The sequence below is a fragment of the Astatotilapia calliptera genome, chromosome 6 (genome assembly GCF_964374335.1).
Source record: "Astatotilapia calliptera chromosome 6, fAstCal68.1, whole genome shotgun sequence".
NCBI lineage: Eukaryota > Metazoa > Chordata > Actinopteri > Cichliformes > Cichlidae > Astatotilapia > Astatotilapia calliptera.
The window spans coordinates 40103809-40246830 of NC_137427.1; the positions used below are offsets into that span (position 1 = coordinate 40103809).

The 143022-nt window shown below is 40.0% G+C and overlaps 8 protein-coding genes and 1 long non-coding RNA gene across 14 annotated transcripts; 4 read left to right on the forward strand and 5 right to left on the reverse strand.

Moving 5' to 3' along the window:
- Positions 1-252: 252 nt before the first annotated feature.
- Positions 253-9830, reverse strand: pgap4 (post-GPI attachment to proteins GalNAc transferase 4). 2 transcript variants are annotated; one of them, XM_026172019.2, is made up of 2 exons: positions 9693-9830; positions 253-4437 (listed from the first exon to the last, which is right to left on the reverse strand). In XM_026172019.2, exon 2 carries the CDS (start codon positions 4189-4191, stop codon positions 2986-2988), a length of 1206 nt encoding a protein of 401 aa, XP_026027804.1. In that variant the 5' UTR covers positions 4192-4437; positions 9693-9830; the 3' UTR covers positions 253-2985. The 2 variants fall into 2 exon arrangements, with proteins under 2 accessions (XP_026027804.1, XP_026027803.1); XM_026172018.2 differs by having other exon boundaries at positions 9687-9830.
- A 9104-nt stretch (positions 9831-18934) lies between these two features.
- LOC113024727 (myelin and lymphocyte protein-like) lies at positions 18935-23757 on the forward strand. The gene is made up of 4 exons (XM_026172021.2): positions 18935-19228; positions 20246-20413; positions 21337-21480; positions 22576-23757. The coding sequence occupies exons 1-4, from the start codon at positions 19139-19141 to the stop codon at positions 22648-22650; spliced, it is 477 nt and encodes a 158-aa protein (XP_026027806.1). The 5' UTR covers positions 18935-19138; the 3' UTR covers positions 22651-23757.
- Positions 23758-27636: 3879 nt separating this feature from the next.
- Positions 27637-33993, reverse strand: LOC113023369 (galectin-related protein-like). Of its 2 annotated transcripts, none has more exons than XM_026169376.2 (6): positions 33894-33993; positions 32782-32829; positions 31708-31791; positions 29677-29765; positions 28694-28877; positions 27637-28441 (listed from the first exon to the last, which is right to left on the reverse strand). In XM_026169376.2, exons 2-6 carry the CDS (start codon positions 32821-32823, stop codon positions 28298-28300), a joined length of 543 nt encoding a protein of 180 aa, XP_026025161.1. In that variant the 5' UTR covers positions 32824-32829; positions 33894-33993; the 3' UTR covers positions 27637-28297. The 2 variants fall into 2 exon arrangements, with proteins under 2 accessions (XP_026025161.1, XP_026025160.1); XM_026169375.2 differs by lacking the exon at positions 33894-33993 and adding an exon at positions 33181-33248.
- Positions 33994-35405: 1412 nt separating this feature from the next.
- On the reverse strand, positions 35406-45079 carry LOC113024728 (equilibrative nucleoside transporter 2-like). Of its 2 annotated transcripts, none has more exons than XM_026172022.2 (13): positions 44951-45079; positions 43560-43611; positions 43368-43449; positions 42814-42950; positions 41744-41883; positions 41317-41451; positions 41079-41176; positions 40843-40912; positions 40617-40708; positions 40150-40255; positions 39847-39932; positions 39034-39230; positions 35406-36125 (listed from the first exon to the last, which is right to left on the reverse strand). In XM_026172022.2, the coding sequence occupies exons 2-13, from the start codon at positions 43589-43591 to the stop codon at positions 36014-36016; spliced, it is 1287 nt and encodes a 428-aa protein (XP_026027807.2). In that variant the 5' UTR covers positions 43592-43611; positions 44951-45079; the 3' UTR covers positions 35406-36013. The 2 variants fall into 2 exon arrangements, with proteins under 2 accessions (XP_026027807.2, XP_026027808.2); XM_026172023.2 differs by having other exon boundaries at positions 43560-43633; positions 44951-44993.
- Positions 45080-46661: 1582 nt separating this feature from the next.
- On the forward strand, positions 46662-64595 carry LOC113024729 (E3 ubiquitin-protein ligase pellino homolog 1-like). The gene is made up of 7 exons (XM_026172024.2): positions 46662-46878; positions 55623-55783; positions 60260-60389; positions 60721-60822; positions 61898-62095; positions 62178-62366; positions 62697-64595. Exons 2-7 carry the CDS (start codon positions 55698-55700, stop codon positions 63273-63275), a joined length of 1284 nt encoding a protein of 427 aa, XP_026027809.1. The 5' UTR covers positions 46662-46878; positions 55623-55697; the 3' UTR covers positions 63276-64595.
- Positions 64596-66372: 1777 nt separating this feature from the next.
- On the forward strand, positions 66373-84105 carry vps54 (VPS54 subunit of GARP complex). Its single transcript, XM_026172025.2, has 23 exons — positions 66373-66519; positions 70331-70505; positions 71055-71296; positions 73428-73512; positions 74009-74043; positions 74309-74440; positions 75571-75956; positions 76075-76201; positions 76728-76835; positions 76947-77002; positions 77157-77253; positions 77432-77784; positions 78575-78704; positions 78796-78977; positions 79149-79261; positions 80019-80082; positions 80229-80334; positions 80544-80631; positions 80746-80867; positions 81018-81098; positions 81539-81646; positions 81730-81824; positions 82391-84105. Exons 2-23 carry the CDS (start codon positions 70361-70363, stop codon positions 82494-82496), a joined length of 2961 nt encoding a protein of 986 aa, XP_026027810.1. The 5' UTR covers positions 66373-66519; positions 70331-70360; the 3' UTR covers positions 82497-84105.
- Positions 84106-86125: 2020 nt separating this feature from the next.
- LOC113024731 (UTP--glucose-1-phosphate uridylyltransferase-like) lies at positions 86126-100250 on the reverse strand. 2 transcript variants are annotated; one of them, XM_026172028.2, is made up of 10 exons: positions 100038-100250; positions 97260-97375; positions 95493-95600; positions 90750-90935; positions 90480-90613; positions 89243-89540; positions 88958-89155; positions 87799-88041; positions 87334-87438; positions 86126-86515 (listed from the first exon to the last, which is right to left on the reverse strand). In XM_026172028.2, the coding sequence occupies exons 2-10, from the start codon at positions 97356-97358 to the stop codon at positions 86408-86410; spliced, it is 1479 nt and encodes a 492-aa protein (XP_026027813.1). In that variant the 5' UTR covers positions 97359-97375; positions 100038-100250; the 3' UTR covers positions 86126-86407. The 2 variants fall into 2 exon arrangements, with proteins under 2 accessions (XP_026027813.1, XP_026027812.1); XM_026172027.2 differs by lacking the exon at positions 100038-100250 and adding an exon at positions 98060-98245.
- Positions 100251-101381: 1131 nt separating this feature from the next.
- On the reverse strand, positions 101382-115026 carry LOC113024733 (malate dehydrogenase, cytoplasmic). 2 transcript variants are annotated; one of them, XM_026172029.2, is made up of 9 exons: positions 114542-115026; positions 108267-108365; positions 106837-106933; positions 105335-105510; positions 104393-104515; positions 103571-103747; positions 103374-103487; positions 103041-103130; positions 101382-101814 (listed from the first exon to the last, which is right to left on the reverse strand). In XM_026172029.2, the coding sequence occupies exons 1-9, from the start codon at positions 114593-114595 to the stop codon at positions 101692-101694; spliced, it is 1053 nt and encodes a 350-aa protein (XP_026027814.1). In that variant the 5' UTR covers positions 114596-115026; the 3' UTR covers positions 101382-101691. The 2 variants fall into 2 exon arrangements, with proteins under 2 accessions (XP_026027814.1, XP_026027815.1); XM_026172030.2 differs by lacking the exon at positions 114542-115026 and adding an exon at positions 109383-109617.
- Positions 106818-136280, forward strand: LOC113024734 (uncharacterized). The gene is made up of 2 exons (XR_003272701.2): positions 106818-106960; positions 135979-136280. It is a non-coding gene; the product is annotated as an uncharacterized LOC113024734 (long non-coding RNA).
- Positions 136281-143022: the final 6742 nt, after the last annotated feature.

Consider the following 143022-nt stretch of genomic DNA (forward strand, 5'->3'; position numbering starts at 1 on the left):
AGGGATCCGATGTTTTGGGAAGAATTATGAGAGCTCTCTGAAGGACACTGCTAATCTCGGGGACACCAAAGCTCAGCTAAGCACCTGGCTCATGGCAACAGCTTGGATGGTTCAGCTTCAATGTTTGTCTCACCGTGTGCAATGAAGTCCAGAACTCCCCATCTTTAAAACCCCATCCAGCACCTTATTGGGTTTATCCTGAACAGTAACAAAGATGGTGCTTGAATACAAACACCCAGAGAGACAAGTAACTCAAAACTCAAAAGATTTATTGTATTAATTGTAAAATCAGTAAAAGAATCACAGTGAAAACAAGACATGTGAAAATCCAAATCAGAAGTGAAAATTGAAATACAATTTTTCAGCTTACTAGAGTAAAAATATCAGTGCTTGAAAACAAAAAACAAACAGCAGAAGTAGTTAAATGTATCACTCAGTTCAGGTCATTCAATAATTCTGACCAACATCCATACAGAAGAGAAGCATTAAAGAGAAAATCCTTTAAATCTCACACAATTTTAACTCAAATTAAATATTTATGACAGTGAACAGTCACATCAATATTGATGATTTAGAAATGAAATACATCCAGTGTATATATGAGAAAGCCAAATAACCCAAGTAAAAACCGAAGCAGTCAGCTCTGATAACTTCTCTTGTACAGCCACAGCTAAAGTGAACATCTATCTTCTTTTAAACAAAATATTAATAATTTTTCCAAATCAATGATTTGATTTTAATGATTTTCTTTTATTTAAAACTGATATTCTGTCATATTTTAATTTATGTTCTAAATGTGTGTGGTGTGTATTAATTAATAAGTGTTCTTTATAGGTAAAGAAAAAAATCAGACCAGTAATCATAGATAATGGCATTTACTCAAACCAGCCACAAATAAAATATAACGCTTGTAGATAAATCCGGTTTGTCACTTAGCCCTTTACCAAATAAATTATCTCCTGTCAACACAAAATAATATAATTAAGACATTTTGTGCTTTCTAATATTTCAGTCCTTAATGAATTGCTAACATTCACTCAAATTTAGAAAAAAAAAATCTAACAAAAAACGAAGATTAAAATAAGGCAAATTTGTGATGTATGTGATGTGATGTGTACATTTGGCAAATTTCTCATTTTCCCGTTTCTGGCCAAGATTCACTTTGATACTCTCTAACGAGCTTGCAGCCAGTCAGTAAAACAGAATTTCGGTGTTTTTAGGAAGAGCAGGCGGTTTTTGTTTCAGAATCAGCAGGAAGGAGTGTTTGCTCAACCAGCTCAGCATTGGATTACAAAACAGAAAGCGTTTCTGTCTACTGAATGAACTCATGGGCAGTGTGTCAACAAGTACTGTGAACTTCAGTGATAAATGTGCTCTTATCAGTGTAAGCTTTATAGGAGCCACATGCAAAAGGTTAATAGCAGTAACTAAGAAATCCGATGCTGACGGGGATCAAGGAGACCAGCAAACGTCTAATTCGGCTGTCTCTCACCCTTTACCCTCCCCTGTTGCTTGTCATGTGTTTCTTTGGTGTATTAAGAGTTTTTTCATGTGCAGAGGTGGGGTTTTTTTTCTGTTCTCAAACTGATCTCCCTGTTGGAGGTCAGTCTGGGGGGGGGGAGTTATCTTTTTCTCCTTATCTTTCCTCATGTGGTGCATTTTCCATTGTTATACCTCTCTGACCCGTCTTCCCCATGTGATGTTTTTTGTAATGTATGTATGGTCGGAGGGTAAGATGGCACCACCATTGCATGCAATAGGTCGGAGGCCTTATGAAATTTCCCCTTGTGGGACTAATAAAGGTATATCAAATCAAAGAGCAGGCCTGAGCTGAAACCAAAATTTTAGACTGTTCATTGTGAGTGAACCGCCACTAGTGTACATTCTGTTACATCACTAAACCTGTTAAATTAAAACTAAGAAATCCACACGCAAACCAGGAATGTCGTCCTCAGACATTAGTCTTTCATGAGCCAGGGCTCATATTTCATCACCACATGCTAATACACACACAGGCATAACTAGAGAAAGAAAGCGAGTGTGAGACAACTGAAAAGAAAATCTGCAGCAAACAGCAATTAGAGCTGACTTCTGAATGCTCGTACCATTTTGGAGGAAAATCCCAGGTGGCAAAATACGGATATGTTTAGCTTTTATACAATATTAAAACCTATTTCAATCTAAGAGTACAACAGCCAATGGCTCTACCCACTTTCATATTTGCAAAAGGTTAATGTAAATATGTAAACACGACAGGCGACTAAATCAGCTATCGCTCTCACACACCAGTTCCACTGTAACTTAACTTTAGAAACTTTAGGCATAGTCTGGTGAATTGGTCTCTCCTTACTCTAAGGAGTTACATTTTATTTTACTGTGATTATTGTATATAAAAAACGAATAAATCCTTTAACAGTCAAAGGACAGACAAAGGAAAAACAGGCATTCTGGCAGCATCTGGCTTCTTTTTTAAAAAGGTAAACAAAGAAGAGAACCGTTTACATTTTTTTTTTCAGAAGGGTCCCACACAGCTCAGTGAGAGTGGGTTAGATGATTTGGCAATAAAGAAGTGGCAGAGGCTTTCAAGGTATGGGTCAAAGTAACATTTTCTGCCATCTAACATTTCTATATAAAATAATTTAGGACATGCTATTTTCCTGCATTAATTTGTGTGGTTTTCAACCTCTTCTGAAGAAAAACCATCACCACCTTTTACACAATTTGTGCAGGGTGGATTAAAATAAATGTATATCAGAGAGATGGAGAACTAAAAACACATGTGCGTCTACAAGCTGGAACGTAGACATCTACTAATATATCGATCGAATCCCTTGATAGTTTTCAATGCAAATCACCAAACCAACATTCACTGAGTAATTTGTTAAGATTTCTAAAGAGTCTAGAAGATGGTAAAAAAGCAAAACCCAGGAAGGAGAAACCAGATTAAAGTGAACCTTGCAGTCAGAAGTTCTTCTTCTTCTTCTGTTAGAGGAGCTTGGGCCTGGATGGGTTAGCTCTGACTGAGGAATAAGCCCCAATGTGACTGATGAGGTTGGGTTCTACACTATGGGACCTCTGCCCAGGGACTGTCCTGGCCATTTGATACAGAACAATGTCTTTAGCATGCCCTTTGTAGCAGAATGAACTGTCTAGATACTCAGCCACCCTTAATGAGGCATTGCCAGGGAACAACATGGCTGGGGTGCAGCACTCGGTAGCTGGCGAGACGGCATACAGCTGTGGGGAAATTCTCCGGACTTCTAGAAGGTAATGCCGCCCCAACAACTCTGCAGCGGTCATAAAGTATAGAGTGAAAAAGAGGAGATGGGTAGCGGACAGGGTGAACGAGAAAGAACAAGGGTTCCAGTAAGGAAAGCTGAGGAGGAGAGCCGTTGCGCCAACCAATCCCAGCCCCACCCACTCCAGAATGCGGTATGGCTCAGGGTTCCAGTAGCGTTGTAGCCTTTCAGGATGATATAGCTTGATGTAAAGAGTGTGAAGAGCAAACCTACGTGACAACAAATCCTTTATAACAATGAAAAAGTCATTTCTTGGCAAAGCATCATCTTCTAGAACGACAATATTTTTAGGCTTCACCAGATCCCAGCCTCTGCGGAGACAAAAGACATAATCCCTCTTCTCCTTTTCAAAGGTATTAATTCGCTCCTGTATGCTCTGCTGCTCCTGAGGTGAACGCCGGACCACCCTGAAGTGGCTCTCCAGCACCTTGGCATCTTGGTTTTCCTGCGGGCCACTCTCCACATCACAGACCAGCACCTCCGCGCACTTCTGCTCCCCACAGCTTCCCACAATGTTACTCAGCTGCAGCATTACCTGGAGCAGGTAGTGGTAGTCCCGTGCCTCCTTCCGCCTGGCTGTTACCACAGTGACCAGCAGTTCAGGATGTTGAGTGAAGTTGTTGAATCTGGACGTTGCTGCAGTTGAAGAGCTCTGCCAGAAGTGCAGAGCCTCCTGACCTCGATCTAGGCTTTCCCGCAGCACCACTTCACTCATAGAATCGAGGTACATGGACTTAATGAAGTAGTAAGAGTACAGCAGACGATGGCAGCACAGAGGAAATATGACACAAAATGTGATGATGGACAGGGCGAAGGCTTGAGTGACTGTGCTGGACCATCGCAGGTACTGGCTCAAGAACACTTTCCATCGAGGCATTGGGGAATTTGTCATGTGATGACAAAAAAAAAGTCAAAAAGAATCTGCTCTGGAGGATTTAGGTCAACATTTACAGTGTCCCAATATGATATAGCAGTCCACTAGCACTTACCACAGCAGTGAAACGTAATGACTGTGGCTGAATAAATGGCTGTGATCTGATAGCCTTGTGGAAAATGAGTCAGCTATTGGTTCTTCTTCTTGTCCACAGAGTGGTAAGAGTTTCAGCTCAGTCCTTGTGGTCTGTTTCTCCACTGATGTCTGTAGAGAGAGACAAGGTATTTCTCAGTTATAGTTTTCAGCTATCCTTTAGATCCTACATTAGAAAACTACTTGCTAGTGGTAGTTCATGTGGAAAGTTTGACACAAACTGGAAATGGAGCACAATAACATTCAAAGTAAAAAATTTGAAACCTTTTCAAATGTATTGCAGTGGTAAGCACAACGTTTTATTTTGAAGGCAAACATTCTCTTTTTCTAGTTTGTACCAGATTTTTGTTAAATATATTCTTTGCATATTTAATGATATAATACAAATAATGAACATGAATTTTCAAGGATAAATGTTTTCTTCTTTTTAAAAGGCATTACGTTATCAGATTATTCCATGATAAATCAGTGAGTGCATGCCATGTGAACCGCTTGGAATCAGCAATTTGTTTTTTTATGTTCGCTTATACAGTGAAGGCAAATGGTAAATGGCCTGTATTTGTATACCGCTTTACTAGTCCCTAAGGACCCCAAAGCCATCCACTCATTCACACACTGGTGATGGCAAGCTACAATGTAGCCACAGCCACCCTGGGGCGCACTGACAGAGGCGAGGCTGCCGGACACTGGCGCCACCGGGCCCTCTGACCGCCACCAGTAGGCAACGGGTGAAGTGTCTTGCCCAAGGACACAACGACCAAGACTGTCGGAGCCGGGGCTCGAACCGGCAACCTTCTGATTACAAGGCAAACTCCCAACTCTTGAGCCACGATCACCCACAAGGCATGCAACATTTTACCATCATATCATTACTGTATGATGTATAACTATAGACAGTACATGGGGCTGGTTGAAATATAGCTTGTTTTCCTCAGATCAAAAATGAGCCCAGGTTTATGGTAAAGAAGTGACTGAAGTGATTGTTTGTGAAATTGTTTGGGCGACCGTGGCTCAGGGGGTTGGGAAGCGTATCTGTAACCGGAAGGTTGCCGGTTCGATCCCCGGGCTCTCTGTCCTGGTCGTTGTGTCCTTGGGCAAGACACTTTACCCTACTGGTGTTGGCCAGAGGGGCCGATGGCGCAATATGGCAGCCTCGCCTCTGTCAATCTGACCCAGGGCAGCTGTGGCTACAACCATAGCTTGCCTCCACCAGTGTGTGAATGCGAGAGTGAATGAATAGTGCTTTGGGTGCCTTGAAAAGCGCCATATATAAATCCAATCCATTATTATTAAACCTTCAAATTCTTGTTTTGTCAGTTTGTAACGCTGGCCCATTTTTACTCCCTCCTTGCACTTTCTTAATCAAGCATTAGCAAACATGAATTTGAAAAAGATTTTATCCTTAAGGAATCACACCTAGACGTTGAGCCTGGTATAAAATATAGATGGAAAGGACATCTTTTAGACTGTTCTGACCACTTGGTGATATGACCCATTAAATCTACCCCAAAAGCGCTTTTGAAGATTTCTGAGCTGTCAGAAAACAAAGAAAACATCCATGAAATCAATGCTTGTTTCTGTTACTTCACACATACCTGGTATAAAGTTCTTATACAAATAAATAAATAACAGTCTTCTTAGATTTAGCTTATGTTATATGGAATGACCCTTAAAAATAACCCTAAATGCCAGAATGTTGACATTGCTCACACACACCTAAGTAAAGTGAGAGAGGTATTGATTATACTGAACTCCTCCTTCACTGTGGTGGTGGATACAAAACCATTAGTTAATTTAAACATGTTAAAAATGTGAGTACCAAAATCACAGGTGGGAAGTAACAAAGTAAAAATACTTATATAGAATTTTCAGGTATCTGTACATTACTTAAGTATTTATTTTTCTGACAACTTTTTACTTTTACTCCCTATATTTTTAAACAAATTTCTGTTGTTTTGTTTTTTTCAGCACAACTCCGGAAAGACTGCCGGTACTAGGGTTGCCAACTCCCTGAAAAATAAATAAGGGACACCTCGTGGCCAGGGCCGGGCGACCCAATTGTCTTCACCCTTCCCAGTGTGGTGAATTTTCTAGCTCTTTTTTTGTGTGTGAAATTATTTTTTTAACCATTTGACTTGAATTTGATTTAAGTAGATGCATATTCTTTGTGATATGAACACATGTGAAACAAATGATCATTTAGCCATTTATTTTTAGCTCAAAATGACAACATTAACACGATAAAACAGGTCTCCTTCTTAAACAGAAGCCTGTCATGCTTAACTTTTGAGAATATAAGTAAATCTTTCTTTAAAAGAACTCTGTCCTGCTTAACTTAAAATAATAGAAAACAATAGAATGAAAAACATTCTTGTAACAGTGCACATTTAGTGCATTTAGTACAATTGGCTTCAGTTGAGGTATTATTTCAGCTTTTCTAATGCTAATCAGCTGCTCCTGTTTGTAAACCCGCTTGTTCCCATGATTACGCATCATAACTCATCATCATTATTCATCTATGTATTACTTTTATGTATTAGTCATCTATTTGTTGTAATCATCTATCCTTGCAGTTGTTTATTACACAAAATAAATTATATTATCACACTTCTGGCCACATAGCGCTGATATTCATTGCACATGCCCATATTAACTTTTTCCAGCCAGGTGTTTTCCTTTTCCCATTCTTCCCTTTCTCTGAGGGGAACAAACATTGCTGCTCTAATGCTGGGCTCACACTGTGCGGTTTTAGGCCCATTTTGAGCCGATTTTTGAGTGATCGGGCCGATTTTGGCCTTCATCGTGCATCGTGTAGTATACGTGGGGTAACGAGAAGTGATTAACACCTCACGACCAGCTCCCGATCATCAATCGCTCGTGAGGGTGTCACCACAGCCGCTCACACTGCTCACGCGCAAACACGTAAACGTCGGTGAAAAAGACGGAGCAGCACGGCTGTGCAGCCTGTGATCTGGACACAAGCGATGGAGGCACAACTTGTAGAACTTTGGAAAGCTCATCCGAGCCTTTTCGATGTGGCATCACAAAATTATCACGACCACAACAACCGTGAAAATAGTTGGATTCACACTGTTGCTCAATCACAGCTGCCTGATGAGTGTTTTTCATTAGCAATTTAGCAAAGTTGATGGTGGTGGTGTGTCTGTGTGAGTGTAAGACGGAGAGAGAGAGCGCGACAGATTTTCTGTTATAACCTTCATGTTATGGACGCACAGTGTGAGCACTCAGGTCGCATCAGAGCATCGGGCCGTATAGTGTGAGACCTGCATCGTGACCTACCAACTGCGAGTCAATCGTGCAGTTTGAGCAGGAGCTGAATAACGTGACTGAAAAAAATTGCACAGTGTCTGCCCAGCTTTAGGTTTACTGTCGTCCGAGACTTGCACCGCAGTGTCGGCGTTTGTTTCCCTGTTGGCCATGCTTCTTGTTGTGGTCATTTGTTGTCTTCCGGTATTTTCTCCGTAAGCGACCTTTCCTCGACCAATGAGATGAGCAGTAATCTGAATTGTCATACTCGTAAGTGTGCTGTCAGCTCATTGGTCACAAAGCAGGAGAGGGGCTGGGAATTATGTTTTCAGACAAAGCGTTAATTCCATTAAAAGTTATAGACTACTTTTGATTCTCACTGTATTACGGGACAAAGTGCGTCCCTTATTAGCTCAATACGGGACGTGTACTTTTGTTTCTAAATACGGGACGATTCCGTATTTTAAGGGACGGTTGGCAACCCTAGCCGGTACCCACAAGTTGCTGTTGTGCTACTTCAGCATCTAGCTAGCCATACAGAAGAGGAGCAACAATAAAGGTGTAACATGTTGTGGCAGGTTATTTCAAATGCAACTATAAGCTCAGCAAACATTAGCAAACGCTCAAACTGCTTGTAGCACAGTGTGTTGCTAGCTAAAGGTCCAACTGTTGTATTTCACAGAGAAAGAAAATAGCTAACTTCACTCAGAGATGGGGAAAGATAAGAAAGGCAGGAGAAGAAGAGAGGTTAGATTTAAAGATAAGGACTGCTCAGTTCAGCTGGATAAACTGGAAATTTGAAACTAACATGCAAGTCCTCATGTTTTTAAGTCAGATAGGGTCCTGACATGTGACATTGCTTTTTTTTTTTTTTAAATTGTGAAACATGCTGCACAACAAACTGAGGCAGACTAACTTGCATTTACATGATTTTTAATAAGTTGCGTTTCTCTGAGTGTCATGGGTCCCTGTGTAGCTTCAGCATTGTCTTTGAAGTGTCTTTGGGTGTTTCCCTACCCCAAAGCCCGCTTTTTCTACAGTCTTGTGTTCGGGTGATTGTCACCGGCAATAGTGATAAAGGGTTTGGGGCGGATTTCACCCAGTGATAGTGTTAGTGTACAAAATCAGGCGATCTTGATTTTTAGCGATAATATTCTTGTTTGCTCTAATAAGGTTGCTCTGCAGGTTAGTGCTGGATAAACAGGTTAGCTTGCTGTACTGTGATGGATTTAAAGTAAAGAGCAGTGTGTGACTGGTGCACAGTGGCTGCCTAGTAAAAAGTTAGTACAAGCAGTGTCCTCTCAGTGTTGAGGATGGAAATCAGCCAAGACAACTTATGAAACGTCTGCTGACATCTGGCTGAATTCAAGTGTGTACATCCACAAAGAGCAGCTGGTAGCTGATAACAGCCTGTACATTAAGAACATCTGCTGGAGCTCTCAACAGAAATTATTGTGAGTTGTGATTCTTTCCCCCACACTGAGCGATTACATCTGACTTTAGGAAATTATGATTCTAGAAATACTCCACGCATAACCCCCGTGACAAGACGGTAGCCCGAGTAAACGTTTGCTAACAGTAAGGAGCCAGCAATCAGGGAAACACTGAAATCTTCCGTAAAGGAAGTGTGGCTCACATAATATGCGCGTTCACGTCGCTATTTTTAGATAATAAACTATATCGCGCTTTAGTATTTACAAACTCCGCGCGTGTGCCAACAAAGCCGTGGACGCCAGTAAAGTAAAAATAAAGTCAAGAAATGTTACTGTGCTTTTTTCGCTGTGGTCGCTTTATTTTTTAAAAGTGAATAACAGATGACACCATACGGCAAGAAACACGGTCTGTGTTTAAACAGCGCTCTCTCTAAGCTCTGGGTAACACCACGGATCAGTCAAAGTTAGTAAAAACACCCAACACAGGATTGTTTGCGCTTAACGTGCCAGATTAAATTCTGTTGCTCGCGCCGTCCCAGCGCTGTGAAATACGGATCAAAGATCACCGTTACGCCGCGTGAACCATCCGAGAATGAGGAGGGCCTCAATTCAGACATTCTGAGAGAAAACACGGCAGACAAATAAATAAACAACACTTACACTTACTTGCGGTCGGTTTCCGTTCCTCGCTAACATGACCGAACATCACAGCAACCTCCCCTAAGATACGGCAAGTGACCCGCAGTAAAATACCGTATTACTGAGAACACAGTCGCAGAGGTGCATACTGCTCCTGATCAGCAGGTGGCGCCACCTGACACAAGAAATGCATACAGGAGGGGTCTTTTTTTCTGTTCTCACTAATGAAAGCTACCTTCCGCTTCTCCCTTTTTCACGACAGCAGAAAACTCTCAAAAACATTTTAAACACTTATCAGGGACACAGAGTTGAGTGTGATAATCATAATACTGCACACAATAAACACTGCAAAAGGAACAGCTCAGCCATAAGTGACACACATACACACAAACATACAAACAAACATATTTCATCCACTATTCAATGATTTAACAACACAAACTGAATCAGATTAAAACATACATGAACATCTTCACTTTTCTGCACTCCTTCCTGTTAAAGAGTAAACAAATTTCTTCTATACCACCAAAAGTTATTTATCATCTATTATCAAAGATTCCTTTATTGTCACCGTACAGGGAAACTGGCACAAGGTTTACATTTCAGAAGACTATTAGCTGAGTCTGCTGAAATGACACGTGGTGGAAGAACTTTTAAAAACCCTTACTTTAAGAAAAGTCGCAATGAAACAGTAATAAAACACGCTGCTATGCAAAAAGTGTAAAAAGTAAGAATATTTTTTCTGCAGAGAAATGTTTGCCATCAGTGTTAAATTGATTAATAGTACTGATGCATGTGTTTAAGGTTGAGCTCATTTAAAAACTTTATATTCTGTTTAATAAATATATATATATATTTATATATATATATAAAGTATCATATTCTATAAATGGTGCATTTTTAGTGGTTGCCCTGTGAGGACCACAAGTCTAAAGAAAAATAATTTTTTTAAAACCCCTAAAAACAGTTATTCATGAGCTCAGAAACACAAGCCTTGAGTGTGTGACATGGTTAACTGTCAATCTGCAGGGGATTAAAAATATTAATGAATAATAAAGATCGACTGTTGGCAAACAACTGTTACACCTGCACTTGGTCAACTTAGTAAATGGACTGGTTCTTATATGGCAGTTTTTTACTCCACCTGAGTACTCTAAGCATTGCCTCAATCATGCCTCAACCACATGCCTCACTCATCCATTCATGCAAGCACATTTTTCTATGCTTAAGTGTTTTCTATCTAACATTCACACATTTATACTCTGATGGATGCGTTAGAGACAACTTTGGTCCAGCATCTTGCCGATGGATATTTGGCATCTACACTGGAGCAGCGTGGGACTGAACCACCAAGTTTCCCATTAGTTCTTACCTACCTAATGAGCTACAGGTAGCCACTTACAAGTTTTGTTAGCCTGGGCATGAGAAGAGCTGCCATCTCATCAAGACTTGCTAGTGTAGTGTTATTAGCAATTTACTTCACACTTCCATCCTCTTTACACTACACATGTTGCCCAAGGTGGTTAGTAAGAAATTATTTGAACTTATGTCTACCTACAGATTTGGCAAGTGCTGCTAGGTTATTTGTCAAGAAGCAGTTGAGGTAAACAGTAGGTAAATGATTTGTTAACAGTTTGTTAACCTTTAATGTTTATTCCTATGTGTTCAGTGACAGATTCTGTATGTAAGTCTCAGCTGACAGAGATCCACCAGCTTACAGGAAAAAGAGTGAGGTAACACCAGCATAGTGACGCTTTGCTCATTATGCCATGGCATGCTAGACACTGCCAAGCCTAGCCTAGGAAAGATTCCCTTAATGACTCCACACCTGTAAGACACATGCTGGGCTGCTTTACTGGTTTTTAACAGCCTGGAAATGAAAACCTACTGTTTAAACGCAATATTGCAAAAGAGCTTTCAAGGAAGGAGGAGGTCCAAGTCACTGACTCACAAAACTATCAGGTTTACAGACTAAAAACTGTGATCTCATTTCTTTTGGGAAGGGCCAATCCCTGATTGTGATCAAATGTGCCACTCCTTAAATCCAGTTAAACTACATAAAGATGAAGGGATCAAGGAACGCAAAAAACAAATTTTTCAAACGGTGTTGCAGTTAATCTCAGCAGGGAATGAAATCCTGCTAGCTACTATGACCAGAGAGGCCAAGTACAGGTTCACTAAAGAAGTGGACATTGCTAAACATCAGCACTCTGAGAAGATGCAGCAGCAGATCTCAGAGAATGACTCGGCCTCTGTGTGAAAAGGTTTTAGGAATATCACAAACTACAAGCCTAAAACCCCCCACTCCACTGACGACTTGCTCTTGGCCAACACCCTCAACGACTTCTACTGCCGTTTTGACGAGCCATCAGGCAGCCTTCACACCTCCAACGGCCCCAACAATAGAGGCACTTTGGACACTAATTCCCCCACCTCTCCCCCCTCCATAGAGCCATCACCACCTTCAAACTGTTCACCTGCAACACCCCCCTCCTCACCCCACACAATAGAGGATTTCACACCACCTCCTCCCACCACAACTCTTCATATTCATGAAGCAGATGTGAGGAAGCAGTTTAAGAGTCTGAATGCTCGGAAAGCTCCCGGCCCAGACGGTGTGTCTCCTGCCACCCTCAGACACTGTGCAAACGAGCTGGCCCCAGTGTTTTCTGGCATTTTCAACTCCTCACTGCAGGCATGTCATGTGCCTGCCTGCTTCAAGTCCTCTACCATAATCCCTGTCCCCAAGAAACCTAGGATCACTGGACTAAATGACTACAGACCCGTGGCTCTGACATCTGTGGTCATGAAGTCATTTGAGCGCCTAGTTCTCTCCCATCTCAGGACCCTCACGGCCCCCCTCCTGGACCCCCTGCAGTTTGCATATAGAGCCAACAGGTCTGTAGACGACGCCATCAACATGGCCCTACACTTCATCCTGCAGCATCTGGACTCCCCAGGAACCTACGCCAGGATCCTGTTTGTGGACTTCAGCTCTGCCTTCAACACCATCCTTCCAGACCATCTCCGAGGCAAGCTTTCCCAGATGAATGTGCCTGATCCCATCTGCCGGTGGATCACTGACTTCCTGACGGACAGGAAGCAGCATGTGAGGCTGGGAAAGAATGTCTCGGACTCCCGGACCCTCAGGGCTGTGTTCTTTCTCCTCTGCTCTTCTCCCTGTACACCAACTGCTGCACCTCCACCCACCAGTCTGTCAAGCTAATAAAGTTTGCAGATGACACCACCGTTATTGGGCTCATCTCGGACGGGGACGAGTCTGCCTACAGGAGGGAGGTTGAACGTCTGGTGTCCTGGTGCAGCCACAACAACCTGGTGCCGAATGCCCAGAAGACAGTGGAGATTATTGTGGACTTCAGGAAGCACACAGCCCCACTCCCCCCCATCATCCTGTCTGACACCCCCATCACCTCTGTGGACTCATTCCGCTTCCTGGGTACCACCATCACCCAGGACCTGAAGTGGGAGCCCACCATCACCTCCGTCATCAAGAAAGCCCAGCAGAGGATGTACTTCCTGAGTCAGCTGAAGAAATTCAACCTGCCAACACGGACGATGATGCAGTTCTACACTGCAATCATCGAGTCCATCCTCACCTCCTCCATCACCGTGTGGTACGCTGGAGCCACTATCAGGGACAAACAGAGACTGCAGCGTGTTGTGCGCTCTGCTGAGAAGGTGATTGGCTGCAGACTCCCATCTCTGCAGGACCTGTACACCTCCAGGACACTGCGGCGTGCAGCTCGGATCTCAGCTGACCCTTCTCACCCTGGATACAGTCTGTTTGACCTGCTCCCCTCAGGCAGGAGGCTCCGGTCCATTCGCACCAGAACCTCTCGCCATAAGAACAGTTTCTTCCCCTCTGCTGTTGGTCACATGAACAATAACCACATGACTGTCCCCTCCACTAACACATGACCCTACGCTGTGTCACTGCATCATTTCATGTTTGGCACTGATCACCACCTGCACTCATGTATATATCTTTCTACGTAGCACTCATAATTCTTATTCTCATGTATATATCTCATGTATATCTCATGCACATATCTTTCTACATAGCACTTTTAATTCTTATTCTTACTTTTATTTTTTTTTCATGTCTATTTAAGTGCTATTTATGACACTATGTTTGCACTGAAGCACCGCAGCAATTTCCTAATGTTGTAAACCTCAACATCTGGCAATAAACCCCATTCTGATTCTGATTCTGATTCTGACCTCCACAAATAGTGACTGAATTTTCATTTAAAATCAGCAAGAAAAAGAATCATTGAGAGATGCAAGAATCTTAGAAAGAGAACGGTCTTTCACTGCAGAAGGATGGACTCCAGTTTAAAGGCAGTTTCATGTTCATTCTGTTCAAACACTGCTTTGTACAGGAAGCCAATTCTACCAAACTTAATGTAGACATAGGGATTGCCTATTGTTTAAGTATTTACTGGATTTTATTATTTATCTCCTGCATCGTGACAGACAAACAAACTATCCACAGTGGATTCTGCATCTCGATGACTGGACTATGCAAGAATTTTAGTTTAATTACAAATTTTCTAACTACGTGTTGAATATGAATAGAGAAAGACAGTCAGCTGTCGGGCCACAGGTCTACCTGGTGTTTTGGTTGCTGGCCTGCTTCTGTGGGGGTTGTGGTCTGGGGTGGCTCGGGCCTCTCAGTTGCATGGTGGGCACTCCGCTGGCTGTGAGGCAGTTCTTGGGGCTGGGGGTCTGGGGCCCCATCCTTGGCTTGTGCTGGGGTTGCCGGCCTGTCTGCTGCCTCTGGTTCCCTGGCACTCCTGCCCTTGGCTGTGGGAGCTCTGTCCAGCTTCCCTCTCCCCCTGCTGGGGTGGACGCACATGTGTCATTGGGATGTGTGGCCTCAGGTTTTCAATGCTTTTATGGGGTCGTGGATGCTGGGGCCTCCAAGAGATGCTGCTATGACTTAGAAAGTAGCTGCTTATTTTTATTATTTCTTTCTAACTAGCATAAAAAACATTCGCTAATGTAGATTAGATCACAAAAATCTCAGAGATTTTCAGAACTTTCAGAGATACAAGTCTGGTGTTATATTGGTAATTGCCAGCCAAGAAGCTGATGCACTTTATTATATTTATTGGGTAAATATTTTTATTGATATTCTGGTCTTCAGTGTTAGTTTACAGTCCAGCTTCAGTAAAAGCAAGTCAAATTCACATTTACTGTCAATTGCCAACATTGACAGGTAAGAGTAGACCACATTCACCTTTAATATTGCTTTGGATCAGTTTATGCTTTTTATTAGGTTGCAAATTCTATTTCTTTGTTACATTTAGTTAAAAGAAACAGGTAAGATAGGACATGTAGCCAAAGTCAACAAAACGTTATAAAGCTTCTGTCTTCCCTGCATTCATTGATGATGATTTCACAAAATGAATGTAGATCCCCAACCTGCTGTTAAAGTAATTACCGTAAGATTATATTTTTCTTCATTTCTAGCTGAGTATGTTTATGTGTGATTGTCAGTACAAAGGTTTGTGTCACGGCTGGCGGGGTGAGCCGTGCGGTGTTGGAGGAAAAGGAGGACCCAAAATGCGGCAGTGACTGATGATTCGAGTGACGTTTATTTACAAGTGGTGGAGTGGCAAAAACAGGCAGTGAGGCATGACAAAACAACTGAAGAAACCTAAACTGGGAGAACTAAATGACAAACCCGAGAGCATACAAAAGGGGTGCAGGGCAGCGAGCCGCAGAGACAGGACCGAAAACAGACGAGCCAACGACGAACACAGACCGACACCCACTATATATACACACACAAGGTAATCGGGTAATCGAACACAGGAGGGAAGAACAGCTGATCTGAATACACATGATGACTGGAGGACACAAGCTGAACACAATGACAACAGACACAGACCTTCAGAATAGAACAGGAAATCCAAAACACAAACCTTCAAAGTACAGCAGGAAACAGGTAGGGCTGATAAAACACTAAACTTCAGGTTCAACCCTAAACTAATACAAAATCAGAATAAACACAAGGCACAAAAATGACCCAGGACCATGACAGTTTGAGGAGAATGAAGGAAGAGAGGACAAAGAAATTGTATGATAGCAGGAAGAGCCAGGTGAGCAAATTTGCACATAGTTAAATGGAAAAACAATTATTTTTGACATAATTCACATAGATTTTATGGATGCTTTGTGTGATTTCCAATAGCATATGATACAAATGGTAGCACTTAACATTTAAAAGTTTGGACTTAGAATCTCCCCTGGTTTCTGTGTTCACCAGCTTTGACTATCCAAAATGGTACTCTGGTAATTTGGGGGATTTTATATTTTTGGAAGCAGAATTCAATCTTGTACACGAGCTTCAACTGACAGAGGTCCATTAATTTACAGGAGGAAGAGTCAGGTAACACCACTGTGGTGACACTTATTATGTTATGACATGCCATGACAAACCCAGCCAACCCAGCCTCCACAACTGTAAGACACCTGCTGGGCTGGTTTACTGGTTATTACAAAAACTCAGTTCTCATATTGTGGCTCAGACTACTGTACAGTGTATCAACTGTGCTGACAAAGAAAACTTTGAAAAATCTCTTTGGATTGGTCGCCCTTGATTATTGTAAAATCAGCTACATTCATCACCGCCCCGTTGTCCTCCACCCCAGATCATTTTGGAGGCTAAAACAGTTATCCTGGCTCTTTCTTTAGTACCTGGTGGAAATGCAACTAGGTTTTCAAAAGGTTGTTGGTCCCCAGGGAAGTTTCTTTGCTGAACTCTGAATACTAGAAATAATAGCTAATTATTGGTCATTTGTACTTCTGGAGAGAAAACTGATAATTTTTTGTGGAAATGGAATCCTACTTAGCACTCAGTATTTAAAAAAAACAAAACGGAAGGTTGTTGCGTATTAATTTGAGTATAAATCAGAAGAAATATTGGATATTAATTAAGATCACTTCTGTGGGGTGATGAATTTGTTTTGGGTTGTTAGACATAACTACTGATGTTATTCATTTCACTGCTTGCCACGTTACATTCTTTTAAACTGGGATGTTAAATGGAAAATTCATTGTGTTTTGATGGCTGTTATGCTAACCCAACACTAAAGCTAAAAAAAACCCCAGATTTTAACATTTATAATGATTGCTATGAAATTTTACCTTCAAATATCAAATATCTATGTGGGGGGCATTTGTGGAATGGTACATCTGGCAACTTTCAAACAGGCAAGGAAACCACACCAAAACATGTCCAGAAGTAGCAGTATTATCCACATGCAATGTCCAATGGGAAGTGGTAGGAAGGGGCAATCCACCCTCCATGAACATGTCCCACTGAGCCAAGGGTCAGCAAACCCCAGACCCAAGCCCAGGCATACACCAACACAGACTGACCATGGAAAACTTTGTGTTATAGAATATTAAATACCACCTAACTCCTTATTACAATCCCGGGCATTAGGTGCAGCTTTTTTGTGTGACTAATATACTTTATTTAAATTTTTTTGTATTAGTATATATTCTTTACCTTCTTAAATATCCTTTTATAGATTCTCTCTTCCTTTCCTTTTCATATTTGTTTTTGTTCTTCTCAGTACCACAGGGACAGCACCTAATTTCATTGTACTCGTTACAGGGACAATAAAGCTATTCTGATTCTGACATACCTTCAGAAACTAGTCACTAGCCACTTTTCAAATTTGAAGTGTTTTATTAGTGCTCAAATATGGGACTTTTTTCCATATATTATTATTCATATATTTCAAATATATATATATATATATATATATATATATATATATATATATATATATATATATATATATATATATATATATATATATATATATATATATATATATATATATATATATATATATATATATATATATTGAAAAATTTAAAAACTTGATATATAAATGGGCGACTGTGGCTCAGGGGGTTGGGAAGCGTATCTGTGACCGGAAGCTCGCCGGTTCGATCCCCGGGCTCTCTGTCCTGGTCGTTGTGTCCTTGGACAAGACACTTCACCTACCGCCTACTGGTGTTGGCCAGAGGGGCCGATGGTGCAATATGGCAGCCTCGCCTCTGTCAGTCTGCCCCAGGGCAGCTGTGGCTACAACCATAGCTTGCCTCCACCAGTGTGTGAATGTGAGAGTGACTGAATAGTGGTATTGTAAAGCGCTTTGGGTTCCTTGAAAAGCGCTATATAAATCCAATCCATTATTCATGTTTTTAACATTTTTTATGCATATCAGTGTTAAGTGTTAAGTTGATTTAAGATGGAATGATATATATGGGTTAGTGAAAGCCTTTCACTGCAACAGAATGCTTGGTATTACACTATGAACTATATAGAAGGTTGTGTTTCCTGGCTTAATTTTAATTGTTCTCTTTCTGCCAACAAATTATTTCAAAATGCTTTGACCTGTATTGCAATTTTATAGAATCAGGAACAGCTGCAAGGTTCTGTCACGGTGACTACAAGTACAAGGAACTTCATTTGGAGAATCATTAAAGAATTTCGGTTTCTGCTTGACCAATTATTGTTTGTTTTGTTGTTGTTGTTGTTTCTTTTCTTGGGTTTCTTGGCTTTACTTACGAAGAGTGTTGTCTCCACCAGGAGTAGGTTAGATAGTGTGACAGGTGCAGGAAACCGGATCCACCACGTCAATTATCAGAGGTGTTTGCGCAACAGCTCACTTACCCAAATGACCAAGCTTGCCACCTTTACGTTTCCATGGAACTGTTGTTTACAGTGGGTAGTGTGAAAAGCTGCAAGCTCACAAACGGAACTGAGTTCAGCTGGCAGCACATAAAAAATGTCTTCATATGTCTTTATTTCCATTCATGCAAACTGCTGCTGGAGACCTCTGCATTACTCTGCCAAATCGAGCCCTGCACTCACAAATTTAAATGTGGCCCAAATATTTTGTCCCACCTAGTTGTTGCCTAGGTCTGCACGCGTGGTGCACGTGCTAAAATCAACAATCTGAAGCAAACGTATTCTGAGAATGACGGGGAAGTGAAGTACTCCTTTATTAACTGTTAAGAGACGCTCATGCATCCTTCTGCCAAGTTTATGACGTTCTGGAACTGAATTTGCGTCAAAAAAAAAAATTGAAGAGGAAAATGTAAATAAATAAAAAGTCCAGCAGAGCTATTGCTATTGTCGCTCTTGAGTTTTTTGTTATTTGATGTTCTTGAAAGCGGAGCTGCTGCCCGTTGTCATGGTGATAAATGAGCCAGTGTCCAAACACTGCCGTCTGTCCCGCACTGATGATCCATCAAAGGCATCTCCATATTCGTTAAATTCGCTCTGACTACGCCCCAATTACCGGGCGTGTCTGCACTGTGCTGATGGAGATTCCGGTTTTTTTGCAGCCTGCTCCACCTGCTTTTCAACCGTAGCGGGTTTGAATCCGATTTAGTCTAACAGCAGCAGCAGCAGCAGCAGGATGGCCTCCAACACTAGGACTATGGCAAACCTTCCCAGCGGGGTCGGAATATGTGCCACCCTCCCCGACATCCTGTACCTCCCAGAACTGGTAAGAAACGGCGATTGTAGGAACTTTTCTCTGTCACACAGTTTTTACTCACAAAACATGCAGAAACTTTCTTATCCAGAGATGTTCAGATGGAAAGCCCTTAAAAAATAATTTAAAAAAAAGAAAAGAAAGAAAATAACTTTTAACCATTTTCTACTTTTTATTTCAGTGACGGTTTTTGTTTTCTGAAACAGAAGGACAAAATTGTTTCATTTCTGGTTAACCTGTGGTTCAAAATATATTTATATAGTAGGTATAGTGTAAAAGTAAGTTACAAATAAGGTTAAACTTCTCACTTTCTCTTCACAGCAGTAGTAAGAGGAGCTGATTTACAGCCACTTTGCAGAGAACGTGGTTCCAAACGTTTTTGTGCTCTCCTGTGCCTAATTTTAAGTTGGCTTCACCCTACTGATAACTGAAGTTTATAGGATGCTGACTGAGGGTTAATGATGTGGGTGTGTTAGGAGTAGGATAATCTTCCTACATGAGCAATATTACAATTAATTATATTCCAGTGAATATGTCATGAGCCAAACATCACAATAGGCGGAGGACAGACCGAGCAGGTTGGATTCCTATGATGACTCTGTGCAGTGGAGGAAAACAGATATGAAAAGAAAAAATGTTTTCATAAGCCACGTTTAGCTTAAGAAAATGTCAGCAGTGGAGGAATGTCGCAGGTGTTTTCACATGAATGTGTGTGAACAGGTGGAGTTCAGACAGTGATGACATACGGTGGAGGAGGGTCAGGCTCCCTGAATAATGCAGTCTGTCAATCATTAAAGGTGTAGAGTAAACGAAGGCAGTCACGCCTGTGCTGCATGCTCAAGTAGAAGTACAGGTTCTACAAATAACTGCAACACACGTTGTGGAAACATATAATTTCCTTAAACTAAAGCTTTATGATCGTCCCAGATCTAACTGAGGCTGCCATTTAGGGGCTTCTAAGCCCGTGTGGAGATTTTTCACATGTTCCAGCTCTTCTCATGTGTACATGATGTATACATGTTGTTGCAGGTTTTTGGTGGTCTGGTGTGGATCTTGGTGGCATGCACACTGGTAGTGCCAGAAAATCCTCAGGGCTGGGTCATGTTTGTCTCTGTCTTCTGCTTTGTGATGACTTTTATCTGGATGGTGGTGTTCGCCTGTGGGAGACATCATAATAAAGCCAGCTGGGCAGCAGCAGTAAGTCCTCCACAAATCATATCGCACACACTTACTTGTCCTTGCTGCTTGGCAGCTGTCTGATTGTTGAACTTTTATCTCTATTTTTGTTATAAAAGTAGTTATAAAGCATCTTGAGGCTATTGTTCTTGATTTGGTGCTATATAAATAAAACTGACTTAAAGTGTGTTTCATTCCTGTTTATGTAGCTCTATCATACCTGTCTTGACTCCAGTAGCAGGAAGTACCCCTGGCAGATAGAGGATCCAACTTATACGCAATAGAAATTGACCAGCTTGAAGTCCTACCTCGTTGTTTTGTCTGTTATAAACTGTAGTATAATACAGCGAACAATATTAATATGGTTGCTTCAGAGAAACACGGATCGTTCTAATTGCAAATAGATGCAGTTAAATGATGGTAGATATACAGCATCTACCTTCATCATCAACCCTGACACATGCCTCACTTTAGAGGTAAAAAAGAGACAGGAAACAGAGATTTTGGCAGAGTTTTAAGGAAAACGCACCCTTCCTTATAATTCTATATAATATACATATAGTACATATAATTTTATATAAACCACAATTAAATGTTACAATTTAAGCCACTTTACTTTTCCTTCTTGAGCTTGTGTCCATTATATATCATTGTTCTGAACTTTTCTTCTGCCGTGGTTAAATGACAAGCATCAGTGCAAGATTGCTTTGACAATCTTCTTCGGTTGCTTTCCGTGGTGCTCTGACACCTGATATTTAAGAATTTGCAGCTACAAAACAAGTTTTTTGATGCAAACACACACAACACAATAGCTTTACATGCCAGTGTTTGACAGGATTTTGCAACTATATGTGTGTTTTGACTCTATGCCAATGCAGGCAGTCACCACTTTGAAGACATCACCACATAACAATGTCTCGCTCTTTTTCTTCCTACTCTGTCAGGACTTTTTGTATCATGGCATTGCTGCATTCTTCTACCTCAGTGCTTCAGTGGCGTTGGCCAAAGTGACGCTGGATCTGAGCGGAAAACAGAGCAACAACACAACTACAGGACCACGCAACTACAAGTTGGACGTCTCTGCAGTGGTGAGTCAGGCTGTTGTTACTTGGGTGACACAAAGAAATGAATGATTATAAAGCTAATGAAATAAAGCCCACAGAGAATTACACACTGGTTGCAGTTTTCTTTCAGAGTTGGCTCTCAGTGAGTTGAAATAGTGATACAAGAGGTAGTCGTATTTCAGTGAGGCAAACATAAAAATACCAAATAGTTTTTATTGCATTAATTCTTTCAGGCATCATTTTTAATTTTACTTTAAATGTACTGATTTTTTTACTTTACTTTGTAGATGTTCTGTTTTTGTTTTGAGGTATTTAACCTATTTTAGATCATGTTCTGATTAGTTGTTTTCTTTGGATCTTTTAATAAGAAAAAATAGGAAGAATCAGAAGAAATCAAGTCAGTAGAATATTTGCACAGATCTTCATGAATTTCTGTCTGTCGTGGATGTAATATTTGATCAACTCCATAGCCCTAACTTAAAAAAAAAACATAGGAGGCTATCATTACCTAGTAAAATGATTCCAAAATACTAAAATAACTTTGAAATCTCACCTGCTTTACTTCTGCAGTCTTCTGCTGTGTAAGTATCGACTCGCTTAGTAGACATTTTTGTCACTAGTGGTTTTCTATCCATTTGTAATTGTTTTGTGTCTATTTGCATTAGTGTTCTATGTCTTTGTAGTCATTATATTCTATTATTTCTTGTTAATTAACTTGTTTTTTGTCTTTATACTAAGCTAGGCTAAAGTGGTTTTAATCTAGATGTTAAGTCTCAATAAAAAAGAGAGTGTTTGGCACATTGTCAAACAACGGCTTTTCTAAAACCTCTTTCTCCAGGGCAAATATTTCATTGCAGCAGCAGCAGCAGCAGCAGCAGATCTGCTTTAACATTTAGCTCTATCATACAAGATTTACTCTCAACAAATGACTTCTAATCAAAGATGGATATTATGAACAATTTAGCTTCAGTAATGCCTGGAGGAAATGTTATATGTTGCTGTTAACATTGCTTAAAATCTGATACTGTGTTGGTTTGGATTTTTTTAAGGCTTTAAGTTTCAGTGGTTCAAAGATCATTTAAGGTGTTGATGACCTCCTGATGTTCTCTGTCTTTGCAGGTTTTCTCATATGTAGCCACTCTTCTCTACTTCGTCCACACAATCCTGTCTGCCATCCGATGGAAATCTTTCTAGAAGCTTTCTCCCTATAAACCTCATGAGCAGAACTGAATTTCATTTTGTACATACGGAAATGCTGATATGACGGGGGTTTGGTGATGGAGACTGTCAAGTTACTGATCTGGCGTTTCCCTCTGCTAAATGAAAGACGATCTGGGTCTCACTGTGCCTCACACTGCCTCATGTCTACTGTTAACTTCCAGAATACCATTCCACAGTATCACTACTTACAGCCACAAGATTAAAACCAGGGGCCACACAGTGTGTAGGAACTGGATATTTGTGAATGTGCTGGGATGCCAAGCACTGGAATGTGAAAGGTGGATCCTTTGCACTCCTTATCCCAGGAATAATGGGGTCTGAGATTAACACCTTAGATTAGTTTCAGATTTCATTTGCCATTTTAAATAGTTCTCATTTTGCAAACATTTTTAAGTTGACAAAGTGTTCCAATAAAACCCTGCTTTGTAGTAAAATAATCAATGCTACGTATATGTCAGTAGTTTTAATGTTGTGGCTGTTTTGGTAAATGGTAAATGGCCTGTATTTGTATAGCGCTTTACTTAGTCCCTAAGGACCCCAAAGCGTTCACAATCACTACTCAAGCTCTCATTATATAGAAATGTCAGAGCGCCAAAATAAAGAATAACCAGGATAGGAACAGAATGATTGTATAGCCAGACATAAAAAGATTTATCATTGCCCTGCAAAACTGAGCAAGCCAGCTTACTTAGAAAGACTGAGGGACTAGAGAGACAAGCTTAGCGTCACTTTTATTTGCTGATATCAGAACACTTGATATCATTTGGCGAGGAGTGAACTCATCACTTGAATGATCATTCTGCTACACTCCATGAAAATAATATTTGACATATTTAGTTTAAATTAATGTGATAATTAATTTATCAGTGATTAATTTCAGGTTCCCATGGGTCCTTTACTCCTTTTCTTCTCATCATTATTATTTGGATAACTTTGTCCTTTAATGAAAACCTTTCGATTAATATTATTGTTCTGCTCTCAGCTGACTAAAGAAAGGAGCGGGTGGGGAAACATTTATATTTTTGTAGGTTTATTCACACTTTCTTTGAAATTAAATAAATTTGGGGTTTTTTCATGAAATACATGAAATATGTGAAGTGTGTCTGTATGCTATATTACCAGATTTTGTAAGGTGAATACAATACATTCAGACAGAGATTGTGGTTTGTTGAATAGTTATGCTACGTGTTGAGTGCTTACAAATTTTATGCCAAGGAGTCCAGACCAAGTCTGCTGTGACACACACAAAAGGTGATTTTGAGCACTTGTTTTTGTATCAGTTTGTGAACAGATTTTTTCAACATAATGCAGTTCATGCAGTGTGAATATGTGGTATATAGAAACAGTATCCATTACATCACCAACTTTGAGCTTTGAAACTTTGAACTAGGACTGTAGTCGCGATTTTAATGTAAACATGGGGAACCAACCTTAAGAAGGGTCAAAAACTAGTTCCAGAGAAGAAGTTTAGCTAAATACAAAATAATTTGTCAATAATTTATTAATGAATAAAGAAAATCTGTTCTGTTCAATCAAATTTCATTTATATAGTGCAACATGATAACAACAGTTGTCTCAAGGTGATTTATATTTTAGGGTAAAAACTCTACAATAATATAGAGAAAACAGAAACCCCCAAAATCAGATGACCCCCTACGACAGGGGTGGGGAAGCTTTTTTTATATGAAGGGCCATTTAAATGTTTATATATTTCTCAGAGGGACATACTATTATGAACACATACCTAGGGATCCAAAAAGAAAGACCAAAAAAGCTACATGAGGTTTCAGCTCGCCAACACACCTCACAGCAGCCGGAGGTGAGTGCAACAACACAAGCTTGACACAGGGGTCGAGGGGACACGGGAGAGAGGGAGACAGAGACAAGACTAAGACACACAAAGGACAAGGGAGACTTAAACACAAGTTAGAACATAATACAAAAAAGGCACAAAACTCAAAATGCTGGTTCAAGATGAACCAGAACTATGATGTAACCAACTGCAAAAAAATAATGATGAGATTCATTTAAGATAAGATAAGATAAGATAACCTTTATTAGTCCCACGTGTGGGAAATTGTGTTACAGCAGTGGACAATCCAAAGTTACATGGAAAATTAGAAAAAAGAAAAACACTGGAATAAGATTTCAATAGATACTGTACACAACTGTACACAATAGAATAGAATAGAATACAATAGAATACAAATGCTATATACAATTGAGTATAATACAACGATGCCAGAAAAGAGTATTGCACTTCATTTGCACTTAATTTGAGATTACAGAGCACAAAAACTGCTACTGTTCTGAAGTGCATTACTATTTAACTATTGATTACTGAATTGGCCAAATGGTTACATTCTTGGGATTTACATGTAAACAGAACAGCTAGAAAGAGACACAACACGAGATGGATAGCAGCCATGAATATTTCACGTAGCAGAAGCTTGTTGCTTTTCTTTTCTGTTTTTAACCACAGTAGCATTTTACTGCTAGAGCAGCAGAACAGCATGAAGCAGAAGCATTAATGATTTATATCAGTTAAATAACAACAATAGCATTTGTCCTGAAAAGCAACTGATAACTATATTTTAATCACTCGAGCAATTTCTTCTGACATAAACACATAAACAACAAGATCCTTATAGCGTTATTTCCCGCTGTTATAAAGCGTTGAATTCATTTGACAGCTGTACAAACTTAATCAAATTTTTAAAAAGTAGTGTGGATGAGTCATGTCCAGATATTTTAGCTCTGGACATGACTGAGCTAAAATAACCACTACTCTTTTTATTCTGACCAGCAGTGAAGAGTTTAAATCAGAGAAAACATGAAAGCAGGTTTTATAGAAGTACAGCAGAGTGCAAATACAGAACACGGCGCCTCATACACAAGATGTGTTTCCATCACTTCAGAGATGCATGTTTACATTGGCATATTAATTTCATGGAAAACTCCCATGATCATAACCAGTATTTATTTAAAACTTAATCCTAAACCTCACAAGTTCATCCTCATGGGGACTTGCTTCATGTCAAGAAAATATAAGTACACATGGAGCCATACTGGCAGTGTGGCAGGTCAGTGAACTGTAGCTGTGATGGATAATTGATGAGAAGGCAGGAGGTGATAATAGCAGAGTATTTCCATGAAACTGAAGACGAGAGAAGCCCTGGGATGATGCAGTCTGTCTAAATGACTATGACATCCTAATCTCAGACAACAAACAGTTGATAAGCATTATGGACAAAGATACTTCATGTCTGTGCCTCTTTTATGGATAGTCTTGATGTTGTAGACAACAGTGATCCTCCAACTTTGTGTCACCATTTTGGATATATAACAACCCCCAAAATGGGCCCTACAGTGGTTAAAATGCACATTAGTTTAGGCACAAAGAAAACTTCTTGTCCTTCTGTGCTTGATACTGTCGACCATAATATCCTATTAGAGCGATTAGAACATGCTGTAGGTATTACAGGTACTGTGCTGCAGTGGTTTGTGTCATATCTACCTAATAGACTCCAGTTTGTTCATGTAAATGGAGAGTCCTCTTCACACACTGAGGTTAATTATGGAGTTCCTCAGGGTTCAGTGCTAGGACCAATTCTGTTTACATTATACATGCTTCCCTCAGGCAGTATCATCAGAAGGCATAGCATACATTTTCTTTGCACTTCAGATGATATCTAACTTAATCTATCCATGAAGCCAGATAATACACACCAACTAGTTATGAAGCAGGAATGTCTTAAAGACATAAAGACCTCTATCTTTCTGTTTCTAAATTCAGATAAAACAGAGGTTATTTTCCTCGGCCCTAAAAACCTTAGAAATATGGTCGTAACCAGATACGCGCTCTGGATGGCATTTCTTTGGCCTCCAGTAACACTGTGAGGACTCTTGGAGTCATTTTTGACCAGGACTGCTTTCTTCCATTTGACAATATCTCTAAAATTAGAAATATCCTGTCTTAGAGTGATGCTGAAAAATTTGTTCATGCTTTCGTTACTTCCAGTCTGGACTACTGTAATTCATTTTTTTAGGATGTCCTAAAAACTCCCTGAAAAGCCTTTCAGTTGATCCAAAATGCTGCAGCAAAAAATACCAACAGGTATGTTTTTTCTTTCTGTTTATCCAACTTTTTATTGCTTTGTTTTGTTATATCCTCCTGAGAACCAAGGAAAAAGATTCTTCCGATTTAACTTTTTTTTTTTGTAATTTCCCGTGTCTTTGGGGTCACCCAAACACATGAGATATCATTGGAAAGCCCAGGATGTCCTTTATTTACTACATTGGGCTGGTTCTCAGGAAGATTTATCATTTCATGTTAACCTGTACCGTTGCCTCATGTATACCAATATCCTCTGCAGCCACCTTATGGTGAAACTGCTGTACTACAGCTAAGGCCTACACTTATTCACATTGGCGTCAATAAAAGCAAAACTGATAACAGCCCTAAAACGCGAATACACACAATGCACCTGATTCTATTATTAGCTTAAAAAAATAAAAGATAAAGATAAAAAATAAAAGAACAATAAAAGTCAGTCATTAATTGTTACTATCTTACAGTTAACTTTAAGATTTAATAAAAGGCAATAACGTATACATTTTAAATATTTATTAACCAGTTTAAGAAATATATGTTGTAATCTAATAATCTACAAACAGAAGATTTTCAAAAGTGCTCAAGTTATAAGTATTGATAAATGCATTAATTACCAAAAAATACAAAAATTTAACAAAACCAAAAGTATTTTTGTAGCAAGTAAAATTCCAGTTAGGACAAACAGGTATTTATATAATAAAGCCTCCACTTACAGACTGTTAATACATACACTGATACACTGAACTAGAAACTGATGTTGTGATATATGTTGATGAAAAGAGACTGTCACGGCTGGCGGGGTGAGCCGTGTGGTGTAGGAGGAAAATGACCCAAAATGCAGGCAGTTGACTGGTGATGAGAGTGATGTTTTATTTACAGAAGTGGAGCGACTGAACAGGTAGTGAGAAAAGACGAATGACTGAAAAAAACCTAGACTGGGAAAACTAAATGACAAACCTAAGCATGAAACGGGGAGCGGAGAATGCAGAGAGACGTAGATACACCGAGAAACACAGCTGACACTAATGGACATGATGAGAAGCAGACCTACAAAGTAAAACCGGAAACACACAGACTGTTTTGCAACAAAAACGCAGGGACCTGAACGGAGCACAGAGGGGAGACACAGGTAGGGATAATAACACGACAACCAACCCAAAGAATTAATACAGAATCAGAATAAACACCAAACACAAGATGAACCCAAAAAGAAACACAAAACGCTGGGTCAACGACCCAGGATCATGACAGAGACCCATAACTCTACAGTCCATTCATGTGGAATCTGAATTTATTAAAGTTTTAACTTTCATTTAAACTAACATTTGTTTGTAGAACGCACAATGCATTTCTGAACATCAGAAACTATTAATCACACACTAATATGGACATTTGTAAATCTTGTTTTGTTGTACCAGCATCATCTGGTACCAGAACGCCTGGAGTGAATACACACAGTGCAAATAACACTGAAATCCGAGACCTCCTGCTGAGCAGGGACACTGCTTAACCCAGTTTGGAGATAATGATGCTACCTTTGATCCATAAGGTATCAATGTCTTTGAGTGATGTCACTCTGTGGTGAAAATAAAACAGCTGCTGGCCATCCACAAACACACGAAATCTGCTTTGTTCACACCGAATCTCAATCTGTGAGGACAGAGCGAATGTTTAGTTAATTTTACAGTCTTTTTCTTTCAGGAGCGGTGTGCACTGAGTAGTTGCCATTCATTCGTGTACTCCTTGTTATTGCCGATCATTTCATGACACCCAAAATCACTCGGTAACAATAACATATCCATGGAATGTACTCTATTTTGCACTAACATATTCTACACATGTAATTTATATGTATAGCATAAACTCATAAATGCCATTACAGTATCAACAAGTTTATGGTACCTTGAAGGGCTGGTCTCTGATGAAGGGGAAAAAAGGAACAGCTTTGTCAACATCTCCCCAGGATCCAGACATGCAGGCTCTTCGTAGCACTTGTCTGTCCTTGAATCGAACACACATCTCCAGAGCCACATCAGGTGGAGGCTCCCTGGATGTGCCACAACCACATGTCAGGGCAATGTAGAACCTAACAGGGGGATGGATATACAGTATGAATCTGGCCACACCTTTCCTTAGATTATCACATAATAAATGAATTTTATATGCGGTGGTTTCTCAAAAGGGAATCCTACAATCAGGCATCGTTTTGGACTTGAATAATGGAGAAATCTCTGTAGGAGAGGCGATTACCATACTGATGTCACTGACTTTAAGCCCATCTTCACCCCTCAAAGTCACAGAGACCTGTTTTAAATTCTGTCTAGATAACATTTCTTCAGCATTCACTTCAAAAGTCTTTAAGGCAGCTGTCTCAAACTCAGAGCTGCTAGGGGCCACTGCTGGAATGCTTAAGTATTCAATCAGAACAAAAAAGAAAACATCCACAAATATTTCCAAAAATGTAGTTTTTTTATTTTAAATATTGTATAACGAGACAAAACTGCAGATGTAAGCACAATTGTTTTTCTCATGCTTAACTAACTCATCGGGCACTCTGCACTGGCTGCAGTGGTTATTATTATATTTACATGCTTTCATTTTCCGTTTCTCATCAGTAGCAACTCGTACTTTTTGACCCTCCTTTTTCTCCCTCCCTCGCCCTCACATGCACACAACAGGAGGGGCTGTCCCACACATTCCCCCTGCAGCACAGACTACACTGTCCATGATGCAACATTCTTAAAGGGGCTGTAACACTCTGCTCATGCTGCCTTCATATTAAATAATTTTAGAGGAATAGGTATGGAGGGAAGAAGGATCTCGTATATAATGTGGTAATACTGTGGGAAGGATGGAAAGTCAGTAATTACACAAAACATTTCTACCTATCAGGATGGGGATTCACAGTACCAATCACTATGATCCTTTTCCCCAGCTGCATTCCTCCTGGGATACGACCTCTGAAAGGAACTGCCTGCACACACAAGCATTTGCATAGAGCAACAAAATGCTGAAAAACCACAGTTAATTAAATTTGATTTAAATAATAAAGTTAAAAACTAAAAAATCAAAAGGCAAGCAAGTGGTGAGCCTAAATAATTTTGGATGAATCTAATGGAAATATATGGTACAATAAAATTACAAAAATTACTGAGAATTCAAGAATAAAGCTGAAAACGTTTAAGACAAAACGGAAAGAATACAAATGTGCTTTTTGTTGAAAAAATTAAATTCACTTCTGTAGCACCAAATCACAACAACAGTCACCTCCAGGCACTATATATTGTAGGGCAGTCACTGTGTAAATGGTAGCATAATCTGACCAGAAAAGGCTAAAGTGTTACTTTATTTCCAAAATGTTTTCTAAGTAAAGTGTAAATTGGATAAAAATAAAAATTTTACAAGATCCACTGCAAAATAAATAGAAAAATACACATTTTATATTATATTATACATCATGCATGCTTCCCTTAGGCAGTATCATCAGAAGGCATAGCATACATTTTCAGTGCTGTGCGGATGACACCCAGCTCTATCTGTCCATGAAGCCAGAAAACACACACCATTTACTTAAACTGCAGGAATGTCTTAAAGACATAAAGACCTCTAACTTTCGCTTCTAAATTCAGATTAAATTGGGGTTATTTGTACTCGGCCCTGACAATCTTAGAAATATGGTATCTAACCAGATTCAGTGCACATATTGAACATTTTCCATTTGCGCAACATCTCTAAAATTAGAAATATCCTGTCTCAGAGTGACGCTGAAAAACTAGTTCATGCATTTATTACTTCCAGGCTGGACTACTGTAATTCATTATTATCAGGATGCCCAAAAAACTCACTGAAAAGCCTTCAGCTAATCCAAAATGCTGCAGCAAGAGTCCTGACAGGGACTAGAAAGAGAGAGCAGATTTCTCCTGTTTTGGCTTCCCTTCATTGGCTTCCTGTTAAATCCAGAATTGAATTCAAAATCCTGCTCCTCACATACAAGGTCTTAAATAATCAGGCCACATCTTATCTTAATGACCTTGTAGTACCATATCACCCTATTAGAGCACTTCGCTCTCGCTCTGCAGGCCTACTTGTTGTTCCTAGAGTATTTAAAAGTAGAATGGGAGGCAGAGCCTTCAGTTTTCAGGCCCCTCTTCTGTGGAACCAGCTTCCAGTTTGGATTCTGGAGACAGACACTATCTCTACTTTCAAGATTAGGCTTCAAACTTTCCTTTTTGCTAAAGCATATAGTTAGGGCTGGACCAGGTGACCCTGAATCCTCCCTTAGTTATGCTGCAATAGACGTAGGCTGCCGGGGATTCCCATGATGCATTGAGTTTTTCCTTTCCAGTTACCTTTCTCACTCACTATGTGTTAATAGACCTCTCTGCATTGAATCATATCTGTTATTAATCTCTGTCTCTCTTCCACAGCATGTCTTTTATCCTGTCTTCCTTCTCTCACCCCAACCGGTCGCAGCAGATGGCCCCGCCCCTCCCTGAGCCTGGTTCTGTCAGAGGTTTCTTCCTGTTAAAAGGGAGTTTTTCCTTCCCACTGTCGCCAAAGTGCTTGCTCATAGGGGGTCATATGATTGTTGGGTTTTTCACCGTATGTATTATTGTAGGGTCGACCTTACAATATGAAGCACTGTTGTTGTGATGTGGCGCTGTATAAATAGAATTGATTTGAACTGACATGAAATGACATGAAATTCAAATATATTGTGTTTATTTATTACACTGAAACTGATTAATACGCTATTAATAATGTAACTGTTATTGACATGATGCACAGCTTATTTGTGATTAAAATAACAAACTTTACATTTTAAATTTCCATCAAAGATGAAATAGTTTTGTTTTATTTTGTTACTTGCAGCCTTCACATCAAAGTGTGTTTGCTTGATATTCATGTGACATTACCAGTTTTCTCTCAGTGTCTCTGTCAGGAGGGTCAGTATTTGCTTTTCTAGGCTCAGTCCCACCTCTCTGTGGTAAATTCCATTTCTGAAAGGAAGCAAAAAAAATTATTGCAACTTCACCGGAAGTGTAGATAGATAGATAGATAGATAGATAGATAGATAGATAGATAGATAGATAGATAGATAGATAGATAGATAGATAGATAGATAGATAGATAGATAGATAGATAGATAGATAGATAGATAGATAGATAGATAGATAGATAGATAGATAGATAGATAGATAGATAGATAGATAGATAGATAGATAGATAGATAGATAGATAGATAGCGTGACAATAAATACATCACAATTACATAGACAATTATTTCGGTTTACAATAGAAAGCTTGGTATTTACTTCACTCCTGCTGGCCGAATGAAGTCAAAGCATAGGTCACAGTTTGATCACGTGCCCTCAAAGCGTGAACAAGGCAGGAAGCTATTTGAGTTGAAGTTGACCTTCAAAATATAAGCTTCAGATTTGAACTCGTGCTACAAACTTCGTAATAACAAATCAGAAGCTCACTTACGAGCAATTTACATGTTCAGTTGATTTATAATTTACCAGAAAAGAATGAAGTGAGTATTTTTACAGACCGGAGCTGAATCTTCTATCACGACCATCAACCCTTCTACGCGTACTGTTAAACCAATTATTAACTTGCTCAAGAACTGATATTGGAAAAGTAAAGTTGGAATATGGGATAACCATAATATAATTTCGATATAAGACTTAAGTTGATTGTATTAGTTTTATTTTTCTTTCTTTGTGCGCGTGTGTTTATTTTTATTTAAAAAACAAGCAAACACTGGGCCTTTATTTTGGTGGCTCTAAGCGGAAGAGTCGCTTTACTTACTTCTGCCATTTTAAAACTACCTGTACTAGAACAGGTTGATAGTTTTCAAAGCCAAGAAAGCTTAGGTTGTGTCTAAACAGCCACCTGAGAAATAGATCGAAATCAGAAACGGAAAGTAATGAAGTAGTTTGTCAGCCTGCTTCGTCTCTGTGTCCCCTCTCTGCTTGGTCACTTACCTTCCTGCCCTGCGCTGCTGTCAAACTGTGTGTTTCAGCCATGTTAACCTGAAGGGAACAAAAAGCAAAGAAATAAGCTGCAGATCCAGTTTGTCTGCTGGTCGCTGAATGAACAGTGACGCAAAGCTTAATCTCAGCACACACACACACACACACACACACACACACACACACATTTTTGATAATCAGCTGCCCTGCATGCCTTCCTGTTTCTAACAAGTGCGCTCATTGTGAGGCTACAACTTAAGGCAAAATAAAATAAATCCGCTTCAAGCACAGCAAATTAAATACAATATGTCTTATTTACTTCAAAAGCTTCAAGTTTACAAGTCTCATATTTTTCATACTGCCAAGAATTCTCGAAAAAAGTGCCTGAAAGAATGCAGTCAATTTATTTACCTTCATGTCTGAGGATAAAGTGCAGAGTTCACGCAAAAGCTCAGCGGGAGAAGATACATTTGTTCGGTGGTGTGCCGTGTCAGCTGTCCACTGAATATTTATATTATTAAATATAATATTTAGATTTAATATTTAACATTTGATGAAAAGTTACAAATATTTTACTAAATGTTGTAAAAAATTACTCGAAAAAATATGTTTTTTTAAGGTTTTTAGCTAAATGTGGAAAAATGTTGCCGTTAATTTCAGCATGTTTCACTTTACAAACGGCGCCCCATACAGAAATGTTTCTTAAACCAGGTAATCAAACTTGGTCTGCATTTCTATATTTGTTAATACAATGCAGAATATAGATATGCAGAGTAAAACAACTCAAGTGCACAGAAGAAATCACGATTTAAAAAACCAACAATAAAACTGATTTGACTTTGAGCTGTAAATCTATTCGTCCATCACTCAGTAATTCTCAAATTGAGAGCATCATTAAAAATAAAGACAAACAACAAATATTTTTACTGTTTTTCAAGGGGAATATATTTTTGAAGCTCTACAGTAGGACAGTGCATGAGGCCAAATGCAAACAGAAACACTAGACTTATCTTAATTGTTACTACCTTTAGATACACAATAGTTTTTAATCGGATACAATCAGTGTTCCTATCCCATTTGAGATATCAAGATATAAAGAATAGACTCAATCCATAAATACTCACAGTGTCTGCAGCCGAGCTGTGGAGCTTATTTTTACCTGTCTGTGGGCCTGAAATTGCATTTCTAATGTGGTTTAGAGAATACTGAAACACTTCTTGTTGTGACTTTTCTGAAGTCACAAATGAAGAATCAAAGAATGGGAGGAAGCAGAGGACATGGAGTCACAGGAATGGGCTGAGCTGCAGGAAACGGGAAATGCAAGCAGCCTTAGAACAAGAGGCTACAGTGCACTCGCTGCATACCGTGTTCTACATGCTGGGCACCACATGAAAGCATCTGTTGGTAGCTACAGTTTCTTCTGATTACACTAAACAGATACTTATCAGTGATTTGCTGTAATAACAAAAACAAAGCTAGCAGGGATATTCACATGTGAAGAAGCTCCACCCCTTCTAACCAGAATGAAAATGTGATACTGTGCATATGTTAGTGTATGAATTGAAGGAATGACATACAACCAGAACAGTACAAAGCAACAGCAGGAAAAGCTACAACCTAAATAAAATGTGGGTTTATGAGATTTTCAAATCAGTACATGCTGTTTTGACTGACACATTTTATGCAGCATCCAAACTGTTTTGGAAAATGACAAAATGGCTACAGTGACGTTTAAAACTACAGATAATGAATGCAACAACATTTCAGACATCTTCACAGAAACAAAATGACTATAAAGAGATGAAAAATGCGCACAAGTTATTAAAACGCAGAGAGAAAATCGGTCCAAAGAGAAACAAAATAATACACAGTCTATAAGGTAATTTGGTAAAGTGAATGCTATCAAGTGGGTTTTCCTTCAGCACATATCAGTGTTTGTTGTTGCAGTATTCTAGAACCTTAGCATCCACCAGGTCTCTAGAAATCCATCTAGTGTTAGGGTTCAGTTAACACAGTAAATGGGCCTTTCTACTACAAGGCTCATTCCTCAGTCACACACTTTCATACAGTGCTTTCATCTATGCATAAACACTTTTTCCCCACACACACAGTCAAACCCTGATGGATGCATGAGGGGCAGAGAAGGTTATGTATCTTGCATACACATGGACTGTAGGAGCTGGGGATTGATTGGTTGTGGCTGTAGAGTTTGAGAGTTAACATACATCCCATCATCCATCTTGTTCCACTTAATGAATTCAGGGTAGTCAGGGTATTCACAGGGAGAACATCCAAACTTCAGAGGGTGGAGTTTTCTGTGAAGCAACAGTGCTAACCACCTCACCACCGTGGTTCCCTAAGCCAGTACGTTTTTTTATAGAATTTCCCTATTTAAAAAATTCCACCCATCCATCCATTTAGACAGGTTGGATCACATAAGTTGGATGAGGCCTGTAATCAGAGTAATTGACAGAGTAATGCCCCAACTATGACTAATACCACTAAGGCAGGATGGGATGTACTGAACTGCCAGGTCATGCAAATATACAAAAACTGGACTCACTGATACTTTGACATTTTGATACAAAGGCAAATATATCAATTTGTAAACTGTGACATAAAACAAGAATGGGAAACCATTTTGAACAAGCCTTTATTAAAAGTTTGAACATACATAAAAAAAAAACATTTATTGCAACGTATAAAAATTACAAAAACAGAAATAAGCAGTGAAAAAGTTTATAGTTCATTTAATTTAAGTATTTTTTTTAAACTGTCTTCAGGTAAAAAACATTAATATTTTTAAAAAAACACTGAAAAACTGAGAGATAAATACAGTCGTGTAAAGCAAAGATATAAAAGGTCCCATTAATTAATATTTTAAAAAAACAACAAGAGAGAAATGATTTATTTTAGCTGCATTGATCAATGTCTCTCAAATGAATTGCCCTTTCCAATGAAGTATTCAATGTGACACAAATCACGTAAAATAATGCCAGCACCTACCTGAGACTGAAATACTTACTCTGTATTACAAAGAGTAAAACATTCATTTAGAAATCCTGCATGGCTTACTTTAAAATGCCAGTGCAACAAATGGACAGCTCAGTACTTTATATAGAGTTGTCGTTGTGTCTCATATAAGATATAACATATAACTAAGAACAGGATAAGCATCAAGTGCTTTTACACTTTTCATAACAATATGTCATCAAATGTCAGATATACAGTTTTCCTACTACCTTTAAACCAGTTTTCCTAGTAGGAATGAGAACGATGCTCCCACAGCCAAACCCAGGACCAAGAAGAAGGTCATCAAAGAGCCAGCTGTCTCGCAATCCTTACACCGCACCAACCTGAAGGAGACGAAAACACACAGTTACAACACTATCCAGTACAGTGAACACAACACACAGAGAAGTCGATTCATCTTTTTCATTTATTCTTCAACAAAAACACATGAAAGTTTTTCACAAACCATCAGTACAAGTGAAGTGCTTGTGTCTTCATGTTGCCTGTATTACTTTGGTTTACTTCCTGTTTTATTTTGAAGGTTTAAAACCTCATGTGGCTTTCTGTTTCCTCCCTGTTGCCTTTCTCTTCCCTCTCTTGTTAATGCCTGATAAAGTTCAGTGTTGGTCTCCTTTTTCCCCCTGTGTTTAGTCTGTTTTTGTTGTATTCATTGTTGAAAGTTTTTTGTCATTTGGGATGTGTTTTCTCTCAATTATTGTGCAGCAGTTTGTTATTTTTTAGTTATAGTACCTTATTTACTTCCTATAAATGTATCCTAGTTTGCTTTTTGTTCTGCAGTAGGGCTGGTGGAGGGTTTCAGGGATCCCTGAACACACAAACTCCCTGAGCGGACACTTGGACCACTGTGAGCAACAGCAGACGTATGCACTGTGGTCACGCAGGCATCGAATCCATCCAAGTTACATGGTTTAATAAAGTAATCAAATTACAGCATTTACATTTATGTTAGACTACTTTTAATTAAGTGCTTTAGCCCCACTTACAATGAAAATTAAAAAAAAAATCTTGTTCATGACCTGTGTAGTATGCTAACACAATTGGAAGTAAAAATAACTTGAACTCCAACTTTGAAAACACAACTTTCTTTCTTTTTTATAAAGCTGTGACTTGTATTATGAGTCTGTGGTCTGGGAGAGAGTCCTGTAACTCTGTCTGCAAAATACAGCATACAATGACCAATGTTGGGCAATTAATTATATAGTTACTTCTTCAAAAAAGTAACTGAGTTTTGCAAACAGCAATTTTTTTTGCAGCTGTTTATCTAAAAATGCAGCCAAGGCGTTTTTTAAAATAAACATTTCAAACTTTCTACAGAACAATCAGCTGTTCTGCATCAAATCTGAATCCACACAAATTATTTGTGCCGCTCCAAAAAATAATTTCTGTCCACTATGAGATGAAGGAGAACAACAGCCTGATACCTGCAGGCCTGACAGCAGCAGATGTGTCACTGCTGTAACACCTGTAACATTCAGCAGTCGCCTCGTTGTTCTGACACACAACAAAACTATTGACTACACTACACACTAACTACACAAGATTTGCGCTAAACGTCGCAATACACCGCCGTCACCCCTAAAACTTTCCCCCTTCCTAAACAACTGTTGCCATATCATTTTTTCATTGGTTGACACGGTACATTTTTCGACCAATAGGAAAGGGTTTGTTTTTTTTGTCTTTGCTCACAGGCTTTCGAGTGTTTTCCTTATAAAACGCCGTTTTTACCATTTCTTCCCGCAGTAAATATAAACAACGACAGTATTCAGGAAGAAAACCAAACATTGCAGATATTTTATCATAACTGGTTTTATGTGGCTGATCAACACAATTTAAAAACTGGTATAAAGTCCACACTTTTTCCACCAATTGTTCCGTCTGTCCTGCTCACATCTCCAAAGATTGTACATGTTGTCATGACCGTGGCTTCACTCCACATCAGCCACGCCGCTTTGCTAGCTAAAACACCGGTGTCAGCACATAAGGACGCTGTCATAGCCTGTCAACGACGTTGATTAGCTGCGTATATACGAATGTGAATCACATTATCGGCTGGACTATGGGATAAGGTGGCATCGTTCTAATCCCATACTCTGTCAGTGCGCCGCAGGGCAGCTGTGGCTACAATGTAGCTTGACATCACCAGTATGTGAATGTGTGTCTGAATAGGTGGATGACTGAATGTAGTGTAAAGCGCTTTGGTGGTACTTAGGGACTAAGTAAAGCGTTATACAAATACAGGCCATTTACCATTTACCATATGGGAGCAGCCAGTCACTTACTAACACTGCAAAACAGAATTGTTAAAGTTTTAATTTTAATTTCAATTCCGGTTAAATTTTTTTCTTTTTTGTGCACAACACAGATTTTCTGTGCGCAGAGACCGTGTCAGCAGTGCGCACGTGCGCAGCTTAGAGGGAACTTTCCCTGACCCTGTTCAAAATTCACACCAAAAGATTTTGCAGTTGCACCATCCAGCCACTAGGTGCCACAAGACATTCTTCTTCTTCTTGGGTTTTGTTCAGCCAGAAAATTGTGCTGAATGTCTTTGTTTTGTTCCACTGAAGTCTGTGACTTGAATGACATGTTTCACAAGAAACACAGGAATGGTGTGCATGTGTCAGTGGGTGTAGTGTTCTCAGTCAGTGGTAACATACATATAAGGTGCCATATAAAGTAGGCGGTCTGCACCTTTGGCAGATTTATTTCTTTATTTCGGCTGAAATAAATCCCATGTTACATTTTATGTGTAGCTCATGTGCCCAACATGTGGGGACTCGGAGCTGTGACTGGCTTCTTCTGTCTGTAATTCTTGAGTTTGTTAAAGTGAAGCAAGGATTCAGTTTTCACCTACTTTCAGGTACAAACGCTTAATTTAATTTAAATATTCAAACAAATCAAATAAAACTCCAATGGAAATTTTCTCATTCTTATTTTTTATTTTAGATTACTGTTTTATAGAGAGATTTTCTTCTCACTCTCACACAGTAAAAGTCCCTCACTATGCACCTGTGGCACTTTGACCTTATGCTGCTGCTGTAACACAATCACGTTCCTCGTGGGATCAGTAAAGTATTGATTTATCTTGTGCTTCAAGCTCCATCACATCTGCCTCATTGTAATCAAGTTGTGGAAGTTTTCACGTGTTAGCACACAAACTAAGTCACATCATTAAAGAGCAGTTTATATCCTATAGAGGGATTTTTTTTAAATTGGGGTCTGTTGAGGACTCACTGTGGAGCGTAGGCCATGCAGAGGCTTGCCAGGTATCCATTCGAGAAGGCAAACAGAGCCATGATGACGACAAAGGCACAGTCGTGGCGGAAGACGGCGGTTAGTTTAGAGTCCTGGACATTACATAACATGACCAGAGGGATGAAGACCAGGCGAGAAAACACGACGGCAGGAAACCAACGACTCTCCTTCGACGGCTGCACAAAAACATACAGAAATCAGTCGCTGAAGTTATCTGTAACATCGCAACTTCAAAGTCAGATTACGTGTAACATAATGACTCAATGAGTGCTGTGTGGATTTCAGCTATCAGTCCTCTGGAGTCAGTAGACACGCCTGCATTTCCAAATCACATGATTTAAGATGATCTAGCAGCAAGACGCAGCCTCACTGAGTCTCAGTTTCAACTTGTGTCAAAAGTCTGGACTTTAAACTATAAAGTTTGTGGATTTCATCTGTTATTGTTTCACATCACAATAACCATGCAACAAAATAACCGTGCTTATATTGTCTATAATGTGGACACATGTAACTGTAAATAACTAATAACTAATAACGATGCTATCAAACTATTTAAGTAATATATTTAGACTATGGACACTGTAAAAATTCCAATACTAAAACAACATTTCTTTTTATTGTTTTCATAATCAAAATGGTATTTATTGAAATCCTTCAGTAAAGGCCGTTTTCCACAGGAATCCTTTGAAGTGGAAAAAAACACCTCCAGTCCTCACGAAACAATATTCGATTGGTTTGTTGATTTCTATCTTAGAAACAAAAATGTTTGAAGAAGGCAGGCTGCAGACTCACCCACTGGACGATGTATGGGGTTGTGCGACCGGCCAAGTCCATGACATTGAAAACAATGAAACAGCAGACACAGGTGAACACATTGTCTGTTAGGAAGAGGAAGCAGAGGGTGGACTATAAGGAAGAATTCATCGGTGAGCGAGGAATTTTTGCAGAAAGTTTTCAATGGCCTGAGGGTTTCTCTTTCTCTTTAACTTGGTTAGACCATTACACAAACTTGTGCTGAACACATAACCTGCTCTGGAGTCATATGGTCAACCAGATGCTTCTGTAGTCTGCAGTAATGCTGTAATGATGTCTTACCCCATTCAGCATTGTCGTAGACAGTCCTTACTCGCACTGTGATGACAGGAAACACCGACAGGGTAACAGCAAAGACACACGTCACGCACAGAGCCATCAGCCAGATCTGAGAAACACAGGAAGGTGTTAGTCAGTGATTCCAGTAAGGAGGCATTTGGGAACGCGTGTGAAGATAAGCTCCAGACTACACGAGGAACATTTTTCATCTGAGGTTAGCAAAAGTGTATCAGCTCTTTGATAGAAGACTTTGTACAACCTCTCAGAGCCAGCTTCCACTATTACATTAGACTGCGCCATCATAACAATTTTGGGTTGTTAGATTTGGAGCCGCGGACCAGTATGTCTCTATGTAGGCAAAAGTCTAAACAGTTTAAAACATGTTACTGTGATCAACAGAGGAGGTTTGAGGGGTTTAGTCAATGCTAGCAGAAGAAGTTTAAAAAATGGACACCAAAGCTAACGTTCACCTTCTTAAAGACAGCCAGGACTGAGGAATGTTCCTGATTCTCCTCTTGCTTACTGAGCTTCCCGTTTGCCTCCAGGTCCTTTTTATTTTTTTCTTTGAAAGGAAAAATCAAAAGAATCAGTTGTAAGCCTCATTAACACTGAACGTAGCTCGGCTAACATGTCAGCTATCTAACATAACGCTGAAAGAAATCATATTTTTATTCATTATACTTAATGAGAACCAACCTGTGCTCTCAAGGAAGACCTCCTCCACTTTATCAGGCTGATGTCTGTTCAGATAGAAATCAGCAAACTTCTGCAGAGGAGTCAACATTTTCAGAAGACTGTAATGTGGCTTTTCTTCCACTGACATGATTCAATTCATTTTTTTAGTTAATATATGACACAGATTTTTCAGTTCAGTTCAAAACAGTCATTTTCATGTCCTTTTGTGATAGTGATTTTATGTGGCGTCTCCATACCAGGCGTGGCAGCAGCAGGTAGCATACCAGAGTCCCCAGAGTAGCCACACAGGGTGTTATGAAGTATCCCAGTGCAGCCGAGCTTTGATCTGATTTACCTGCAGGCAAACAGCTTCATTTACACCTCCAAACTCCAGTAATTTTACATTTTTTACAGTGTGATACTGGTATATTTAAATTACTAACGATGAAATAAAAAAATAAATACATTTTGCCTGTGAGGAGGATCAATGCTTACCTAAAATAGAGAAGAGCATGGCTAAGGCGGCAAAGATCCCAGCGAGGCCCTGACCACTCATGAACAGAGTGCTGTAACGAGGGGGAAAGAGGCCCACCATACCGAAGAGACTGCCCTGCAGCACTGCTCCGCACACTGCACTCACACAAGGTACATGATTAGTTAGACTATAATTATAGTCTACATATATATACATACACATATATATATACACATATATATACTTAGACTATAATTCTTGGCATATTTTTGATAAAGACAATAAGCCTGAAAAGTATTTACAATTTAATGTTTGAACTACGTTGTGATTTGCCAGTGCCAAATGTAACATTTAGGGATCTGATACAAACATTTTACAGCTGCTACATAGTTCATCTGTAGCTGTAAAAATGTTACTGCAGTCATGGGATCGTTTGAGTGAACCTACTGTTGATGAACCAGATGGTTGCCATAGTAATGGAAAAGAAGTTGTCCGGCTCCATGGGGACCTTGACCAAAGCAGCAGTGAGAGAGAAAAGGAGGAAGATGCCGACCAGGCTGAAGGGCACACGAACACGCTCCCTCACGCTGCACAGAGACATGTCTTCATTACCATCAGATAACAGAGGAGATAATCAGACTCTTTAGTTTTCAGGTAAACCTGGTCCTGTCCTGTCCACTAAGGACAGCTTGGTTCAACTTTTATTAACATTGACATCATATTTCTGTCAGTACCAGCCAGCTATGCTTACAGACTATTGCAGTAATTCCTAACAACATTACAGAGATTTGGAGCAGATGTGCTCGTTCATTCAGTCAGTTTAAAGAAAAAAACATTAACATTACTACTACTGCTACTGCTTAAAGCAAAACAAATAAATACATTAATCATATAATTAACTCTAATTCAAAAACTCAATGAATGTAAATTCTTTGTTGTTACTGTCCCACCCATCTGCAACAGCGCACCTGGAACGCTAACATCATGGAGGGAGGGTCAAGGGTCAAGTCTGGAAGAATTTGCGGCAGCATCTATTCTGTGTTTGTAATAGTCCACTATGAAAAAGTGCAATGAAAAATCTGAAAAGCTGATGACCAAAATGCTTTCCCTCACTGTGTCTTGGATTTCACTGTAGTTATAGTCAGTGTAATACTTGCTGGAAAGCATTTATTAAAATGAACATGTTATGTTGCCATTGCATGAGAAACTAGGGTCACTCATAACATTTCAGTAAATTTATGTTTCTGGATCTATTTATTTCTTATCTTTATCCTTTTACAAAGTTAGGAAAGTAGATTGCATCTTTGTATTATGGTTATGATGTTGCCTTACACATAAAGAGTGATACATGGCCTCTTCTTCAAAGTAATAACTACAGCTTATTTATTTCACTTTGGTATCAGAGGATACCTGAAGCCAAAGTGTCAGAGATTTAAAAACTTTAAAGGTCTTGTTCTTGTGACTCAAACTTAATCTAGAAGAGCCATTCAAGCAGTTTTAGTGCTCTTAACACTCACCGCTGATACAGGAAAGAGTTGAGAAGGGTAAACAGCAGCTGTGGCAGTTGGGAAAGCAAAGCCATCCAGCTGTCATAGCTATAGTCTTTGGGAGAAGTTCCTGATGTGCCAGTTGAGTTGAGACGTTCATTGAAATACTTAAAGAGGAAGATAAAAAAAAGCAATTTGCTATAAAAGGACATACTGTACATGCTATAAGATTCAAGTAACAGAATAAACACAGAAAGAACAAGAATGATTTGAATCCCTGTGCAAAATTGCAGACATGTTTTTTTTAACTTATTTTCTTCTCAGTAGTGTATCATGAAAATCCTAAATAAGAATAAAATACAAGCAGTTTTTAAGTAAAATCATCATTATTTCATTATTTTAATAATAAAATCATTTAATTAAAATGTATACATTGAAACAAACTGACCTGCCTACCTACACAATTCATTTTCAAAGTTAACAGTGCTAACATGTGATACAGGGATAGACGATAGTCAAGATGGTCTCAATTTAGAGTAAAGAATCTGCTGCTAAAAATGTGGAAAATGACGTGAACATGAAACCTTAGATGCTGTGATGAAAAAATTCCAGGGCAGCAGAGTTCCTAGACCGAGCACAAAGATAATCAGGGCCACAGCCTGTCCGCTGTGAAAACAAAATACAAGTGAGAAGAAGCGCCAACCAGTGTAAAAGAATCCTCCAATGTAAAGGAGGATTCTTTTAGATGTGTGTATATCTCTAGGAATCAGACTCACCGGTCAACAGGTGCACTCTTTTCATTCGACATCCTGATAGTTTGTCACGTCTCTGCGGATGTCAATAGAAGACCCTTAATAATGATTAAAATGATGTGTTTCCATCACATGTACTGACTGAGTAAATGCTCTGTTGACTGCAGGAACAGAAACTTTTTTTTGTTCTTGTTTCTTTTGTACAACCATTTAAAAATACTAGTATAACTCAAATGAGAGAACAGTCAGGTGTCACAATAAGTTGCCCCACAAATTATTTGTGACTGTAAAAATTTGTTTGTCTGCCACAAGACAGAGGAGAACACCACAGGGATAAAAGTGATCTCCTGCCAAAAACTGATTTCCCGTATTTGACAAAAACGGATTGCTCATATTTAAAATGCTATAAATAAGTTGTTGGTCTATAATATGTAAAACATGTGTCAAAATTGACCCTCATGAATGACATCAAGTAATCATGGGCCACAAACAACATCCCTGTAACAATCAAGTGGACAAAAAGGACCGGATTGGTTATAATGTAAGTACAATAACACAGAGTTATAAGGATACTTGACAAACAGGTAATTTATACATTTTATATATAACCCTGTTGTAAACCTTGTTCACCGAAGTCTATTTACCAACATACGTAAAGATATTACACATAAAAAACACACGGAAACATTGGAAATCAGTTTTTGGCAGGCAACACTTTTTGGCACAACATCTGTCCGCACTATTGGGGCTGAACCACGTGTTAATGATGGAGGGGTGGGGGGTAACGCTATGCAATATGTTCAGTTTGAGAATTTATATTTCGTGTTAACTGTAGTTAAAGGTGTTAATGCTATCTTATTTTAATAAACAACACTGTCATATGCAAAACTAGGGTGGCAAGACATCATTGTAGTGTGGCACATGCCACCCCATGCCGCAGGGTTTGTCCATCCGAGACTGGCTGCGTCATTAATATGGTTTAACGTCACATCTCCACATGTTGTCTTATCACATTATTCTACTTTATTTCTTAATCTACTGAAAGGAACATAATACATGTTCAACGGATTAAAGCATATTGCTGTTTTTTTTTAAATATCTGTAACAACTGCCTGACTAAAGAAACTTTAGAGGATGGATCATTAAAGTGATATTAACTTTGAATAAATATATGTGTCTCGTTATTCTAGCGACGGAAGCTGCGTTTGAGTTTAATTAACCCCAACTTTAATTGTTTTGATGAATTTAAATTTACCCAGCAAGTTAAAAGACGAGTAACCGATACATTAAGTAGTAACAAGTACACGTGTTCCGATTCTTTATGCGATATAAACCAAACCGACAATTAACATCCAAAAGCCAAACGCTGTGTTGAAGCAAGCTAATAAAAACAAAGCACTCGAGTCGGAGCTGACCTGCGAGTCGAACAACGTCTTCTTCTGGGTATCCCTGGATGGATGAATGAAAACGCGGTGAAGAAGATGGTTGTGGGAAAACGTGCCGCCAAAAGCGTTAGAACAAGGAAATGATGAAATGAAACATGATGCGTCGGAACTTCGAATTAGTTCGAGTGCTTCCCCCGCTTCCAACCCACTCAAGGATTGTGCTAATTACTCTAAGGATTGTAACATACAGTCCTATTAAGCATTCAAATTAAGTTGTTCTTCTTTTAACTAGAACTTGGCAGAGATGATGAGCCCCTTAGATGGGTGAGAAACCAGAAGAGACAAATATGGAATGACATTTATGTTACAACAAATGCACGAGCAAATAATAATAATAATAATAATACTAATCTGAGCAAATAATTGCATTTCACTGGCGGAATTAAATTCCTCGCGCGTAAATTCAATAACCCGCGCGCGTATGAAGTTATGTGGAGGCGGAGCCCAAAGTAGGACGGGGTCCTTATATGATAGCTGGACACTTTAGGTTACTTCATCCAATACTCTCAGTAAAGGAACATGGCTCATTTTCCAGGAACTAAGATCACTTCAAAGTTGGACAGTGCTCTTCTTCCATTACAAGCACAGCACAGCGTTTTACCTTAACCAGCCTTGTTACAGCTGTTCTGTTTATCCAGCACTTGTTTTTTTTTTATCTGTTGTCTGTCTCTGTGTGTTAACCTGCCTCAAACTGGTATAAGAAAATAGACGGGCCGATGTTTTAGGTATAATATCTGATTTAAATTGTGTTGTGACATGACTGGAAAAAATACTAATAAAAAAAATCAACACTATTTACATTTAAAAAAAAACAAACCCCCAAACAACAACTACCAAGATAACTTTTTAAAGTATATTTAGGAACAGGATGAAGCTTGTAGGAACTCTACATCGTTGGGGACGGTTAATCAAAATAAACCAGTTGGTAACTCACTCCTGTCTTCCAAAAGTTTACGCAGCAGCCTAAGGTACCAAAACGTATAACTGACACGTCGGCGTTTAAACAGACATTATTAACATTTTAAATACATATTATCCCAGTTTACGATTAAGGTCCCTGGAATGTACTTGACACGTATTTTGCTCACTACCGACTTCTTGGCTTTAAATATATTATTTCATGCGCAGGAGGTTTTATGCTTGTGTGCTGTCATCTGTGCTGTGTGGTTTACATTCTTCTTACAGTTACAGTTACAGTTACATTTCCTGTCTTTATATATATTTTAATTGATTGTTACCAAACCATTGCCCTCAGGATTAATAAGTATTCAGATTCTGATTCAGAGTTTGATTTTAATTTAGCTGAATGACCTAATGTGAGGAAACATTTGACTAATTTGAGAGGATGTCTTATTGGGGTAACAGCTGCAGTAAGTCATAAACCTAAAATCATAGTTGTTTGTGCACAGCTACACACGCAGACCGCAGAGAAAACCGGAAGTACAGGTTTTGTATTTTCATAATAAAACAAGTGTTAATGGTGCAACCATCTCAAATAACCAGGTTCTCTTAATTAACTATGAGTAAACTAAAAACTAAAAGTAGACGTTCAAGTTTATAAGACATACTACTGGCATTTACTTCAGCTTGAAAACAATTTGGCATTTGAGTAAGTATTGAGTATTTTGGTATTCAAGTAAGTTAAGTTGTTTTACTCTGAAATGTTAACCGGAAATCAGTAGCCTTGATAGCTAAGAGGCGCAGTTGAGTTAGAAAACGGTTAAGCCAGCATTCGCTCAGTGTGGTTTTGTTAGGAACAAAATCGATAAAAAGTCGCCGAACTCCTGGTAAACATTTAAGTAACTGTGACATTTATGGTCTAAAACGGCTAACAGCGTTTGTTCCTGGAACAAAGACATCCGGGACATGAGACTGCTTTAAGACGAACTGTAACTTCGGTGAGTTAATTGTCTAAGGAGTTGATTCTTTTCGTCATTGTTAGCGCCACTAACGCCGCCTTAGTCCTCTGTAGTTAGTGGTAACCTTATGCTAAATAAGTACCTAATGAACTAACACATTCTCTGCTTTTTCTCAAGTTTTACGATCGAAAAATGCTAACTAGCTACGAGTTACCGTAATGACGTTATATAGGGCAACAACAGTATACCAATCTCTTAAACAATTCAAGATTTAGGTTGAAAGCGCCATAGGTTTAGGTTGATAAGCGTCTTTTTTTTTTCACTGACAAAATCCCAAACACAAGTTGTTTTTTTTGGGGGGGGGGGAGATTGTGTGAGTTTTGGAAAACGTAAATCAAATTTTATCGACGCTTTTATGGTCGTATATGGTATTAAATTTCGTAATAAATTACGGTGACACGTCCTTTCCGTAGTAACTTGTGAAGTGTCCTGTGTGTATGTGTGTCATAAACGGCTCTGAAGTGTCTGCTGACTCCACTAACATAGCTTCTTTTCTGTAATAGTGTGTCGTACTGTTTTGTCCACAATAGAGTGGCCACAAATAGAACTCCAGATATTTAATTAAAATGTACACACAGCATTGCTATATTCTGCAGCTCATTGAATTCAGGATTTGAAGTTATTATTCATATTAGGTAAAACATATAGTGTGTGTATATTTAGTGTCTTAAACAGGGCTCTGTCCGTGGTGGTACTCCGTCCTGTCCTGTAGCCCAGCTGGCCTTCTTTGTCCTGGCCACACAGACTCATTAGCATTCACCATCCTACCAGAGCATCCATCTGTCCCCACAGACGATGCTTTTGTTCCCCATTTTAATGTTAAAACTTTGCCCTTTTTGTCCAACTGTCCCCTCATATTAAAAGCCTACAGATGTGTCAGCCCATCTCCAAAGACGAATGTTGATCTAAAGCCTGGAAAGTTTTAGGAGTTCTAGGTGAGAGTTGCACCAGAGGATAAACAGAAGTGATGCTTACAGTTTACGTAAATTGAGATATTTCATTGTCAGAATATCACAATTTATAGCTGATTTACATACGTTAACGTTTCTGTGGCTGTTGTTCAAACTGGTATTCACAAACAAAAGGGCAGAAAAATTATGATATTAATCCTGAGGGCGAATCTGTGGGAGAACTCTGAAATGCTAAAGATGGTAGTTGTCCCAACTTTGTCACCAGAGAGCCAATTAACACCCAGATAATGAAACAGAAAGTCTTTGACTTTTTACCACTGGAGTGAGGAGATCTCTGAAAATGTTGACTTTTTTTTGGCCGGTCCCCACTTTTTCACACCCCTCTTAGGTATCTGCAGAACATGCCTGCTCGTGTTCTGCAGGCTCATCTGCGGTATGTGTGTGGAGTGGGAGGTATTTCTTCTTCAGAGGTTATGTGGAATCATCACAGAATGGTATAGGTCTTGTACCTTGTAGCTGGTCTGGTTTGGTAAACATCCAACACCTCCGCCCCCACCCCCCTGTTATTTCTTTAATATTACTGTACATGAGTTTATCCTGTTGTGTCATTCTTTTGCTAACTAACTTGTATAGTACCCACAACTCTTGGCTGACATTTCCTTTGAGCTTTAGATTAGAATAACTTAATCTTTTATTTCAACTCAATAATAGTTACAGATCACAGCGTTTTAGAAATACTGGTTGGATGTTCCAAGTAAACTCATAATTTTCTAGCATAGTTCATAAATTTAAAATAGATTTCTTTTAAGAGTTTCATCATGTACATGTAAGCCATAGAAGGGCTCCAACTCTCATAGCCATGATAGTTCTTTGCACTTTAGGATTGTCTTAATCCTAATAATGGTTTTATCCCATGCTGGCGTTCTGGCTTGGCTAAATAAGTGTGAGCCATCCTGAATGGTATTCCAGTGAATATTCTGCAGTTTTGTGTACTGTAAACACCTTACTTTCACAGTAATGAAACAATATAGTGGTCAGATAGAGGTACCCGTTTGTGTCAGGTGTTATTCTGCTGTCTTTATAGTCTGTTTTTTTTTTTTTTTCCATAGTGGATAAAGAAAAAAGTGACTAACAGCTCAATGTACAGTGCTGTGGAAAAGTATTTTCCCTGTTTCTGATGTCTTTCTTTTTTATTTTTGGAACATCATTTATTATATGATGTAAAGTAATATTAAACATAGATGGCATGAGAATTACAAATTGCAATTTTTAAATCATGATTTTATTTATTAATGGGGAAAAAGGCTATTTAGACATTAGGGCTGAACGATATATCGCATTTGCGATAATATCGCGACATGATCAAGTGCAATTTTCTAACCGCAAAGGCTGCGATTATACTCTGGACATGTCCAAATTCATGGGCTGCATCCTCCTGAGGCCGCATTTGTAGACCGATTACGTCACAGCGACGCGCCGAAGGCTGTCCAAATTACTACCATATCCCAGAATTCATAGCGCGGCCCAGCCAAACTCCAGTTTCCAGCAATGGCGGCCGCTACTGAGTTTTAAAATTACTCATACTAATCTTTCAGGGCCACAAAATAAACTTTTAACATATTTTCAGGCGAGAAAGTAGTTGTGTAAACATCAAATAGCTGCTCGGTTTATCAAGATATCCCATATTTGCAAAAGTGCTTCGACGTTTTCAGAGGTGTCTGCTACCCACCAGCTCGACAGCTAGCCGGGAGCTCGAGGGTTACTGATGCGGCCGAGAACGGCACAACTCCCGGCACATCATTTTCAGATCACCGCGGAGTTTCGCTGCTCGGGTTAAACGTAATATATAAGTCACTTAGACAACCTAAAAATGTTATTGTTGGGCTTTTTTCAGTGTTTTGTTTGTTTGTGAGTAAATCGGTTTGGCTGAGATTAAAGTTATTAGATTAGATAAAATAAAACTTTATTAATCCCCCGGGTGGGTTCCTCCTTGGTTTTCGCACAGCTGACTAAACGTCAAACAGAAAACTTATTAAACAGAAGTATGAGACAGTCGAGAATTTACACCAGTGTCTGGTTATATTTTAGATAGCAAGAAGCAGACGGCCGAGTTTATTAAACTCCACCGAGACAGCGGTGACGCTAATCAGAACTAGACCGTCCAATTTCACGCCTTTAAATTTTAAAGGCGTGTTTGTGTGTGTGTTTATACAATTGCTATTATGTTTGCACTTTATGTGTAATGTTACTGACTGCAGAGATCAGTAAGATGTGTGTATTTTTTATTTATTAGTTTTATTTATTTAATATTATTTTTTAATTGAATGACTGTCTAGTAGTTCACAGATGTCGAAAAACTGAGTGTGGTAAAGCCACTGATTTTGTTTATGTATATTTCTGCAATCTGCACATTGTACTGACTTTCATTTTAATGTTTACACCAGGGTTCCTTGTCAGCACTTTATGCTCAGATGTTTGTAAGCTAAAAATAAACTATTGTGTATGTTCAAATATACTGTTGTGATTGAAGAAGTTAAATAAAAATGTCAGTCATCAATTCATGCATCACCTCATGTCATCATAACAGAGGTCTGTCTTCCAGGAAAGAACAGTTTAAAATTAATGTAATATAGTATTGGCCATACTATATGATGTATTGCTTGTCTTTGTTTAATAATACAGAAGACAAAGACCTTAAAAAATAATCGCATATCGCATCGCAATCGCAATATTGGGGCAAAAAATCGCAATTAGATTATTTTCCATAATCGTTCAGCCCTATTAGACATACCTGGCCCGATCTGAAAGTGAATTTCCCCTGAACCTGCTGGTGTGGCACTTTTGACACCAAGAACTGCAAATGTTTGCAAGGGTGTTTCACATCACTGTAGAGGAAGTGTTGTTAGTTCATACCGAGATGAAATGGAATGTTAACTTTCCAAAAAGTTCCTTTTGCCTCCTCAGTCTACGGGCTATTTTCTGAAAAGCTTTGGTTATCATTAAGATGGTTTTTTTGGCAAATGTGACATTACCCTTTTGTACTTGTACTCTCCTATGGATTTTATTTTTTTGTGGCCAGCAGTTCTTTAGATGATGTTTCTTCTTTGACCTCCTGGGATGAGTTGTCAATGAATTTTTTTAGTGTTTTTGGTAGGCCTGGTACTCCTGGGAAGGTTCCCCACTGTTGGAAGTTTTTGTTTGTTTGTGGGAAATGGCTTACACCATGGATCAATGGAGTCTCAAAGCCTTAGAAATGGTTGGTAAACCTTTTCTGGCTGGTGGATGTCAGTGACTGTGTTTGTTTCTTTAGACTGTGAGATGTGTTGCGTTTTGAAGTCTTTTCAGTCTACTCCACTTTGTAGGACAGATTCTATTTAAGTGATATCTTGATTTAACAGATCTGGCAGTAATCTGGCCCACGTGTGACTAGTGAAATTGAGCTTGACTTTCCAAAAAAAGTGTGTTTAAAAATTAAGAAGGCAGCAGACAATGTAGTTTGCAGTCAGGTATTCAGCTGATACCCATCTGCTTAAGTTAATTAATTATGGTACACTAAAAATTTGTACTCTTTTATAAGAGGCTGATGTTGATAACCTAAAGTAACAGCGCTTCCATCAAATGACATCAAGGCTGAATCGTCACCATGCCAGTGGTGAGAAACGGCAGCCCAAACTAGGTCGCGTGAGGAGCCGTGACTCCATTTGAGCTTTGTGTTGTTGAGGCTGATTACAAATTGAGAGATGGGTCACAAAGGCGGGATACAGTGAGTTGCAGTATGAACATAGCATCTATGTCAGAATCTACATTGCTTTCACAAGAGGGAAAAGACGCACATGAGAAAGAGGAGTGAAGTCACTTTAGAACTCAACCTTGTTATCTGGTGTCAATTTACAGATAGTGACTGTGTCTCTTCAACCCTGCATTTCACTGAAATAAACTTTGGACATTTTTGAGGGCATTGGATAGTCACGGGGACATCGCTTTGTTGTAAATGCACTGAAATCACATTACCTCTTAAGCTTTCCAGTCAGCTGCAAGGAGATCCTACAAGGTTTATCTTTAATTTTAGCCATAGGATGTTTTTCAAATGAAGTCAGAAATTGAAAGCTTTGTGTCTATATAATTCTTATAGCAATGAACTTGGAATCAGTGTGTAATGTAAAATAATTATTACAATGTTACAGATTTGTTCAGAATAATTTTTAATGTTGATAATTTTTCTGCTTCACAACATAATTCCTTTTGCAAGTGCGGCATTTTGAAGAAGTGACATATTTTGATGTACTTATTAGTAGGAAGCAACAGATTAATTCAGTTCATTTAATGCATTTTCCTTTTAATGTAAACCTGAGATAGATCCATACAGTAGGACATTTGGTGATAGTATGCAGAAGATCAGTTATTCTAAGTGATTAACCTTATGTGTCCAGACAGGAATGGCCTGTGATGAAGATGATGTGAATCACACGCTATGAACTGAGGCTACGTCCACACGTACACGGGTATTTTTGAAAACTGAGATTTTCCTTTTTCGTTTTAAAAAATAATCCCGTCCACACGTAAACGCAGAAATGAAGGAAAATGCTGCTAGGAACATGCCAAAGCAACAGGTGGCGCTAGATTCCTAACCGTGCAGAAATGTTGGCCAATCAGAAGTCTAGAAGCCTCGGTGGGGGAAAAGTAAACAAAGCTGGGGCATAGAAGCAGAACCGAGTCGTATGTGTGGAGGGACAGTAACTGTGTGTATATGTAAGCATTTAAACACTGCAGAGAGTACAATTAACAGTATTGTAGAAATTCATTTAACCAAAACAATAACGTGGTGCACAGTGTGACGTCAAAAAAGGCGCACACCTTTGACGCTGCGTTTTCTCAGTTTTTCTCGTCCACACGTAAATGCAAAAACTGAGTTTTCGAAAATATCCACCCTGGCAGGAGATTTTAAAAATCTCAGTTTTCAGTGACTGAAAACGCCGTTTACGTGTGGATGGAAGGTGCAAACGCATAGAGAAATCTGCGTTTTCAAAATTCCCGGGTACGTGTGGACGTAGCCTGAGTCAGCAGATGCAGCAGGTGTTACAGATCTAAAGTTTAAGGGTCAGAATTTTTTATTCAATATAAAACACAAGTTACGGCTGCATCATTAAATATGCTGGTCTGTGGTATCTTCAGTTGACCCTGTCCTTGTCCACAACTGAGATTCAGCCATAGCTAGTGTCAGCCTTCAGCGGTGTATTTAAAGATAGGCAGGTGGCGTACTACACATTCATCATTATCACTATCATTAAAGCTCTAGTTGATAATTAATTGTAGATGTAGAAACGTACAGGTGCATGTGTTTATCCTGGATTAGCAGGTCCTGGCCCTGTTGAATGATATTTGCAACTAAGAATCGGTAAATAACACCATTTACGGATGTATATATATTTTTAATATTTTTGTTTAAGTATTATTATTAATAATAATACTTTATTATTTATTTATGTAAAATTGTTTTAGATTATCTTATCTAACAGTATTTAAAGTAGGTTGATTATTAAAAATTGCTTTAGTGAAAATACACAAGGTAACTGTTTTGTCTTAAAGTTCATGCATTCTTAAATTGTAAAGTTGAAGAGCATGAGGACACCTGAGTGGGGGAAACAACTCAAAAAGCTCTGATACTGCAGAAAACACATGAAAGGCTTCTGAGTGGGAAGTATGTGCTAAAATGAAAGGCTGACGGGAAGCAAGAAATGGCACAGCTTTTCAGTGCATGCTAACACAGAATAGCGCTTATCGCCATCAGCATATCTTCATCTAGAAGTGAAATGCCACATCCTAACAGCTTTTAATACATTTTCTGCTAAGTTGCTTTGATACCAGCTTATCTTGATAGTGTCTTGATATACTCCTTGTTTCCCGTCACTTAGCTGTATCATGCGTTTATCTGTGGTATTAAGAGGAAACATGCTGTAAAGGCTTCAGTTTGTCCTGCCTGGAATAACGATTATGTTGGATGATGTTTGCCAAACTTAACTGTTACTCCTTCTACCTTCTTTCTTCTTGTGCTCTGAGGCCTGATCTGAACTTATTGGCTGTAGACAATTCTGCTTTGTAATGGACTTCTAAATATAAATATTGGTGAACGTTACAGAAATTTTAGTGTTTTGTTCATAAGCTTAAAAGGTCAAGAACAGTCTTCTCCACTAAACATTCAGTTAATCATTTTAGTCTATACCACAAATATGTAACCAGTTTCCCCCACAACCAAAAGATCAGGGTTTAACAGCCATTTGTATGCTTTACTGGGTGCAGAGAGAACAATCATGGAAGAGGAGCAGCTTCAGCTTCACTATAAGCTATGGCGTCACCTACACTACTACTGTATTGTGGGAAAAATGGAAGCTGAATCTTCTAAAACCTTTAATCTGCACACTCAGGTGTATTTTTTACATTCTCCACTCATTCAATATTTGTATTGTTACTTTTATGGAGAAAACTGTTCAATGCAGTGAGACAGATGTCAGTTCTGGATGGGGTGTAACAAAGATGCATCATAAATTAATGTCTTAATAACTGAGCTGGTCAGGTAAAATGTCAAAGATGAGTTTAATGTAGCAGGATTGTACTTATTTTCTCAACACGGAGTTGTTTTTTCCCTGTTCTGAAAAATGTGATTATAGGAAAACACTGTCATGGCCAGTCGGCTTGCATAGCACAACGTTTACTGGTCCATCAGCTGTGCTGAACGTGTCCTTCTTAGCCTGTTACTATAGCCAACACTCATTGATAGTTTTTCTTCCTTAAATCCTTAAAAGTTGAGTGAAGAAATATATTTTTTTTAAAAACAGCCCTTTAAAAAAAAAAAAAAATGCATTTTTTTTTTCAAGCGTTGCTTAAAATGGGGGGCAGGGATAGCTCAGTAGGTAAAGTGGTCACCCCATGATCGGAAGGTCGGCGGTTCGAATCCACTTAACGGCTACCCTGAGGTACCCCTGAGCAAGGTACCGTCCCTACACACTGCTCCCCGGGCGCCTGCTTAGTGGGCTGCCCACTGCTTCACTGAGTGAATGGGTCAAATGCAGAGAAAAACAAGTAATTTCCCCATGGGGATCAATAAAGTATCCATTATTATTATTATTATTATTATTATTATTATTATTATTATTAAAATGGTATTTTCAGAATATTAGCAATGCTGAACAAAGAGCGGAATTATACCTGAATCTGTGACGGTGATCTGCCACACTTTTTCCATAAGCTGGAATATTAACTCTAGGGATTGCACTCAAAGAAAAAAATTGGGGGTCCTTCAACATACCCACATCTGTGTGACAACCAGTCGAGATCAGTGCAGTATTTGTCATAATTGTGTAACACGCAGATTTAGATGATCATGATGTGTCCTCTTTGGCCTTTTGACATCAGAGCTGGCATTCTGAATACAGGCTCAGCTTGTTAAGTGTTTTCTGTTCTTCTGTTTTTTGTTTATTTCATAGTACAAAAGAACATAACATCAGTCCTGGCGTGTTTCTAAGTGAGTCAGCCTTCACAGATAAAATGGACCCTGCATTACCCCAACAACACTCAGTAGATTTGAATGGATACATTGTGCGCCACTGTTGCTCCCAGTACAAAGACACTGGGTGTATTGTAGCAATGAATAGGATCGTGTTGAAGCCTTTGTGTGTTTATATGAATGCCTAAATGTTTTTAAAGTGAATATTCAGTGATGTATGTTTTTCATTATTTTTCTTTAAAACCGAATCATGAAAACTTTTGATGATTTTATATCCAAGAATATAAACCTTGGTCTGATTGTGTCTGCAGGTGGCGGGCTGTGTGCCTCTTTCAGTAGAGAATCTCTGATGGTACTCAGCCTGCCTTTTTCAGAAACCTGCACAGATGTTTTCGCTGGGTCAGGAAAACATCTCCACCCACCTTATGTCTACCAAAGGACCTGTCAAATATGGGGAGCTCATCGTTCTGGGGTAAGCGGTTAATTACTGAGTTCACATACATTCATAAGTCATCAAAGCAGAACTTCTTCAGACCATTTTTTTTCTTTAAAATCCTTTTTAAAACTGTTGAATGTGTAGGAAATAAGCAGCTTTTGATCAATGTTGTACCTTCCAGGAAGGAGGGAACAAAATCCTATTATTTTACCCACAGGCACACATGCAGGCAAGAAATCAACGATGGTGAAAACACAGTGTTTGGCTTAACAAGAGGAAACCCTTTCTTACATTTTTTTTAACAGGGGGATTTAGCTGTAAGGAGGGATTCCATTTGAGTTCTGTTGTCTCAATATCAAACTTAAAAGGCATACAGTAACCAAACATGCATAATAAATATGAATTTTTTCCGCCAGTGGAGATGGTTAATACAGCAGTCCCAGTCATGGTAAGATGAAGAACAACTGACATGGCAGGAATCAACATCTGCGTATTTGCTTTTTGTCAAAGGGAAAAGTGGTTAATGCAGACACTGTGTACGCACACTCATTCTAAACCCACAGACCACAGAGGCAAACTCTCTCTAAACCCACAGAGTAAAAGCCCTTCAGGTGGAAAGATGGGGTACTGTCATCACCCTGCCAGGCGGGTGGTGTGGGCACCTAAGTTTGTGAATGCGATAACTCGAGATCAAAGCAGCATAGGAGCTTCAAATTGATACCAGAGGCACATCTACAAAAAATCTGGGACAAGTTTGAATCTCAGTGACCTCAATCTCAAGGTCAGAGTAAGCTTTCTGAAAATGTTGTGAATATGATAACTTGAGAACAAGGCGACGTAGGTTTTTGAAATTGATACTAGAAAGTTGTTCTATACAGTGGATGTAGAAAAAGGAGTTAAATTCATAACTGATAGGGGACTTTAATGCGGTCTAAAACTAAATGTTTTAATAAATGTCACAACCACTCATTTACATGTAAAGGACTCTGGCCTCCTCCCGCAAGCCAAAGACGTCTAATGTTAGCTTACTGTTTTATTTTTAATTGGGTTTAGGCATGAATGTGATTGTCATTAATGACAGTAAAATCCTGGAAAAGGAAGACGGGATACATCCTTAGTTTTGTTTGCACTTATAAAAAAAGTTTAGTGCCTGCAAGCTGCAATCACTTATACAACTTTCTTCAATATTTTATCTATATTTTTTATAAATATCATAATCACAAACTTCCATGATATATCATGATAAACTTTTGAGGCCATCTGAAGCATTTCTAGACCGTATCTTATAGATATGTTCCTGGAAACTTGTGTGCTCGGGGTGGCTAGTGTTTGGTAAAAGTCTCTTTAAAATCCCTTTTAATTTCTAAAATGTACGTAGTAATTCTAAACCAAACGATAAAACAGCTGGATATTGCAGACATATTTTTGATGTCATCAAAACCATTTTTGGAGTTTGATAACCGATCCTTAAACCTGGTTGTAACATTCAACTTCTTTAGCTGTAGTATAAAGGACAAATTGTGCTGTTGTTGATCTAAAAGGGCCTGGCAGTCTTTGTTTGTGTGCCTTGAAGTTTATAAGCGTCACTGTTTTAGGTAAGAAATTGACTAAACTTGGGTAGGTTTAAGCAAGTCTCTTTATTTTAATGTGCCTTGTAGTGTGAGAAATTCAGTTGGGTGCTGCATAACTAAAGTGTGTTGGGAAACTCAACCGCAGCCATTAAATGCTGCCGACTTCCTGACTAAAGGCCATTCACTGTGCACACAAGAGTGAGCCTGCGGTTCAGGGAGGTCGGGTCAGGGACGTGGTGGCTGCTGTGGTTTTAGCCCTTTTGTTTGCTTTTGTATTATTGTGACCACACGTGGAATTAAACAGTCTGGATTGCCCTGAGGCTGGCAATTACACTAGTCATAAGATTTAATTAGAAAGATCCACATAGTTTGTGAAAACATACCTTGTAGTGTGGTTCATAGAGTGGAGCCACAGCGGAACTGGGGTGGCTAGTGTTTGTCTAAGAAAAAGGTGGCTGGTACTTCATCTCAAACGCAGGAAGTTTGCATTAAGCAGTGAAAGAATGGCTTGTCTCAACTGTTTACTTGACCTGCAGCTAACAGCAGCCTGACTCTGAAGATAACTTCAGTTAAACTGACTCTTATTGGAGCCCCCATAACATTCAGGATTGTGTTTTCAAATGTTAAACACATCAGGACGACAGCGGTGCTGTCATTGTTTTGTGTTTTTTGTTAATTTTCAAAACATGATAGTTTGCTTTTAAAAAACAGACACATTTAATGGTATCCTAATGGCTCAGTTGGATAACCTATAAATCTCTCAACCGCAGCATCCTGCTTTTAATTCTGGACTGAAACCGTAGTTACTTTTTGCTCCCTCCCTCAAAGCTTCCTGTCTGCAGTGAAAGCTGTGGAAGGAATGTTTGGGCAATATCTCTGTTCGTCTTTTTACCTACACTACAGAGAAACGGCCTCGGTGTGTTTAGCCAACACAAACTAGCAGAGAAAACTGAAAGTGAAGCTGCTAGGGTTGTCAGGCATAAATTTCTCTTAGGTGGTTCCTTGTTGTTGGTGAGGCTGCAACAGTTTCTCTGGGAAATTCAGAGAAGTTTCGTTTTATTTGTTTTTCTATTGGATGCAGACCTGGGACCTGCAGGTTTAGCTAACAGCTCTGAGTTTGTTAACCATGAGTTGAGGGACGCTTTGGGTCTTCTTTTCCAAAAAGTGAGTTAACTTCAACTCCAACTCACTTTACTGAGAACTTTCACACTCATAAGGTTGAAACAGCAGTTGCGTTACAGATGTATATCAGCTCAGAATAAAAACTATAGTCTTCATCTTTCTAACTCTGTGACTCTGGCTGACCGTCTAAGAGGAGCATTTTTGTCCAGTTTCCTCGTACTGCAAACCTAACTGTGTGTCACTTTATCAAACGCTGTTTAAATAAAGCTTTAGCCATAGAACACACCAATCAATGAATCAATTGTCATGTTGCAATCGGTCACACGGAAAGATAGCTGTCATCTTGGAGATGATGTGAAGAGTCTGAAGACTTAAACTGTATAAAATGTATTTCAAAGAGAGCTTTAATTGCAGCTGCACAGTCCGTCTTCTGAATATGAGTTCACTTGCAAAGCAGGATGGATCCAAAACTGATCACTGATTTAGACCACGTCAGCCCCAGTTCCAGGCAGGCTAAGATTGGATCAGATTAGACATGGTTACGTTGGCGAACATTAAAGCAGAGATTTTAAGAAATTGGAGTAAAAAATTTTTTTTGGATTACATTTTTTACTGAATACGTCTGTGTAGGTCTTCAATCATCCTGGGGTTGAGGCGCCTGACAAGGGATTTTTAAAAAAACGCGTTATAGGTGGCAGACAGTTGGTGTTGTAAGCCACCTGGTCTGTTCATCTGTCTTCTCAGTCTAAAATGTGAACATCGGTGTCCTCGAAGGAGTGACCTTTTATCTAGTAGATGCGAATGTACAGCTGAGTCTCGTCCTGTCGAGGTGGCGCATCTATGTTGTGCTGTGCGTTTATGGAGGAGCTGTTTGGTTTCTCCAGTGTAGAGGTCTGAGCACTCCTCACTGCACTACACAGCACACATTACATTGTTTAGTTTGTGTGTGGGAGTCTCATCCTTGGGATGAACCAGTTTTTGTCTGAGGGTGTGGTGGCGTTTGAAGCCATGCTTGGAGAAAATTCTCTAATAAACCTGCTACATAAGGGACGGCAATGTTGTTCTGTTTGTCATTCGGTTTCTCCCTAGTTGGTGTCTGACCTTCTTTCCTGTGTATCTTTGACTGATTTAATGAAGGCTCAGTTGGGATAACCATGTTTAAATCTTTAAAGCGTTTTTTAAATCTGTGTTTTCCTAAAAATAAATAATAATAAAAAATTATATGGAACTTTTATTGAGACAGTGGCCTAAGTTAATTACAACTGCTCGTTTCTTCCTTCCTATGATTAGCACTGACACGTTACTGAAGCTCAGCAGGTCGAGCAGGTCCTCTAATAGTCTGAAGGTGTGTGGTTTGATCCCTGGTTGCGCCAGTCTGCATACCAGATATCCTTACTAACCCCAAGCTGCTCTTTGATACATCCATCAGAGTGTAAATGTTAGAAAGCACTGAAGCATACAAAAAAGTGCTTGTGCAAATGAGTGAACAAGGCATGTTGAATAAAGCACTTCGAGTGCTCAGGTAGACTTGAAATATCCTCAGTCTAGTGGATTAAAATGGAGGCACTGCTCTCTCCATTCCCAGGTTGATTCCTAATATTTGGAGCACCACTGACCCTTTGTTTCCTTACTCACTGCTTAACTCTAGATGAACATACTCTAAGTTGATTTAAATGCTGAGCTGCCAGGAGATGATTTTCTGATTTGCCATTGTCTTTGGTTCATTCATTCATAATAATGTATTATTAAAATTAAAATGCCTTTTTGAAATGCAGCTGAACATAAAGCAGTTTTGCTCATCGTTATCCTCTGTGTTCAGGTGTAATGGGTCTCTACCCTATGGAGACAAGGGGAGGCGGAAAAGCCGCTTCGCTTTGTGTCGCAGAAATAAGGCCAACGGTGTGAAACCGAGCACTGTCCACATGTCATGCACACCTCAAGCTGCCAAGGTGAGAGTTCAACACAAATGAAAGTGGCACATTTCTGGTGTATTTTAATCTAAATATGACGAGTGTGAGGAAACTACAATGAATATGGAACGCATATTTAACTCTTTTAATCAGTTCTATCTTAAAGGTCTGCAGGTTAAATATGATGCTCTAAATGGAACATGCCCTTAATAGGATTTAACTAAAACATCTTGAATTTGTTACCAGTTTCAAAATACTCTTCCTGACATGCTTCCATCAGTATTAACATCCCCGCGATTGCTGTAGAAGAAATTCTTTCATGTCTTAAACACACTAACAGAGCTTCTTCTTTCATGTTTGTTTTGTTAAGGCCGTCAGCAACAAGGAGCAGCACAGTATTTCATACACGCTGTCTCGCGCACAGACAGTGGTGGTGGAGTACACTCATGACAGCAACACAGACATGTTCCAGGTGTGTACTTTGAAAAGCATACACCCTACATGGATATTCAACCTTGTGATTTTCAGTATTATCCTTTTTCAAATCAAATCACTTTTATTGTCACATCACATGTGCAGGTACATTGGTACAGCACATGTGAGTGAAATTCTTGTGTGCGAGCTTCACAAGCAACAGAGTTGTGCAAAATACAATAATGTAAACAAGCAAAATACAAGAATGGCTACATCTGAAACTAATAATATATGTACAATATATAATAGTATATGCATTTCTGGATGTGTATACTAAATATTTTTCTACGTGTGTGTGTGTGTGTGTGTGTGTGTGTGTGTGTGTGTGTATACACATATTTTACAAATTAAATAGAGTAAACAATAAAATAAAATATATAAAATATACAGAGTTGAGACGTGCAAAACAGTGGCATTACTGTACAGTATGGAGTGCATAATGTTGAAGTTCCAGTAGTGAAGCTGAGGTGTCTATGACGTGTTCAGCAGTCTGATGGCCTGGTGGAAGAAGCTGTCTCTCAGTCTGCTGGTACGGGACCGGATGCTGCAGAACCTCCTTCCTGATGGAAGCAGTCTGAACAGTTTATGGCTGGGGTGACTGGAGTCCTTGATGATCCTCCCCGCTTTCCTCAGGCAGCGCTTCCTGTAGATGTCTTGGAGGGAGGGAAGCTCACCTCCAATTATCCGTTCAGAGCACCGCACTACTCGCTGGAGAGCTTTGCAGTTGTAGGCGGTGCTGTTGCCATACCAGGTGGTGATGCATCCAGTGAGGATGCTCTCAATGGCACAGTGATAGAAGGTCCTGAGGATGCGGGGGCTCATGCCGAATCTTTTCAGTCTCCTGAGAAAGAAGAGGCGCTGCTGCGCCTTCTTCACTGTTTTGTTTGTGTGTACTGACCACGTAAGATCCACGTAAGATTTTTAGGTCAAAGTGAACACTGGATGAATGACATTGTTACATGTCAGTTTTCTTTATTAAAGTGGTGTCTACCACAAAATATGTTCTGTAGGTAGCATAATGAACACCACTGAAAACAAGCAAGACATGAGCACTTGTCTCTGTGTAATTACAGATTGGCCGTTCTACAGAGAGTCCCATTGACTTTGTGGTTACGGATACTGTGCCTGGAGGTCAGAACCAAGCTGACAGTCAGACACTTCAGAGCACCATCTCCCGCTTTGCCTGCCGCATCATCTGCCAAAGAAACCCACCTTACTCTGCACGAATTTACGCCGCAGGCTTTGACACGTCTAAAAACATCTTCCTTGGGGTAGAATGCACAAACTGCTCATTTCCTGTGATAACATTTCTTCAGTTTGAATGTGCTAAACATACATTTGACCTCTTCATAGGAGAAGGCAGCCAAGTGGAGAATGCAGGATGGGCAGATGGATGCACTGACGACAAATGGAGTTCTCGTGATGCATCCTCGCCACGGCTTCTGCCAGGACTCCAAACCTGGTCAATGGAGGGAAATCTCAGTTTGTGGGAATGTTTTTACACTGCGGGAGACCAGATCAGCTCAGCAGAGGGGGAATATGGTGAGCGACTCCTGTTTTCTCTCACACACCACACAAACACACACAGTTGTGTTTTCATATTCTCGTGGGGACATCTAATTGATATGCTTTCCCTAGCTGCTTACTCTAATCCTAACCTAATTGTAACCCTGACACTAAAACCACATTTTGAGACTCAAAAATGTCTTCAAACACGTGGGGGAGGGGAATTTGTCCCCATAAGGGCCGTTGGTCCCCACAAGCATAGTAAACTTACAATCTTTGGTCCCCACAAAGACATGCAAACCTGTTACACACAGACATGCGCAAGGCCCAGGTCATTAATCCCAGGTCATTAATGCCCCCTCCAAGGTGGAATCTGAGTCCAACGAGCTGGTGGATGGGTCTCTTATCGACCTGTGTGGTGCCACCCTGCTGTGGCGCACGGCCGAAGGACTGTCCCTCACTCCCACTGTCAAACACCTGGAGGCCCTACGGCAGGAGCTGAATGCCGGGCGGCCACAGTGTCCCGTGGGCTTCAACACACTGGCCTTCCCCAGCCTGCGTCGCAAGGACGTCCTGGATGAGAAGCAACCATGGGCATACCTGCGCTGCGGCCATGTGCATGGCTACCATGGCTGGGGAGGGCGCTGTGATCCTGAGGTCGAAGCAGAGTGTCAGGAGCGGGAGTGCCCCATGTGCCGTGCGAGGGGCCCTTATGTGCCACTGTGGCTTGGCTGCGAGCCGGGGTTCTACGTCGATGCGGAGTCCCCTACCCACGCCTTTGTCCCCTGTGGCCACGTTTGTTCAGAAAAAACAACTGTGTACTGGAGCCAGATCCCGCTGCCACATGGCACACATGCCTTCCATGCCGCCTGCCCATTCTGCATCCAGCCGCTGAGCAGGGAGACCGGCTGTGTCAAACTGATCTTCCAAAGCCCGCTGGATTAGGAACGACTCTTGACTCTTTATCTGAAGCCTTAATCAACAAAAGAGGGATGCAACTATTTACAGTTTGGGAATTTTCATAACTTAATTTAACTTAATTTAGTGTTTTTGTGCATTTATTGGGTTGATTCTTACCTTTTATACGGTTATATGGTTCAGGCACCAAAAAGGTGATTGTTCTTCCCCAGATACAGCTGTCTGGAAAAGCTGTGATGATCTTTAACTTACTTACACTTAATTTATTCTTTTACCTTTTTAATGTAATTTTGTCTATGAGTCAGTGCAACATTTCCCTGCATCTCTCTGTAGCTGATTACCGTCTCATACTGCATTAATGAGCTGATAACAAGATCGAGTTAAGAGTTGTGTTCAGATGTTGGTCTGGAAGCTTATTCAGGGGAAACACTGGATTTTAGATTTTTTTTTTTTTTTTTTTTTAAACATTTTTTTCTTACGTGGAGTGTAAGACTACATTTTGATTTTTTTGGGGGGGATTGTTTTTTAAACTCCAAAATCAAGTGACCTCTTTTTTTTTTTTTTTTTTTTGAATGCAAACTCTGAACCCAAGCTAGCAAAACTGTATCTGGGAAACTTTTTAAGCTGCTCTCCTGTGACTTGAAACATCTATAAGTTTATACATTTTTCAACTAAAGAGATGAATGACTTCAAATCAGCGATCATTGTTTTAACAATTTTTTTTTTTTTACAAGCAATAAATATAGACTTCCTTACAGACCTGGGTCTGTAAGGAAATAGTTATATTTATACTATTTATTAGGGAATAGTTACATTTATACTATTTATAAGGAAATAGTTACATTTCCTTACAGACCCAGGTAGCTCAGCAGCTCTGTATTCAGCATTTATCCAGTATCTTGAGGCCAAACCTGTCACTTTAAATTCATCATGTACTTCATATTTTCTTAATTATGTTTTATTCTGATTGTAAAGATTCTTGGACCTCTTTCTTGTACCTTTCTCTAAACTTTATTTTTGTCCCTGATGAGTTTTAAGAAATATTATCCAAGTATCTTTATTGTTATTTTTTTGTTTTGACTCATCGTGCAAGAAATTAACAGCATCATCAACCAAAACCGTGATGAGAGGGAAGGTTAGTCTGAAAGCATCAAAGCAGATGCTGATACGTTCGCTCTGACTCATTTCCTGTGAACCAGGTATTCATTATATTTTGTCACTAGCCTGTTTTTAAAGTGTGTCTCCTTCTTGGTTATGCAGTCATGCTGTACACTTTTCTTTTCCTTTTTTTTTTTCTTTTCTTTTTTTTGTACCGATAGCGAACAATAAAAACAAGGCTGAAATTTATGTGACTGTTTGTTTACTGTACATATACAACCAGAGTATTCATATAAGAGTAGTGGAAGTTAGATTTTAAATGAGTCTATCTATATATCAAGATATAGATGTGTATACACAAAAAATTGAGAACATTGAAAATGAATCAGGCTGAGTACTGTACTGATGTGGACTGGATAATGTGTTTGGAGCAAAAGGGACGTCATTTAGCCCAAACTGGAAAAGTACAGCTGATGGAAAGCCAGCTGGATCAAGATTGGTAAATGTGCATAAACTCATTTTCAAGTACAAGTCACATCTTTGGATTCATACTGAACATTTACACTTTGTATTTTGAATGTGATCTGACTCCAGTTCACTGGTCTTTACTGATTTAGTGAATTCAAGAAGATATAACCAGTTGTTCAATAAGCTATATGGCTCATTTCCAACCTCTACACACTATAAAGCTGCTATAAAAGGTAAAATTCATTCATCTAATCAGCATCAGTACCTTGAATTAATGTCCGCTACCCTTGTAACCTCGCATTGAGCATGATTATCACACCTTGTCCTGCACCAGTCCAGTGCATTACTGTGAACTTTACCACAGTTTAGCCTGCACTAAGGTGTACTGAAGTATCTAGTATTTTCATTCAACCTCTGAATAACATAAAATTATTATAATTACAGTTTTTTTCTAAAACATTTCACAATATGAAAAAATAAATTTAGCAACATATCTGGTCCTATTTCCCTCACGGCAGATGACCGCCCCTCCCTGAGCCTAGTTCTGCTGGAGGTTTCTTCTTGTTAAAAGGGAGTTTTTTCCTCCCCACTGCTGCCAAAGCTTTGTTCATATGGGGTCACATGATTCTCTGTTGTATTATTGTAAAGTATGCCTTACAATATAAAGCGCCGTGAGGCGACAGCTGTTGTGATTGGCGCTGTATAAATAAAATTGAATTGAATCTTGGGTAAATCCAGCATCCTAAAATGAATGAGGGCATTACCAGCGAGAAATAAATTAGTTAGCATTGTTGTATCACAGCAGGAAGGTTCTGGGTTCAATTCCACAATCATGCTATGCATGTTCCCCCCGTGTTTGCGTGGGTCCTGTCCGCGTACTCCGGCTTCCTCCCACAGTCCAAAGACATGCAGTTAATGGGGTTAGGCTAAATTGCCCATAGGTGACATTGTGAGGTTGTCTATCTCTCTTCGTTAACCCTGTTAGACTGGTGACCCTGTCTCTCGACAGCTGGGATAGGCACTGCCGTAACACCGTTTAATATATCGTGTTCAGTAAACCTATTTGAAATTATTTTAGCTTTGCGGCATGGCGAGTTATCCTGCTGGAAGTAGCCATCGAAAGACCGGGGACACAGTGGCCATAAGAAGACGGAAAGTTCAATAGCACTACTCTCGTAGGTTATTCCATTAAAATTATGCGGTTGTTACTGTAAGTATGCCCGGTCAGCGTTTTTCTGATCTTCTGTTGTGCAGTTAAGTTAAACCCTGCTTCACAATCACTTATCACCTTTCGTTGCCCGTTCTGATACTCAATTTGAACAGCAGTTCGTCTTAACAATGTCTACATGACAAAATGCTGAGTTGCTGCTATATTAGATATGCCATAAACTGTTTATATAACAGTTTAACAGCTGTATCTAGTGGCCGGTGAGTGCGCACTTTGTTGTCTACTGTATACGGACCAATGACATTGATATGGACCGATTCAGCTTTAGTTAGCAGGGGGCAGCAGCGAGCTTTGAAGACTGAAACTTGCAAACAGGCAAATAAAGAACCTGACGTTGATGTTCCTCTTTCCAGCAGTGCATGATGGTCCGTATACCGGTATTAACTGCTGTGAGTCCTGTTGTTTTCCCCTCGTTTCCTTTAGTGCTACTGTGATTATGAAGAAAAGACACACCGTCCGCTTTATTTTACATGACAGGTAGGTGTCCAAATGAAGCCTCTCGGTCCCCTGTCATTCCGGGCTTTCTTTGGTGTTTTTATGTTGCCTGTTGGGGTAGCTTATCCGGCTAACTTGCTACCATTGGCTAGTCTACGTGTAACTGCCGTTGACAACATTAGCTGTAGCGTTAGCTCTAGCATGTAGCTAATAAGGCCGCGAATATTCTGCAGCACATCAGCCCCTGACAACAAAACTGCAATTAGTTTTGTGTGTTTCATGTTGCTGTTAGGCATTGACTTCACTGTCAGCGTGAACGGTTGTAATGCAAACACCTGCCAGCAATGCGTGCACTGTAGCTAGGCTAAGGCTAGCTGCCTAGCTTCTGTTACATCTACTTGTCCCGATGGGAGGCACAGCAACGATGACAGCCGAAAGCATAAACATTTTAATATCAAAGATTAAATGACTACAAGGGACACCTGTTTTTTCTCCGCTCAGAAATAATCACGATGTTTTATTGGGCGAGGAAATTTATAGTATAATTTATTAACTGTGCTAATTACTAAAAAAACCCATTAAGGCCATGTTTATTTCTTGGCACAATTTCCGGAATATATTAGGGTTTCAGATTTACATTATAAGGAAACGTTTATGCCTGAAAATAATCAGTTCTCGCTGAGTAGATCATAATGTGATTGAAACAAGTAGAATCGAGTTCAATACAGCGGCTCCCCTTGGTATTGTGCTTTCACTTTTGTTGATACCGAGAAAAGGATTAAAAGCCTGATTAATTAATAAGATCCTAATATAGGATGGTGCACACTGTTTTTTTTTTTTTTTTTTTTTAAAAACAAGTATTCTTTGTCCATACATGCCGTCCAAAACTATTCCTGAATAATTTGGATTTCTAAGAATCGGTAAATAATTTTTCTTTGGACTTTACATGTCAACATAGAAATATAACTGAGCTTTTATGATCTCAGCAAGAATATCTCTGTGCAGTTATGCTCTTGTTTTACTGTAATTTGCTGATGATTTATTGTTTTTGAGTATTTTACAACGGTTTTCTAAGGGCAGATGAAAATAAATGAGGAAGGTGTTATAAGCTGCTCCTGCTTGTTTTTTTTTCTTTTTCTTTTATGGATGGGATTCAGTGTTACTGCTTGACATATCTTATATGTCATATAGTGAAGAACTAGCCAGTTATATACCTGATGTACCTGCATAAATAAATTCAAATAATACTTATTTTAATCTTTGGCTATCACCATATTACTGCCATTCCTTCCTATTCCTTCAAAGCAGTCTGTCTTCAAAAAGATGAATCGGACAATCATTCCTATTTTTAGCTCCATGCAGTTGCAGTGGGTGGTAGAAAATTGACGGGCCAAGGATCCAAGATGGTTGTGAGTGCTTGAATCTGTGACAAGTCTGAAGTTTTATGTGTTAAGATGGTTCTTAATATTTTGACAGCATTTTTTTAAAATGTAAAAGCAATATGAAGGAGCTAAAAACGGTTCTGATAATAATGGGGAGCGCATAGATCTATAATCCTCTCATTTGTGTGATGGGATTAACAGCAGAGGGTCATACACCTCCACAGTTTGAGCAGTCAGATTACAACTGACTGTTAGCACAGCAACATATCATTGGTTTACAGCTGTCATTTAACCAGCAGTTTTCTTTCAGTTGTTAACCACCAGGGCTGTGAAATGGAGCCAATGTAAAACTCTAAAAAATGCAGTTCTTCCATGGCCAAGTCAGCTTTGGTCCAAATTTTACAGGGTGGTACACAAAACTGACCCTATAGGTAGTTTCTCCTTGTATAACAATTGTAAGACGGCCGAAAAGCAGCACAGGTCTGTTGACCCAGGCAGGTGGAGCTGGGTACCTTTTCCAGTTGAATCAGCAGAGCATCAAATATGAAACATGTGGTCAAAGTTTAGATGCATTTTGTGTTTGATCGGGTGTTGCCGCCTTGGTCAGCTTTTTGTCAGCTTGCATTTTTCGCTACAGATGCTGCAGAAAATGTCTGCATTAAGTTTTAAAGAATTTAAGCACATCTGAGAGCACTTTCACCACGTTGCAGATGTATGTAGGCTTACTGACTGGAGGTTGATAGGCCTTAAATTTGTCACTTAACCAAAGGACTTTTCTATATTTGTGTTGTTTGTGTATTTGGAGCATTTTTAATGAAATGATAAATGATACTGTTCGATATGTTATACAGTACATCAGAGAGCTACAAAAAGTCTTTTACTTTTTATTTAATAGCACATATGTATGTATGTGTGTGTTGTATCAGTCAGTTTTTGGATGTAGTTTGCCAACATTAGCTGATAACCTCGCTCTTCACCTACTCATCCAGTTATGGTATCTTATACTTCAGGGTTGTGTGTGTGTGTGTGTGGGGGGGGGGCTGCAGTCTATCCCAGCTATCTTAGGGCATAAGCAAGGTACTCCCTGGACAGGTCACCAGCCTCATGCAAGTGTTAACTGAACCTTCAAATGTAGTTAACAAAATGAATGCATGTTATTATCTCAGTTGTTAGATTTAATGCAGCACTGTTGAAAGCTGTACCAGTCACCCCACCCCCCCATAAAACCACTGTGTACATTACCACACAGAAAGAGCTGGAGACTTGCTTGCACCAGTGGATGAACCAGGGCACGTTTCTGTGTCAGTTTGATGTAGAACTTGTATTGAAATTGAGGCCCTTCACAAATTTTGATGTAACTTTAGTCTGCCTTGTACATGGCAAGCTGAACACATAGTCGTTCTCTACTGCAGCTAACAAGTTACACTAAAAGCTACCTTTGATTTGTCTGTTATATACAAGGGTTTGCTATAGCAGGTAGCTCAACACATTTTATTGAATTTTTTTGTACTGGATGTTCTTTCTGATGCAACCATGAAGAGGTTTGTGTCTTGTCCCATGATCAAACTTTGGATCTTTTGCTGGTTAGATGAATGTGTAAGACTTTATGGCAAAACTAAAGGAACACCAACACATTACAAGTACAAGAGCTGCTCAGCCATTGAAACCCATGCTACAGCATTTACTGAGTCAGCAGAAGATTGGCAACTTTTACACATTATGCACTTCAACACTTAGCAATCACAGTATAACTTTGTACAGTCTGCCACTTTGAGGCTGAGTTGCTGCGATTCCTAAATGCTTTCACTTTGCAATAACATCCCCTACAGTACCCCCACAGTTGATCATATCTAGGAGGGAAGACTTGGACTAGGATGCCTTCTCTTGCAGTACCACACTCGAATTTTCTGAGCTTGTTAGAATGATTCATTCTTTCACAAAACTTTGTAAAGACAGACTGCATGGTCATGTGCTTGATTTCAGACTGTGGCAATGGGTCTAAAAACACTCAAATTTAAAGGTTAATTAGATTCAGCCACCAATCGTTTTTTTTAATATAGTGTTGCTATCCCTAATGGTGTACAACAGAAGGGGAAGACGTGATACTAAAAGCTGCCAATTTCAAGAAATCATCATTTTGAAACCACAAACCTGCAGAGATGTGGAATGAGACTTCAGAAAGTCCCCTAGTCATCCACTACAAAAAATGGTTCCCAAAGACTCACTATTACTATTTATTTAAAAAAACAAAAAACCCCCAAAACAATGCCCAGTGACTTTATGAAATTATTGATGCTTTAACATCTTACAAGATCAATCTTCTGAAAACATCTGTGACTCTTTACAGATTGGGCAAAGTTTTAAGAGAGATGGACCACATAACTCGTTTGGAACTTTGCTGATTTGGAGTTGATAGTGCTGATTATGATTTCTCTATCTAATGCTAGCCCTGTTTTCATCTTTTTTTCCAGCTAGCCTGCTGGGAGGCACGTCCCAATGACATGGCCTCCAGTCACAGCTCCTCCCCAGTGCCTCGTCCCAGCAGCGGAGGCCGAGATGGGATCTATCACAAGGAGCGAGATCCTTCCCCACCTCGCTACCGGCATATCCGCTCTTTGCCTGACGTCTGCCCGAAGGAGCCGACTGGTAGGAAGAATGACTGACTTCAGTGCAATGGCATGCATAGGCATCATTTTTAGCAGTAGAACATAACCAGAAAGTATACATATTTTGCAGTTAGACAGTGAAAATAGTCTATAAAAGGTGGTGAAAATCTAGATGTTCATCTATACATCTGCGCTAAGGGTCATCAGTCATTTAAAGTTTACATAGAAACATAAACAGTGATGCTAATATTTTTTTTAAGTATACATTTTTTTTTACATACTGGCTATCTAAAGCCCACTCTTTCTTTCACGTTGTCATATTGAACACAAATGAACTTTAAATAGACAAATTTGTGACACTGCAGGAAAACACAGCGTCTTGCAGTTTTTATCTGTATGTTGTGCATTGATTTACTGCTGTGCTTGTGATGTTGCTGTTTGTTGCATTCACCTGGGCCACAGCTGTGATTTAAGTTCAGGAACATGGAAACAAAACCAAGAAACCATGGCAGGCCAGATGCTTAAATTATGAGTTGTTGTTCTCCGCAGAAAATGAAAGCACTGACTTTATTTCTATGTGGTCCTCCAGGTGAGGGGCAGGGCCTGTGTAATGGCCCATCTGTGGTGGCAGAGCACGACCGATGGACAGTTTATAGCTCGAAGGTCAACCTCCCAGCTGCACTGAATGACCCTCGGCTCGCCAAAAGGGAATCTGACTTTTTCACTAAAACATGGGGGCTGGACTTCACCGAGACGGAGGTGATGCCCTCATTTTGCCTCCCCAACATCACCAAGGAGCACTTTGGGCCCTACCTGCAAGAGATGACTCAGGTAATACCTAGAGCGAATTATTAAGAGCATTTATGATTTGTTGACAAGTCAGTATCACTGCAGCTCAGATCTGTGTGGAGTCAATGTTAAAGATGCTATTAGGATATTTTTGTTCTTGAGAGAGTCTTGATTGGGGAAACCTGCAGTCGGCTGAGACTGAAGAAGTCACTTAGATGAGTGACGAAACGTTTCTCCCAGTGAAAACCCTACAATCAACCTTTTGGGGTTCCTGAGAAAGATTCTACGTTTCTCTTGTTTTGGGTTTGTCAAGAATCTGAGGCAGTTTCACTTTGTAGCCTTTTTTGCTCAGGACATGTAAAGTAGAAGTCTTGAAATGCATCTGTTAACTAAGAACTTTAGTTTAAGAAATCTTGTGCATGGATCTTGTGCAAACAATGCAACTGTCTCCCGCTGATGAGCAGCTGCTGTATTTTCCCACCATTTAGAACAAAGGTGGCATTATAGAAGAAGAAAAGATGAAAATGTCTGAATAAAGCTGGACCTTTTTTTAAATCTCAGGAATTCAAACAGCCTGAATACTGGAGGCATTTGCATTTCCTAGAGGAGTTTACTAAATAAAAAAGCAATAGAAGTACTGATGCCAAAGCTGTTGTGATGGAAAGATGTGTCTCAGTCTGTATGTTAAATATGTGATTTTCACTTTAACCAGTCAGGGTTTTCATGTTGATTTTTCTTTCTTTTTTTTTCTTGTACATGCACTCATTTGTTGACAGAGTTACTTATCACAATGGTTGTGTTACTCTGGCATTTGGCTGAGATTTGCTCTTCTTGTTTTGCCTCACAGTTAAGCTACATTAGTTCTAACTGATAGCTTCTACTGGAGGAAACATGACAACTGCAGTTATGTGTATAGATACGAACAGTAACATACATGGTTACTGATAGTAATTTATTGTTTAATAGTTAAAGTAGGGTTTGATTTACAGAAGTTAACTGGTAACCAAGCCAAAGCCAGAGCGCTGTGGGTAGGATGAGTAGCGTGCTTAAACGATTATGGAAGTGACGTGAGTAAAAATGGCGTTTTGAGATAGTCTTACGTTCATCATTAACCCAGCCCCAGTGAGGAATGTCTTTGTGTTTAAGAGACAGCAGCTGTACGTTTGTATTCAAGATTCAAAGTTTTAAAGGGAATCCAGTCTCGATACAGTACAAACACACCTTAATGTGTTGGATAAATGTGTTGGACGGTACAGGGCAATCAGAGCAAGGACTAATAGACTCAAACACAGCTGTTATCCAACTGCAATAACACATCTGAATACTACAAAAAAATGTCCATCACGCCACTCTTGTGTTAATCTATGCACGGTCTGAAGCATGTGTGTGGGAATGTATGTGAATGTTTTACTGTTATATCTTATTAGTATTTTAAGTATTCTATCTATTTTATTTATTGAATTTTATTGTTTTATTTATATTTTGATATTGCTAGGGATGATGCAATGATCGGGGACCATTCTTAATTTCGTTGTTCTCATGACAATGACAATAAAGTTTCTGATTCTGATTCTAAAACCTTCCTTTACTGGCTGTCATGTTTCAAGTAGAATAGATGTCTTGAAATGCAGCTGATGCTTTAATGTTGTCAACAAACATTCTACAAACAATTAAAATAATGAAAATACAAACAGGCTTTAAAGTTCTTATGTGTTTTTAAATTCTTAAATTGTCTTGGCCTGTGCTGCTTCATTTTTATAATGCCTCAAGTGGCAAAAATAGCTCTTACAGAAGGTTTCTGTTCCTCATTTAGTCTTTTATTACTTTTGTTACCAGCTGAGTGTGGTGAGATTGAGCTGTAACATCTCTTGCACTTCTGACAGTGCATTTCTGTTCTTGTAAGAGTCATCTAGTTTTTAGAAATGTTATTGTAGCTTTGTTTTCACTTCCTCCTACGGGTTTCATGCATCTGATTTCTTGTTCAGTGTGTTGCTTTGTTCTTCTCTAATGACCCACAGCTGTAACCTTTGTTAGTTTGTATCATCAAACTTGGCTTCTGTGATTCACTCAAGCCTTTTTTTCCTGGTGCGTAACGATCATGTTAGCTTTACAGAGAGCGGGCTGGGCCAAAAATCCTGAACTTCCTTTTTGGATTTCATGATTTCATTTTTAGAGGGAACGAATCCATGAACGTTGCAAGACGATCTGCCCCAACAAAGATGATGTCGACGCTGTCTCTAGTATCACCACCAACCAAGGTATGAATTATTAACCAGCTGCTGCAGGACTCTCTGACTGCCTAAGATTGGCAGCACGCAATGACTTCAGATGCAAATATGCAGGCTACAGTGTATACATATACACTGTCACATCTGACTGTACCACACATTAAGTGTATGTGAGCGTAGTTTGGTCCTGAACCTTGGCTCTTTAATAGATTTAAGGGTTTTTACAGTTTAACACACGGGTTTTATTATCTTTCTTTTGATTTGCTTCCAAAACAATATTTTATGCCTTTAATGCACATTTCAGAATTTGATCTGATAAACACATTTCTCTGCTTGCTGCACTTTTCACAAGTTTCCTGTCTTTTTTATTTTTATTGTTTAGTTTGTACAGAGCACACTCTAGTGTCAGTCTTAGAAACTAAACTTTATCAAACTTTGTTAGCTGAGCAACACAAAAGGATATTCTGACTCTTAAACATAACTACTGTAACCGATAGTGATTTAGAGCTTTTGTTGCTTATTCCAGACAAATCCAGAACTGAGCTGGAGCAAGTCCCGAAGGTAATTATGCAAACATGCATAATATTCTGTCTGATTCTCTTTGGATTTCTCTTTCCCTTTAACTTTGACAGTGTGGCCAATGCTCTAATGCAGTTCCGTTGTATCATTTTAGCTGTGGACTCAAACACATTGTGACTCTTTTGACACTTGCAACTAAGCATGTCTCATTTATTAGCTTAGACATGATAGTGACACTATTGTGACAACAGGCTGTCTCCAGAGTGACCTTGCTGCTTCACTGTCTCACTGTGCTTTATATTGTCAGATTTTCATGAAGCCCGACTTTGCTCTTGAGGACCCGGCTACCTTCAACATGGTCCTTCCCTGGTCACACTTTAACAATGCTGGGGGGAAGAGCAGCAGAGACGTGGCTTCTTCCAAACTGCTCCAGGAAAAGGTGAATTCTCATCAACACATACAGATCACCCAGGGAGGGCGATCTGTAGATCGAGAGTAAACCTGCACTGATGTGTTTTCAAAGTGTTCCTTTCAAACCATCTTGGTAACACTCCAAGGCAGTTATATAGTGTTCCTTTGAAAACGCATCAGATCACAATGGAGAAAAGCATCATGCTGAGTATCTGTACTGATATGGACTGTGAAATGTAAGGAATAAAGGATGCGATTGTTTAATGGGAATGAAAATGATCAACCTGCAGAGGGCTGAATTCAGGGTGCTCCTGCCCCCCCCTGCTGTTTGTGTTGAATTTTACACATCCACAAACAGTGGTTTTGGCTCTGACACCGGCATGTTTATCTGTCTAAACAGCTAATCACAACCTAAACAAGAAGCAACCACTGACCAGTAAGAGGTAGTTTGGTGTTGGGGCCTTGTAGCATAACAAAAGAACAAAAGGAACTTAAAAATAATAATACTAATAAGTTTTAGTAGCAATTTTGTTAAATACTTGTTTAAATCCCTTTAGCTTCTACATCTGTGAGTATTTTCTGCTTTTCTCAGTTTTACAAGAAAGACACGTGGCACTCCAGGAAATTTTGTAATATATCGTTCAATCTTTATTTTAGGGAAAGCTAGCAGGAGTTGTAGACTCACCGGTCCAGTCACTTTTGATGAGGAGTGAAATTAAAGTTCCTGTAGATACATTCTATAAGTTAATTACCTTGAGGTGTTACCAAGATGATTTCTAAAAGGACACTGGTTGGTGTTGACTGGAGAGGTTAAGAAAAATGATGGATAATTGTAATTTATTTATAATTGTATTTGATGGACTTGATCTAAACACAGAAATTAGACGTCTGTTGTTATATATTTAAGGATGAAATGCATATTGTTATTGTTCAGTTAATTTACCTGAAGATATTTAAAACTTATGACAAGTAGAATATAACCGCAGTGGAGGTTTAGTATCGGTCATGTGTCATGTGATTAACTGCTTACAGTTAACAGGATCCTAATCAAACAGGATAGTTGTTGATTTGCACTTTTGTGCTCATCAGTCATTAGATCAGTTAAACCAGCGACCTTCATATGTAGAAGTTAATCAAATGATGTTCTTTTTCCTCCAGCTCAGCCACTACCTAGATGTGGTGGAGGTGAGCATTGCTCGACAGATCTCGCTGCGTTCCGAAGCGTTTTTCCATGCTATGTCGTCGCAGCACGAGCTGCAGGACCAGCTGCAGGAGACGCAGCATGCCGTGGCCGTCCTTCGGGGCCGTACAGCTGCCATGGACCAGGTCATGTGCCAAGGACCTCTCCAGGCTCTCTGCACCGCCCTGACTCGCAACAACTGCGTGAAGCTGCACAACAAGCTGAAGCTGATGGCCGCAGTGCATCAGACACAGCCCACTGTACAGCTGCTGCTCTCCACCTCTGAGTTTGTTGGAGCACTGGAACTTATCGCCACCACTAAGGAGGTGCTCCAGCAAGAGCTGCAGGGCATCCACAGCTTCAGGTGAGAGTGTGTTTACTGGATCAGTTTTACTAGGATAGTTTTTGTTGTGATGTCTGAAATTGATGTTCTACAAGCAGCCAACAGAGCAGCTGTACAATGCTGTGTTTGCATCTCTCAGACATCTGGGCTCCCAGCTGTGCGAGCTAGAGAAGCTGATTGATAAGATGATGGTGGAGGACTTCAGTATGTACGCTCACAGTGACCTGAACCGCAGCCTGAGAGATGAGCCACAGGTTCTGGAGAAGGTCTGAACAATCACCTTCAACACAAAGGGTCTAATAGATTTCAGGATGGTCATGTTTAGAAGATAACTGACAACAACAACTGTTGGGGAATGTGCGGTTGCCATTTACATTTGCATGCATCTCTGTATACATGATAAATATAAGTATTCCTGCTACATCTACACACACAAAACATCAACGTTTCTGTTCCTGTCATCAGTGTGATGCTTAATATCGAAAGACTAAATTATATTTCTTTGTCATTTCGAATGTGCTTCTGCTTTTAGTTTCAGTTACATCAAACAAAATGTAGAATCTGATTCTGGCAGCAAGTCATTATTATAGTCTGACAGAAACCATTATATACAGCTGTGCAGCTCTGCTCATGCTGAGTATCAGTATTCGTTTTTAGTCTTTGAATGTGATTACATAATTGAATTCTTTGGTCTCATATTAAATTCATCTCAGCTTTCTGAAACCCTGCTGCCCGGTCATGTCAGTGTTTTAGGACCCTGTATTTTCTGGTGCGTTTGTCTGTGGATTTTAGGAGCGTCTGGAGTCGCTGGTGTTCGGCCTGCTGCGGCAGCGGAAGCTGGATTTTCTGGATATTTACAGTGATGAGATGATCGTAGCGGCCAAGGCAATCGTCTCTCAGGTGTGACTCCTCCTGACACAGTCCAGTCTTTATCTGTTTCTAAGCGCTGCATTAAATAACAGCGATCCAGCTGCGATTTATCATGTAATAGAAACCTTTTTGTGTTTGCAGTGTGTGGCAGATAGTGTTGTGCAGATAGAAGAAATTGATGCTGAAGTCGTTGTTAAGTAAGTTGGAACAATGTGATTAATACCACTGGTTGTATTAAAGCATTTTATGGAATGTTTAATGAGCACATTGACTTTGTAAACAAAGAAAATACCAGTCCAAGTTGAACCTCATGGAGACTCGCTGTACATGTGTGCATTTGTGTTTCTCAAGGCTTGCTGACCAAATGCGTCTGATGACATTCCCTCAGTGGTTTGACCTGCTGAAAAATGTCTTTGAGAGCTTCCTTTTCTTCCTGCAGAGAATCAAGGTTAGTCAAAACAGCTCCTGGTACAGAGCTCCTATTTTTAGTCTGCTAGACTTCAGAAGATGGTTCACACATCACAAACATTATCCAACATTTGATGCAGGTAAAAATATTCTTTCTGTGTGAATTCAACAAACTGAATCTAATTGTGCACCTTATTACCCAACTGCCTGTTTGCTAGGCCACTATGAATGTGATCAGGAATGTGGTTCTAGAGGTTCTGGACTCAAACCAGAAAACCCGTCTCCTGGAGGACTCCTGTTCAGAACCATCCGGCCAAGAGGCTTCTCAGGTCCCGTCACTCCTGCAGGGAGAGGCTGAGCTGGCCTACCTCACCCATGAAGGCCTGTTCATCAGTGATGCTTTGAATGATGCCCAGCAGAAACAGCAGGAGCAGAAACAACAGCGAGTAGTGCCGGCAGCCCAGGATCAGAGCTCTGCAGCAGGATTCAGGAGCCAGCAGGGCCGGGTGGAGACTGCCAGTAGTGACTCTGGGGCCACAGAAATGTCTGCCAGCAGAGAGCAGAGCTTCATGTATGTCACTCTTAAGTTTTTCTTCTTCTTCTTTTTTTCTTTTTCTGTTTGAACAAAAATATCATGGTAATTGCAGTCCCGTTGCACCATAGCCTCTAACTGACATCTGGTTAAAAGGCTGTTGCATTTTCCTTTTTTTGCAATTCAGGTCTTCTTATTTACTGAAAACAGCATCAAACCGTAAAGTGACAGTTTTGTTCAAAAGTCTTGAGCCTTCCAACAAGACAGATTTTCTTGTAATTAAAGTTGTCTTGAGCAGCAGTTCTCCAGGCTTTCTGAAGGAGCTTTTCTTTAGACATTGGGTGCTTTTTCTCTCTTTTTCAGTTCGGCTCCTGTATCAGAGCACTTTGTGAAAAACACTTTTTGTTTGTGATGCTACTTAACATTGACCCGTGAATTATTCAAGCATAAAAAAAGGGATGAACCAGTGTTATGACTGCATTTTAGATACTTTGTTACTGGTCGCCTATCACAAAAACACATGATGCTCTTATTTCTTTAGTTGATTCTACGAAAATGGCAAACACGCATAACTTACACGAGAACTGGACTTGAAAACCAGTGGCAGCAGATCTTACAGAGTGGTGTGGACTGTAGTGGCTTATAATCTCCTGTAGTTCCCTATTAAATGTAGAGACTGGCTCTCTTAAAACAAAAATGGAAGTGTTGTTGCCCAAGATAAAGTACAAAAATGATTTAACCAAAAGTGAAAATGACTGAGAGGGATTAAAGCTGTGAAACCTTTGACTCGGTTCTTCAGCCTGTTAACAGTGAGTGTGTTTGTGTTCAGGCCTGGTGAGAACATGATGCCCACCGACTTTGAGCTGAACCTTGTGATAAACAACCTCCAGGAGCTCATGTACACTGCTTCCGACATCAGCCATGACCGCTGCGTCAAAGTGCTCACAGCCCGAGCCAAGGTATGGTGTACATGTGTCTGTATTTGAGGTTTTCTATGGAAAAGGATAAACCTGAAAATGTAATTGAAGTGTTTGTGTTTACGTTTAACAGGATGGATCTCTGGAGCGTCTGACCTCAGCGGAGTTCGTTTGTCTTTCACAGGCAGTGGAGGGATTTGTCAGGGACACAGAGGAGCTCTGTGGCAGGCGAAGCGTTTCCCTGAGGGGCGCGTTGCAGAGCCAGGCCAACCGCTTCGTCCACCGCTTCCACGAAGAACGCAAGACCAAACTCAGGTAACCTGCAGTACCATTGTTTTCAGGATGTGAAGGTTTGCTTTTAAATATGATAACTGTTTGTGTGAGTGAGTGAAGGTTTAGTTTCATGGTTGAATTTGAGTGTGTATCTGGTCTTACTCCTGTAATGTAGCAGTGTAGGTGCTGAAGTTTGCTTTTGTGCCCCTGCAGCCTGCTGCTGGATAATGAGCGCTGGAAGCAGGCTGAGGTTCCTGCTGAGTTTCAGGATCTGGTGAACTCCATTGCTAATGGTAGAATATCACTACCAGAGCGCAAAATCCCAGGTATCAGACTCCACTGTCCGAAAATCCTCATTAACCTGATTTTATTTGTAATTTCTGTAGTTTTAGTTCTACAGTTCTGAAATGTTTTGACTACTTACAGAGTAACCTACGCACACATTGCATATATATGCTGACTTTGATGTAAAATAAGAAAATGGATAAAGAAGTAAAGATTCACAGTCCAGTCCAGTCAAGGAGTTTATAAGACCCCCAAACCGTAGAGAGAAAATCCCAACAATTGGACAGTCCCCTATAAGCAGCACTTGGCAACAGTGGGGACAAAAGAACTCCCTGAGAGGCAGTTATCTATGAGACCTGTTGGGTGAGGGTTGGGCAGTTAATTTCCCTAACGGACCACATGAAGCAGAATTTATGTTAAAGTGCAGTCGTGTGTCTGCTTGGTGCTGCTTGTGCTGTTCTTGGTCTGTCAGCAGGCGCAGAGAAGAGCGGACTTGTAACATACAAAGAGTTGTAGTGAAACAGAGTGTTAAAAACAGTGAAACCTGTTCACTGCAGCAGCAGTCTCCCCCTCCTCCAGTTTGGACAGAAACATGCATGCAGACAGACTTAAATTACACTTAAGAAGCTGGGAGTAGAGCAGAACTGCTCTGTGTTGTTGTCAGAGGCTCCAGGTGCTTGGAGGTTTCTAGTGATGCACTGAGGCTTGGTTCCACAGCTTGCATACAGAGCAACAGAGAAACATCACAGCACAAGAAGAACAGCTTTATTATTTGTAACATTCGTTTTCCCATTCCAGGTCCCAATGACAGGAAACCCACAGAGTTTCTGCTTGTCAACGGGCAGAAATATGCAGTTGTTGGGTAGGTGAAATCACATATTTCATGATTTTAAATATTATTCTGTCCTCACACTGTCATTAAAGTTGGAAGTTAGACAGCGCAAATGCTTTTTAAATGTGAACATTTAGTTTTAAAAGATTTTCTGAGTAGCCTTTGTGTTCCTTCAGGACGGTTCTGCTGCTGATCCGGATCTTTTTAGAATACTGCCAGTGTGTCAATGACATCCCATCCATCTCTACAGACATGCTGACGCGTCTGGCAGACCTCCTCAAGGTCAGAAACTCAACAGCACACAAATCACACGATCCTATGTTAGTTCAGCCTCTTGTAGTTAGTAAACAGGAAAAGACTTTGTTTCCTAGAGACAATTTGATCACAACACTGAAGTGTTTACATTTGACACAGCCGTGACATGCTGGTATGCTAGCCTTAGGTTTAGAGTGGTGGTGTTTACTGAATTTTCTTGGATTGTCTTTCTGCAGCACTTCAACTCTCGGAGCTGCCAGCTGGTTCTGGGAGCCGGAGCTTTGCAGATCGTCGGCCTCAAGACCATCACCACCAAAAACCTTGGTATATAACACCTGCTACACACACTGCTTACAAGTAGACCTGTTTTTTCAGTATGTGAAGCAACTTTTAATGGTTGAGAATGCTGATTTTTACTGTTAACTGTGTGTGTTGTAGCATTAGCTTCCCGCTGTCTGCAGCTGGTGGTTCACTACATTCCCATCATCAGAGCTCATTTTGAGACCAAACTGCAGCCCAAACAATTCAGTGTTCTCAGACACTTTGATCACATCACCAAGGTAACACTCAGCATGACCACTTTAAGTGTGGCCTCATCCTGGCTAAATAAAAGTTTGAGAGAAGAGTTAAAAATAAAATGTCATGACAAAATCTCCAAAGATTTCAGCTCGATGTGAGTCGTGTTGCTGAGGCTGTTTGTTGTGTTGCAGGACTACAACGATCACATAGCAGAGATCTCTGCTAAGCTGGTGGCCATCATGGACAGTCTGTTTGAGAAGGTTCTATCAAAGGTTAGATGAGGGCAGGGAACACGAGAACACTTTATGAATGGTTTTAAATTTTATGCAAGCATAAAAATAATTCTATTTACAGAGGACTTTCAGTTGTAATGAGATTCAGGCAGTGTGTGTAGGCCTAATATTTCCACAGTTAGTTGTGTTAATCCTTTTTTTTTTACTTTAATAATAGTATTGAATTAATGTAGACTTAATAGAATCATTGCTATTAGATAATAGAACAAACAAATAACCAATAATCGAACCTACTAAATTATACTTGCACTGTATACCTGATGGTCAGGTATCCATTTCTGTCCTTTATTAGTACAGAATTTATGACTTTTTGACATGTGTAATGCACTTTCTCAGAATCTTTCTGTGTATTTTAAATTGTTGTATTCCAAATGCGCACAGAATCACATGACCTCAGGCGTATCCTTTTATGTCCTCAGTATGAAGTGAAGGCTCCGATGCCCTCAGCCTGCTTCAGAAACATCTGTAAGCAGATGGCAAAGATGCACGAAGCCATTTATGAACTTTTACCTGAAGAACAGACACAGGTGAGATCTTTTTGTTTTCTCTACTCTTTGTGTCTGTGACAGCTTGTTGATCAGAGACTTGAGAGTTGTATATCCATATACAGATGCTGTTTCTGAGGATCAATGCCAGTTTCAAAATGCATCTGAAGAGGCAGCTGGCTCGGCTTGGAGTTATTAATGATGGAGGACCGCAGCATGGGTAAGTGCCCTGAAAACCAGCTAATGATTGGAGTATGTTGATATGACAGAGCAGCACTTCCTGCTTCGCTCTGAAGAGAAGTAGCACCTCTTTTCCTGTTGGTGTTCCCCGTTGTTTCACATTTTATTGAAAGAGAATTTTGAACATTACATGAATACTTGACATGTCTTTATATCTGCTATATTAAAGTGCTAGAATTGTACTTAACAAACCTGACACAAATTTAGAGTTCCACTTCTGTGAGTTAGTTTTGGAATTAACGTAGGTGATAGGTGTGTGTCAGTGACAGCTGCCACGGTGCCAGAATCATTGCTGCCAATTTTGAAAGAATATCCTCATATGTGGCTCTCATTTTTCTTAAAAACAAAAATAAGGTTAAAAAAAAAAAAAATCTGGTAATTCTTTGTTTTTACGTTCATCGGGCCCCAATGTGACCAAATATCAAAGAGAAATTAAAAATGCTGCTGTGGAAGAGTTCAGGTCTTAGGAGGTTATAAACTGCTTCTTGTCAGAGCATAGCTCTTCCCCATCTTTCATGTCTTTGACACTTTGACTCGTGTTTGCAGGCTGGTGGTGGTAGACGTGGCGTTCTACACCGAGAACATCCAGGGGCTGAAGAGCCTCGAGAGGCTCGACCTGAACATGGTTGAGGTCTGGGAGCAGAAGAGGTGATGGAGGATGGAATCTGCATCTCCAGAACTGACCTTACCTCAGCAGTTATGGGAGCCTGACCCCCGGGGGCTGGCTGAGGCTGGAAGAGGCCCAAAGGGACCAAAAATGCGAGTATGGGAGAAGAGCAGCAGCATACCGGTGCTTCAGAGACTGTTCAGAAACGCACAGCGCCTGGTGAAAAACTGTTGCCACCTCATCGCAGTGTGTGCAATTCAATAGAAAATGAAAAAATAAATTATTACTGTTTTAGTGGGAGGGCAGGATGTGGATTATTCTTATGAAATTTGGGGGTAATTTATTTTTCTTTCTCCGGAAACATTCTATACTGGGTTAGGCTTTTTCCTCCAGCAGTCTGCAATGCTGGAGCTGACAGGATTTTTATCAACACCGCATGCTCGGCAGGTTACCCTTTTGCATACTCGGAGAGCTTGGGAGGGGTCATTCTTATTGCTTAAAAAAATCAACAGGGTTCCTGTTCCATGTTAACACTATTCCAATCCTCTCTGATCAGCTGCTTTTGGGTTTATTTGCTTACTTTTTTGTACTCCAAAATAATAATAACAGTAGCTGAGAGAAAGGTTTAATTTCAGTATATGGGCATAGTGACAAGATTCACTTCAAAAGGTTTAACTTCCACCTTAAAACAGTTTGGTCATGCAGTTGCTTCAGCCCAGTCAGATCCTGGTCGTTGTGATGATTGACAGTGGCGCAGAACTCGCTAAACCGATGCAGAGAGTTTGCAGGATGTGAAGCATGAATATCAGCTGTTAACTTTTGCACCTTCCAGTCTGTGTGAGCTGTTAGTTTTCTGCGAAGATGGAAGAGAAAATCTGATTAAACCTATCATCCAGAATACCTTCTTCTGATGCTGCAATATTGTGTCACAACTCCCCACAGGGGTAAAAGTAACAAGTGCTTACAGCTCTCCCTCCTCCTGCTAGCAGAGTTTTCTTCATGACATCAGATTTGATCAGATTTTCTCTTCCTGACTGTTCAGCTACCGAGAGCTCCCGTCACACGAAGCAAACGACCTGTCCAGATGCAGTCACAGATCAGTCTCTGCAGCAGTAAGAACACTACAGGCTGACAGGCTGCTGTTTGGAACCATTCGACTCCCAAATGCAAATATTCATCTACTCTCCTAGTCTATGTGTTGGCTTTTGTAAGCAGCTTGTTTCCAAGATAAATCTCCTGGTATGAAACTAATGAGCTGGCATTGCAATAATTTGCCCTTCTGAAATGATTGATTAATCTAACATGTGCAGCCATAGTCATTCTTAACTCCCACACTAATCAGAAGGCATAAATGGTGTACATATGGTGACAAGCACAGTTGGATTAATGTGATGTGACTGCAGCGGTCAGCGTCAGGCGCGCCAGAGAACAGAAGCATTAACGATCATCACTGTCTGCTTCAGAAGTGCCTACTTTGAATCGACTATCAGAGACGACACATCTGAGCTCTCCACTACAGTGTGCCTACCATACCACTGTGTGTGTGTGTGAGTGTGTGAGAGACTTTTTGGGGTTTTGATGAGCATGTGTGTATGAGTCCAAATGAATCTGTTTCCTTCAAACCTGCTGTGAATAAAACAGGATGATGGAGCGACCTATTGTCAGTCTGTTCATCTGTTGCACATTGTCATCTTCAGAGCTAGCATACTTCCTGTCTGAGCCTCACAAAACATGTTAAGGCAAATGTAAGAGTGTTATTATTTCCAGTTAGCCAATGTTACTACATCGGTCTATTCTGCACAGTTCTAGCTGTATTCATTTTCTTAAAACTCACATCAAACACTTCCTGTAAGATCTTTGGCTTGAAACCACTTAAGTTTTTTAAAAATTTGATTTTCGACCCTTTCTATCACTTTCCAAATTGATATGAAAGATTTTACATGAAGTATTTGATTCAAGCGGAGTTACTGAAGTAAGGATAGAGAACACTTAAAAGAGATCGTTTGACATTGCTGGATGTACTAGATCTTTCTGACATCGGCTTTTTGGATCATGTATCGCTTGCTTTCACTGAAGTAAGCTTTAAGTTACTCTAGACAGTGAGAATGACGATGGCTAAAAATATGAAAGGTTTGTCATATCTATGGTTGATGGAACAGCCAAAAACTTTACAAGGTTTACTTGAAATATTACTATTACTCGATAACTAAAAAAAAAAAAAACAGCATCAAGAACTCCTACCAATGAGCTAGAACAGGCCAGCCTAAACAACAGTACAAAACTCTAGTCCTGGCAGCACAAAGACCAGAGGCAACAAGACTGAGACTCTCCAACTGTGACTCGTACACTGAAAGGCACAATCAAGTGACTAAGATGATGTACAGGAGCATCTATGGACTGGAAGTCCCAAGCCCTGATGGGAGACGACACCAAAGGTGCTTGAGAACAGCAGGGTTATGGTCCTGTGACAATTTGAGTTCCAAGCAGCTTTTCGCCAGCCAACTAGAGATGGTGGTGGCTGACAGGGAGGAGAAGATTGCTGAGATTGCCACATGTATCACAAATGCAGACAGTAACATCAGGAAGAAAGAAAATGGAAAAAAGATGAGTGCCAGGAGCTGAAGAGGCAGCTGGAGCAGATGAAGTGATCCCAGTGGGTAGGAAACTGGAGGAGCAGCTCAAGCAGATTCCAGCAAGGGGGACTGGTGTATATTTATTTATTAGAACAAATGGTAAAATGGGCTGTATTTGTATAGTGCTTTACACGTCCATTCACACACACATTCACACACTGGTGATGGCAGCTACATTGTAGCCACAGCCACCCTGGGGCGCACTGACAGAGGCGAGGCTGCCGGACACTGGCGCCACCGGGCCCTCTGACCACCACCAGTAGGCAACGGGTGAAGTGTCTTGCCCAAGGACACAACGACCGAGACTGTCCAAGCCGGGGCTCGAACCGGCAACCTTCCAATTACAAGGCGAACAGAACACAGCTGCCCCAAATTAACAGTATAAATAATGGCCTAAATCAGTAGTTATGTGCAAGCTCTGAATGACAAAATGTAAACCAAAAAAAGCACTTTATTATTTATTCTAGTTACTTTTTGATTTGGGTACAAAAACATGAATTCTAGTATATACGAATCTCTCTTCTGACCATTTAACACTGTGTGCTCTGTGATGAAATGATCATTTGTGAGTTTTGTGAGGAGGATCATCAGTAGTGATCCAATCTGAGTCTGCAACTAAGATCAAACGGGTTTTAAGTCTGTTTGATCCTAAGTTAAGGCCGAGTGTCAGGTGACGAGCAAGACCAGGAGCATAATTATTCACTGATCTTTTATCGTTGGCTGCAATAAGGAATTGACAGGTTTAATCACTTTATATGCTAATGGGGTCACAGCTCTTAATGCTCCTGTCTACCTATAAGATCCAAATGACTTTGTATGTTTTTGAGCAAACCCAACACATTGATGCAGGAGTAAAGGGATGCAGCAGTGATTAGAAGTAGCAGCAACTCTGAGAATAGCACAGAGGCGCTGTGAGATCAGCCATCATTTTCATTTTCCTGGGCCTGTTCACAGAACTTTCTGATCTCACCTTGTACACAAAAAAACATAAAACAAATAAAGAATGAGTCCGACGTTTCCACAAAACACAGGAAGCTCTGCTGACCCGTACTGCACTTTTTTATTGACACAAGAAAAAAGATGACCACAGTGAGCCAGACTTTACAGTGATTGTCTTGCAGTAACAGCAAATTTCTTCTACACAGTGCTGGAGAAATTTGGAAGCACGATGAATTTGACCTCTGACCTTTTCAGGCTGACTTTACACTGACACAACTGTTTAAAACAAAAGCTGTAACAACCCTGCTGTTCATCAGAAGAACAGAATCTCTTAAAAGTCATCTTTAAGATCCAAATGGCTTTGAGCATTTTTCCCAGAAGGCCTCAGTGGTCAAGGATCCGCAGATTTCCTGAAACAATCTTGTTCTCCAGCATGGCTCCAGCAGGAATATCTATCCGGTCACCATGATTGGCTATGATGATGACAGTACCCTGATGAATAAAACGATTAACGAGTGAAAAACTGACAGAAATGTCACGTATTCTTGCAACCTTTGTTCGAAATCAAAGGTTATTGTTAAAAAATATAGTTGAGTAGCCCTGACAGGCTGGTGACCTGTCCAGGGTGTATCCCACCTCCCGCCCTGTGGGATAAGCTCCATGAAAACTGTTGAGTCTGGCTAAAAATCTTTAAGCTGGTCTTTCTTTGAGCAAACATGTTAAAAGGTGAACTAAACATTCTGTGTATGCACTACCTATTTGCTCTAAATTTCAATCAATTTGTTCACAATGGTTAGTCAAGTTAGAAAGTGAAGGAGCTGCTCGTTATTCTGTCTAACATGGGACATAAATGAAATGTTTAATCTGGTCTGCATAGCAATAATCCTCAAAATCAGGTGGGGCCGTTTCCCCCCATTTCCTTGGAGAGTCGCAGTGTTTTAAGATTTAATTCTGAGTTTCTTTCCCTGCAAAATACATCTTGAAATGATCTCATTCAAATCAGAAAATAGTTGCAATGGAATTTCTCTTGAGAGTGGCTGAAATAAACAGAGGTATCAAGGAAAGATTTACATTTTATACTGTAAATTCTATCCAAGGACATTTCTGTTGGCAAGTATATTTGTAAATATCTCACAAAGTTCAGTTAAGGTGGAATTCCTTTCTAATTTCTGGAACAGTACTGTAGGCCCGAATAAGGCTCGACGTTAATTCAATTCAGAGAGCTGAAATAATGCTCTGTAGAAGTATTTGATTTAAGCCTGTAGGTGGCGCTGTTCAACTGTGCCTCAGTTATTGGAGCGGTTGCTTACTTTGAGAGAGACGTTCTTCCCGAAGGTGACATCTCCAGACACAGTGAGGTGATCAAGCTCCAACATGTCAGGGATGTTTTCAAACCTTGCCAGAAACTCCTGAACCTGTGGAGCAACAAAGCAAAAAGCAACCAAACCCTGATTTTATTATTTAGGCTCTCTAACATTATAACATAAAACACCTTCAGATGACTGTTCAGACTTATTTAAATAAAACTGAAACATGCTCCTACTTTCTCGCTACGCTGAGCAGCAAGCAGGTCATGATGTTGTAGCTGAAAACATTATCTTTCCATTTCCTGAGAACTGATTTTTTTTTTCCTTTAGTTAACTTGTAGTTAGATTTAATTAGAAATATAACGTGATTAAACCTGTCAATTCCTTATTGCACCCAATGATAAAGTACAGAAGCTGAGAGAGGCTTGGATCGAGAGTGGAGATGATGCTTTCTGGGTGGCAGCTGACCTTTGTGAAGGAGCTGCCCAGTTTGACATGAGGCGTGGTTGGGAACTCTCTCTTCTTGCTCATGGTGAGAGAGCCGGCGTCCAGGGTGTACAGATTGGACATCACCAGCAGCAGGTCAGATGATGTCTTCACGGGCAGGAAGCGGCTACGGGGTACGTTCACACCCATGGCATTGTTAAAGCTTTTGATGGCAGCACCCACAGCTGTCTCTAGCTGGATGACATTCAGCCCACCATCCAGGGTCTACAGAGAGATGCAGCGCTTCAGTCAATAGGAGGAAAAACAGTTCCAACAGGCTCATAATCAAATTTGTTCATTCCACTCCTTATCGTCCACTCATCTTAGTGTGGTACTAATACACTTAGTACCCCACTAAGATGAGTGGACGATAAGGAGTGGAATGAACAAATTTTTTGAACTCAGGACTTTACACAAGTCCTGAGTTCAAAAATAGCTTTCAAAATAAACCAAATCTTTTGACAAAATGTGCAGAAAAAACTGCTCTGAGCTAATGTCAAAAATATCTATTGTGTAAGATGTATGATAACACCAATTTGTATCCTAAGACGACATATTAACAGTATTCGTCTGATAAAGCCTCTTGAGAAAATGGAAGCAGGGTTAAAAAGAAAAAGTAAAAGACAAGCAGCACACACCCAAAACATTTTAATACTGCCCCCAAAACTTTTCACAGCCTCATTACTTGAAGTACCTTTAAAATATCGCTTCATATCACAACACCAGAGAACACAAAAGCTCAGGACTGTGATTATGAGGTTTTTAAAGGTCCTTGAGTATTTTGTGGTACTTTGATTCTTAAATATCAGTTTTCTGACATTACAAGTTACAAACTTTGCAGCCTCTAGGAGCAACGTATATGTTCTACATGCAGTTTTGAGTTTGACATCCGACTTTTTCCTCCCAACACCAAGCGGCACCTCTTTGTTGGATGGTTGTATTTAAGAAGGATCTGAGAATTGTTGCTTAGTCATGAGCAGGTGTTTTTTTAAGTTATCCATGAAAAGGGAATCACAGTGTCACTCATGTCAGGCACACTGGATTCCTTTGGCTGAGGTTAGTGGTAATGTTTTTGCAGTGGTAGCTCCTACAAACAAGTCTAACAGCATAATGTTAAACAAAAAGATTTCCGCAGGATTACCTTTGGATTGACGATGATCTCCAGGTCCATGGAGTTCTTCTCTTGCAACCTCTTGATGGCAGGCAGAGAGATCCACAAATTGTTGGTGTTGAAGATCTTGAACTTGGTAACAGACTTAAATTCGTCAACATGGGCCTTGGGGACCTGTGCGATCTCCAGCAGCCTCAGACGATCCTCATACTGGATCAGAGTACCACCCTGGACAGAAGGGAAACAGGCTGCACAGGCCGAGCCACACTTTGTTCAGCCGGGGCCAGATCGCCATGAGGGAGATACTAAACATACCTTGACGTCGGCTCTGGTCTTGTCTGTGACCTCCATGATGAACTCGCAGCGTTTGTCGGCCGGCTGGCTCATCAGATGGTTGAGGATGAACAGGTCAACTGTGGCTCCCAGGTTGTCGATGTTGGAAACAAAGATGTACTCTTTCCCTTCAGCAATGAGTTTGTCCAGGAGCCCGGAGTTTTGGAAGCTGGCATAGATGTCTCCGTGCCCTGGTGGGTACCAGGCCTCAGCATTTTCGCCACTGGTGCCCATGCTCTTAGCAATTGGCAGGAGGGACTCCTTGTTGATCCTCGGATACCTATTAAGAAAATAAAGAGTCCGTCATTTAGACTATAAAGAACTGAAGAGCTCTCTATTCCAAGAGAAGTGAAGGAAAATCAGATGGTGGACAAAACAAATTTACCCTCAAAGCAACTTTGACACTTTTATTTTTGGACAGCAGATGTAAACGATGGCCCTTATTTACCAACAGTTTCTACACACAAATCTGTGCGCACAAATGTTTAATGCTCAAATCACTGACTTATAAATTATATTTTTCTATATTTTGTGCACTTTTGTACTTGTCTGTTTACTACCAAATCAGAGAAGACAGCATAGCTCGATATGTCTTCAGAATCTTGAATCTGGAAATGTTTTTTTAACATCATCATAAAAATTAGTAGTGAATGCTGATGCATACATGCCTGTTCTTCTTTATAGTTCATGTAGTGTACTTCAAATCAAAAGACATTTCAAGTCTTCTAAAAACTTGCTTTTCTTATTTTTCCTTATAGTCGTTGTCCTAAAGCCTAATCCGACTGTTTCGCTCTGGAGTCAAATCACTGGATTGTACTTTTTGATGAGTCCTCTGTGTTTGCTCTCATGAAGTTTTCTTTTCAGTGCAGACCTGAATATTAACATCAGGTCTGATGGACAGTGATCTGGTCTTTACTTGTCTGGATGTTCTGAATGGATCCAGCATTGTCTTCCTTCCAGGTTTTGTTTTTTTAAGAACACACCAAAGATTATTTGTCCACTGCTAACGCTCCAGCTTTCCTTTTAATGGACTTGTTGTAGTTTTACTGCTTACCACTTTAACAATGACATATGTACTGTAACTTCCATCTGTCTCTGTTTCCATCCACCCAAAAAATAATGAACCATTTCTTTAATCACCTCTGGCTTTTTACACTTATTTCATACTTAACAGATTTTGTTCACAGACTCTCCGTATGTGTGTGTGTGCGCACTGCACCTGCTCTGATTGAAAGTGTGGATTTTGACTTGGTGGTGTTTGTATTTCTGCAGGATCTTCTTTGTATCCTCGTCGGTGTTGAAGGAGTTCATGAGTACAAGCGGCACGTCAGCATTAAAGGTTTTGTTTAGATGCTGAAAACACACAATCATTTAGCACCATGTTAGAACAACAATTGCCTCAAGGTAGTTCACCAGAGGCAAAAACATGACCCTGGACTCATCCTGATCATCAGAGGTTAAGATGTGCAGTGTTTTTCTGCATTCTTACCTCAATTTGTTTCACTGTCAAGTCCAAGAAGGTGTTCTCATTGCGGACACTGATCAGACTCTTTGGGCCCTTGCAGCCCATGCTGGTTCCTAGACCGCCATTCAGTTTGACCACAGCAAGTTTGTTGAGACTGACAGCGATGTTGTCGGGTAGTCCCCTCGCCTTGATCCTGTCATAGGGCTGGATCTGAGCAAAATCCCACAAATGAGTAAGATGGGAGTTAAAAGTCTACGAAGAGTAGAGCTTTTTTTTAATACTGTAAAACAAAACAGTGAAGAGGCTCAAGTTAAGGTCAAGGTGAGATTGAACAAACAGTTCAGTTTGTTTTACATGTAAGTCATCAGGATGTTATGCAACAATACAACCAGGCTTTAGTCTGATAAGCACAGACAGCAATTCTCAATTCTTTATTTATTTGTCACATGTAGTTATAGCTGGTACAACATACAGTGAAATGTTTTTCCTGGCTAAAAAAGTACTCCCCCCGACTGTGCAGACATGCTAAAAAGGATTTTACATAAACTAAAAAAAAAGGGGGGGGGGGGGAAGAAACAAAAGTTAAAAAGTAAAAAATAATATAAAAAACAATGTAAAAGTCCATATGTTTGTGCTTATAAGTATATATCCATGACGTGCAGGATATTGTACTGTAATAATTTAAATGAAAAAACTATAAAAATATACATTATTTACATAGTACAGATATATATAATAAGGTACGGATAAGGTTCAGCAAACAGCTCTGCAAGTTACACAGTGAAACCCATCAGTGCTAGATTTGTTTGTTCACTACAAAGCTGCTATGTCACCACCAGAAATGAGGAGTAACGCATGAAAAGTAGTGCATTACTGTAATCTGATTACTTTTCTCAAGTAACGATTAAAGTAAGGGATTACTATTGCAAAAAGTAATTCGATTACTGTACTTTCCCGTATGCACGCTGTGTTACTGCACCGTGATTTTGTTTGTGAGAGTGTCTCATGACAATGACGTACGAGCGTGCGACGTCTGTGGCAACAGACGTGTGCAGATCAACAAGTATGAGTAACATATTATGAGATATATATTATAATATGAGAGAGTATGATCGTGCAGCGCTTAAAGCTCGGAAGTACTGACATTACTTTGAGTTTGATTCTGTAAAAAGTAACAGAAACATTAGCGTCCGCTGTTCACTCTGTGAGGGAAGAAAACTTCTTTCTACAAAAAGTAAAGTTCAAATTGAGCGAGCACCCAGCACGCTGCCACGGGAGTGTAAAATCCACAGAGAAACCCCCGGATCACCCCGCTGACATGGCCACTGCAGCACCGGGCAAACCTCCACCCGCCCCACTCCTGCTAAACAGGTGACAATAGATTTAAGAGCGACAGGACTCGGTGCCGATGAGTTTTTGATTTTATTTATTTTTTGCTGTGTTTTACTTGCATGTATTTGAAAGAGTGTGAACACAAAAAATATTTTATTTTATTTTATATGCTGGAATATGAAGAAAATAGCTTTAACTGTTAAACAAATTTCTTCAAGTCAAACACTGTTGCATATAATTTAATTTTTGCTTGATGCAATGTGCATAAAGTTGAAAGATTAAACCTAAAAAATGTTTTAAAAAAAACTTTTTCATTTGATTCAATTTTATATGATGGATTATGCAGAAAAAATAGAATTGGCCTGAAAGGTCTGTTGCTTTATTACGTATTCAGGTTGTGCATCATGTTTTTAAAAAGTAACTAAGCAATAAAGTAACGAATTACTTTTGAAAATAAGTAATCAGTAAAGTAACAGGATTCCTTTCTTGGAGAAGTAATCAGTAACTAATTACTATTTTAAAGTAACTTGACCAACACTGCTGACCACTGCAGACTGGGAGCTAGTTGTCCAGCTGTCACAATTTGCCCCTCTTTAAACTTTCTCAAATCCTCACGCTTGCCCATTTTTCCTGCTTCGACCAGATCAACTTTGGGGACACAATTTTCACTTGTTCCCCAATATATCAAATCCATGTTAGGAATATCTGCTTGCAGATATTACACAGAACCAAGAGTAATAAAAGACTGTCTGAAACTGTGATAGCAGCAGTCTGGCGCTCACAGGTATTACCTCATTATTTGAAACATTGACCATGTTTGTAACAGCATATATATCCATTACAGATAATAAGGAAAAACATAACACTTAATGTATATTTTTATAGAGAGATGTTTCTGTGGTACAAATGTCTACAGTAAGACCATTTACTTGAACCCTTTTTATATTCAGACAAACATGCATACCCAGATACAAATATATGTGTAGCTGGGTATTAGAACATGGACAAGTAAACTAAATGTGTATATATGTATATTCATATCATTTCTAGTAAGAATTAAATAAAAAAATGTGTAGGGAAACCAATTTGAATCTCTGTGGTGTTTTTTAGCTTCCAAATGGTGCATGCCGAATAAAGCCTGCTGGGTCTATACTGGGTGAAGCTGTAGTCTACAGTTATGGGCAGGAGGAGTTTTCTATTTTAAGGTTTTACTTGGATATTTGTGGCTTCATTATTAAACAGTAACTTTTTCCAAAACAGATAACCTCCCGTAACTGGAATGAACAGAGTTACTTTTGGAAGTGCAGTCTTCTGACTTTTCAAACCTCATGACACAGTGTGACACACAGAAAGGACACATGTATTTATGGTCACACTACACACCATATCAAAGCTGGATTTCTGCCCGTGCTTCTATAAACAGCTATCCAACAACAGAGCAACTGTTAAATATATAGCAAGTCACACTGTAACAAACACTGGGACATCTTGTATTGCTTTTCTCTTCATGCTTTGTGACGTTCTGAGGTTTTTAAAGATCTACTGGAATGGTGTGAGCTTGGAGGCCGACCAAAGACGGTCAGCTGCAGGTGATCAGCTATAGAGGAATCTATGACCTTTGCTCTATGACCTCAGTAAAGTCTTGCCTCACGTGTTTGTGGATGTATTGGAGAGCAAATTGGGTTTAGTGTCTTGCTCAAGGATATTTGGCATGCAGACTGCAGCAGCCGGGAACTGACCAACAAACCTTGTGATTAATAGAGAACCTGCTCTGCCTGTTGAGCTACAGGAGGCCAAAGCTTGAGAAAACAAGTGGACAGCTCCACGGCCACCAGTGATTTTGGTTTTTAACAGCAAAAATGAATTATATCCATTATTCCTGTAATATTCCTTTGAGATATCCACAGCTCATCATGACTGTAAATATATTAGTGTTTGTTTCAACTCTGGAAAATATTCAGTCGAAGACTGAAATAAACTGACACATGAAAATGTGAGGGTGGTTTCATGGACAATGTCAAAAACTGTGTAAATAAAGGATTTAAAACCTCCATCATATTGTCTTGATGCATGCTCAATCACCAAGGTATGGAAATCCCACAAAGTCGATGCTGTACATATAAAGGCGAGTGTTACGCATGTCTTGCACCAGTAAACTTAGAACGCAGTGTCTCATTTTCTCTGAACCACGCTCATGACGACAGCGGTGGTTTGAGGCACAGGGTGATTAAGGTCAGAAGGGGAGTGCGAGTGGAAGATGTGTGGGTGCTCCGCACGACACTCTGAAATGCTCCAGCAGTCAGGCTAATCTTAGTCCTAACCTTCACTTGGCTGATATTTTTGGGAACACCGTAGGCAGGAACTGAACATGTGTGTGAAATGTCACCATGCTGACAAACAGCTGGCTTTGGCCTGAGCGTTCACTATCCTCAGATCTGGTTGCAGTAGCTTGTTTTTGAAGTATGACACCCGTCGCCACAGTGGTGTAGGAGAGTCAGGAGAGTGCATGTTAACCTTAGCATAAAGACTGGAGTTAGGTAAGTGCGCGCTAGCCTCACTGTTACAAGTTAATAAGTAAACATTGTACTCTAATAATACGATTACTCATCTTTAAAATGTTCATTTTTGAATTCACCTTTCTAAAACGTTGCCTGTTGATTTCTTTGAACTTTTAATATAATTCATCTGAAGGATAAATAAACACGTGAAAGAAATTGGTGTTTGGAATAAAGCACAGTGTAGATGGTGTTTGCAGCCATGAAGCCCATCACCACACTGGCTGCAAACTCTTGGGACAGGACATCTCTACATGAATTGAATTGAATTAATGATTAAGCTGAACTATGCAGTAAGTGAGTTTGCTTTTTAGGGGCATATAAAAGTCTTAAAAAATGTTTAATTCTTAATTTAAAAGCTTCAGAAGGTCTTTTCAAAGACTGTTCAGGGTTGGAGTTGATCTAAGAGTGGATGCTGCTCCTGCACATACTGTATAACATGTATACAGCTTTAAGATATAAACTGAAGCAGTTAGAAAATATTTGGAAAAATACATTTGCTCATCTGTAGATTATGTAATTATTCCCTTACAATTTAAGCAGCTGTGGATTGTTAGCAGGTCCCAACTGTGAGGTTTTTCTTACATATTTCTGTTGCCCTCAGATGGGTTATATTCTAGCTTACTTTTATTTAGCTTACTTCTAGAATAATTTATTAATCCCTGAGGAAATTATGTGGTCGCAGTTATTCCAAGACAGTAAGAACTGTAACCAACTAAACTACAAGTGCAGATGATGCGCAGAGAGTGAGGGTGTGCAACTATCACACTGCGTACTTGCGCTTTAGATGGAACATTTAAAGCACATATGAGCACCAGCACAGAGCACTGCAATGTCAAAACTCAAGCCGTGTTAACCAGAAACATTATCTTGTGCTCACCAACTCCTCCGGTGGCCGGCTGATCTTGGCCCAGTCCACTGAAGGCCCTTTGACTTGCAGGAATCTGTGGAAGAGCTTCTTGAAACCATCAAAATCTTTTCTGGAGATCTGAAACAAAAGAAGTCAAATATCAAAACTCACTGATTAGGAATCTATGTTTAACGTCTATATGTTGCATTTATCTAGAGTGATTTTTCACTGGCTTTCAAACTACCCTTCCTACATTAAATAAATCAATACAAAATAAGCTTTATTAGAAACAGTCAGTCAGTCGGACGCCAGAAAGGTTGGCTATACATCAATAAAAGCTTCAAACTAAAAACACAAAGGTGATTTTATTTACAAACATTTTGTTTTTGTCAGCTAATCATATTAAAGCTCTAATCTGCAGGTTGGTTTACATGTCTACCCTGGTTTCTTAAAGTGCACCCCTAATAATATTTTATGTAGCCCACAAGCATAACAAGGACAAAGTGGACTTCATTCACAGTGCATACTGTGGTATATTAGTGCAGAACAAGACCAAAGGGATGTCTTTAGAATTTCAACTTCTTATGTGATCATAGCAGATGAAACCTTCATAACTTGGATGAAGACAGCTGGTTTCAAGAGGTGAAATGGCTTTAAACCAGCACAAAAACATAATCGACCACGAACAACCACCTCATTAAAAGACAAACTGAAAACATTTCACACAAGCGCAGTGTCCCTGGACTTTGAGACCTCACACACAAACACAAAGTTCATCTGTGAAAACAGGTTAGACGTGTCTAAAGTTGCTTTTTCACTTACTCATATATGCTTGCTTCATAAATTAGCACCATAACAGGTTTATAAGCTATCAATTAATGTTGTAGCATGTTAAAAGAAAAGGAGCAGCATTGTCTTCGTTCATCCTTCAGAGTGACAGCTACACCACATTAAAATCTTCATAATGTCTGAGGCCGATTACTGAAGCAGGTATGAATCATTTACAGGACCTCTGGGTTGTTCACCTCAGGTTCCCCCGTCAGGCCAAATTTCTGCCAACAAAATCTACGTGCTCAGATGAATGTAATGGACTCTCTGTACGCAATAATGTACAAACATTTGTTCTACATATATAACAGATCAATGAGTCCATGGTATCTGTCACCTCGTGTGTCTCCCAAAAACTACAAGAATGTAACAGAAAATTACAAATTTAACAAAAGTAGCGAATCAGATGCTGTCTTATGCTACAGTGCAAACACCGCATCCTTCAAGAACCACATCGCTTCAGAGCTAAATCTGACAAAATGAAAATTACTAGTAAAAACCAAACAGTTAATGGCAAAAAAGCTGATGGCGCTTTGTGTCATTACAACCTACGCACCAACTCTGTGACGACCCTGTGATAGAAACTTTGTTTTAATTTAACAAAACCATAAGAAAGAAGATGACAAAAGCTCGAAGGATGAGAAGAACAAACACAAAAAAAACGTACACATGGCCAGTCGCCAGTCTGCGTGCAGTAAAAGTAATGGGTATGTGTTACCTTATTTGACATATGCATGTTTTCTCTCACATATTAACTACAATTAGGTAAATGAAACCTCAATTAACAAAACTGTAGAGGGAAAAATAGTATTAAATTACAAAAAAGCTTTTCTGGGGCTGCACGAGATAATCCTATGCAGAAAAATCCCACGTTTACTCCTGTCCTGTGATGTTTGAGAGGATTTTTCAGAGTTTCAGAGCATTTGTGGGGATGTTTGGAGGGAGCAGCAGAGCCAAAGGCGTTCCCACCTCTGCTTCAGCTTTGTTGGTTGTGGTGAGCAGAGCCTCCAGCTCGCGGTGCATCGAATCCTCATGTTGCTGACGGAGCTTCTCCTCAAACTCTGTCATTGCTCTCCGAGTCAGATCTGTAAGCATATGCATGGGTCGTCTTCATTTAATTTAACTGTAGATGTGTTGCTCAAAGATTAAATACACAGGCTGTTACTGGTTTCCAAATATATTTTAGAAAAAGAGCCACAGTTAAAGGAACAATTATAATCTGTGAATTGGAATTTATTCTTTACTGCATTCTTAGGTGCCAGCTGCAACTTTGAATATATTTTAATATTCATTTAGCTAATTTCTCTGTTCTTTTATTTCTCTGTCAGCTACATAAATTATAAGCGCTTTAAAAAAAAAACCTTTAAAGCTCAGGTTTGACAGGAATTGTAATTCTGGAATTAAACGCTTGTACTTTATCCTTAATACATCAAATATTAGGTCACACATTAAGCTTGGGAACAAATAATTACATACGGAATTACATAAGAAAAAAAAGTTAGTGCAACACAAACCAGTCAGCAGAAGCTCACTTTTAAAACAGTACGAGGTGCTTTTATGTCAGTGTTTGTGTCAATACTAAAGTCTGACTTTCAGGATGTCTGAGGACGTGCTGGAGTCTTCAAGTCGCTTTTTTACCCCTCGGGTAATCTTGGTGACTGAGAGTTTAAGGAAAAACCAGAAAATCTATTGACACTAACAACACGAATGTCTGAGGGAACAGACTTGCACTCAGAAAGTCCATCCTGTCAACCAAGATGCAAACTTACCAGCTACAGTCAGAGTCATTTTAACAGTGGGGGCGAGCTCAGCAGAAACGAAGCAGCTGGCAGCTTTTGGTGGCAGGTATGTCAGCTCACAGTGAACAATGGTCCCAAAGAAAAGCAGAGTGAGCAGCTGTCAGAGAACAACACACATACTCCTCATCCTCAGCTCAGAGGAAGCTCACAGAGCCGCTGCTCTGACCCCAAGCTTAATTCAAGGCCTGCCCCCAACCCCACACACCAATCACAAGCTGCCAGGGGGTTTGTCACAAGGCGCTGTGTACCGTTGAAACATTCAGTTAATCAGTTCTTTAAGAAACAGAATACAGATTGGCTTTTTATGTCCTGCATTACAGTAAAAATCTGATTTCTAGATTTCAGATTTTTTTTTAGTGTCAACTTTATATTAAAAAATAAAAACTATCCAAAGGCCTTAAAGCTTGAGGTAGACCTGGCTGACAAGCCAAGGTCAGGATTGCTCATACTATAACAACTTCCTCAGTCACAGAGTAGGTCCACCCTAAAACTGTTTGTTCGTCTATTTTACCTTCTGCAGTTGCCCACAGTTGGGGGTTGCCCACTCATGTCTTCACATCTACCTCCTGAGGATTCCCACCCCATCATTCTACTTTGACGAGTCTCTCAAGCTTCTGTAGATTTGATGGCCACAGCCTTTCAGTGGGATGTGCAGGTCGGTCAATAATATTCACTTTGGACTTTGCCATGTAGTTCTTCACCAGAGATGATGTATGTTATGGGTTGTTGTTTTGAAAGACACAGCGATAACCTAGATCTAATTCTGCTGCTTGAGGTTTCTTTCAAATTTCTTCACGTCCTTTCTTTATGATTCCTTTCACAATACTCCCAACACAGTGTTTCACTGAGAGGATGGTGTTCTTTGGGTTTCTTTTTCTAAACATAAGAAGAGGTTCAGTTTAATGTCATCTGACCAAAGGATGGCCTTCCAGTATGCATAATCTTTCTCCAGGTTGTCCTGAGCTTGAACATATCGCTTGTGCAGAAGTGGAGTTTTTCTTGGTGTGTAAAAGGTTCTGGTATTGACCTTCTTTAAGACTACAATTTCTGACAGGGAAGTCAGTCATTGCTGTCTTCGTAGTGGTTCTGGAGTCTTAAGCCACTTCTCTCACTAGTTTTCTTTTCAGCATGTTTGAAATCATCCACTTTTCATCTCTGTCAGACTTTTTCTATACGGTGTACAGAAAAAGTCTAAAATGTTTTTTAGCATGTTTTTTCAAGTGACAAACCCTTGCTTAAGTTTTTATACTGTGTGTAAGTTGGAAGTTATCCTTCACATTAAACTCAATTTTGCTTTGAGCATTACAGAGATGAAGCATTTTCATTGCACAGCTGTACTTCATGCTAGTCCAGTTTTTCAGGGGGCTAATATTGTTGACAATTCTTTTTTGTCGTTATTCTATTTTATTGTGTGCAAACAGAAATAATTTATGCTTCTAAAGAAAACTGGTACGTGTAGAAACGCTATGCTGAAAATAAAATATTAATAAAAAAATCAATTCACCTTTTTAAATGTGAGCTTTTGCTATATTTCTTCCATTCAGATAATCCATTTAGTTGGTTTCCCAAGTTATCAGTGGTTTGTTGCTGAAATCACCTGCAAGCTTTAATGGTGACCTTTACCCTGACCTTTACGCTGCTGTTTAAAGGTCAAAGGTTGAGATTCCACTCCAGCTGGCACAACGTAAAGGCACGTATCATTGCACCACAAAGAAAAAACTGCAACGTTTGCTTAAAATTCACTAAAGCTATCAGCTGCAGATTGTTGTGTGTCCATTTGGCTGTAGGGTGTGTGAAGACCGTGGTGAAACGTTTCTGTTCAGCGCGCACACACAGGGCAGAAGCAGTTTCGTGTTTGAGCGCTTTTCAATGTTCATTTACGCTTCTCCAAACACTCGTTTTGACCAACGTGCAAAGCAGCCACAGCTCTCACTGAGCTCTCACTCACCTGAACACTGTCAAAGTAACGGAAGGGCCTCAAAACACACCCGAGAACAACACGGACAACTTCAGACGGGGATCGAGTAGGGCTCAGACCGGGGAGTTCATTTTAATTTAAAAACAAATAACATTAAAAGGTGTCGTCATCCTGCCTTTAGCTTGTAGCTGACAGCAGCCACAACCAGCTCCGCGCAGCGCGAGCCGGGATGGTAAGTGACGTAACGGTGCGCCCTTTAGTGCCAAGTGGTGATTGGCTAAAAACGCCTGTCAATCGAAGCTGCTGGCCATTAACCCTTCTTCCTTTTTCTACAGATAGATCCACCAAACTGCAAAACTCTACAAAGAAAACCAAGAAAACCCTGTTTACGTCCCCAAGCCCCCAAAATTGTCACATCTAAAACTTTTATGCTGTTTGCTGCAGGTTTTAGCCCCATTTCTTTATATTATTTCTTTATGGTTATAACGGGAGGAATGCATGCTTTTAAAAGGAGCTGGTGGATATTTAAATTGATCCATTTATCTGTCTCTCTGTCTTTTGTAGGCCAGTGCTTAATTTTACAAAAACAAAACAAAAACAGCTTTAGTATAACTGCCATTTATTCTTTTGAAGTTAACAAGCCTTCATTACTGATCTCCTGTTTCCACATATCTTACTCTGGTTTTATTTGTATTGTATTCATTTCTATTAAAAAAAGAAAAAGAAATCTTCTATTGTTGATTAAAAAAAAGGTTTCATTTATATAAACACTGGTAATACAATTGAAACCCTATAGTTACCTATTAATTTAGTTGCAAACAGGAAGAGTCTGATTATAAATTATTAACTGAACGCAACACAAAAAAATCCTCAGCTGTCTATGTGCAGATTGATACTGCCCTCTTGTGGCTAATAGGCTTTTACTGCAACTGTCTGGAGGATTTAATAGAAATCACAAAGTAAAGGTATCATCACCACCTGGGTTGAGCTTTGTTCTGCCTTCTGAGGTTTTCAGAGTGGTAAAACACCACACTATGCAGTGTCTACCTTATAATGACATAGTGTCATATAAGGTAGACACTGGCTAAAACTTTCCAATATTGGTGCTCATTTCCCACACATCACTGCAAGTTGATTTACAAGATTGAGATATAGAAAAGATATCAATAATATTTTAAAAGGTTGTGCTGCACATAATGTCCCCTATACTGCATTCATGTGTCTTTCAGACTGTATTCTGACAGTGGACCATCTATTATAACAGATCCAGGTGGGTATGATAGTTTAACCCCAGTCTTTAAAGAAAAGTTTAAAACCTGTATTGTATCCACTGCTGAGACTCCTAAACATGAAAGAAGCACAACTGAGGCCTGATTTGGTCGGTTTCTTGCTTTATTGGTGACATGTTCCGTTACAGTTTCTGGACAGCTACTGCGTGTTATCTACCACCACAGACATTTTTCAGTGTCTTGCAGATGTAGGAGGCCAGGCTATGTTCATTAAACAGGTTTTCTGAAAACCTGAAGTGGCCAAGTGACACACACTCACTCACACACACGCATAAACACATACACACAGAGGTGACACGCGGGCGCCAGCTTGGACGGTTTATTATGGTGGAATCTCAGAGCCGAGAGCAGCGCGCCTTTGGGGGAACTAAATTCTGGACACCGGCGCGTGACAGTCACTGGGAGAGGAAATCCAGGGCAGTGTCTCGCTCCTCCACCAGCTCTGCCGCTGTGGCGTCCATCTTGGCTCGGGAGAAGTCATTGATGGGAAGGCCATCGACCACTTTCCAGGTCTTGTTCTGTGGATAGAGAGAGAAGAGTCAATGGTCGAGCTATGCGATTTAATGCATTTTGTCCAAACTCATCTTCAACTAAGGCTGTCAGCAAAAGAGCATTGTTGTTACACTGTTATTGTTACTGTGCGACAAACATCGACTAAAAGCATGAAGTGACTTACATGTGACTAACCTACAGTTTTGGACACTAATGTATCTTATACATCATCTGGGAGACGAGTATATACACTTTATATACAAGTACCAGTTATAATGCCGACTAAATTTACATGAATGTGATAAGGGGCACACGTTCATTTTGCAGCTGTTAAGTAATTAGGCAAGCTAGGCAACCACTTTAATCTGATTTTGGTTAAGCATTGGGTAACATGAGCCAGAATCACGTTTGATCACGAAAACCAAAAGATCCGTTCAGTGAGACAAATGTTCCGTCGATGTCCACTGCAGTATTCTGCTGTTTGACAGGCTTTAATATTTACAGCATGTTTTTTTTCTTCTTTTTAGCTGATATCAGCTAACATCAGCTTACTTGCTAACGCTGACAAACTGCTTGATGCCCAGGCAAAAAGAAATACACCCTCAACAACCTTAAAGAGTTTGGGCCATGTTCATTTTCTGAACCGATGGAGGCAGAAGAGTGCAGGTGGACATGCTGTTGAAAAGACAAATCGGTTTGCTACAGATTTATAAGCACTAACATTGTTTATTTAGCTTCACATAAGGACCATAAAGCAGCAGCAGTGTGGGAATGATCTGCAGCAGCTGTTTATGTAGACAGATGTATGTAGCCTGTATATAAACCAGCCCAACACAAGAACCTGGACAGATTTTGAACAGTCACTTGGGGCGATCGTGGCTCAAGAGTTGGGAGTTCGCCTTGTAATCGGAAGGTTGACGGTTCGAGCCCCGGCTTGAAGTGTCTCGCCCAAGGACACAACGACCGAGACGGTCGTTGTGTCCTTGAGCGAGACACTTCACCCGTTGCCTACTGGTGGTGGTCAGAGGGCCCGGTGGCGCCAGTGTCCGGCAGCCTCGCCTCTGTCAGTGCGCCCCAGGGTGGCTGTGGCTACGATGTAGCTGCCATCACCTGTGTGTGAATGTGTGGGTGGATGACTGGATATGTAAAGCGCTTTGGGGTCCGTAAGGACTAGTAAAGCGCTATATAAATACAGGCCATTTACCATTTACTTCCTAATCTGGACCTATTTTACGGTCCAGCATGTATTCACCTTGATTTGGACTGGGAAAGAATAGATCAGGTCCTCTGGGATGTTGTAGGAGTTTCCAGAAGCATAGACACCCATGGAGACAAATTCACCCTTGAAGACAGGTAACAGTTTCAATCAGTTTGCATCAATAACATGTAAGCAGAAATGTATAAAAGAAGACTACAAACTCAGCAACTTGTCTGGAAAAAAGAAAAGAAAAAGCTTTTTTGATGTGATCTTACAGGTCTAAAGATGAGTACTTACCTTTCTGACCATCAGGATTCTTATTATTGTCAAACACTAAAAAAAATAAAATAAAATTGAGCTGGGATTAATCTCTGTATCCACACTGACCTCCTTGGTGCCAAACCAGATGTCCCTCATGTGGTCACAGATGGCCTTGGCGGCAGACATGGCACTGGACAGCTTCCTGGCCTTGATGACAGCAGCACCACGCTGCTGCACTGTCTGCAGGATGAAGAGGAGAAGGTTTCACATTAGAACAAAGTTTCTGTCTGTTTGTTATGTTTGGCATGGAGTCAATAACTCACAGAGATGAAGTCTCCTCTGAGCCAGGCATCGTCCTTGATGGCTTGGTAGGCTTCCGTCTCGGCTCCCTGGAGGTTGACCTTAGCGTGGTGGACATCGGGGTACTGGGTGGAGGAGTGGTTGCCCCAGATGATGACGTTCTTCACTTGGTCAGAGGACACGCCACAGCGCATCGCCACCTTCAGGAGAGAATACAACAACAAAAACAGAAGTAGTATTTTAAAATAGTAACCATGATATGTCAACACTATAATTAATGGTGCGTTTTCCAGTTAGTGGTTATTCGATATAAAATCTTTTATCAATATAAGCAAAAAAACCCCAAACAAACTGTTACTGGGGAACTTAAGTGTATTTTTCCATCTGACAGAATCGAACCAAAGGAAAGTTTGAGCACCTGAAAAAACACTTTGTGCAACTAAACGTTCTGGGCCCTTGTTTGTGCGTGATATTGTTCAGCTGTCTTTGCAAAGACAAATGTCAGTTTCAGATCTTAATGTACATCACAATATTATAATACGGTTTACTCCAAAAAACAAAACAAGTTTAAAGCATGTCCGGACATATTTAGGGCAGAGACGAACTACAGTCACGTCAGATAGGATTTTATGCATTACTATAGTTCACAATTCAAAATAATTTCATGATGACAACTCTCGTCAGCTTGATTTAAGAGTTTCTCACAGAAACTGTCCCAGCAGGATGAGTGTTTAATTGCCTCAGTGATGTGTGGTCAACAGCTGGTTGGAGATGTGAGCAGGTTGTCCTGTATTATACAAATGTATATTGTAAACAAAACAATAGTAAATTGTAAACACATGTACCTGGGAGCAGGCTCTGTTGTGGTCCAGTCGGGTCAGGCAGGAGAAGTTCTCTTTAGGGATGGATGGAGCAGACTTGGAGGCGATCAGACAGTTGGTGTTTGCGGGGTTTCCAACCACCACAACCTGTCAGGGTGAGATCCAAACATATCTGTCAGACACAGAGTCTGAGACAATTTCCTGAATTTGCTTTGCCTGCAGAAAGCAAATGAACAACTGGCAAAACAGAGTCACAGGGTGAGCAGAATTTAGAAGATGCTCAAATCTTCTGTTATCCTGAAAATACACATTTATTAAAAAAAAATTTAAACTTTTAAACTAATGGAGTAATCAAAAACGTAAACGTTTACAGTAAAGAACGGCACTAGCGATTTAGCTCTACGCTGGTAGTGACCCGAGTTTGTAGCTGCTCTGTTAAAAGTCAGCAGGGCAGGTTGTTATGGCCCACGGCGCTCTGTTGCATAAACAAACTCAGAAATGAATCACACAAATAAATTTAGCTCTCTTGACAAAAAGGACTTAAAACACAAATATTCTTCTCCCCTTTGTAAACAGAACTCTGGCATGAAAAAGAAAGATTTTTGAAGATAAAGTACTCGGGACTAATCCTCACTGAATTAGAGATTTTAAGATTAGGCACAGTACAAAATGCAAGTTCAACAAAACACACTTGGAACCTTTGGAGACCTGCAGTTCTTTTATGCAGCAGCATGACGCTGCTGTGTGACGTCCAGCAGACAAACAGATGGTTTTGACATGCAAAAGACGTTTTCTGGATAAGCACTTTCACTTCCTGTGTTCATCAGCTGCAACTGGCTTATTAAGTCACAGATTTTCAACAAAATATCTGAAAATAATATTATACTAATATAATAATATTCCCCCCCCCAAAAAAAGCGAATGGAATGAACGTAAATATGGGTATAGTGAAAGTCGAGGGGTCACCTTGACAGTCTTCTTCGCATACTTGTCCAGAGCAGCTCCTTGCGTCTTGAAGATGGCCACGTTGGCCTTGAGCAGGTCCTTCCTCTCCATGCCCTCCTTCCTGGGCATTGAACCCACCAAAATGGCGGCATCAATGTCCTTGAAAGCCACTTCTACCTTGTCAGTGGGGATGACCTCTGTTGGAGACGAAGCACGTTAGCTGTCGCAATTCGGACTTAAATATTCCAATATTTTGACAACATTTTGATGAGCGAGATGAGAGAGAGCCTTTATTTGTCAGTTGCACACAGTTGTTTTAGTCTGCAAACCCCAAGCACAATCCTGTCAGGAGATTTTCTTTCTGTGTTTATCACTACACTGCACCATGAGCTATCTGAACAAAGGGGCCCCTGCAGGAACGTAATGATAAGAAAAAGTAAATGCATGGACTGATAAGACACACACTGATTTTTAAAACCAGCATCAGTACCCAGTGTACCCAGTTACTCCCTGCAAGCGTAACTTTGCACATAACTTTGTAAGTTCTGACTAAAAATAGCGACTACTTTAATGAAAGTTACAGAAGCTTGGCATCTCAAAGATACGTAGGGTATAGCTGATTGGCATGCCTACTATGCGATTTTTTTTGTTCTTAGTTGTGTACAAACTTTGGACAGTAGTATTTATTTTTTAATGGCAAAATCAGTGTGATAATTTATAAAAAATGATCATTTCCCAAGTGAAGATAGTCCTCGATAGGGTCACATTAACCTTCTCACAATTTTTACTGTAATAAAAGCTCATTGTTACTGAGCGACTGAGTCCACATGAATATCTGCAGCCCTGGCTGATTCTGCTTTTGCTGATAAGATGTGCTTGATGTCTGACGTTAGACGTAAGCTGGCTGGTATCAGCCTGGACTTCAGTCGGGGTTCATCTCTACTCCATTCATATTTGTCCCACCACTGCTCTGATTGGCTGCTGTGGTGCCTGAACCAGCAGCCAACCAGAAACTGTACTTTAGACACTCCTCCAAAGAGCAGCAGCAGTAGACAGAGAAGGCTTCTGCCCACAGTTTATGAAGGGCACACACACACACACACACACACACACACACACACACACACACACACACACACACACACACACACACACACACACACACACACACACACAGTGTGTACTGCATTCCAGATGGAGCACAACAAGCATCTGTGGCTGCATCTGGCCGCTGACTTCTTAAAATCTCCATCCTTCTATCCACTTGAGCTTAAAATGAGCAATAAACAGCTTTTGAACAATGTATTGCATGCTAACATAATCGAGTGGTTTCTGATTCAAAATAATTAGCAAAAGCTCTGCAGAATATTTGTCAACATCTTCAAAAGGCAGGCAACACCTTTTAAGATTCCAGAAAATAAACAAGCAGTTATTTTTGTAGTTAAAAGGCTAGTTTAGATCCAACTGATTGAGAAGATTCACCATGAATTCTTGCCATGCACAGACACACGGTGTGGGCTTACCCTTCAGAATGGGGAGGGCGCAGTCCTGCAGCTCCATGACGACTCCATCAAGCACTGGCAGCATGGGGGGGATGTCCAGGAGGATCAAGATGATTGGCTGAGAACACAACATGGTGACATCACAGTAAGACAACTTGAATTATGGTGTTCAATGTGCATCACACAAGTTCAAACCAAACACTTTATTGTAAGTGATATAAAACAAACAAAAAACCCAAAAACTTTTACTGATTTATTTGTAAGCAAAACAGGGTGTATCCACGAAAAACACTGATGTGGCTTAAAATTAGATTTTGCTAGTGGCTAAATCCAGGGACAGATAGATACTTGGGGAAATCGCATGGTTAACATCAGCCGGGCATCTACAGAATTATTTCGTACTTTGTCTTTCGTCTGGCTAACACTGGCTATTTCTAGCATGTCCTCTAACGTGTAAGCTCTTTCTAGTGAAAATGCTATCTTGAACGGACAGGATCAGTCAGTTATCCAAACTTCCTGTGCTGTCCAGTATCCTGGCAGACAAAAGCAAGCAAACTTAAGTCACTTAATAATGCTTTGATAAGGTTATGCAGAGCTCATTTTATAAATGTCGGGAAAAATGTGCAAAACACTCAGTGCAGCATGTTTCAGTAGAAGCAAGATTATTATTTTTTGTAATTAAGGTGAATATAGCATGAAAGTGAAAGGATTTGGGACAGATTAGCTCCTTTCTACACCTCGTACAAAGACCTTTCGATGCATTTCCCGGTGTCACCTCCCACATGGAGTGACTCATTAAGGTCATGTTTTAAACTGCAATATTGGCATGGAATCAGGTTTCAGATGCAATCACTAAAGTAGAACCTGTTGTTCCTAAAACTTGTTCTTCCAAACCTTCACAAGTGTGGGAGTTTTCCCATGCTTTTCTCCAATGCCTTCCTAAATCCATATGAGTTATTAAAGCTCTGTTATTTTATTCTAATAGCATACCTTTGCATGATTACGAGTTTAATACTCTTACATTGGCTTCATCTTCTAAAACAAGCTGTTTTAGCCCCTCCCACTTAGAGACCACACTCCCTTTAAGTCAACTTTCTTCAAACGGCTGCACTCATCAAACATAAGAGTGAACAGCAAGTGGGAGGGGCTTTTGTGCTTACAGGCAGCACTGTGTACATGAGATGTCCATGTCAGCGAAAGAGCGTTTAGAGCAGCCTGAGCTTTAGGCTCACAGAGACTACTTGTTCATAAAGAGGCCTTTTATTTGAAAACTTTGTTCACTTCTCCTTTTTCCCTACACTCTCTCACAGATCAGAACTCCATTAACAAGGCATGTTCATTACTCATGCTAATTCCATTATATAACAGTCCCAGTCAGAGATCGGGATCTGAGAGAAGGGGACTCTGCTGCTTCTGAACATTATGTAATCAAAGCTCAGAATGAATCTCACCTGGTCCTTCCCGAACACATCTCCCTTGGCGATGCTGTACAGCAGGGAGTAGGCAATCTGGCCAGCAGCGCCGGTCACCAGAACACGGATTGGTTCAGCCTGCGTAGACAAAAACATTAGCGTCACTGACCCAGTTAAACAACTGAGGCAGGAAATGAAGGAGCAGTAACTATCATTGTTGGCTCACTGGCTGTGACTTTTCTTTCTAGTTGAAAAGCACATATGCATAACAAACTAAATCTTTACATTGAGGACAGTGATGTCTTCCTCATAGACAAAACTTCACAACAAAGCCCGTTTGAAAATTAGGACAAACAGAATGATCTAATATTCTTGCATAATAGCAAGAGTAGCAAAATTATTGTTTATTTTCTGTGAGCACTTGGTATCTCCGTCTCATTGTCCATGCATGAAATTCATCAAGCAGTGGACAGACATACTTAAGTATATACAAGCATGGAAGGAATTCCTTTCATGCTTGTATGACTTCGCACTCACTTTAATGAGAAATAATCAATGAAATGGGCGAATTGCATACAGGGTTAACGTGCATTTTAAACACAAAATAAACTGCACACAAGTATGTTCAGAGCCCGCCTTGCATTATTTCTAACTGGGCGGTTTGTAAGAGAGATTTCAATCTGATGGAGCTCCTGTTGTGATTGGTTACGCCAACAGATTGAAAGAAAAGGCCGCTGATGTAATTTGAGGCCGATGCCACGCCACCGCCTCTCCTTCATATTAAAATGGAGGTTTTGATGTACAGTGAACCAGCGACTGTTAAACAGTACAGCGGTGCACTAACCCGCAACAGACCGTTGCTGTATTACATCTTCCGTATTTTCGATAACGCATCTCCTTCCTGCGCCACAGCCTGCGCGTGTCTGCTTTGCCCTTGGGTCTCGTACAACACAAAGATAACCTTTATTAAAAACTCGTAACACCATCAGCATGAAGTGAGATGAAACAATTACTCTGCCGCCTTCTTGTCAATGTTAACGATTAGTGCATCATTAAATAAACCGTTTTTTTAACCAAGAGAAACGGTATTATGATATTCGACGTCTAGTTTACATAGTTACTATCAGCCAACGAGGTCAAAATATTCCAGCTTACCATTTTAACTAGCGAATGCAGATAGGTTTGCTGTGCGGTGCCTGATTCCCCCTGTCAGAGTCGGACTGGACTGCGGGGTCACCTCTAGCCTTGTGTTGCAAGTCAGGCGGCGAACCGACTCTTCACACTCACCATGGGATTTGTAGTCCTTTTCAATATTAAGTCAGATGTTTTGACACAGCCGAGAATACAGAAAAGAACCCATTCTCCCACAATGCATCACTCTGGTGAAACCGCGCCCCTTTGTGCTGAATATGGTGGATGGTTTTCTGAAAAGCGTCCTTTTTAACAGAGCATCTATAAACTGTATGTTGTCGACATCTTGTGGTCGGCAGCGGAACATCATTTGTTTCGCAAAATGACAGCTTTGAAACTCAAGAACGGCATTATTTACACTTACAGAAGTATGTTTAAGGCCCTCTCTATGGAACGTTTTAAGAATGAGCAATCTAAAAAACGAAAACACCAATGGAATAACATAATAACACTGGGAATATGGGGACTCAACACTGACCCAATGAATGGAACCCCATAAACCTTTCTGGCTACCGAAACTACCGAAATATATCAAGAAGTGGATGAATTCCCTTAAAATTCTCAGAACACTTTAATTGTCAATTAAGTATTCACAGAACTGAGGTGAAACACACACACACACACACACACACACACACACACACACACACACACACACACACACACACACACACACACACACACACACACACACACACACACACACATAAATTCCCCTCTTGCTCCTGCAGGCAGTCTTTATTCTTCAAGCTGGGTCCTCTACCAGAGCTGGCAGCTTGAGGGTCCTGCACAGTATCTTTGCTGTTCCCAGGACTGCGCTCTTCTGGACAGAGATCTCAGATGTTGTTCCTGGGATCTATTGGAGCCACTCACCTAGCTTCAGGGTCACTGCACCTTGTGCTCTGATTACCACAGGGACCACTGTTACCTTCACCCTCCACACCTTCTCGAGCTCTTCTCTGAGCCCTCGGTACTTTTCCAGCTTCTTGTGTTCCTTCTTCCTGATGTTGCTGTCATTCGGTATTGCTACGTCTATCACTACGGCCGTCTTCCTGTGCTTGTCCACCACTACTATATCTGGTTGGTTAGCCATCACTATTACGTCCATCTGTATCTGGATGTCCCACAGGACCTTAGCTCGGTCATTCTCGACCACCCTAGGGGGTGTCTCCCATTTTGACCTCCGGACATCCAGGCCATGCTTGGCACACACTATGCCGGCCACTTGGTTATGGCGTTCCATGTATGCCCTGCCTGCTAGAATCTTGCACTCTGCTGTGATGTACTGGAGCATCTTTACACAGCCTTCATCTGGGGCCTTGCTTGGTTGTGATAGACCCCAGCCTCTAAGGATCTTGTACTTAGAGCTTGTTCATGTGCTTCCATGATTAGAGCCTCTGTGCTGTCTTTCAATCCAGCTTTGTCAGCCTGCTGGTAGGATTTCTAGATGTCAGCCACTTCCTCTATCTGCCAGTGGTACATACCGTGCAGAGGGCTTGTCCGTCCATGATGGTTCCTCCTCTTGCTCTGCTTTCTTGGGTTGCTGCTGCCTCAGGTATTCATTGAACCTGGTTAGTTGGGGCCATCTTCCTGATATAACCGAGGATGTTTGTTGTCTCATCTTCGACTGTGGTACTGACACTCACTAGTCCCCGGCCTCCTTCCTTCCGCTAAGCGTACAGTTTCAGGGTGCTGGACTTGGGATGAAACCCTCCATGCATGGTCAGGAGCTTCATTGTATTCATGTCAGTGGCTTCTATCTTCTCCTTTGGCCAACTTATTATTGCAGCAGGGTACCTGATCGTGGGCAGGGCGTGGGTGTTATAGCCCAGATCTTGTTCTCTTCCTTCAGCTCACTCCTCAGGACTTGCCTGACCCTCTGCAGGAACTTAGTGGTTGCGGCTTTCCTAGCGGCCTCTGCGTAGTTCCCATTTGCCTGTGGGATTCCCATGTACTTGTAGCTGTCTTCGATGTCTGCAATGTTGCCTATGCAGAACAGCAGTGGGAACAGCGCATCTCCTTGGTAGATCCCACACTTGATGGTGACTTGTGCTATATGCTTGAAGTCGACCTCTATTGTTGTACCCATTGAGTTTGTGATGAAAGCTCTTAGAGTCCTAAAACATGGTGGAGGTAGAGATTGCTTGTGTGGTTAAGAGTTTAAGTCAGTCACTAGTGTTTATTGATGATTTAACTGCTGATAGCAGTAGCAGGATCAACCTCAAGTGTACAGAATCTCTTCATTGTATCAGTGAGCCTTTTACATGAACCAAGCCTTTTGGACCCTTATCATCCATGGAAAGTACTTCTGGAACTTCCTCAAAGGACTTGATGATTTTTTCCATTAAATTCAAGATGAAGGTCATCATGCATTACATGACATTAAGTGTTTATAGATTAATGTCAAACCGTTTTCTTTTTCCGTTAATGAGTGAACATTTTGCGACTGTGTGAGGTGTCAGAATTTCTTATAGTTTGCATTTTAGAATTCAAATTTGTAACAGTCTTTTCATTTCTTTTATTATTATTATTTTTGTTGAAAAACAATAAAAATCAAATCAGGCCAGCAAGCAGGTGTTATTGCACAGGGATTGGTGTAATACAGGTTTATACTTCCGAATTAATTTTTTAAAGTACTTTCAAGCTCAGAATTGGATATGAATAATGGAGTCATTTCAATGATTTCATGTTTACTTATTATTATTATTATTATTTTATAATTACAAAAATAAAAAATAAAAACAAAATAATTTTTCAACTATGAGATAAAGTATTTCTCATTCTCTCTGTAAGTCAGAAGCATAGTAGATGACACCTTTTGGCTACCAACAATATTATAAATAGTAAATGCATCTCTGACTATTCACACCAAGCACATTTATTCTACATCTAAGTACTTGGAACCTGTGTATTTTTAAAAGACCAGGCTTTTCAGGCTCATCAGAACTCATGAGGCTCCCTTACTAACCTCCTCAAGAATCCCTGAAATCCTGTTAAGTGTTTCCTCTGGGATTTTTTTTTCCCACTCCAAGACCCCTATAACATCATGCAGGCTTTATTTTATTTACCACAAGTCTTTGCCTTTGAGACTTTTGTTTCAGTTGATTTGTATCCCCTTTAAAGCATCTAAAACTCTAAAGATTTCATTTCAAACTCTAAGCAGCAATATGTTTTCCTCAAAACGTCGCCCCTGATGTAGATAGTAGAAAAAGTCAATCTGAAAAAGTCAGTCAGTTTTACAGTAAGGTGTGAATTATTTTGATTGCTTTCAAGTCAGGGCCAAAAGTGAACAGTTACTTTTGGTGAGTTCACTTCATGCACTACAGGAAGCTAACATGATCAGCTGCTATCTTGTTAAGTTGCCAGTCAACCTAGCAGGGGGTAAAGTTGCACTGAGCTGAGCTATCTAATCTGCTGTTGTGTTGTGGCACAACCAAGGTCACAAACAAGAGTCAGGAGGCTGAAGTGACCTGATAGCTTAGCAGTTAGAATGCATTTCACATGGGGAAAATAAAATAACTTCAAGCTGTGAGTCCCCTGTTTTTCGCAAGTCATTCCTCTGCCCTCTTTCCACTCTAACTATCCAATGATGCCAAAACTTCTTTCTTTTTAATGTACTTTCTCTATGCATCCTTTCCCATTGCTCATTGAAGCTTAACCTATAAAAGAAATCCAAATTTAACAACAAAATGTAGCCTTTTAAAAATATTTAACCACAGTTATACTGATAGTTACACTGATAAATATAGGATATAGTGGTAAGGTATGTTTTTAAAGAGAGTGGTTTTTTTGGCTTTAAATGGGTGTCAATCATAATCAGGGACTGCAAATATCCAATCTGTAAAAGAATTACAACACAATGCAGAAAGCCTGAATGGGAGAGTCAAGGCTGTAGCGGCACATTTTCATATTCAGCCATCACACATTTTTTGGCTGTGTAGTGTATTTTAGCAACTGATAACTGAAGGGAGGGAAGTGAAGGAATGCAGGGTCTGTTCTAGGAGAAAAAAACAGAGGACCAAGTGAGTTTTTCAGTTACAGTCAGAATTCTTCTGCATATCATTCAGCTCAGCCATGTTGGATTTGTGTGGGCTCAGTTAAACTTTCCCGAAACAGGTCTGTGTTGGCGGTAGCTGGGCGGGAACTGACCGCGGTGCTGATAATCTGCAGCGTGGTGTACTGCATCAAAGCAGCGGGAACAACCACCGGTGTATGGCCCTCAAAATAAAAGGATGGAAAGTGTATAATATTTGCTAAGCCTTCATTGGCAGACAAAACATCTATGTTACACGATTTATGTCCTTTTATTCTGTTTATATAGTTTTAAGGGTGTTTTTCTTAGGTGCACTGTACATGGGTTCCTGTATGAGCTGGGAGAGACTCCAGCAAGCCAGGGAATTTTTTTGTGTGTTCATTTTTCATGCAGAGCGAAGGTTTAGGGTGTTGATTTATTATTCATTCAAATGTTTTAAGTTTACTCTGTGTAATTATTCTTTTCAATTTTACTTAAAAAACAACAACATGTTTTATCATAGTTTTAATTTGGACATTATCATAATATATTTACTATTGTACTTTCTGCCGTGCCAAGGGTGTATCTTCATGCTTGAGTTAAAAAAACAAACAAAAATCGGGGGGCTTTTTCTTTTATTTTGAAGAAACCCTGCGGAAGTTGGTTTGCTTATTTTAGTTTGGTTGTCAGTGTAAGCTTTACCAAAGCTGCTAAGTGTGAAGGCGACGGCTGTTGTCAAATCAATGACAACGGGGTGAGAGAAAGACGCAACCTGCTGAGTTTCTTCATTCACATGAATGTAGCATAGGTTTTCCGGTAGCCAGTTTCATACCAGTAGTTAAACGCAAAAGGCCCAGGTGAAACACAACATAGGGCTGTATGAGTTAACCATCGGTTTACTACAACAGTTAGAACAAACGACAATGGCATGCACCTGTCTAACGCAGACATGAATTATTAATATCAATTAGTTCGAAAGCTAAAGTGAATAGTGACCGTTTGCATCGGTCAAGTTTGACTTTAATGATGCGTTCAAGGACGCGTCGTCAGCTCCGTCCCCAAGGTGGTAAAACTAACATCCTATGCTTTGCTGATGCTGATTTCCACTCACCCGCGATGAAACGGTCCGCATCACCAGATACATGGAAGTCAGCAGCGTTAACATGGTGCCGCTGGTGTTTAGTTGTCTTCTACTAAAAACAGACGTCCTCTGAAGCAGAAATGGCGCCTCAGTAACGAGAGAAAGACACACAGACACCCTCAGAAAGAGAATACGGCAGGCGAGGATCTCACCGCGACACCAAAAGCGACTGTACCCGCGGTGCAGTCACATTCACGGCTTCTTGTTTCTCGTATGCCCGAGTCACACCTCCACTCTCTACCTATACACACACATTAACACACAAACACACACGATTGCTGCAGTCCGTCTAGTCCCTTAATGAGATTTTGAGGACGCAAATAGCCTCTGACCAAACCGCTAAAGCTTTTCCTCTGCAACCATAGGTGTAAATTAATCGTCATAATGGGCGTAATATAGTAGTGCTTTTCTAATAAGAATATCTGTAGTAGGTGACGTCACTGCAGGGGAACGGGATATCATGGCTGCTCCAACCCAAAATGTATGTTTTTCAGGTCACATGAGGACTGCTGCAGAATCAACGCTGTCTTGGAAGGAAAGCAAGGGGCAATAGTAATGCAGGTGTTGATACAGAGATGTGCAAAGACATTCAGACAGGGCTCGATTTAAAGACAGAAAAACTCACAATGTTCAAATAAACTGTTTTGAGGTTAGGGGAGTTCGGGTACAAGAAAGTTGGCCACAATTATATTTGATCATGTAATAATCAAGCTATTGTTTCGTGATTAATTGATTTAACTACTCTTTTGATGATAAATGTTCAAATGGGAAGATGGAACCTAAAGTATATTTACATTTTAAGGAGACTAAGGTGAAATATAAGTTTGGACACACCTTCTCATTTAATGTTTTTTCTTTATTTTCACTTCTTTCTACATTGTAGATACATACTGAAGACGTCAAATATATGAAGCAAGATATATGGAATTATGTAGCAAAGAAAAAAAAAGATAAATAACTCTAAATATATTGCTGTGTTGACAGCGCCGCAAACCTTTGGCCTCCTCTCACTGAGCTTCATGATGTAGTCACCTGAAATGGATTTCACTTCACAGCTGTGCCTTATCAGGGTTCACTTGTGGAATTTCTTGCCTTCTTAATGAGGTTGGGACGATCAGTTGTGTTGTGCAGAAGTCAGGCTGGTACAGAGCTGACAGCCCTATTTGACAACTGTTAGAATTCATATCATGGCAAGAACCAATCAGCTAAGTAAAGAAATGACAGTCCATCATTACTTTAAGAACTGAAGGTCAGTCAGTCCGGAAAATTGCTAAAACTTTGAATGTGTCCCCAAGTCCAGTTGCAAAAATCATCAAGCGGTATGACAAAACTGGCTCACATGAGGACCGCTGCATGAAAGACTGTTAAATCTTTCAGTGTTTAAAAGCAAGGCTCCATTGTGTAAATTAGCATATTTATGCATAGTGTAGCAGTATTCATGTCTACTTTAAAATCACTTTAAAAAGCTAGTGTTCACAAAGAAAGATGCAGAGTTGCAGTAAGCTGCAATAAGTAAACATACTGATGCCAGTAGCTGTGCGTGCTGACATTGTTCACAAAGGACATTTTACATGCTGGCAGGTTTCTGACTGGGGGACCTGTACCCATTAAGATCATTCTGTGAAATCTTTGTGGGTTAGTTAATGATAGATTTGAACGTTTTCTCCCCTCTTATGCACAGATGCAGCACTGATTCATTCTGTGAGTTATATGCCTTTTGTATTCTTGTACTATTCTTAAGTCAGAATGAAGTCGTTTAACAAACATTCCTATGAAAGTAGTCAGGTGGAGACTGACCAATAATAACTGAAAAAGTATCCAATACTCACTGAAGAAGTTGAGTTTTGCACAGTACTGTGTGTATTATCATTTCGCTTTAAATACTGCAGCTATTTAGGGAAGGGAAACAGAAAAAGAACGGTAGACACAAAGTAACTCCTAAAAACTATACAATACTTTTCAAATGATTGTGTTTCATACTGTTGCACCTGCTGACTCCTGTCAGTAGAGGTCACTATATGCATACAGGTGCAATATGGTGGCTTCTCTTTTGCAGTCAGAGGGGTCATGTTTCAAGAATATTTGGAGTAGAAAATAGTTAAGCACACGTGAATATGTATACAGAAATTAAAGAAGGTTATTTCAAATAGTTAATAGTAATGTCAATAATTGTGTAAGTCTAAATGCTATATATTAATATTAATTAACTCTCTCCAACTGCTCTGTGGAACAAGACATGGCTTTTATTATTATTATTATTATTATTATTATTATTATTATTATTATTATTATTATTATTATTATTATTATTATTATTTTGCAAAGTGCTGGTCTTATGAATTAATCTTATGGTCTATGAATTCTGTCTGGCACAGTGGTTAGCACTGCTGCCATATAGCAAGAAGGTCTTGGGTTTGAATCCACCATCTGGCTTCTGTGTAGAGTTTGTATGCTCTGTCTGTGTGTGATCTCACTGGGTACTCTCTGTTCCTCCCACAGTCCAAAGACATGCTGTTAGTGGGGTTAGGTTAACTAGTAATTCTAAATTGCCCATAGGTGTGAAAGGTAGTCTGTCTCTCTATGTGAACCCTGTGACAACTAAAGCATTTACTTTAGCATTAAACCTTTTTGCAAATTAAAAAAAAGAACAATTCTGGTGATGACAAACACTCACATAGCTGTGACCCCCACTGACCTGGCAGCCTGCCCCTGCTTCAATCTTGTGATAACTTATTGTGAGGTGAATTCTTCTTTCATGCTGATATTGGTAGCACAGATAGTCACGACTAGGCACACTTAAGTTATTTGAACAGCATGTCCAAACCTGGCAAATAACAGCCAGCCAGCTAATCAGTCAGTCAGTCATAGCACACATAATCTGAGTACATATCAGTATAAGTCATATGGGGAGAGAAATCCTTACACTGGGGCTCTTAAAAAGACAGTTTGTTTGGTTTTAACATCATGTACAGACAGGGGTTAAAGTTAGATTTGGCAGATGGGGGGATTCTAAGATCAGGTGCAGAGTGGGGAAAAGAATTATCTATAAATAATCAGTAGAATTTGTGTTGTGAGCCCCAGTAGATTTTTCTTGCGTACAAAATGTCGTTAGCAGACATACTGATGTTCCAATATTGACTTTCCAAACCCGGAACGCTATAAAGTTAGAATAAAATATATAGTTGAGTGAATCTAATCAACATCATCACTTTAAATATAAAATGATTTCTGGTACTCGTGATGTAACCTAGTAACAGTACCTTAGATGTAACCAATCCAACATACTGCATCACTGTAAATTTGATCACAATAGTACAGACTAACTAATTTAGCTTACCTTAACTGCCTGTATCATGGCAAAATGTGTAATAGAATAGCACAAAATTATCATACATCGTTTTTTTCCCCCAAGATATAAACAAATAAATTAGCAAAACATTGTGGTTAGATCTCATGCCGTATTTAAATTCTATACAATAAACGAGGACATTAGATGTAAGAGTTAAAAGTCTCAAAATAATCATCCTTCCTCTCCTGTCCTCTCCATAACCAGTGTGGCACATTAACGTTTTTATTTTGTTTTCAATTTTACATCTGCATCATGAATGCGTTGAAGGTGTGAGTCGTGGGACAATATTTTGTTCTTATTATTGAGCAAGCATCTCAATGCTGTCAGTCTCTGTTTTGCAACCCTATTCCATGCTCACTTCTTATTTAAGAGTTGATTCTGCTCTATTTCTATTAAACCGTTGCAGTCACTGTTTTAATTATGAAAATGTTCATGGTATCCAGTTGAAGACGCTGTTTACAAAGCTTAATTCGGGAACAGTGAAGTTGACATTTTGACATTGTCTTTCACTTACTGGAACATGTCCAACATCTAGCGTAAAGCTTCATGTTCTAGTTTATACTATAAATTATGTGTTCATTGTTGTTTAGTTAATTAAAGTCATATAAATGTGAGAAACTGTCTACTCAGGGCCCCTGGTATACCAAGTGCTTGCAGTGAACTGAGGGTTTGGCCTAATATTCATTGGTTATTGAGCTAGTTTCATCACACAGACCTAGCAACCCTAAACAAAATAAAATTTAGTTCAGATCCTGGGCTTTTGCATTGCATTGCATTGTCTTACTTGTGGACCTACTTGTGGACCTATTACAAGTGTGCTTCACAATAGAAATGTTTGGAATTGAGAATTGCTCTTTTGAAACTATTTCTGTTTTCTGCTACCTGCGGACAAATGCTCTGCTCTGTTTACTAACTTGTCTCTGTGTGATTAGATGCTAACCATGGATTCTACAGAAGCTTTTTGTTTCTCCCACTCTTTCTAAGCGGTACAGGTGACAGTTCTTGGGCTCTTTCTAGTGACCTTTGTGTCATTTTGAACATAGTTTTAGTGTCAACTAAGATATTATAGTTATGTCATAGTTTTTCTTCATCACTTTTACTTCTTCTGAGTGGTTAAAAGGTTCATATACACCAGGGCTCATTATTTAGTTTCAAACCATGCAGATACATATCCTCTGTAATAATGATATCGGTTGTGGATCCTTTCTGGCCTTTGGATTGTATGGCTCGATCCTGGTAAGCTGGACTTTTTATAATTCAGCTGCAGATGCCCAGTCAGGTTGGCATCTGATGTTATGGTGCAGCAGGAGACAATATTCTGCAATGGAAGGTAGCTGCTGTTGGGGAGTGTGATTGTCACGGGAGGGTGTGTGTGAGCTGCAACAATTTTCAAGTGGGTATAACGTGCCAAAGTAAAAAAGAATCTTAAATGCACTAGAGGAACCAAGTAATGAGATGATAAATATAATAACTTCAGCTGTCACTATATATAACAGTTGTAAAGTCATAGTATTACACTTCTGCGTACAGTACATTTGTGAGGAAGTATGGATTTTTTTCTTCTCATTCTGAAGCTTCAGGAGCTGGAGTTAGTGGGACCCAACATTTTTTGCTGGAAGCTTAGATTTTGCTCATGGTGAGCATTCACCATTCTGTATGTCTCCCATTGATATACATTCTTTATGTAGAATAAACACTTCTAATACAAATGATGTTTTTTCTGGGAGGTTAAAACTGCTTTTACATGCTGTTTTCTGTTGATTACTGAGCTACTGCAGCTCAAAACTACATCCAGTACCAGCTCTTACTCTAAAGTCTAAGACACCACATGCTTAAGAAGACTTAACCCTTTAAAACCTGAACCATGAAATAACTACCAGAAATCTTTAATTGTTTGATAATGGAGTGTTTGTTGAACCTTTAGACAAAATATATAAGAATATATCTAATTGTAATCTGCATATACCTGTATATGAGTTCTAATTTGTATCACATTTGCTACATAAGGCATTTTTTTTTGCAATTTAGTCATTAAAAATGTGTCATGCAACATGTGTACACACACACACACACACACACACACACAAATGCAAATAAGGAAGCAGAAAAAGTCTAGTGTGTGTTTTGCATGTGAGGGCTCGTCACATGAAACACCAACTGCCTGTTACAAATATTTATAATCAGCTGGTACTAATGAGCAACATTTTTTCTACTTTAAGCACCTCTTCAGGTTTGACAGCCGAAGCATGAACAAAGTGCTGTGGTGTGGAGCTGACATGTCATGTTAGTTGCTTGACGGTAAAGGAGGCACGGCTGAGCCTGTTTGCCACATCTCTCATTACTTTGTATTGTCTGTACTCCCTGCCCTCCACAGCTGTCAGTCTGTGACATATGCCTGTGGAGGGGGATGTTTCACACACACACACACACACACACACACACACACACACACACACACACACACACACACACACACACACACACACACACACACACACACCTGTAATTGAACAGTTTATTTTCCTTAAATTAAATTTTATTAAATCACCATTATTTATTTTACTATGTTAAAATATCAATGAAATTACAAATTAGACTTTGAGTTAACATGTAAAAAAACATGAAAAACCTGTAACTGCGAGTAATCATATAATTTAAGTGAGAAGCCAGGCAAAGAGTGATTAAAACAACCATTATGAAGACAACCAAGGGAACAGTGTCCCCTGCCCAGCACAGGGTTCAAAAGGCTCCACCCCGGAGCCAAGCCTAGGAAGTGTGCCGGAGGGAGAGTCCATGAAATAGCGCAGCCTAAAGAGGAGACATGGACCTGTTCTCCTTTCGGCCCACTACCAAAAAGAGGCGCTGAAGGGGTTTGGTGCAGTGTGTGTTGGATGGCAGCCACGTGTGGAGTCCCGACTATTGCAGCTGGTGTTGATGGGTCATTGAATGTGACCTGTCTGGTGAGGAAGAGCGAGTTAGGTTGGGAGATGTTGGGTTCATCTCAACACACCTCTTAAACCTTGTTCCAGTCTGGAGTTGCCCTCAGTGAGGGTTTGTGGGCTAGGATGGTTGTCCATCTTCTTGGTTTGCTGCCTATACATTGGCGTTTTTACTGGTGGGCAAAAGGTTGTTTCCCTGCACCTTTGGGCCAGCGACCAGATCCTGATGTTGTTTTTGCGCTTATGCAACAAACAACTGTTTAGAGTCGCTGGATGGGGTGCTCAGAGGTGATCCATCTGCTGACTCCATTGTTCTACTGGGAGACTTCAAAGCTCACGTGGGGAACTGCAGTGAGACCTGGTGAGAGGGGTGTGATTAGGTTAAAAGGCCTGCCTGATCTGAACCCGAGTGGTGTTGTCATTGGACAAAATTTTGTCCATAAGAAACACCATGTTTGAACATAAGCACGTCCATAAGAGCATGTGTCACCAAGGTTAGAGGTGGATATTTTTAATTGTATCATCAGAACTGTGACCATATGTTCTGGACACTTGAGTGAAGAGAGAAGCTGAGCTGTCAACTGATCACCACCTGGTGTTGTGCTGAATTAGGTAATGGGGAAGGATAGATCTGTCACACCTTAAGGTATAGTGAGAGTGTGCTAAGAATGCATGGCATCGGGCATTGGTCTGTAAGATCTTCAACTCTGCAAGAACCATTTTTAGTGAAATAAAACAGAGCTTTAGAAATTCGAGTCTGCTCTTGTGTTGTATTTTATGGAGATAAAATACAGCACAAGCCATGTGGTTGGTGTACTGAAAAAGGGTTGTTTTTCCCAAAAACACTAAATGCACTATGCTTAAAATTAGAGATGGTATCTGTTTCCCCAAACCAAACTAAGTGCTGGATCCAAGAGAGAGAGGCCTGAGAGCTGAGGGCTCTCCTTCTCCTTTTAATTTTAGAAACTCTAGGAACCACAAGTATGTCTGATGCTTGAGAGAAAAGTGGTCTATTGGGATAATATAATACTAAAAGGTATAATAGGGCTTCATTATTCAGGAATTAGTGAGAAAAGAAAAAGAAAGGAAAAGAAAACACAAGCAAAGTATGGGAAAATGATGACAAAAAGAATTATTGACATGCTGCAGGGATATCTAAATTTAGGGAGTAGGAATAGATGGAGAATAAGTAGTAAGTGTATTGCATGAAGTCCTGCAGCAGTCTGAGCATATAATAGAATAACTAAGGGATAGTTCACAGTCAGCCGATCCAGGCCTAACTATAAACTTTATCGGAAAGGTTTGAATCAAATTTTAAAACTAGAGAAGAGTTCCACCAGCAACCACACAAACCTCGTGAACTCCAGTTTTATTTTGGAGGAAATAGTCACCCAGCTTCAGGAATACTACAAGAATGTTATAATACAAGAAACTGATTCAGGTTATTTTCTTTGGTGATTACATTTCGTCTACGCCCTGGCTCTTGGGATACACTGAGATAGCAGCACACACTGTTACTCAGCTTTAGCAGAATCTTCAGAGTGAGCTGCATAGGCAGCCCTATTAAGGAGTGTCCGTCTTCCACATTCCAGCAGTCCCTTGCCACATGGTCACCTCTCTATTGCTGTTGCTGCCAATTACTTATTGCCCCGCACTGCAGCAAGCTCTTTGCAAGAGGAAGTGTGGCTCCAGGTGACATTCTTCCCCTGCGCAGCCTCAGTTCAACCCTGTATCTCTTTTGGCACCTACCTACTGGTGTGTCCTGTGCAGAGAGAGTCTGGTGAGTATCTTCTGCCGGAACTTGAGAATGAGCTAGCGAGTCCTGTTCCACCTAAACCTGAGCTGGAGGAGTTTCAAACTGCCTCTGCATGACCTTCTCCACTTCCACCTCTTCCTCCACCTCCGCTGCAGACCGTCAGCCAACACACTTTGTTTGCGGTTTCTGTTTTTTTCATTTAAAAAGGTAGCTGATAGAGTATTACTTGTGTCCCTTTTCATTTTTTTTAAATCTAAATTTGAGCTCCCTGTAGCCATAATGCAAAAATATTTACCATACAGCCCCCAGAAAGACAAGCTGCATAGCTCGACTTGGAAATAGTTTGTTGACAATAATATTTCTCATTACTGTGAGCTCTGGTTGCAATTATGAAGCTGTCTATCAGGTTGTCAGGATGGAGGAGGAATGTGGAGAATGCAGTTTTCTGTCTGTTCAGCTGGATATTAGCCTTTCACCAATCGTAACTGAACATATAGAGACAAAGAACTTAAATATTCCTTCTTCTGAACCAGTTGTTGTCACTTTTGAATTGGCATCACTCCTGCAGCTTGTCACTTGTTTGTTATGACTCATGAACCAACAATATGGGGATTAGGAATATTTTCAGGAACTTTCAGGAACAACAACACAGACAAAGAGGAATGTGATTGTATCGGACTAACGGTTTTTGCTTGGTGCATGGTTGACACTTGAAATTAAGGGTAGTGAGAGCTTCTACTAACCTAAGGTTGAACTTACTGTAGATGATCTCATCTACGATGGGTGGCTGTCTCCTCAGTTGTGCGTGACTCAGATACATGAAGCTGCCGGCTTGGTGTCTCCATGCCGTCTTTGTCTTCATCTTCACCCCTATGAAGCCAACACCCATCCGCCTTTTTGTACCTGTGGTTTCCAAACTGGTGGTGGTTAGCTTTGTTCATCTGCTTCTTGAGGCCACTCTGCTGGCCGCTTGAGTAGATTCATATCTCAGCAAGAGCGACATGTGCATGGTCACATTCCAATGGGGATTTGTAGAGTAGATCGGAGAAACTCATCTAAACCCAGGATTAAAACTCAGAGCCAGTTCAGATGTTCTGATAGCAAATGCTGCCGGCCTGCCTATATTCTTCTCTTGTATTTCATGGGAAAGACTATCAGCGTAGCTGTTGGCAGCAAACACAGGCTGTTTACAGAACCACATTAATGACTTACATTCTGGTATCAGAAACCTCCCCACTGCCCCCAAAATTATCAGTGGAGCTGGAAACCCATCACTCGGCTCTAAAGAACCTTGTCAGAGCGTCAGCACTTGGCAAGCCTTTGGGATGATTAAGACTGGTCGTGCCCTGCACCCCTCCATTCTCTGCACACTCTTATTCCCCCCTCCCAATGCTTGCTGGCAGCAGCCTCTGTTCTGTCTCTGCTTCTTCCACTTCTCCTGCCAATCACACTTACTCTGCCATCTGCCTGGAATGGCACTGATAGAAAACACCCTAAAGTGCTGGTTCAGGGCCAGAGACGATTCTCTAGACGCTGATCAATGGTTAATGGTGAAGACAGAAGAAGGAAAGTGTTGTGACTTCCTTTGCAGGCCAAAAGGATGCTTCCCCTCCCTAAAGACTGACAGAAAGGCTGTTTGGTCTCAGACGAACACAACAATTTGAGGAATTTTCAGGCTGTCAACTCACATTTCTGTTGTCAGTCTGGTTCGGAGCACTCTGCTTCAACATCTTAAACTTAAAGAACCTTCTTTTTGCTAATTTTTGTTATGCACTATTGTAAAAAAAACTGTGCTCATGTAAAAAAAACTTTGAGCGCACGTAAAAAAAATTTGCAAGTGTTGCATTTTGAGGAGAAATTTATTTTGAGCAAAGAAAAGCTAAATTTGAGTGAACAAAATTCATTGCTGTGTGCAAAAAATTTATTTCAGTGTTTTCTATTATCCACACACACACAATAGCAGCCCCTCTCACTCAGTTTTTTGCATTTGTGCTTGCTCGCAATGTGTTGCTTGCGCTCTCAACATTTCTCTCTGTGCGTGTTCAACTCTTTCTGTACACCGTTATGTTTGTGCCACAAAACCAACCAATCGCAGACTTGGATGCAAAAAAATCTGATTGGCTGTTTTGGTCTCCAATCAGCTCGAAATGACGAAATGCAATATCCCAGAATCCATTTTGTCCAAAACTCAAACGAGGCAGTGACGGAGGAACACAGATTGGCGGAGTTTGAAATATTACTCTTTCTGGGTCACAAAATAAACTTTTAAGATATTTTCATGCGAGAATGGTGCTGTGTAAACTTCAAATACCTGCTCGATTCATCAAGACATCACATATTTACATAAGTGTTCTAATGTTTTTTTTTTAAAACTTGTTTTATTCATTTTAATCTTTTAATTTTATCCACATTGCATCAAGCAAAAATGAAATCATATTCAACACTGACGTGAAGAAATTTGTTTAGCATTTATGCCTAATTTCTGCATATTCCAGCATATAAAAAAACTTCTTTGTGTTACACTCACTCTAAGCACTATGTCCTATTGCTCTTAAGTCTATTTTCACTGGGTTAGCAGGAGTGGGGCTGGTGGAGGTTTGCCCCATGTCAGTGGGGGGATCCAGGAGTGTCTCTGTGAACTTCACATTCCTGTGGCAGCATGCTCGGTGCTTGCTCAGATTTGAAGTTAAATTTTTCGCTGTAAAATGAAGTTTCCTTCCCACGCAGAGTGAACAGCGAACGCTAATGTTTTTGTCACTTTTTATGGAGTCAAACTCAAAGTAAATGGACTGATTCTTATATAGCACTTTTCTACTCTCCCGGAGTACTCAAAGCGCTCTATACAACACATTCACCCAGTCTCACAAGCACTACCTCTATAGTGAGCGCTTTCTAACTATACTCACACACATTTATACTCCAATGGATGCATCGGAGAGCAACTTGGGGTTAGTATCTTGCCCAAGGATGCTTGGCATGCAGACTGGAGGAGCCTGGGATCGAACCTCCAACCTTCCGATCAGTAGGTGACCTGCTCTACCTCCTGAGCTACAGCCACCCCAAAGCAATGTCAGTACTTCCACGCTTTAAATGCTGCATGATTGTAGTCTCTCCCACACTCCATATTATCCATTGTTGATCTACACATGTCTATTGCTGCTACAGATGTCGCTCGTACATCATCGTCATGAGACACTCTCACAAACAAAAGCACGGTTTAGTAATGCAGTAATGCAGCGTGCTTACGGGAAAGTAACAGTAATCTAATTACTTTTTTGCAATAGTAATTGCAAAATTACTTTACTCGTTACTTAAAAAAGTAATCGGATTACTTCCCATCTCTGCTTGTAATAACCAAAATTATTTTCATGTGTTTGCATGTTTAATCCATCAGTATGGGTTCTTTAATGTAAATTATATTTAAATGCTAAAAAATAATTATTGCTGTTATCCATGAATGTTTAATTTAACTATTTTACACAAAAAGCAGTGAAACTGTATTGCTTTCAGTTTTGACACCACATTCAGTTAAATTACTCTGAAGTTGGTGATTACTCAACTCAAAGTAAATCTAAACCACCTCAGTTTATGTTGTAAACCACTTACTATTTTACCTTCTACTATTTGTCCTCTGTCACCTTAGCCTGCTCTAATCCTGCCCCCACCCCCAGTCCTGTCTTTGCCTCAAATTTTTGCATGACTGCCTCCATCGCCTTTCTACTCACCTTTCTTCTACCCTACGGATGAACTTTTCAACCCTTCAACTCTGCTCACATCCTCGGGGACAGGAGACAAAGTCCTGAAGTGTTTCATGTCTTTTCTGTCTGTGCATGACCTTTTAAAGTCTGTGGTCTTATTTGCTTACTGGCATGCCCCAGCACCTCTTGCATGGCTTTGACTCCTGCGGCCATGTTGTATATGCCTACACCTGTGACCTGATGAAGGCATGCACTAATAAGCTCTTGTCCTCATCATGTCCCCATCATTCTGACATCTGTCAGTTGACAATATAAATATCAGGCACGTGCACCAACATGACATCTGTCACTATGTGGACACTTATTCTAAACATCATGACTGGTACAGGATCTCCTTAAACTGGGGGAATTATAGTAAACATAGTTGTGATGAATATTCCTTTTTTTATTTCAGTAACTGATTCAAGGTTGTACACGGTTGTGTTTACATTCTTTAATTAGTCCCATTAAAATTTTTTATAAAAATAAATAGTCTAATTAGGTAAGTAAAAAACAAAAACAAACTGCCACATAAAACAGCCATCAACACTGGACAGGGACAGGGTCTCGTATAGCTCTAAAATTCTCTGTTTTTTCCTGAAACTCTTTACCTTTCTTTCTTTTTAAAAAATAATTTCAGATGTAAAACCCTCTCTGTCTCTGTGCACAAACTAGTACTAAGTACTAAGAAATAAAAGAATGATTTAATTAAAATATAATTTATGTTTTTAACAAAATATATTTTATTAACTTTAAAAATGATCAGCAAATACTCATTGTAAAAACTTTCTTTTTTTCCTTTTTTCCCCCCCACTTGGGTTGAAACATCCTTAGATTTCTCATGTGGAAAAGATTTACATTTTGTTCGTACTCTTACTGTGAAACACCAGGCAAACACATGTTAGGGAGAAAATTATTAAAATAATTTGAATTCAATTTTATTTATGTTGCACCAAATCACACTATCACTCCATCCGACGATCCCTGACACATCTGCATGGGTTAGTTTCACCTGATGTGTCACATGATCCAGTCTGTTTTGGGAGAATCTGAGGAAGCCTGCTGGATGTGGCTGTGTTAAATCCTGGCGCCACTCTGTCCACCCATCCCTACATTGCCTCCTCAGGCTCTGTACTCCTTTACATCACCTTTATTCTGGGCAAGAAGTGAGCCGAACATCCCCCAAAAGACCTACAGGCCAACAACAGAGAAAGAAAGAGTGAGAGCAAAGGACTGACAAGGAGAAATCAGAGACACTAATAAGAGGAGAAAGTTCGAAGAGAGAGAGAAAGAGGTGTAATTTAAAACTTGGAATTAGTGTGACACAAGGAAAATCAACAACATAGCCACTAACAGAAACATTTATAGTTGTACTGTTTATCCGGTTGTTCAGTGATGACACGACGAATCCTACTTCCGGGCCTAAAGTAGTCTGCGTTTAATATGGCTTTTGTGTTGTTAACATGTTTAATGTTATGTATTTTCTTCTATTTGATCTCAAAAAGCTCCTAAAACAGTCAGCGATCACTGTTGACCTCCCTCGGCTTTTATTATCGCTAATCATTTATTTAAGCTCAGTTTTTAAAACCTTAGGATGTAACTACAGCCCAGCCCATGCAGCAGTATATGAATGACTAACCTCGTATTGTGGATGGATTATCTCAGTTGTTCTCCTGGCTGAAGTTTGGTCCTTTTACAGCATCCTGCCATGCGATTACATTTGTTCCTGACCACCGAGAACACTCACGTTAACTTTTATCGAGTGGAAAAAAAGTTAGCTTGTTTATATTATGCTAACATAGCTGTGTCGCTAGCGGTCACGTAGCACATCATTATATACCAGCTAGCCCAACTTCAGTAACCCTACAAACCTCACTGCTGTTTAGTTTTCTGTCTTCATTTATGCTGGAAGTGATAACAGAGCTGTACGTTTTAATTTGTTTCCAAAACCCCGCAGTCAGGACATGCTATATTGTATTTAGATAGAAGCTAGTGAGCTAACTCCCTGCTAACTTCTAACTCCGTTAAATGTCATAAATTCCGTTTTCATGGATGCCTGGATGTTAAACTCAATTGTTACACCTGGTAGAGCAGAATGCTGATCATTTTATTAAAGATGAAAGACTTTAGACAGTTTTTCAACTCTCAGTAGTGATCATTTGATATATGCACCTGCAGCGGAGTTTAGGTCCAGACACAGCTAGTGACGTCAGACTGAACAACCGGATTGAGTTCCGCTCAGCTGTCTTACATAAAGACAGCTACTCTGTATATAGAGTGAAGTAAGTAAACCTTGGACAGCAGTGTTAAAAAAGTAAATTTCAACTTGCTTTTGTTGGACTAGTTACACCAATTTACTGTACATACTGTACTATGTGTGTATTTGCATGTCAGCGCATACTGACATTTAGAGGATTAAAGCTTTTTGAAAAAAAGTAGTTTAGATAGTTTAGAGCTTCTCGTTTAATGTCTTTCCCCAAAGACAGATTGAGAGACATGTTCAAAGCCTGGTTACTTCTACAGTGTATAGCTGCATAGTCGCTACACAATGTGAAAGTCATTGTCAGGTTGAGCACCCCTCATTTTGTTATGAAATGTGAGTTGCAAACACTGTTCAGTAAGAGTAACTCTTTTCAGTGCTGTAAGAATTAGACAAATCTTTCATATAGTATGATTTGCTCATGAAAGTGACCATTTTAGCATCTTCCCCTACAACATACCATTTGCTTGACTTAAGCAATAGTTACGGCTTAGAACAAAGACAGTGATCTCTGATACAATTAAAAGAAGTTGAAACAGGAAACAGTGATTTTTATTATTCTTATTATTATTCTGTTTTACTTTGTTGTACAAGATAGATACAACAGGGCCATTTCCACAGTACAACCCTAATTTTAAAAGTAAAAAGCAGAATGCAATCATTTGGAAGTCTCATATAAACCCATATTTTATTCATAGTAGAACATAGAAAACGTATCAAATGTCCAAATGGACAAAATTATTCATTTAAAAAACCAGATTAGTTAATGTTGATTTCAGTGATTATCACACTATAGCATGCTCTCTTCTTTGAACAACAGTTGTAAAGTCTGGGAAGTGAGGAGATCAACTGCTTGCCTTTTAGGAGAGGAATGTTGACCTCTTTCTTGTCTGATAAAGGATTCTAGCTACTCAACCTTTCTGTTGCATTTTTGGGTTTGTGATGGAAAAAATGTTTTCAGTTGGTGGAACATCTGGATTTAACCTGCATTTGTAGAGAGCGGCTATTTCTGGAATTGTTCCTGAGCCCGAGTGTTTTCCATGCCAGAATCATGCCTGAGGACCAGTAGATGACAGACACTGAATATTGTTTTTTACCCTTATTCCTTGAACATAGAGATTTCTTCAGATTCTCAGAATCCGTTGATGATATTATGCATTGTATATGGTGAGATTGTCAAAATCTTATGTTGAAGGACACTTTTCTGATTTTAAAAAAAAATTGTTATTATAGAGCCAAGAATCAATCCTTCGAAGCTCTCTGCACTCTCTGTTCGTTCGCTCTGTGGTAGAGTATCACTTCCCTTTCCTGCTCAAACACAGGCTGTATCCCAATTCAGGGTCTGCAGCCTTAAAGTACGTATTTCAAGGCCGATTACGTCACAGCGGCGCGCCGAAGGCTGTCCCAATTCAAAGGCTGCTCGAAATGTGGCCCTGAAATGCGTCCTTCATTTCCCTGAATTTTAAGGCTGTGGAAGTGTAGACTTCGTGGCCCAACATATCCCAGAATGCATAGCGTGGCGATGGGTGTGGATAAATTTGCAGAAAAAAACAGCGGGTGAAGGGCGGCCGAAGAGTACACTTTAAGTACTGAATATTATGTCACTTATTTATGTGCAAATGTTTAATAACGAAGAACAAAACATTACTGTTGGCCACATGTCGGCAAAGTTATGTGACATTAGTGATGTTTGTACTAACTTGGTTTTAAAGCCTTTACTTTAAAATATACGCCGTTCAATAGCTGAGCTTAATCTTACAGAGAATGATCAAAGCTCATGTAGAAACAAACAAATGAACCAAAGATTTTCTCCTTCATTTCTGTCAAACAAAGCTATGACACGTTTCCAGTGGTTAGTATCATGGTTGCTAGGCAACCTGGGCAGCGCAATGGAGGCTTTTTTTTTTTAAACTTTATTGACAAACAACAGTATCAGCGCAATGGAGGCTAGACCGTCCCATTACACAAGCCTCGCACTTCCGGCCTTAGCGGTCTTTGAGTACGCGGCCCTTGAGGATCGTTGAGGCTGCGTACTTTAAGGCTGCAGACCCTGAATTGGGATACAGCCACAGTGGTGTTTCTGAGTAGCTTATCTGCTTAGCAATTTAATTAAAAACTTTTAAATACATTGTTTTTTCATGGTATAATCTTCACGTGCTTCATCCGAAGCACACTTTCTGTGTACTCACTACCTAATTTATAGCCAAAGTATTCACTCACTGTCTCTGTACTGTTTCGCTAGCTTAGCTTAGCTCGTAGCCGACTCATTAGCACCATAGCTACTTCACCTGTCCCTCCTGCACTTTCTTGCTCATTGTGTCAGATGTTTAGTTACTCCTCGGCCTCCTTTAGCAGTAATGATAACTGTAACAAATGTAGCATATTTGCAGCTCTGGAGGCCAGGATTACTGAATTGGAGACTTGGCTTCGCAAGCTTCATTCACCCATAGCTAGCCAGGCCCCTGTAGCTGGTGCAGCCGAAGATAGCGTAGGCCCTGCTAGCTGTTCCCTGGCAGACCCCAAGCAGCTGGGGAAAGAGGGCGGCTGGGTGACGGTGAGGAGGAAGCATATTAGTCCTAAACAGAAGCCCCAGGTACACCACCATCCTGTTCATGTGTCTAACTGTTTTTCTCCACTCTGCAACACACCCGCTGGGGCTCAAACTCTGGTAATTGGTTATTCTGTTCTCAGATATGTGAAGCTAGAGACACCGGCAACCACAGTCAATTGTCTTCCAGGGGCCAGAGCAGGCGACATTGAAGGAAATTTAAAACTGCTGGCTAAGGGTAAACGTAAATTCAGTAAGATCATAATTCACGTCGGCAGTAATGACACCCTGTTACGCCAATCGGAGGTCACTAAAATCAATATTGAATCAGTGTGCAACTTTGCCAAAACAATGTCGGACTCTGTAGTTTTCTCTGGTCCCCTCCCAATCAGACCAGGAGTGACATGTTTAGCCGCATGTTCTGCTTAAATTGCTGTCTGTCTGAGTGGTGTCCCAGAAACGATGTGGGCTTCATAGATAATTGGCAAACCTTCTGGAGGAAACCTGGTCTTGTTAGGAGAGACGGCATCCATCCCACTTTGGATGGAGCAGCTCTCATTTCTAGAAATATGGACAAATTTATTAAACCCCCCAAAATATGACTATCCAGAGTTGGGACCAGGAAGCAGAGTTGCAGTCTTACACGCCTCTCTGCAGCTTCTCTCCTCCTGCTACCCCCCCCAAAAACCCATCTCCATAGAGACTGTGTCAGCTCCCAAACAGACAAAAAACAAACTAAAAACCAGCAACAAACAACTTAAACATAAACAATTACAAAGAAAGAACAATAAAGTATCCACACCTGAACCAAAGAGTAAAACAGTGAAATGTGGATTATTAAATATTAGGTCTCTCTCCTCCAAGTCTCTGTTAATACATGACTTAATAATTGATCAACAAATCGATTTAGTCTGCCTTACAGAAACCTGGTTGCAGCCGGATGATTATGTTAGTTTAAATGAATCAACACCCCCGAGTCATTCTAACTACCAGAAACCCCGAAGCACAGGCCGAGGGGGCGGTGTGGCAGCAATTTTTCACACCAGCCTATTAATCAACCAAAGACCCAGACAGACTTTTAATTCATTTGAAAGCCTGATGCTTAGCCTCGTCCACCCCAGCTGTAAAACTCAGACACCAGTCTTACTTGTTATCATCTATCGTTCACCTGGGCCTTACACAGAGTTTCTGTCTGATTTCTCAGACTTTATATCTAATTTAGTTCTGAGCTCAGATAAAATAACTATTGTGGGTGATTTTAACATTCATGTAGATGCTAAAATGACAGCCTCAACATGGCATTTAATCTGTTATTAGACTCAATTGGCTTCTCTCAAACTGTAAAAGAACCCACCCACCACTTTAATCACACTCTAGATCTTGTTTTAACATATGGCATAGAAACTGAACATTTAACAGTGTTTCCTAAAAACCCTCTACTGTCTGATCATTTCCTGATAACATTTACATTTACAATAATCGATTACACAGTAGTGGAGAGTAGACTTTATCAAAGTAGATGTCTTTCTGAAAGCGCTGTAACTAAGTTGAAGAATATAATCCACCCACTGTTATCATCTTCAATGCCCTGTACCAACACAGAGCAGAGCAGCTATCTGAACGCTACCCCAACAGAGGTCGATTATCTTGTTAATAATTTCACCTCCTCACTATGTACGACTCCGGATATTGTAGCTCCTGTGAAAACTAAGGTCTCTAATCAGAAGTACCTGACTCCGTGGTATAATTCTCAAACACGTACCCTAAAGCAGATGACTCGTAAGCTGGAGAGGAAATGGCGTGTCACAAATTTAGAGGATCATCATTTAGCCTGGAGAAATAGTTTGCTGCTTTATAAGAAAGCCCTCTGCAAAGCCAGAACATCTTACTATTCGTCACTGATTGAAGAAAATAAGAACAACCCTAGGTTTCTCTTCAGCTCTGTAGCCAGGCTGACAAACAGTCAGAGCTCTTTTGAGCCAACCATCCCTTTGACGTTAACTAGTAATGACTTCATGAACTTCTTCACAAATAAAATTTTTATCATTAGAGAAAAAATTACCAATAATTATCTCACAGATGTAATATTATCTACAGCTACTCTTAGTACCATTGATGTTAAGTTAGACTCTTTTTCTCCAATTGATCTTTCTGAGTTAACTTCGATAATTACTTCCTCCAAGCCATCAACGTGTCTTTTAGACCCCATTCCTACAAAACTGCTCAAAGAAGTCCTGCCATTAATTAATTCTTCGATTTTAAATATGATCAACCTATCTCTAATAATCGGCTATGTACCACAGGCCTTCAAGCTGGCTGTAGTTAAACCTTTACTCAAAAAGCATCTCTAGACCCAGCAGTCTTAGCTAATTATAGGCCAATCTCAACCTTCCTTTCATATCAAAAATCCTTGAAAGAGTAGTTGTCAAACAGCTAACTGATCATCTGCAGAGGAATGGTTTATTTGAAGAGTTTCAGTCAGGTTTCAGAGCTCATCACAGAACAGAAACAGCTTTAGTGAAGGTTACAAATGATCTTCTTATGGCCTCTGACAGTGGACTCATCTCTGTGCTTGTCCTGCTAGACCTCAGTGCAGCGTTCGATACTGTCGACCATAATATCCTATTAGAGCGATTAGAACATGCTGTAGGTATTACAGGTACTGCACTGCAGTGGTTTGTATCATATCTATCTAATAGACTCCAATTTGTGCATGTAAATGGAGAGTCCTCTTCACACACTGAGGTTAATTATGGAGTTCCACAGGGTTCAGTGCTAGGACCACTTCTGTTTACATTATACATGCTTCCCTTAGGCAGCATCATTAGAAGACATAGCATACATTTTCACTATGTAGATGACACCCAGCTCTATCTGTCCATGAAGCCAGATAACACACACCAATTAGTTAAAGTGCAGGAATGTCTTAAAGACATAAAGACCTGGATGGCTGCTAACTTTCTGCTTCTTAATTCAGATCAAACTGAGGTTATTGTACTCGGCCCTGAAAATCTTAGAAATATGGTATCTAACCAGATTCTTACTCTGGATGGCATTACCTTGTTAGAAGTTAGAAATATCCTGTCTCAGAGTGACGCTGAAAAACTAGTTCATGCATTTATTACTTCCAGGCTGGACTAGTGTAATTCATTATTATCAGGATGTCCAAAAAACTCGCTGAAAAGCCTTCAGCTAATCCAAAATGCTGCAGCAAGAGTCCTGACAGGGACTAGAAAGAGAGAGCAGATTTCTCCTGTTTTGGCTTCCCTTCATTGGCTTCCTGTTAAATCCAGAATTGAATTCAAAATCCTGCTCCTCACATACAAGGTCTTAAATAATCAGGCCCCATCTTATCTTAATGACCTTGTAGTACCATTTCACCCTATTAGAGCACCTCTGTCTCTCTTCCACAGCATGTCTTTTATCCTGTCTTCCTTCTCTCACCCCAACCGGTGGCAGCAGATGGCCCCGCCCCTCCCTGAGCCTGGTTCTGCCGGAGGTTTCTTCCTGTTAAAAGGGAGTTTTTCCTTCCCACTGTCGCCAAAGTGCTTCATATGATTGTTGGGGTTTTCTCTGTATCTATGAAGCGCCTTGAGGCGACTTTTGTTGTGATTTGGCGCTATATAAATAAAATTGAATTGAATTGAATTGGCCAAAATGGCTTGGGAGGACTGTATATATTGACTTTTATTTATTATAGTGTGTTTGTGTATCCATGAGAATAAAAGTATTTGGCTGTTATCATGTTAATTCTGCTTAAGTTTTCAGGAACTTGTGCTTGTTGAATGATTCTAGTTTCTTGTTGTTGTTTATAGCAGTGCAGTATTGTTCATTAGATGCATACTGCCATTATTTCTCTCCCTCATAGTAAAGAGAGTTTGGGTATGCAGTTAAGGACCGTCCTACATTTCTTTATCTTGCTTCTAAAGATCTATTTTTTGGGTCATTGTTGTGTTGGAAGACAAAACGATGACCCAGACCCAGTTTTGCTGCTGACTGCTTGGGGGTTTTCTTTCAAAATCTTCACATATCCTTCTTTCTTCATGAATCCTTCTACTTCGATAAAATTCCCAGTCCCAAACTCACATAAGCATCCCCTAAGTAATTGTACTCCCACCACCGTATTTAGCTATGGGGATGACCTCTCCCTGCTTTCTCTGTAAGCAGCGTAAAATGAGATGAAGCCATATCTCTTTGGCCAAAGGACACACTTCCAGTATTCCAGTACATTCTTTTTAGCAAAACTTACCTTTTTAGCATTTTGTTGCACCTTAAATGAGATAACATTTTTCACTAAATACCAAAATGTCTCAGTTTAAACATTTTATTTAAATGTTTTTTTTTGCATCTGCAGTCATTTATTTTGGTAAAATGTTGTTATTTAGTGATGGTACCTCCCTCCTATTCCTTGCACATACATGGAAACATGGAGATATGGAGTCCAGGAACAAGAGTCAGACACAGAACAGAGTGGATCATCAGTGACAAAAATATATGATGCTGATGACGATGATGCCCAACATGGGCTGGACGATGGTCACAAAGTTGCTTACATATGGGCAGCAAATGATAGCTCACAGGTCACCATAAATAAGATACTGGGCTTTTATACAGAGTTTTCAAACACTTCATATGATTTATTATTTGTCTTTTACGTTTTCTTTATGTAAGTATTTTCTGAGTTAGAAACTTCCTCAAAGTCCTCAAAGGGTAAAGAGCTATTACTCTGTTCTGTGACTGGGATGAAAACTGCATTGTTCCTCCTGCATCTGAGGTTTGACTAATGGATGGACTCTCCTCTCCTGCAACCTGGCATAGGCTTTCCCAGGGTGGCTTTAGTTGGAGCACATCCTCTGGTCCCCCTCCTTAAAGATGGGAACCACCACACCGGCCTGCTAATCGAGAGGTACCGTCCCAGATCTCCATGCAGCATTGTAGAGGCGTGACAGACGAGACAGCCCTACAACATCCAGAGCCTTCAGGAGCATCCACCCCAGGGGCCCTGCCACCAAGGAGTTGTTTAATTGCCTCAGTGACTTCTCCCCCAGTGATGAGGGAGAGGTCACTGTTTTGAAAATTATTAATTATTGATATAAACAGGCTGATATTGGCCCAATGAACCATTTGATGGGTTTGATTAATTAAACCACACAGAGACAATGTAGTTATACAGTAGCTTTGAACTTTATTTTTTCTTCTGAACCATTCATTTTATTAACATGTACAGTAATTCAATTCAGTTCAGTTTTATTTATATAGCTCCAAGTCACAACAACAATCGCCTCAAGATGCTTTATGATATAAGGTAAAGACCCTACAGTTGTGTGAGATCCAAAAGCAAGTGATCTATAACAGATACATGTAAACACACTTACACAATGCTCATGTATTTGTATACATATCTTCAAACTGCACAATCACAGAGAACAGAATTCGACAAAGGTAATTAACCCCGTATAATTGAGGCCGGCTGGAAGATGAGAAGACGAGAAGAAGAAGAAGAAAGAAGAAAACAAGGGGAGGTAGAGGGATACATGATCTCACTGCTCATCATAATGAATATATAAATGCATCTTTTCGAGCTCTAGGAATCTCACCGGAGCTGGGGCATTATCCTGGCGGTGGTGTGTCTTTGTTCTTCCCTATAGAAGAGCAGCAGTGAAAGCAATCTGTCCTGTAGTGGAGCTCCATCCAGCAGCCTAGCCCTGATAAGGAGACCCCCTTGGTGTCTGGTCCAGCGGGCTTAGCTTCGCCTTGCTAATCCCCCCCAGGAGAAAAAAAGTGCTTTGATTATTTGCTGACCATTAAAGCCCAAACTGCGAGCAGAGGTGGCATTTGTTTCAGGGGTTATAGACAAGGTTGAGGCCATGATTGGCACATTTATTTCACAGCGTTTATCACTTCTAGTGATCCGTCTGCCTGCTTAATAATGTCTGTCTGTAGGATCAGTGCAAAATGTTTTATGCTTTTTGTTCAGCTCTTTTTCATTCCCTTTCTTACTTCCAGTGTAAAAACAGCCACTTAGAAAATGGAGGGTCTATGAAAGAAGCTAATCTCACAGTGTCGAGAGGCTTGGTTCATTGGGCTACAAGGTGCTACTCAGGCTACAGCACCTACAAGCCAAGGTGGCAGGTATGCTGTCTGGTCCAAATATGAACCACAAAGGCCTAATTATGGCACACACACACCCCCTCTAGCCCCCAAAACCTCCAGTGTAAACCCTTGACGATGCAAATGAACCATGTAGGTTTGGGTGAGATAGCACGAGGCCTTTAAGCTATGCAAAAATATTCACAATTCCAAACTAGAAAATGAAGAGAAAAATAATAAGATATGAAAAGTAGGAGAAAAAATTATTATATTTTGCTTTGCTGGCTGTATATTTAGGCTGGAGTGTGCTGGGGATTTGTTACTGTCTATCACCTTTCCCTCCCTCCCTTTCTCTGCATCATCTTCCTCTAATTAAAGTGTTTGTTGTCACCCTCAGATCCAAAGTGTGAAATTAAGTTAGCAGTTTATGTAAGAGCCGTGGAGAAAATCAAACACTTTGTTCATCAGAAAGACAGCTACTTCAATCACTCTGAGCTGGGATGTATGTTCCCATTGTTGACTTTGCTATCTGCATGCTAAGCCAATTTTCTACTTAAGTCTCCCAGCTTTAAAAAAATGTTATTTGGTTCCCTATGTGGTGTTAATTCTTATCCCTTACTGATAAGCACAGCCACAGCAGCTTGGGAAAATATAGGCCCAATTATAGAGGACTTTACATTCCAAATAATTCTAGAAAGACAAGAAAAAATGATTTTGATGTACCAGTAAAAGAGAAGGTGTATTCTGAGGCCCGATGGTCCATTTCACAAACAAAACTGTCCCTCACCCTTAACAACCCCTGTTTCCACATCATGCTGTGTGTTGGTGCCATATAAACACCAGAGGTAATATAAATATATAGGTACTCAGGTAAAAGAGAAAAAGTACAGTTTACACATTTAAGATAACTGAACTTTGTGCTATATTAATATAATTATAAAATAAGTAAATGAGTTATAGCTTTCTGACTATAACCTATTGATCCATTTTATTTGAACTATTTCACTTTAAAACAAAGTAATGAACTGACTGGTCGGCTGAGTGACATTTGTCCATTAGCAGGGAGCATCGGTGAAAAGCAGTCAAATGAAAAAAACAGAGACCTGGGGTTATTTTTCTGAAGCTCAAACTCAGAGATTTTCTTTGCCCAAACATATCTATTGCACAACAAAACAGTAGGCTAATGCAGCACTCCCTCCGATTTCTTTTATCCAGGACGCCGTGTACCACTGTTCCCCCAACTTGGTGCCAGCTGAACTTGCTAGGAGATTTGTCATGAAACTCCAAAGCCTCTATTGATATCAGTCAGTGGTGTTATTGTCCAGCTGGGTGGAGGACTGGCCAGGTGTTACATTCTGTGTTGCTAAATAAGCTTGTGTGGCGTGGAGAAGACTTCGGTCAGTCCGGAGACTCAAACCCCGGCCAGCTGCAGCTGCTGCTCAGATGTGGAGATCAAGATTTTTTAGTGTTTGTGTGTGTTTGGGCTGGTAGGACAGGTGTGGCCACTGGTTGTGACAGCAACCTGGCAAAGATTTAACCCCTTCGTGCCACCTGCACCCCCCACCCCACTTCATCACCACTAAACCTACCCCCTCCCCCATACCCCTCAGGGGGAAACAGGATCTGGTCCAGAGGGATAACAGGAGAGGAAGAGAATCCAATTTCTTATCCAGCCAGGCAACTGACTTAATTCTAGTTTTGGCAGCCAGTGACTAGACTGCCTGTTTGGAGGCTGACTGCCTGCAGCCTCCCAAACAGAAGGAAATATAGAACTACAGTACAGGAAGAAAGGTAGGAAAGGAAAAGAAAAAGGAAGAAATTACTATTAGTTCTATAATGAGCTTCATGAATAACAGAAAGTAGAGTGGATGGAGGATAAAATAACTGTCATATTATCAAATATAAAGCTTTAAAGGTACTAACTGTATAACTCTGAAACTGGCATTAAAGTAGTGTTTCATGTCATTCAGCACCATTCATTTCCACAGCAAGCACATTTTTTTCATTTTAAGTGATCTTTAAGGATCAAAGGAAAAAATGTAAGAATGGATATAAAAAGGTTGGAGCCAAAAAACCCCAAACAGGACGCAAATCAGTTTGCTGGTTAAAATTTTAATAATTTATGCCACACTGCGTGCATATGCAATACATTTTCCCAAAAAAAGCTACAACTTTACAATCCAGACAGTTTTCATAGATACTTTACAAATCAGGTTTTAACCAGATGGTTATCTTTAATAAATATTACATCACTTTTTGTGAAAGCAATAGTTAACAAAATCAATTTGTTTGTATTTAATTATGTTTTCGATTTGTTTATAACAATTAAAGTGTTGGCCTTAATGGAGACTGCTGGATCCTGGTTATACAGGGTGGGCCATTTATATGGATACACGGTAATAAAATGAGAATGGTTGGTGATATTAAAGTCCTGTTTGTGGCACATTAGTATATGTGAGGGGGCAAACTCCTCAAGATGGGTCGTGTCCAAGATGGCCATTTAGAAGTCGGCCATCTTGGATACAACTTTTGTTTTTTCAATAGGAAGAGGGCCATGTGACACATCAAACTTATTGGTAATGTCACAAGAAAAACAATGGTGTGCTTGGTTTCAACGTAACTTTCATGAGTTATTTACAAGTTTCTGACCACTTATAAAATGTGTTCAATGTGCTGCCCATTGTGTTGGATTGTCAATGCAACCCTCTTCTCCCACTCTTCACACACTGATAGCAACACCGCAGGAGAAGTGCCAGCACAGGCATCCAATATCCGTAGTTTCAGGTGCTGCACATCTCGTATCTAAAGAGGGAAACACATCATCATGTAGCAATTTCAAATATCCAGTGGCCTTGAGGTTTCCATTGATGAAGAATGGACCCACTATCGTTATACCCCATATACCACACCAAACCATCACTTTTGTTGGTCCAACAGTCTTGGAGGGATCCATCCAATGTGGGTTAGTGTCAGACCAATAGCGGTGTTTTGTTTGTTAACTTCACCATTCACATAAAAGTTTGTCTCATCACTGAACAAAATCTTCTGCGTGATCTGAGGGTCCTGTTCCAATTTTTGATTTACCCATTCTGCAAATTCTGTGTGCCGATCTGGGTCATCCTCGCTGAGATGCTGCAGTAGCTGGAGTTTGTAAGGGTGCCATTTGTGAGTAGCTAATATCCGCCGAAGGGATGTTCAACTAATGCCACTCTCCAGTGACATGCGGCGAGTGCTACGCTGTGGGCTCTTGCTGAATGAAGCTGGGACAGCCACTGATGTTACTTTATTAGTGACAGTTTTCTTGCGTCCACATTTTGGCAAATCCAACACTGAACCAGTTTCACGAAACTTAGCAAGCAGTTTGCTAACTGTAGCGTGGGAGATGGGTGGTCTCGTAGGGTGTCTTGCATTGAAATCTGCTGCAATGACCCGGTTACTGCTTTCACCAGATATCAACACAATTTCGATCCGCTCCTCATGTGTTAACCTCTTCAACATGTCAATGGCTGTGAACAAAGAGAAACTTGTAAATAACTCATGAAAGAATAAAGTTACGTTGAAACCAAGCACACCATTGTTTTTCTTGTGACATTACCAATAAGTTTGATGTGTCACATGGCCCTCTTCCTACTGAAAAAACAAAAGTTGTATCCAAGATGGCCGACTTCCAAATGGCCACCATGGACACCACCCATCTTGAGGAGTTTGCCCCCTCACATATACTAATGTGCCACAAACAGGACTTTAATATCACCAACCATTCCCATTTTATTACCGTGTATCCATATAAATGGCCCACCCTGTAGATTTAAATGGCTCAATTTTAGATTTTTTGGGTTGGTTTAAATCTTATATTAGTCTTTTAATTCTGATTTCACGAGCATAAATAATAAAAGAAGGAAAAAACACACTACACTACACTACACACTCCTACAAACACACAAGTAAGAACCGCAACAGTTCCAGTCCATTCGTCCGGTAAGAATCGTCCACTGAGCCAAGCAGATTGGAAAGGAGGAGCTGAGGCTGTGGAGTATGAAAGAGGATAGAAGAAGAAGACAACAGGAGAAAAGTGAATAAGAAGAAAGGAAATAGGTGGGGGGGCAAAAAAACAAGAAGGGAGGGTCAGTCTTCAAACAATTCCTCCTCCACCCCACCACTTAAGAGACCCTTTAGGGGGGAGTCAAATTGTTAACACTCCTACGACCACTTTAATGATGAGAAAAGAGGCTATGTGTGTGTGTGTGTGTGTGTGTGTGTGTGTGTGTGTGTGTGTGTGGGTGGGTGGGGGTGGGGTTGGGGCACTGATGTTTCACCCAGTCGGTCAATTTCTACTTTAATTAGTCTCTAAATGAACCCACTGCAAACACAAAAATACACACTAGGATACACATATGATAATTTAAGTGCTTTTTTTCTTTTGTTTGATATAAACTTTGTTTTAATTAAAGCTGAAAAGTTGGCTCACACATTAGAAGTATCGATTCGGATGTGAAAGTCTTAACGTTTGGCCTGGATCTGTCCTCTGGGTCAGCTGGTGTTGAAATTTGTGACACTGTTCTTTCTTTCTTTCTTAAAAACTGATGCAAGTTGTCTCCTCATCCAGTTGCTGCACGTTTGCCTAAATGAAACCCAGTGTTTACTATTGTGCAGATACTCAGTGAAATAGAAACAAAATGCATTCATATTTTTTTAATGTATCTGATGTTTTTTAAACTGTAAAAAACCTTGAAATTATGTTTTTTAAGTTAGATGTAAATCTAATTCCTTTAATCATCTTAGTTTATCTGGTTTAAATCTGATCATTACCAGTGTTGGTCAAGTTACTTGAAGATAGTAATTAGTTACTAATCACTTCTCCAAGAAAGGAATCCCATTACCTTCTTGATTACTTATTTTCTAAAGTAATTAGTTACTTTACTACTTAGTTACTTAAAAAAAACATGATACACAACCTGAATACGTAATAAAGCGATAGACCTTTCAGCCCAATTCTATTCTTCTTCTTTTTTTTAGAAAGACGTTTTCTTCCCACGCAGAGTGTACAGCAGACGATAATGTTTTTGTCACTTTTTACGGAGTCAAACTCAAAGTAATGTCAGTACTTGCAAGCTGTAAACGCTGCATGGTCGTACTCCATATTATGCATTGTTGATCTACACACGTCTGTTGCTGCCACGGATGTCTCGCACTCGTACGTCATTGTCATGAGACACTCTCACAAACAAAATCACGGTTTAGTAACCCAGCAACGCAGCATGCTTACAGGAAAGTACTTTTTTTGCAATAGTAATCCCTTACTTTACCCGCTACTTGAAAAAACGTAATCGGATTTTGTGTTACTGCCCATCTCTGATCATTACACAAACTTACTTTTAAATTTGTTTTTTATTCTAAACATCAGCTTAACACAAGTCAGTTAATTACAGGCATGGAAGGAATGGAAGTGAATTTAGTATAACCTTCACTTGGTTTGTATGTTTTACATTATTATGTAAAGAAACAACCTACAGAAAGTGAGTTTCCAAACTACAAAACACTGTCCTTGGAGAATTTTATCACTCCAAAGGTTTTGCATTTCTACATCTGCTGGGGCTAATGCTAACCTGCTATGTTTGACTGAGCATCTGATACACAGGAAATTAGACATTCGCTGACTGGTAACCCACAGGTAGCTGGTTTGAGTTCCCTTTCAGACGCTGACATCTCTAAGATGAATGTATGATTTCTGCAGCACTCAATCTAGATTTGCACATTTATTGTCTATGTGGA

What these genes read in the sequence shown, in the direction of transcription:
- LOC113023369 (XM_026169375.2), bottom strand. An exon ending in GAGACACTGAGAGAAAACTG is followed by an intron (nt 29,766 to 31,707) that starts GTAATGTCACAT and finishes TTGTGTGTGCAG; the next exon opens with GCAGTTCCTTTCAGAGGTCG. An exon ending in TCAGAGACCAGCCCTTCAAG is followed by an intron (nt 28,442 to 28,693) that starts GTACCATAAACT and finishes CTGTCCTCACAG; the next exon opens with ATTGAGATTCGGTGTGAACA.
- LOC113024733 (XM_026172029.2), bottom strand. Translation starts at nt 114,595, where the DNA reads ATGTTAACGCTGCTGACTTCCATGTATCTGGTGATGCGGACCGTTTCA. An exon ending in TGCGGACCGTTTCATCGCGG is followed by an intron (nt 108,366 to 114,541) that starts GTGAGTGGAAAT and finishes TTGTCTACGCAG; the next exon opens with GCTGAACCAATCCGTGTTCT. An exon ending in CTTTCCCAGTCCAAATCAAG is followed by an intron (nt 101,815 to 103,040) that starts GTGAATACATGC and finishes CTCTATCCACAG; the next exon opens with AACAAGACCTGGAAAGTGGT.
- LOC113024729 (XM_026172024.2), top strand. Translation starts at nt 55,698, where the DNA reads ATGTTTTCGCTGGGTCAGGAAAACATCTCCACCCACCTTATGTCTACC. An exon ending in GGGGAGCTCATCGTTCTGGG is followed by an intron (nt 55,784 to 60,259) that starts GTAAGCGGTTAA and finishes CTCTGTGTTCAG; the next exon opens with GTGTAATGGGTCTCTACCCT. An exon ending in GCAACACAGACATGTTCCAG is followed by an intron (nt 60,823 to 61,897) that starts GTGTGTACTTTG and finishes GTGTAATTACAG; the next exon opens with ATTGGCCGTTCTACAGAGAG.
- pgap4 (XM_026172019.2), bottom strand. Translation starts at nt 4,191, where the DNA reads ATGACAAATTCCCCAATGCCTCGATGGAAAGTGTTCTTGAGCCAGTAC.
- vps54 (XM_026172025.2), top strand. Translation starts at nt 70,361, where the DNA reads ATGGCCTCCAGTCACAGCTCCTCCCCAGTGCCTCGTCCCAGCAGCGGA. An exon ending in CAGGGCATCCACAGCTTCAG is followed by an intron (nt 75,957 to 76,074) that starts GTGAGAGTGTGT and finishes TGCATCTCTCAG; the next exon opens with ACATCTGGGCTCCCAGCTGT. An exon ending in CAGAAATATGCAGTTGTTGG is followed by an intron (nt 80,083 to 80,228) that starts GTAGGTGAAATC and finishes GTGTTCCTTCAG; the next exon opens with GACGGTTCTGCTGCTGATCC.
- LOC113024731 (XM_026172027.2), bottom strand. An exon ending in TGACAGTGAAACAAATTGAG is followed by an intron (nt 90,614 to 90,749) that starts GTAAGAATGCAG and finishes GTGTGTTTTCAG; the next exon opens with CATCTAAACAAAACCTTTAA. An exon ending in GGAAGAACGTCTCTCTCAAA is followed by an intron (nt 86,516 to 87,333) that starts GTAAGCAACCGC and finishes TTTATTCATCAG; the next exon opens with GGTACTGTCATCATCATAGC.
- LOC113024727 (XM_026172021.2), top strand. Translation starts at nt 19,139, where the DNA reads ATGGCCTCCAACACTAGGACTATGGCAAACCTTCCCAGCGGGGTCGGA. An exon ending in AAGCCAGCTGGGCAGCAGCA is followed by an intron (nt 20,414 to 21,336) that starts GTAAGTCCTCCA and finishes CTACTCTGTCAG; the next exon opens with GACTTTTTGTATCATGGCAT. An exon ending in AGTTGGACGTCTCTGCAGTG is followed by an intron (nt 21,481 to 22,575) that starts GTGAGTCAGGCT and finishes CTGTCTTTGCAG; the next exon opens with GTTTTCTCATATGTAGCCAC.
- LOC113024728 (XM_026172022.2), bottom strand. Translation starts at nt 43,591, where the DNA reads ATGTCGAATGAAAAGAGTGCACCTGTTGACCG. An exon ending in TTTTCATCACAGCATCTAAG is followed by an intron (nt 42,951 to 43,367) that starts GTTTCATGTTCA and finishes TTCCTCTTTAAG; the next exon opens with TATTTCAATGAACGTCTCAA. An exon ending in AACCATCTGGTTCATCAACA is followed by an intron (nt 41,452 to 41,743) that starts GTAGGTTCACTC and finishes GTGTGAGTGCAG; the next exon opens with TGTGCGGAGCAGTGCTGCAG.